We start from the raw sequence: 130,491 nt of genomic DNA, 5'->3' as shown, positions 1-130,491 counted from the left end.
TCAGTTCAGGAAGTACCGGCAATAATAATCAAATATGATGAAATGGAGCTCATTTTACTTTTTCAAATATGATTGAATAGATTTTCACTAACTGAATTCAAATGTAGTGTATCAATGTAGTAATATTATGCAACAGAAATCTTCAAAACTATTTTCTGAACTTTTTTAAATTATAGTATTTTGGGGAATTTCTGCTGTAATATACAGGAGAAAATGAAAATGAGAAAGGCATCATTACACCACTAGGTGGATTTTTTTTGTAGTTCGATGTAGAGGTTTTAACCTTAAGGTCATTCGCTTCTTTTGGGCTAGAAAAACCCGGACCCAATGTTCAGGACTGGGAATCGATCCCAGTTGGAGTGCATGAAAAGAATCGTCTAACCCTTTACGCTATACTCTTCTCCAGAGGTTTGTGCTGCTTGTTTTGGTATCTCTTTACTCTTTTGCATTAGCGATACACAATGTAAACGTCAAACTTGTTCGAACCCTTCGTGCATGATCCGTTCGATGTTCAAATTTACTGGGTAATTGGTGTATAATCAATGGATTTGTGACACTGAACAAAGGGTACATTCAAATCGGGGAAAATCAAAGCTGGTTTTAACAACCTCGTTTGCTCCTAATTCCTGGAATTTCTCACCTACCAAACCTTTTGAACGATTTTGTGTGAGTTTTCTAGGTAAACTTGTATACGATTAAGAATTTCTAATGTCTACCAAAATTAATCCTGAATATTTTCTCGACCTTCTAGTACCAGTCCTTTTCTGTGGCGTTGCCGAAATATACAAGCTAAGCGGTCAGGCTCTATTGTTAGTAAAGCGCTTTTCTCCAGTTGGATGCCGAATATCTTTGTCTTTTACTAGCACTGGCGCTTCTCCACAAGGAGCTGGTCGTGTGAAGCAATTTACCGACGTGAAACACAAAAGCGCATGCGCCGATATTCTGCGATGCATTCTTTTCGCGCCTACGGGCAGCAGCAGTGTAGTGTCGCACAATTGTTTGCATATACCTTCCTATAGTGTATTCATTATCATTAGCTCATATTTCAATGCTTTTGTTTTGTTCTTTTTTTTCTCTCTCTCTCTCTCTCTCTCTTCGCCTAGCCAGAGCACATTCGAGGACTCGCTGTCGCCCTTTGTCAGCACCGGCACCGGCCGAATCCGATGGAGTAGAAACGCGTGATTTGAACTTCCGCCAGGTGGGTGAGTGAGGAACTTTAATTTGCTGACGTGTTAATTATACAAATAAATAATGAAAAAATATTTCAGGATTTTTTGACAATTATAATTAGTGTCATAAAAGGTCCGAGATATGATTTGCTTTTGTTTTTTTTCTTACGTTCTTCAGCGCACATTGCTTTTGTGAGAACACAGTCACTATCGTACAATATTTTGTCAAAACTACATCCATTAATTTAAAGTAACACCGATAGAATTCCACTTCTATCAAAGAGTATAATTTCGAAAACACGAGCGTTAAACTTAAGTAAAAAAATGCATTTTTTTCAATATTTGAAGTAATTAATTTATAATATATTTTTAAATTTTCAAGATTTAATTTAGTTGAATAAATTTAAATTAATAGGTTATTAGAGCAAGTGAATTACTAATGCCAAAGTTTTGTCACTACATTGCGTTGAGCAACTTGACATTTTGTTTTGAGCAGACAGTTCGTACTGCACAGGAAGACAATTGCAATATTATTATTTTACTTGCACCAAGAATGTTACCACAACCACTAAGGCTTTTTTGTGTGAATAGATTTTTCAGGTGTGTTTGACATTATAATTGCCTTACTTTTCACTATATGGTACTGGGTGTCAATGAAAAAAATGCAAAACTAGCCGCGTAACCCTTTCTGTCATAGTTTTGAACGATAATGGTTCAGTCATTTGCTGATGGATTGATATAATTTAACAAGTAATCAATTCAGAAACATTCAACATAAACATACATCAATAGCATACCGTTGAAAAATTGGCTAGTATCGATCTATATTTTCACGAACCCATCACAGCGTGCTCGGGCTACATGGCTAGTACTAGGATCCTACTGACACTAAGAATCCTTCCAGATCAGGGCTCGAACATACGACCACCGCCATGTTCAATGCATATGGCGCTGGTCTTACAAACCAGTTGTCGTATGTTCGAGTCCCGACCTGGAAGGATTCTTAGTTTCAGTAGGATCCTAGTACTAGGTATGCAATGATTATGTATGCTAAGAATCGGTCTGTTGAAACACACCTCGCATTTCATTCAGTAGCAGTTCTGCTTCGACCGATGTCATGCATGAAAAAGTATTGCTCCGTTCCGCACAGTATGAACTTCTGCACAAAACGGAATCTTTATCACATACGCTGAAAAATCCCATAACATAACACTTTGCAAGCCATTGCTTTGCTTTAACGGTATTTTTTCCCATAAAGCGGCAGTGTAAAATTAAAACACAAAATTGTTTTTGATCTATTGTTCTGAAAATAACAAAAGTAGCGTCATTCTTAGCACAATAACTCACAAACTAATGAATAGAATATCTTGAAATTTTAACAGCTGTCTTTTAAAGGTTAGTATTAACTGTGAAAACGGTGACTGCAATAAAACTAGCGGCATCTATGTGTTATGCTCGGCACTTTTCAGCCCATGTGTTAAACATATGCTCTGCAACAATTTACAGTTCAGTCGGTGATTGTCTGCGAACGAAGCAGGGAGGGAGTGCCAAAATTGAAAACTACATCCATACGCTCGTTGGATAGTCGCTTTTGCACTGTGTGCGGTATGTGGATGCTATTTCTCGTCTGCTGCACACCGCGTTTGCTCGAGTATATTAAATACCAATAAGCTATTGCAAATGCTGCGAGTTCTTAGACTCTAGCGTTTCAAATGTGATGAGCAACGTTTTTCTCGTACAATAATATTAGTACAAAAGCCACATGCCGTTCACAACAGGTTCAATTTTCAAGATGATTTTAAAGAGTTTGTGCAATCAAACTGCTTCAATGGCAGTGGAAAAGACCGTTTTTAGATAGCGAAAATGAAATTCAAGTACATAAAAATTTTAAAAATGCCCATTTAGCATCTGAGGATAAGTAAAACTGTGAGTCAATAAATATCTGTTGCATTCATTAGAAATCTGTAAGTCAGTAAATATGGCATCACTGCCTTCCATTTAACACTCCAAATACCAAGCCTCAAAAAAAGTAGGAGCGGTAACTTCGAGCTGTCATAGCTCAGCTGTTTTTGAACGAATCTCAATAAATTTTACACCCTCGAATTTTGTGAAGTACGTAGATTGATTCAAAAACTTGTAGCAGACGATTGGTAAAGTAAAACCAATAAAAAATTGATTTTTCCCGTTCCAAGTTTTTTTCACGCGCCTAATATGCCCTATCTGCTTTCCAATTTTCTTTCCTTTGGCATAAACGTCGCTTAGAAAATATTGAACACATCAACTTTACCGAGTCATAACTTTGTTGTTAGTCAACCGATTTTCGAAATTTGTTCACCATTGGAAAGGTACTACTTCCAGAAATAAAATGCACTGGAAAAAACTAAAAATAGGGTTGTCTACCCAAAGTTATAATGAAAACTGTAGATAGATGACCTAAGAAAAGATGAGACTTTTTTCAATGATCGTAAATATCTCGAAATTCAAAGCGATAACCTATATATTTTTACACATCATTCGATTGCTAGTGATACCAGTTACAATTTTCGCTCAACCACCATTCCTGCACAATCAAAAGAAAACATTTAAAAATCGATAAATTTATAAATGCATATGAATTTTTCATTTTTTTTCACATGTTTGTATATAACTCAAAAATTAAAGCGATGACATGTACATTTTTTTGATTCAAAATATTGGAATCATTACCAGAAACAATGTATTGATGACCAGAATTATATATCCGTTCAAAGAATTTCAAGAAATTTGGTACAAATACAGAGAATTTGTATTATTGGGAAAATTTTGCCAAACAACATGAAATCAAAACTTTTAAATTTTATGACATATAATTTTTATTATTTTAGATGGAAGTTTATTATGAACAAAATTTACAAAAAAAATTGAAACTTGGATTTCACGGAAAATTTTAAAAATTTTTGTAAATAACCTAAAACTCTAAAAATAGTTATATTTTTGTATTGGACGCAAACTCTAAACAATATTTATGCGCAACCCAAACGCAATTGATAACTACTAAAATTCTGATTTTGTTGTAGGTTTGCCGTAGAATCTCCAAAAATAGGTGAAAGATCAGAAATTTTTAAAATTTCCTAGTTAAATTGCAATTTAGGGGGACAAAACATTTGTGGCTTAACCTTATACTATAGAGCTATGATGTCTTCAAAACAAATGATCAGTGAAGATAAGCCATATGTCGATGTACATGGTATTAGGGTGGCTCTTATTATTAAGGTGATCCAAAACAAATTTTCCGGATGTATTGAGGTAGAGGACAGCATTCTTCGGCAAAATTGTAGATAAACTTATATCGAGCAGCTTTGCTGAGGACACCATAGTAGTATCTGCAAGGGTTTTAGTGTTACAGCTATTTTTAATGAGCAACTTAGGGTGTCCTTAAAAAAATCAGATTTTTTGCTCTAGCATTTATATTTTTCTCTTTTCGTATAGGTATAGTCATTAAAAAATTGGTTTTAACAAACTCTAAAAGATGTTCAAAGATCTTTTAGAGTTTGTTAAAACCATTTTTTTAATGACTGGCGTATTCAGGTAGCGTTTCCTGAACCGAAGTTATGAGCAAAACTAATTCAAAAACAGGTTATTTTTAAACTGCTATATCTAACATTGAGGCAAGCGAAAAAAAAATCCTTTTCTTGAATTTGACAGAAAATATTTTCGAGCATGTTTATAAAAAAGGCGGAGGAGATATTTTTTAAATTTTTTTAAAATTTTGTTCAAACATTGGGTTTTTTCATTGAAAAAAATTCGTATCATGTAAGTAATTTATTAGCTAAAGTGCATATTCGGGAAGAAATCGTTATGCATTCTTCGGGGAATGCAGAATGGTGTCGCTTTTGTAAAATCTCTAAGGCCTCTCGGTGGTTTTAGGTTTTATCAACCGTGCATTTTGGCACCTGCAGATCGTTCAGCATCCTTTCGGGGATGCAGGACGACTTATTCTCAATTCCCTTGCATGTTCCTTTTATCATTCCCTTCCCATTAGGAAGTTGATGAGAAGCTACGGCAAGGCACGAATCTCCAAATAACTAGGGGAACATGCCACTTGAGCCAATTAGTTCTGATAACATAGGTGTAGGGTTTCATTCAGTAAAAAGCATTCAAACGGAGAGGTTGTTTTTCGAGACGAAGACAACTGTAAGCTGCAAATAGATTGGTTGGTTGGTGCTAATCGCAAAGGCTGCTGCAAAGCCAATATTCGGGGCGATTCCAGTTTCATAAGTACCTGAAATAGTGGAACTCACTTCACTGAGAAAGATGGCCTAACCGATTTGAGAACTGTTTCATTTTGTAGGTTACACTAGTTCATGCACTAGCTTTCATGTTTTTCAAAAATCAAACAAAACTGTTTGAAGAATACATTTTTATATGAGAATAAGAGAGATATGAGAAAGGCATCAACTAGGTGGATAAAAACAAGTTTTACTTAATTTCGTGTGATTTTTTGTGCTAAATTCAGAATTCTACTTTTTCTGAACTGTTTACTAATAGAAAATTCAAATAATTTTCGAATTCTGTACATTTCGAAATAATTCTAAGTTTGTGATATTTAAATTTTAATATTCTATCGATTATAAGGATAGCGATGTTGTTTAGGATAACGGGAAATTTAAGACATATGTTTTTGTTCTTGATAGATTGTTAAACAAAAATCAAGCAATATTTTTTCTAGAATTGTAGTTGGTTTCTTTTGCCATGGGTTAGTATATGAAATTCATATAATTTTACGTTCTATTTCTTATTGTACAAAGCCATTGAAATAATTTAAAATTTTCGTGTTGTCACAAAATTTATTTTATTAATTGAAACATATTCTACGTCTCTTTGAAACAGATGAAATCAAAACGGATTCCAATATTTTCACTTTAATTTGCAGAAACGTTGGAACGCAATATGAATCAGAAATTTTGAAATTTCCGATCTTCTACCGATTTTTTGAGATTTTACGGAAAACATAAAACAAAAAAACCTAATTTTAGTAGTTATCAATTCTGTTTGGGTTGTGCATAAAAATTGTTTAGATCTTTTGTCCAATACAAAAACATAATTATTTTTAGAGTTTAGGTATATTTACCAAAATTTTTAAGATTTTCAGTGAATTCCAAGTTTCAGTTTTTTTTGTAAATGTTGTTCATAATAAATTTCCAACTAAAATAATAAAAAAATATATGTCATAAAATGTCAAAGTTTTGATTTGATTTTTACCTTTTTTTATATATATAAAAAATAGGTATAGAATTCGCTCAAACTTTCGAAAAATTTTCCGAGGCCCGGAGGGCCGAATGTCATATACCAATCGATTCAGCTCGACGAACTGAGCAAATGTCTGTGTGTGTGAGTGTGTATGTGTGTGTGTCTGTATGTGTGTTGTCAACTAAGAGGTCGAGATCTCAGAGATGGCTGGACCGATTTTGATCAAACTAGTCGCAAATGAAAGGTCTCCCCGTCACCCAGAACGCTATTGAATGGTTTTGAGATCGGATGTTTACATTTTGAGTTATACGAAGTTTTATGTCAAAATTTTCAGTTTTTTGACAGTATCTGTCACAATTGACTTTGAAAACAGAATATGTTTTCAGACTTAGATTTCGCACGGTAATAGCTATCCAACAAGCCATAGATTGTTAAAATCCGTCCATTTTTAACGGAGATATCGAATTTTTTGTGTAAGCGACTTTTCCCCCATTAAAATTGTGTAACTTATTTTCCTCGTAGATGGCTGAACCGATCTAAGATTCAAATGATATCTAAGAATCATCTAAGATTTGCTGATTTGAATAGTCGACAACCAAATAAACTTATTTCAATTTTAGTGGTATTCAGTTTTCGATTCGGAAGGCACCCAACAATTTAACTCGTACTACGATTTCTCAAAGATGTCTATACTGATTTTTAAACATTTTGGAACAAATGTAAACTAATCAGGTGAATTTGTCTGACTTCGGCTACACCGATTTTCGAATTCCGGCTCTAGTATCGAATCGTTTCTCAAAGCTCAATCGTTTTCTCAAATAAAGCCAAATCGAATTTCAGAAAAAAATTCAAATTAAAATAAACTTACAGTCCCACACAAAATTAATTAATTTTATTCAATGCTGACTTCGGATTCTGGAATTACAGGAGGATGAATTTTTAAAATTCAAACCGATTTAGATGAATTTTTAAAATTCAAACCGATGATAATCCCGAAAAGCTTGAAAGTTGGACTCAAAACTATTGCAATTTATTCGTCATATGGCCATACGAATCGGTTTGGTTTATGCTGGTTCCTGAATACCGGCTCTGGAAGTACCTTAAATTACCGTAAATTCTAAAGTGGAACTTACTTCGACATATCATGAAAAGTTTAATCGATTGTAACCTTTTTAGATAGAGTAATGAGTGATTAAAATGTCAAATTGCAGCTTAAAACGACGGTCATTAAAATAATGTCATGAAAACCGAAGAATATTCATGAAAAAAACACATGCGGATTGATAAAAAAAGGTATCATCTCACTGATAGGTGGATTAAGCACGTTTTTTTTGGCAAAATTTGCCCAATAATAGAAATTTCTGTATTTGTTCCAAATTTATTGAGATTCTTTGAACGGATATATAATTTTGATCATCAATACATTGTTTCTGGTAATGATTCCAATATTTTGAATCAAAAAAATGTACATGTCATCGCTTTAATTTTTGAGTTATATACAAACATGTCAAAAAAAATGAAAAATTCATATATATTTATAAATTCATCGATTGTTTAATGTTTTCTTTTGATTGTGCAGGAATGGTGGTTGAGCGAAAATTGTAGCTGGTATCAATAGCAATCGAATGATGTATAAAAATATATAGGTCATCGCTTTGAATTTCGAGATATTGATGATCATTGTGAAAAGTCTCATCTTTTCTTAGGTCATCTATCTACAGTTTTCATTTTAACTTTGGGTAGACAACCCTATTGTTAGTTTTTTTCAGTGCATTTTATTTGTTGAAGTAGTACCTTTCCAATTGTGAACAAATTTTGAAAATCGGTTGACTAACAACAAAGTTATGACTCGGTAAAGTTGAAGTATTCTATATTTTCTATGCGACGTTTATGCCAAAGGAAAGAAAATAGGAAAGCAGATAGGGCATATTAGGCGCGTGAAAAAAACTTGGAACGGGAAAAATCAAATTTTCATTGGTTTTCCTTTACCAATCGTCTGCTACAAAGTTTTGGAATCAATCTACGAACTTCACAAAATTCGAGTATGTAAAATTTATTGAGATTGGTTGAAAAACCGTTCCAACTTTTTTTGAGGCTTGGTATTTGGAGTGTTAAGCAAACCTTCAAGTTCTCGTATCGAAGGTCGAATTTTGCACTGCCTGAAGTCAACAACAATTGTATTCTTTCGTGTCGGCGGTAGCTTTTGTTCGTTTGGTTCACTCATTTCGAGGTCTATTGTTCACTACACAATACTGTACTTGGTTTCTTCTGTCCCGAAAGTAAGCGGTTTTGTTTCATCGACTGACTTTAATGAGATGTGAAAACGAACTGTTTGTGAGACATGAATCTTACTATGGCGGGTTAGGACTACCCTTCCCTACAGGAAAAAATAGCACAATTTTAAATCTACTGACACTATGAATTTTTCCACAACTATTGAGGCTTTTTTAAAAATGGATAGTATTCTACTGATTTCCAAATACATTGGTAAAATTTACTGAATTTTAAACGAATTTGCAAAACATACTGATTTAATATAAATTTATAAGAAAGGCTGGTTCTTCCACCAACACGAATAATATTACAGCATGTTTTTCCTGCTTCATCATGTGATGATAGAGAAACGTGATCAATCGGTACGACAATCGGACCGATTCCGGCCGGTAAACTTCATTGAAAACCTGCCCAAGTTGAACTCAGGTGAAATAATTATCTGTTGAATCTTTCAGAGTGCACCTAAAGTTGGTAGTACATGTAGTACATTCTGCACATTGGCCTTATTTGATATAGCATTTGCCATCACATCTCTCCTCGACAGATTCTTGCAGATTCTATGTATTGATTATGTAATTAACATGGAGAACTATGTCAAACTTTTTCTACGCACAATGGGAGAAAAAATTGCGCAAAAATTTCATTTATGAGAAATTTTTATACTTTCATTTATCGTTAAAAATGATGCAACTTCCTTTTTCGACCGGGATGCTTTCTCCTGGATGTATTCAGGCACTGCAATGAGTGCAATAAAGATAGAGATAATTTACTCTGTATTTAACTGCAAAAAATCGCCCATATATGATCAATTACGCAATAATTGGTGCAAAAGACACATAGTCAGTGTAAAATATGTTGTACGGATTTTTACTAATTTTTTTTTCCTCTACCTCGACACTAGATGGAATACGGAAATTTAGCGCGCACGATCTGGCATCACTGGGAACATAACCCTTCTGTAAATGATCGCAAACAAAGAACCAGATCACATTTTGAAGTAGTTGTAGTGTATTTAGGAATTTTTATCTACAACTTTTTGTCACTCCTGAAGAAAAACCTATCAAAATAATGTTCAAAAAAACAGTTCCTAATCCACCAATGGTGCAATACCTTTTTCTTGCCATTCATACAACCTCATTATTACATACTTTGTTGTATATTCACATATTTGACAACACTTCTGAACACAAAAGTATCAGTAAAAATTTGTGTTAACTTGATCAACGAGCCAATAATTGTCTCGAACGAATTCAAAATTGTAGGAATTGATTTAGCCAGAGAAAATAGAGCGGAGAGAAAAATTGTATTTTGTAGGTTACGTCTATTATACGATTATATCTCTGAAACCAAAAGTGACGGTCAGTTGAACTGCGAACTTACTGCCAAAAACTGGCTCTCAAACAAGTTTAGGTTTGCGAAAATCGTTTTAGCCATCCCCGTGAAAGGAAAAAACCGAAAATAGAGCGTTTTGTCGGTTACGCCACTTATTCCATTATATCTCCGAAACAGGAAGTGACAGCCAATTTTTCTTTGATTTTGGTTCACAGCCCAAGTGTAGCTCTTCTTAAATGAGACTAAGCTTGCTAAAATCGGTTTAGCAATCCGCATCCGCAGCCGATGTCTGAAATTTTGTTTGAAATTGTCGAAGATAGAATGGCATTGAAATTGGTATCGAACTACCAGTACGAGAGTAACGATTCAATTTTCTCAGAGACCGCATGACCGATTTTCCTCAACTCAGATTAAAATGGAAGGCTCTATAGTCCCATAGTCTACTATTGAATTTCATCCTTATACGAATCCGGTACTCTACAGCGAAGTTACAGAGAATTTTATTTTGAGTAATTCTTCTGAAAAAGGTACTTTCCTAGTTCTTCATTTGATCGAGTTACATGAATTTTTCGGAGTGAAAGTAGGGTAGCTCTTACTTTTTTATTTTAATTATTTTTTTAGCAATTTTACGAGAAAACTGTTTTCTAAAGAGTTGTCATGCTAATTATTGCACACAAGTCTGCTCAAGTTAAGTCTTTCAATGCAAGTTACCATTAAATAGTTATAATTATTTTTTCATCAAAAACTAGTCAATCTTCTAATATCAATATTCGTTTTAAAAGGAACCATATAGGAACGGTTTGTGATGGGTCATACAATAAAGAAAGTTTGAAAAGAAATCTGGGAGGGAGTTATTTTTTAACTCATTCAAATTAGTGTTCAAATTCCCTTTAAAAAAAATCGAAAGAGTCGAATAACTCTTAAACGCTGAAACGTAGCCACATGTCACCTTCTGGAAAATGATGGTTCAAAATAAGCCCTGTAATGTTCTCATATGTATTTTTTTTTCGAAAAGTGGTAAACAATAGAACTACAGACGAAAACGGATTTTTCACTCTAAGATTTGCATTATTTTCTAAAAAAAATGTGATTTTTAAGGTGCTTTTGCATGGGAGCGGGTCATTTTGTCGAAAGAAATTTCGCCGAAAGTCGTTTCGCCGAATGCCATTTCGCCAAACGGGTCAGTTCGCCGAAATATCTTTTTGTTTTTATATCTCCGCATGTGGCGCAGTCACATAACCGAAGCCAAGATGGCGAAATGACTTTCGGCGAAATGGCATTCGGCGAAACGGCATTCGGCGAAATGATCCTGATCCTTTTTGAATGTTTAATTCGTGCTGAATCCAGTGATTATTGAGTGCTTTTGATTACGCGGAAAATAAAATTATTATAGCGTCTCGAAAATTAATTGTCTGTGCGGGGATAAACCGGACCCCGGAAAAGTGGGGCTCAACTGGACACATACTTTTTGACTTAAAATACGTAACGGATTCTTGGAACATATCGAAGTGTTGATATCTATGTTTCCATTCTACTTCTTGTCACTTATTAAAATTAAATTTTCTACAAATTTAAGCAAACCCTTCATTATGCATAGCGAAATAATCAATTAGTCTTAAATAAAGACACTAATGTCAGTTTCAACAAGAATTATTTGGTATTGTAAGGCGTGAAGTTTCGAGACAATACCTATTTCCTTAGTCCTTTCTTTTACCGCTCATTAAATTATGTTAAGATTTGTCGCCCTACTGTATTTGTTCTTCATTTGTGTTTGAAACTTTATAGTCCGGCTTGGCCCCATAAGGGCTGGTCACTTTATCGTGACTTGTAACAAGTCACAAATTGGAAATTGTAGCTGAAAACTGAAGCTACACAACTGTATAGATGAATTGGATTGAAACCTAGGTGTGAAGTTTCTTTCAATTTCCAAAAAGTGCCCTACTTAGCCCCGCTCTCTTCTACTATTAATAGTTATCTTTTCGGAACAAAGAGAAGATGTTGGGTAGAGTGAATTAAAAGATGGAAAAATACCAAACAAAATATGCATGTTTGAAAATATGTGACGCAATTGTTATTTAAGGAGATTGTTCCTATATAGCGTTGTTAGAAAAAAAAATGAAATATTTTTATTATTCAGTAGTTCTTGCTTCGATTGAAACACAAATAGAAAATTACGCTCTTTTCAAGTGTGTTACTGGATTCATACATAGTGACCGTGATCCATTGCTCTCGTATTGTTTAGAAACACTCGCGCCGTCCAGGGTTTAGTGGAACACTTACGATATAGGCTCATTTCTGCCAGGGTTGAATAGAGTTTACGAATACTACTATGAAAGAAAAAGTACGAAAAAGTTACCCCAGAGACGGGACTCGAACCCGTAGCTTTCTCCTAACCGGGAAAATCGTTTTACCAACCAAACTACCGTGGATATGAAATAAGCGAGATAACAAATAACAGTCTAATTGAGTAGAAGAAATTTTTCTTTTCGATTTCAAATTTCTATACTTTATGTTTACAGTGAGGCTGAGACTCGAACCCAAACAGACGGCATGAAAGGCATTGACTTATACTCATTGCAGTACATATATCCGTCTCCCTATCGTAGATTCTTCAGATAGCCTTGTATCATTACATATCGCTGTCAAATAGGAAACATTCAAAATAAGCTCGCTGTCTGTGAGCAGGGTTGGATAAACTTCTCTCGTTTGCAATGGATCGTACCTTCAAGTACTTCCGCTCGTACTACAAGCTACTAATGTTTCAAAATGGCGTCCCTTTCTGCTCGGTCCATTAGCATATCGGTGTGGAGGGCATTGCAATAATGTATGTACAAACAGTACCCGATTGGTACATCTCGGTGGTGTTTCTGTTTCCTGTGGGGGAAAAAAAAGGAACATATTGTACATAATGTAACATTTCCCTCTCGTACGTCTTTCGAAGCCTGTAAGAAGAACATCGGCACCGACACGCACTGCTTACAACTCAATACAAGCTTCTTCCGCTCTGGAATACGACCAAAGCAACAGCAACAACAACGACAATAAGAAAAACAAGAAAAACCGAGCATAATGCCGATTAATGTATCAAGATAATAATAATAACCATACAGAAAAAGGGAGGGAATGAAATTATGCCTCGGGTTTGCAGCAAGTAGAAAAAAAAAACGTTCCGTCAAAAGAGCATAAAACTCGAGGGAACCGAATCCCTCGTTCGGGTTTCAGACCCTCGCATGTTGAAAATCATTAAAAAAGAAGAACACTCAATCCTGACTGACAAAGGAATGAGCGCTGTTTGAATGCAGTAACAGCAACAGCACACAGAAAAAAAGATCGAAGGGAACGCATAAATCTAATTTTCATTTCGTTTCCCCTCATCAATTTTAATCTTTCGCTCAATTTTCTGTCTTTTCCTTGGATTGTACAACCGACCGGGGTGAAACGGAGCGTCCGTGGGCGAGGTGAGGTCAGAGAGAGAGGGTAACTGGCAACGAGTCAAGGGTGGTGGATGGATGGCGCAGTATGTGTTGTGTGTATTCAACAAAGAGCATAGCCGGGAACAGACATTTTTCATATTGCCTTCCCATGTCCTGATGCTGAACGCATGCCTTCATACCGCTCTCCTGTACTCTTCTCCTCTGCCAACCACCCGGCGGGACCGAGCACTTCAGCAAATGTAGTAATTTCGGAATTTCGTCCGGACCCTTTCCACTTCACTGGTGACCGGTAATTTCGAGCTTAGCTGAAATGAAAGAGCAAGCGAACAGCAGCGGGACGATGTCGAAGCAGCATAGCAGCAGAGCTTCTCTTAGCTGTCGAGAAGAGTCGGTGACGGGCTGCGAATGCGATTCACGCGGGCAAGAGAGAGCAGGCGATGGATGAAATCGGCCCGTCGTCGTCGTCGCTGGCAGTAGAATCGATCGAATGGATAGGGAAGAATAAGAAGGCGGCGTGAATAGTGGAATAATGCCGCAGCTTGCTGGTCAAAAATGTTAATGTAAAATAGTAATTTTTAGGTGGAACACATCTTTGCATTGACATTATTGACTTGAACTCGGTATTGGAGTATAAATTAAAAATGTAAGGAATAATATATGTAGAAATGTGGTCTGGATTTGAAAGCTTACAGCTCAGTCAGTTTTGTTTTCATCCATTAATATCATTTCACTTACTGATAAGAAATATTTATGAGCATCAATTTGAATGAAAAAAGCCACACATTTTCAATTGAAAATATGATTGAAATTTTGCATTTATCTTTTTGTCTGCTTTAAATCTCAGACGCTATGCTGGATTACCAGGGGAAATTTGAAAAAAAATCAACGTACACGGAAAACCCTCCAATCAAAAAATTACGATCTCGCAATTTTTGATTTTTGCAGTTGTTGTTTTAACTAATAATTAGTTGATTCAACCAATTTCCTGTTTGATTTGCACATATTGAAGTAGTTGAAAAAAAGTACGGGTGTGTAATGTCAGAGACATAACTGGATGTCGTGAATACAAATAAAACTGACACGATTTCTTTACACTTTCGAATTCGAATTGATAGTTGATCGATTGTGTGAGTTGCGAAACTCTCTCCCTTTTCACTACCAAAATTTTAAACGATTTTTGACGTCGATTATCTAATTTCAGATTTGCATATTTCATTGAAAGAAACTATCAAGATGCTGCACAGGATTCATTTCTGCCTTTTAGAAGGACCAAATTGTGGAATTCTCTACACGGGCAAAATTCCCGAGTCATGATTTGGGGAAAATAATATATTTTCATGTTATGATAATACACCATGATTAAAATTTCTCAGATCATGATCCATTCGGACTGATTTCTATGAAATTTAAACGTAACGTACTTGAAGTTGAAGTTGTAACTTCAGGCGTGTTTCTGCTACGATGGTAATTTTTGCAACATAAATTCAGTGAAAAGCACGACGAAAAAAAAATAAAATGTTCTGTTTTTGAAAAAACGACGACGAAAGAGATAACGTGTTTACTTGCGTTCATTACTTCAGTTTTGATTTTGTGTTTCCGAATTTAAACACTTAAACGAACTGCATGAAAAAACACGAGTGAATCAAACCTCTTAAAAAGAAACTCTATGTCGAATTCTTGCAAAAAATAGTCTTATTCATAATATTTAGGCGCATCAATACAGCTTGTGTTGTTATATCTATGAAATAAATTAATCAAAGTGGTTGAACAAAATATGTTTCTGGTTTTCGCTAGATGGTGTTCCAAATTCACAATCGAATTAAACGCTATCTCTCGGAATATTATTCTAGCAACAACGATCACATCAAATATGTAAGAAAACATTCGAACAAAATGTAACATTGATGTTTGTCAAATGAAAAGCGTAGCCGTGCTTAGTCTCTTATGATGTCAATTTTCGGTTCATTATCTTTATTTATATGTTATGTTTAATTCTCTATCAGCCGGTGGGTAAAACAACACGATTATTAAATATCATTAAAATTATCTTCAAGTAACGCATTTTCGAACCATGATTAATTTTCATGGGAAAAGAGTTATTGCTCATGATTTCATAATAAGTTAAAATGATTGGTTTCATGATTTTCTAATCATAACAGCAGTAACGGATTTCTTTCCGTGTACGATATTAAGCGCAGTTCGGAACATTTATCTCGAACGATTTTTTCACAGCGAAAAGTGCACGAAGCAAATCAAATCATTTTGGATTTTCACTAAACTGATGATTTCTACCTTCGATTTGCAAAGAAGTAATCTTAATAGTTCTTTAGATAACATTTAGATCCATTAGAACTGCTGATTTTATATAATATCTCCAATGCAAATGACCAGCAGCTGATGCAATAGTTCTTGCTTGAATTGAAACTTGCTTTGCGTTCAAACCGACACATCCGCTCGCAGTGCCAAATGATGCGAAACTGGTTCAATGAGTCTTCTCGCCTTGACGACCGGAAGGCAAATGAGAACTGCGACCTGAGCGTTTGAGGTTTTTAACCACGCAGAAGGTGCGCTCTCCGATGCCGCTGTTTGAATATGTCTTCTCGCCCCGACGTCTGCTTCCATCCAATGTACAAGAAGAAATGATCGATTTTCGACCACGGTTCCCCTATTATAACGTTCAGTTGAAGATATGTGCCTGACTACCTCAAAATCGTCGTCCTTGCGCGAAAAATCCAAGCAAAAGTATAGAGTTTTCCGCGTTGTTTTAAAATTTTCAGCAAACTTAATTTTTGAGTTGTTTGTGGTTATCTCACACTGTTCAAAATATTATCCTAAATTCCTGATCATATTTTGGATGAAATAGTGAAAGAAATATGTTGCTGCCATTAATACAAGTCGAGATATTCACGAATAAGTTCTGCCCATTCTTCCATATGGCTAATTTTGAAAAGGCGCCCCAAAGTAAAGTAAGTCGTATTCACGACAAAATGTTTTTAATGCTGTCTAATGTCAAAAACAGCACAAAGCAAAACAAAAATCACAATGGAAAATCAACCATTACTTTAGATGAAATTCAAACGCGTTTATCGTAACACTAGTTGTCAGAATATTAATGTGACGATAAATTATCTACATCTTTACTGGTCTGGTGTTACAAGAAGAAACGATTGATATAAAGTAGTGCTATGCACAGAACTGATAGCCGTTAGAGATATTGCAATTAACAAAACGTGTTTAACCAAAACTAGAACTCAGTGAATTGTATGCGTTTGAATTTTGGTCTTAAAATCAACTTTATTCTCCATCGTGAAATGCATGTTAATGAATAAGCATCATGTTATCTTCAAGTCATGTACAAAAATTGTATGAACAAAGTGATTAAATTGAAAATGTTTAATATTCATTCATATAATCTGGCTCAAAAAATAAAAATCAGTGCATTCGGTTCGACCTTTTGTTCGCAAGTAATATAGTGGTCACAATTGGAAAGTTTCGTAGACACCACCACTACTAAAAGACAGTATATTATTTATATTAAATATTACATTTTTTTATATATCTTAACATACTGAATTTTCATTTAAAAAAAAAGAACGTGTATAAATAAGGAATATTTTATTGTCATTCAAAATCAATAATTTTGCTTAAGTTGAAATAACTAATCGTAATATCTGAAACAACAACATGCCCAACGTTTCGAGTCCCAATCAATTCATCTTGTAGAATCATGTATACTCAAAGATAAAACTCGAATCAGAAAACATTCTATAATCCATGAAATAAAGGTTGAATTTTCAAGAGGTGTTTGGATTTGGAGATTGGATTTGGAAAACAAAAACACAAAAAAAAATTGGAAAACTTGGAATTTTTATTGGAATCCATACCTTACAAGATTGAGTGTTATTTGCTGTAAAATATTTGAAAATTTAATCTGTAAAATCTTTCACAATAGCATGTGTTACGGCTTGGTTCGTTTACGATACTGTATTCCGAATTTTTACAATTAAACCAATTTGTTGCACAATAAGACACTTTACAGACGTTCAGTTTACTTGTCCCATAAAAATAGCAAATGAATTGTTTTTTTTTCAACGCAGTTGCAACTCGTTGAGACACACAAAGAAAGAAATGATCCTGATCATCAGTACAGAGATATAGTTACCACAGATATTTCCACATTGCTGTCGTCATCTGACGACACAAACTCGTCCAGACTGCAAATCACTGCCCACATCGGATGTCCTACCCAGCGGAAGCGGATCGGTGCCGTTTGTAGAGAGGGGATCAACCTCCTCATGAACTAGTGGATCATCACTGTCGTCGCTATCCTTGTTGATATCGTTCGCTATTGTGCCATCCGCATCAGCCATGAAATCTACGACTACGTTGTTGTTATGCTCGCTAAGTTCAGCTTCAAAGTTGTCGTCGTTTCGCTCTTCATTGTCATCGTCCGAATGCTCAAAGAAATGAGAATAGAGAAAACGGTGCTTTTGTCGCTGATGTGAATCGTATAACTGACGAATACTACGACGCAGGCCAAGGCTTCCAGCGGTTTCGGTGATGGTGTTACTGCAGCTAGTCTCGGCTGAGGCGCAAGCGATTGGTCACTTACTATCGCGTGACACCCGTCTCCGCCGACCCTCGATGGTTGATTCAAGACCAGCACTTCTTGTTTTCCGTCGCACTTCGGTGGTGGTCACTCCAGGATCGACTGTTGTGGCCGATGTTGCGTGGGATCCCGAACTGACTTTTCCTTCTACCGCTGGTGTGGACGCAGAACTTCTTCCAATCCCGGTTGCCGACGAGTGCTGGTGGTTCACATGATTAACTTTGTTGTGATGCGAAACGCTGTGATGATGTGTTGATTCGCGATGGTTTTCTGCGCTGCTAGTTCCGCCAGTCGAGGTAGAATTTGGAGTTCCACTTGCGATGTTGCCAGCATTTGCTTTCGCTTTGCTGTTCATGGCAGCCGTCGAAAGAGTCGACGTTGTCATACGAACACTTCGACGAGTACTGATTTTTTCATCCGCTAATGCAGCAGAATTTGCAACGTGGGCCGCTGTCGGTACACTGTGAACTGATCTAGAATGAGCGTTGGTTTTGTGGGAATGGGCGTTTGAAACTCCGCTACCCGAACCAACGCTATTCGTTGATGCCGTGGACGACGGAGACGAGTTCTGAGCGCCAGTATTGCTGACATTTTTCGAAGCAGAGGACGGTGTTTTATGATTGCGAAGTGTTTTTTCTTTTTCGCTAGCAGCTGGTCCCGATGTAGACGACGATCCAGTACCCGCTATCTCTATCAAGGGTTCATCACTGTCGGACGAATCCTCCGTCGCTGGAACTGCTACAACCCGGATTACTGGAGTACTCGATAAAGTAGGCGTTTCAGTTGCTGCTTTCCTGTGTTGCGTATTACGACTTGCACCGATTTTCTTTTGTTTCTCGGCGTTTGTTACCGCAGCCGCTGCAACTGCTGCTTTTCGAGGCTTTTTCGCTCGAGTCGGCATAGTTATGTCATCACTGACACATGACTGGGTCGAACTTTCCGATCCTTGGCGTTTTCGTTTGCCGACTTTCGGCAGCGTTTTGGGACTCAAGCGATCTACTCCACTACCGACTGCTGACGTTGCTGAATTCGCTGGCGGGGTCGCATGTTTGAGAGTATTCTTCAACCTTTCGGCTGCCGGTGATTCAACTGACGGGCTCTGTCGGGGAGGCTCCAAGGGACTTTCCAGTTTACTAGAAGCACGTGTACGCACTCGATTTTCGGCCGACTCTGGGTGCAATGGGATATCAATTGAAAGTGGCGAATCGATTTGTTTATTCGGTTGGACCTGTTGCGGGGGTTCCAAGTCATTGGATTTACCCGAATCGTCTAAATCGATTATTTCGATTACCGTTGCCGAGGAGGAGCTGGAAGAAGTAGAATTGGCAGCAGTTCGCCGTTCGCGAGCCTTTTCACTAGAGTAGCTGTAAAGCGGTGGTTGTTCGTGGCGGGGCTTCAGCTCAGGAACGCTGTCAGTTTCGCCATTTTTGGCTTCCTTACCGTCAGTAGGAGGACAACCTCCTTCCTTGTTTATACTAGCAGATTCCTGTGATTTCGTGCCCGACAGATTGCTGCTACTAAAATTACTATTACTATCCGAGCCGCTTTTGTTACAGCTCTGCTGTTGATTTAAACTACTAACGATAGCCTCCTCGGGATCAGTTTTAATTACAGCTTCACAATCTTCTATCTTACTATCACATTCGCTTTTTAAACATAACACCTCCTTATTGCTACAACAATCCTCCAATACGAGTTGCTTGGTATCCAGCTTAATCTCGATTTTATCCGTCAGATTGTTGTTACTACTACTAGTGAGTATATCATTTACTTCTCCCTTAAGCTGTTGCTGCTGATGTTGTAGCTTTTTCCTTGTCTTCCCATGCCAGTCTTCTGCCTCTTCTCCTTTTACCACTAACGACTCCTGCTGTTTCAGGGATAAGTTTTCACTGGAAGACACATCAATACTTTTGCCCTTTAAACCAGCAGCAGTATCCGCCGACAGCACTAGTTCGTCGTCGTCTATGTCGTCGAGAATTTTGCTAAGATTTGCACTGTCAAGCAATGCATTGTGACCCACCAACAGATCCAATTCTTGTTTTGGTTTTATTAGGGTCGAATGATCACCGTTCAGTTTGGTCGTGACTTGCAGCTCATTGATTCCTTCCATTTTGGCCAGTGCAGCTTCGATATCTATGTATTCGTCCAAGCTTGCATTGCTGTTGTTGTTGTTCGTAGTACCCGAATCGTTCTTCAACGGTTCCTTCAACTCTACCGTGGCGGTCGGTGTTTTTTCCTTTGGACTATCCATTCGAAGCATTTTGTTCGGCTCGTTGCCCTGTGGACTGTGAGACACCTGATGGGGACCTTCTCCGACAGAGCGTCCATTGATTCGATTCCACTATCTTCACCTTGCGCTTGAGATCCAGGGGAACCTCTCACTCCCTGCGTTAGCAGATGACTGCTGGCACCGACTATCGTTGGCGCTGGCTGCTGCTGGTTCATCGATTGCTCCAGACTAGTCGAGGGCGAATCGCCCGGTTGATCCGGTGGACGATTGTGATGATGGTGGTGTGTGTTGTTTATTCGCTGACTGGCGGCGGAGACTTCCGATTCTGCTGAGGTAGTGTTTGATGTATTGCCGCTATGTTTTGTAGTACTATCATCACCGGCGGCAGATTCTTGGTCCTCGGTGGTACTGTCGGAACTGATCCTCCCCGTTGGAGGCGATTTTTTACTTTGCGCACCATCGGTTGAAGGAGATGCAGTAGAAGGCTGTTTCGAGGACTGTGTCGAGCTCATAGTATTCGGTACAGCTGCCAGAGCTCCAGGCGATGACACAGACGACGTCGTTGGGCTCGACTGCGTTGGCTTGACCAAGTTTTTGCTACCGCTGCTAATGCATTTGCCAAACGCGTTGTTGTTGTTGTTGATACTGTTGTTCGTGCTGGAGCTCTTCAAGTTTTTTGCTGACGACGTTGCCGCTGCTAGCAGAGACGATTGTGGCAAAGTGCCAACATTCGTCGAACCAATAGGACCACCCGCGGTGGACGAGATTAAAGTTTCATAGATTTCATTTATTTCATTGATACTGGTCGCTGCACTGTTACTATTTGCATTCACACCGAGCTCATCTACGGTTCCCGCTGACTGCAGATTACCTCCTAAACCGGCGCTCAATCGACGTTTCTTTTCCGGACACATCAACCCATTGGGGCTATGAACGGATTCCGGTGCTGTTCGTTTATGTTGCTGGTCGAATCACAATAAATCACTCGACATCAACGCTGGGCCAACAACCGCCGGCGATACCGGTGGATTCAGATCTTCTGATTTATTCGAATTCGCTTTTGAACTACCACCACCAGCGATTGGCGTCATCATTGATGAGCTACCTGCGCTACTGGTACTGTTATGGTTGTGATGATTCGGTGAGGATGGCAATGAGGAAGGATCGGTAGGCGAACCGGAATCTTCAATCTTTAACCGAATACTCGATTCACTTGTTTTGACCATAGTTATCCGACTATCGGTGGAATGACTGCTTCGTTTGATCGAACTCTTTTTCCCGAGTGGAAAGTTACACCCGTCACTATCTTCTTCGCCGCCACTCTGGCTCTTTTTGCGATCTTTTCTGGAATTTTTGATGACCACGGAATTTTTACCTCGCAAACTAATATGTAAAGGGGGTACCCGAAGCTCCTCGCCAGCAGGAGACGTCGTTTGCAAGCATGGACTACTACTATTGGAAACGTTCATTCCAACGCTGTGGTTAGTGCCCGTAAAGCTGCTGCTGCCAAGAGTTTGTGGGCCTAACGTTTGCTGGTATTGTGATTGCTGCTGCGTTACAGTACCAGTGGTGGCAAAAGAAATGGAGGAAGAGAGCGAACTTGAAGATAACGACGACTGCACCGGAGTCATAGCAGCTACATTTACCCCCGATGAGCTGGGAACGATTCCCATCCCACTTGGTGCACCGGGAGTCACTGTTAGCACTTGTGATGATTGCATTTTCCTATTGATACTGCTACTGCCCAATCCGCCGCTACTACTATTACTGGTTCCACCTACACTTATCTGTGTAGGCTGTACCAAGCTCACACTGATAGCTTCGGACTTCTCCAGTTTCAAGCGAAGTTTAATTTTCTCCTGACTTCCGGGCGATTCACCACCGCTTTCCGTAGAAACAATTTTCGCCTTTGTTTTTATCTGCTTCAACGATGATGATTTTTTCTCGCGTGGTTTCTTCTCTTTCGTTTTCGTGGAACTTTTACTTCCATCTTTCAGTTTATCCTTTTTCACTTTGCTCGGTTTTGTCAGCTTTCCTATGGAACTGTTTGCTGGACCAGGCGGCATACTGCCGAACCCACTGGAAGTCGCGCCATCCGCCGTCGTCGATCGTTCCGTATCGCTAACATCCGACGTGAATTTCGAGAATCCCGTACTACAAGAGGTGTCATCGTCAGAGTACAGTGGGTTCGACATTTCCGAATGAAATTCTGGAAAACTTTTTGACGCTTCTTCGTCGTTTTCGTCCGTCTCTTCCACATGAGTTTCCTCCAGCTCTCCGGTTAGTGGATTAATTAAAAACTGTTGCTTCCATTTTCTTTCAGAAGGCTTCATCAGTCCTCCGCTGGCTCCAGTGGGTGTCAAAGATTGCTCAAGTCCTAGGTCAAGTTCGTCCAAGAAAGCTCCTTCCAGATCGGCATTGTTCAGCGTAGGCAATAGCGAATCAAGATCGTTCTTCGTGAAATCGGGCAAATCACCGAGATTTCCAAGCCCAAGCAAATCACTTCCACCGCTGAGTGTGGCTGCTGTCTGTAACTGTTGAGATTGTTTGATGCTCAACTGCTGCTGACTTAGATTGTATTGCATCTGATAGCGGGTGAATTCCTGATAACTAGACTTCGTGACTGAGTCCATCGACTGTGACACTGGCCACCGTGAGTTGCCAATGTGTTGCTGCTGCTGCTGCTGTTGCTGCACTTGAGGTGCTGATGGCTGTCGGAACGGTAAATGTTGTGGTTGCGTTGGGAACCGATTTAAGCTCGTTTGCAGAGAATTACCTTACCTAACAGCTATAAGCCTGGGGTGTCCTTTGCTGTATCAAGCATACGTCTCCACATAACTCGGTCCATGGCTGCTCGTCGCCAGCCACTCAAGGCACGGATGCTTCTGAGATCACCCTCTACTTGATCGATCCACCTTGCTCGCTGAGCTCCTCTTCTTCTTGTACCAGTCGGATTAGATTCAAGAACCATTTTCACTGGGCTGTCGTCCGACATCCTTATGATATGTCCAGCCCATCGTAGACGTCCGATTCTAGCTGTCCGTACGATGGGTGGTTCTCCTAGCAGCTGTTGAAATTCGTGATTCATACGCTGTCTCCACGTTCCGTCTTCCATCTGCACTCCGCCATAGATGGTCCTCAGTACCTTTCTTTCGAAAACACTGAGGGCGCGTTGGTCCTCTGCCAGCATAGTCCAGGTCTCGTGGCCATATAGAACAACCGGTCTAATGAGCGTTTTGTATATGGTCAATTTCGTGCGGTGACGTACTTTTCTCGATCGGAGGGTTTTTCTGAGTCCAAAGTACGCACGATTCCCTGCCGAAATACGTCTCTGTATTTCTCTGCTGGTGTCATTATCGGCGGTCACCAGTGAGCCCAAATACACGAACTCGTCAACCACCTCGATATCGTCACCGTCTATCAATATTCGTGGTGGGAGGCGTAGTGTTTCTTCTCTAGAGCCTCTTCCTCTCATGTATTTTGTTTTCGACGCATTCATGACCAGTCCGATACGCCTAGCTTCAGCTTTCAGTCCGATGTAGGTTTTCATCATCTTCTCAAGGTTACGTGTCACAATATCAATATCGCCAGCGAAGCCAAAAAGTTGTACGGACTTTCGGAAGATCGTGCCACTCGTGTCGATCATCGCTCTTCGAATCACACCTTCCAGGGCAATATTGGACAAGATACAGGAAAGTCCCTCACCTTGCCGTAGTCCTCTCCGAGATTCGAAGGGACTCGAGAGCGTCCCAGATACTCGGACGTAGCACATCACTCTATCCATCGTTGCTTCGACCAATCGCGTCAGTTTATCCGGGAAACCGTATTCGTGCATTATCTGCCATAGCTGTTCTCGATCGATTGTGTCGCATGCCGCTTTGAAGTCAATGAATAGGTGATGCGTGGGTGTGCCTCTCCTCCATGTTTGAGCAGCTCGCCTGGCAACTGGTCATTGCCCGCGGCTTCGTTGTTCCTCAGCTTGCCGATCTCCTCACTTATCTCCGACAGATCAGGGGCTAGGAATCTGTCGTCGGCTGAGCGTGCACCCAGATTGATTCCTGTACCGTTCTCTGTATCTTGTGCTTCGCCATTCAGATGCTCGTCATAGTACTGCTTCCACCTGTCGATCACCTCACGTTCGTTCGTGAGAAGGTTACCACTGTCATTTCGGCCTGTGGCGTGTAGCATCTACGTGAGCGGTTCACATTCTCATATAACTTCCGTGTGTCATTTGCGCGGTACAGCTGTTCCATCGCTTCGCGATCTTGGTCTTCCTGGTGGCGCTTTTTCTTCCGGAAAACCGTGTTCTGTCTGTTTCGCGCCTGTCTGTATCGTTCCTCGTTCGCTCTAGTGCGGTGTTGCAGCATCCTCGCCCTTGCTGCATTCTTCTCTTCGACCAACTGCTGACATTCGACGTCAAGCCAGTCATTTCCTCGATTCGATAACCTCGTACCTAGAACGGTTGCAGCAGTGCTACTCACGGCGGACCTTATGTTCCTCCAGCCGTCTTCAAGAGTCGCCGCGCCAACTATTCCTCTGCAGTATGAATGCTACGTAGCTGCTCGAGATTGAGTCCCGGCGTTCCTGTGCGACGAGTATTGTGCACCGTCGATAGTTTTGAGCGCATACAAACCGCGACAAGGTAGTGGTCAGAATCAATATTGGCACTGCGGTAAGTGCGGACATAGATGACGTCGGAGAAGAATCGCCCGTCGATGAGAACGTGGTCGATTTGATTTTCCGTATGTTGATCAGGTGATGTCCAGGTGGCTTTGTGTATATCTTTGCGGGGGAAGAAGGTGCTTCGAACTATCATTCCTCGGGAGGCTGCAAAGTTTACGCATCGTTGACCGTTGTCATTTGTTACCGTGTGCAGACTCTCCTGCCCGATCACGGGCCTGTACATTGCCTCCCGGCCTACATGAGCATTCATGTCGCCGATGACGAGTTTTACATCCCGCCGTGGACAGCTGTCGTATGTTTGTTCCAGCTGCGCGTAGAATGCTTCCTTCTCGTCATCGGGTGTCGTCTCATGTGGGCAGTGCACGTTGATGATGCTATAATTGAAGAAACGGCCCTTGATCTTCAATACGCACATTCTATCACTGATTGGCTGCCACCCAATCACGCGCTGGCGCATCTTGCCCAACACTACAAATCCCGTTCCTGGAACGTTGGTTGTGCCGCAGCTCTGGTAGAAGGTAGCCGCTCGATGCCCACTTTTCCATACCTTCTGTCCCGTCCAACAAAGTTCCTGCAGTGCTACGACATCGAAGCCGCGGATTTGAAGCTCATCATGCAGCATTCGGTCGTATCCTGGGAAGCCAAGCGATTTGCAGTTCCATGTGCCAAGCTTCCAATCGTAGTCCTCAGTCCTTCGTCGCGTAGGTCTTTGCCGATTATTCCGAGTCGTATTTCTTTATTGATTGTTCGTAACTTCCTTTTTCCGGGCGGCTAGTTAGGCCTGCACCAACCTCCTGTCTCGCCGGAGGGCCATCGTGTCAGCACTGTTTAGAGTCCCACACTGAAACAAGGACGGTAATCAGCCGCTCCTAACACGGAGAACAGACGCTGTTTCGAGTCGCCCCAACATGGGGAACAGAAACTCGGGTAAGCTCGCTCTCTGTAAAGAGAAGGCTAGCCCCCCCTTCCCTGTCAGTATACGACCAAGGTCCCACCGGGGTTGGTTACCCGATCTTTCCTATGGTTGCTCGTACCCCAGCCGGCACCGGGGGGAGGTAGGGACAGGAGTTACTGGACAAGATGCTAAGAACCACATTGGGGCCTGAATTGCGCATTGTCCAGTCGTTTATCAAGTAGGTGGATCAGGTAGTTATTTATATCTCTGGTATGCTTTGCTCGTTCGCATCCTCTCATTTTGATACGAAGGAGAAAAACTATAGGTTTCATTGGATACTGCAAATCAACAGACGCAGCGGGATGTATCGGATAGTGACTTGTGAGTGAGGATTCGTCATTTTAACGATCTCAGCTTTTTCATTACTCCCATTCTTAGTGCGATAAACCATCATGGATTTGCGTCTAATAAGATTAAGTGTGATAAGTGAATAAATGTGATCAATAAGTTCCACGCAACCCATCTGGGTTCAATTCTAAACCCCGTACATAGGATCAGAAACGTAGCGGCGAATTTCACCTTGAGGATTAAACCTCTATGAAACAAAAAAAATATTAGAAAAAAGGAACATTTGCGTGACATACATACTACACAAAATTCAACCAGAATGAACCAAGCTTACCCACTATCCAAACCATCAGACCAGCAGTTCTACTGCTGCTGCTATTGTGGCGGCTGCCAAGAGGAAGCAAACCGATGAAACGGCGAAGTCCACAACCGCACAGCAGAAGCAGCAGCAAAATGATGAAAAATTAATACCGATCCGAATCCGGGCTTGCGTGCGTTGTGGGGCTTCGTTCGATGTTTACGGGAGTGCGAGACGACCGGGTTCCGAGCGGTGGGGGACCCATGGTTCGATATGTTTTATGTTTACCGCACTGAAGTGAAGTTGTTTCGCTTTTATGCGCATAGCACATTCATCGCTGCTGGATGAAATGCGGAGGAGGGCAACGGTGTACGCTCCGAGTGTGCCAGAAAGAGAAGGTGAATCCGCTTTGGCAGGTTGGGTGGAAGCAGAATAGGCGATATAATGGATGGGTTAATTTCGACGTTCGTTCGAAACATGAAACATGTTTGTGGGTTTGTGGGATGCCAGCCGGTCGAGCGGGAGGGAGGAAGCGCAGCGGAACGATTGAGCGTTTCGAGGAGGATGCTTGGTTGGAAAAATGAAAAGAAAAAAAACAACAACAACACAGCGGACTACCAGCAGCAACCAGCCTGCTTTGGAAAAAGTTATGGATGGCTGCGGGAGGGGTGACATGCTATTGAAATTTTTATTTCTCTTTTTTTTTGCTGCGCGTCTTCTGTGTTTGTGAGACTGCGCCAGATGTCGGGCTGTTGTCTATTATGTATCAAGTCGTCCTTTTCCGGCTCGTGGGCTTGATGGGTTATGTGCTACATAAATAAAATGGTGCTAGCCGTTGGCGGGAGTAGGATGCAACGACTGCTGCTCTACGGGTGCCAATGGCGGTTATTCTCGGTATTCCAAAGGTAGAAAAAAAAGCGATCCCTTGCTCTGGTGTCGTGACATATTATGTGATTGCTTGTGTGCTGTGCGTGTTGGTTGGTGTGCGTTGCATAGATACGCATGCGCAGGAATAGTGAGTAGTGAAACAGGCTCTACCTTGATGTGAGTTTTCTACATTATATGCTTCGCCGTATGCTTCATGCTGGCTGGGGCAAAATTGACCTGGGGCGGTTGCTGGTGTTGGTTCGGAACGCAAATGCGCTGGTGTTGGTGCCTTTTTAACGTACATAGGATCGGGTGGAGGAGCGCGCAAGGCATCGAAGGCCCACGGCAGCCCAAACGAGACATGAGAAGTTGGATTTTCAGTTCGTTTCAACTATTCCTGTCGGATTGCACGAAGTTTCGTTCCAGGAAACGGGTGAGGATCAGTAGTGAAAATTTTGTGACTAAGCATCCGTTTTTCATGCTTGGTAAATTGCATCAGTGAATCAGAGGATCTCCGACCGAAAGCCCCGAGCATTGGATTACAGGATAACTGCTTCAGCATGCTAGCGAAAATAGAATAGTGCTAAAGTGTTACATGGTTTTAACGAATATTGATCCAACATCCTTGAAGTGGCGCAGAAAAAGTGCTATTTCTGAATGGTAACGAAGTGGAAAACGATGGGAAACCAATTCGCTCCCAGCCAGCATCTGAGTTCCAAAATCCTTTGCGCCGAGTAGCCAAGCGCCCATACCAAAAAAAAAGTGAACAAAAGAAGACTACAGTGACTAGTACTACCGCCCCTCCTTCTCGTTGACTTGTGTTCGAGTTCGTAAGGATAACCGAGCATCCTACCGTGTGCCATAAACCCCACATCCCAGCGCAGCTTCGGGTATTGGTGATTGATTGATTTTTTCTTCTGAATTAATCCGGTTGTGTTTTTGTGTGGCCTTATGTGTTATCTAATTTCCCATATGAGTTTTTTGTTTACCATCCTTGAAAATGGAAAGACCGAGAGGTTCTAGGTTTTACACGAAAAGGTTTGTTTAGTTTTCTTTTAATTTTTTTTATCTATTTTGCTTTCCATTTACCATTATCACTAAGTTAAGGCATTCTGTTTACCATTTTCCTTCGGTTGTGTCGTTTATTTTTGTTCGTATGAACTAGTGTGTGAGCCCAGTGTTGCCAGTGACAGAACAACGACAAAGCAACCAGGTTTCCATCTGACATTTAGGTATCATCATTCCATCGTTCCGGCAACACTGTCTCCACCGAAACCCGCGTGTCGTTTCTGGTTGTGTGCGTGCATGCATATTACCTTTATCATTCGTTCGTCTTTTCTGTTTCTGTGTTCGCCTTCTTCTCCGCATACATTTATGCTGTTCATAAGCTGCCAAAACCAGCCAAAGTCGCAGTAAAACTTGCCCGACTGGTTCGGCCGGTGGTGGCTGCCTGTCGTAGTGCGCCTGTCATCTCTCGTTTTTCCTGTCTTTCGGCAAACACCCGGCTGAAGGCTCGCACCATGATTTCTCTCCTGCCACCGCCTTTTGTGATGCACTCGCACCACCCAATCCTACATCGGACGATGCGAGGGATGCGTCCGTCCGTCGGTCCCACCGTGTTTCAACCATCCAAAGGAGAAAACGAACGACGACGATGGAGGAGCTCACGGTGCAATGTTACGAATTTTCAGCCAAAACTGGTTTTTCATAATATACTGTTTGCATCTCCCCCGCTTCAAACGCCACCAATCGGATCGCAATCAGCGATGCCAACAAGAAAAGAAAAAAGAATGAATTACTCTAGCGATCAATCAGCCACCCGGAGTCGTAAATCAGTGTTCCGAAGTGTTCACAACCAAATCATTGACTAAATATTGACATCCGAAGACAGCCGCCCCTACGATTTGTTGTCACAAAGCCACCATCCATACTACAATAATTCACTCGTTGTTGCTTCTTTGTTTATACTGACCTGGCAACCCTGACCCGTCTACGGCGGTTGCGAGCGATTTCAATCTAGCAATACCGTCGTTTGTTTCGGGGTAGTATTGTTCGTAGAGGAGAAAAAGTGATGGAATATCTATGATTAGAGACCAACTGTCAAAAATCGCGTTGGAAAGAAATGTGAGCATTTCGTTTCCAATTATTTCTGAATATAGAAATGATCGTTAACTATCTAGCACTGATAACGAAAAACAACATTTTTTAGTTGAAAATTGAAGAGTTATTCACAGAAGAGAAAGTAAACAAAACGGAATCTGTCATTGGCTATTGGGCTCATTGGGAATAATCACGCCGAATTCGGGAAAAGATATGCCTGAAATTGAACTGGCAGCAAAAATCCGAAATAATTTCGTTTTACCATTGAAACCGAGCGGTCTTCGCATCGCAAAATCAAACTTTTCAATCACGTGCAATTGGATGCAACCTGCACAATACCACACACAGCAGACGGTACGGCATAACACACGCTGTGTGTCTGTCCTGCGTGCCTGCTTACCCTTTCCGTCAGACATTCGTAGGTATGTTGGTTGAATCCGGTGTTCACTACGACAGCGTAGCATCGGATCAGTGGGCCAGCACTAACATCATCACACTTCGTGTTCGGAATGATGTTGGAAACAAATGTCACCTAACCGGTGGCACTAATACTTCTACTGCCTGTCAGACCTGTTGGTTGTGTGCGAAAGATCGAGTCGGATTTTTGTTCTCTTCTTTTGTTAGCTTTGTGTATTTTTTTGGGTGTATTTCCCATCATTTCCCATGCTTGGTTCGGTACGGGCATGCAAGCCAAAAGTGCACTGTTACTTGTTGGGTCTTTTTGTGTAGCAAACTGTGTAGCATCGGTCGTCAATTTAGCGCATGGTTGACGAATTGAGGTCTTGGGTCTTGACAGATGAAGGGGCGTTTTAAAATTGGGCATAAATATTGATGATTATATAAATAAGCAATGCGATTACAGCCGTTGCAGTATAGCGATAATAATGTAGTATTTTCGTCTTCAAATCATCAGTGCGCACCAGTTGGTATTGAACTGCTAGAGCAACAAAGTAGTTCCCCACATGAATGACTAGCGTTTGGGACGTCAGGAAAGACATTCAATGTTGTGACAGCCAAATTTTACTTCACCTCTGTCTATTGGTTCATGGCAAACTGATACCGAGCACTAGCAGTTTGATATGAACTGCTTGGCACAGAAGATTCGAAGACGATACGTACGAAAAACTCCGGTTTCGGAGGGGTAATAATGATCGCGAATTTATAAACTGAAATGTTTTTGCTGTAATATGCAAAGCTTCGGTATAACCATTATAGTTGCCACAGGTACACGGAAAGAGATCCGTTACTGCTGTCATGATTAGAAAATCATGAAATCAATCATTTTATCTTCCCATGAAACCATGAGCAAAAAGTCTTCTCCCATGAAAATTAATCATGATCCGAAAATGCGTTACTTGAGGAATGTATTTCTTTTAAAGCTCGTAACTCCAATTTTCTATCCGGATATCACTTTGAACACTCTGCCTCAAGTGATGTGATGGATTGTTTAATATATTCATGATAAGACAAAAAGCAGACATTGAAATGCATGAACTACTGAGAATTTTTACTTGATCCTAAGGCATGTTCAGTTTATAATTGTGTTGGTTTACCCACCGGCTGACAGAGACTTGACAACATAAAGATAATGAACCGAAAATTGACATTCTAAGTATATCTGAATGTATCCTTACATATTCGATGTGACTGTTGTTGTTAAAAAATAATATTCCGAGAGATAACGTAAACCGAAAAATAATTTCGACTGAAAATTAGGAACCATCTAACGAAAATAAGATTTTTTTTTGCTCAACCAGTTTGATTAATTTGTTTCATAGATATAAGGACACAAACTGTATTGATTCACCTAAATATTACGAATGAGACGATTTTGCAAACGATGTTTTGGAAACAAAAAAGGAAAAATCGATCCGCGGTATTTGCAAGAATTCAACATAGAATATCTTTCTAAGAAATGTTGTATTTTCATGCTGTTTGTTTATGTTTTCCAAATTTTGAAACAAAAAACCAACTCTGGAGCAATGAATGCAAGTAAACACGTTATTTTAGGTGTGGTGGTTGTTCAAAAACATGTTTAAATTGTTGATGCTTCAGATTAAAAGAAATTCGTTGTGTTTTTCACTGTTTTGCTATTCAAATGTACATTATTTGAGACATTAGTTGAAATCGTATAAACAATACGCCACAGACTTCCACACCATTCCATTTAATTCATATTTAAAATCTTCATATTTGAAAACATAACGCCTGAATTTATGTTGCAAAGATTACCATCGTAGCAGAAACACGCCTGAAGTTATACCCAACAACGTCAAATGCGTTACGCTAAATTTCAACGAAATCAGTCCAAATGGATCATGATCCGAGAACTTTTAATCATGGTGTATTATCATAACATGAAAAAATACACTTTTCCCCAAATCATGACTTGTTTTGCTCATTTCTTGAATCGGAATTTTGCCCGTGTAGTAAAAATGACATTCTAACAGTAATCAATCCGAGCTGTCACATGGAGAAGACAACTGAGAGTAACTTCATATTGAACCCGAAAGGAGATTGTAGTAATAACCAAAGTAGTTTTTTAGTTACTTTTCGAACCCATCGGATCATAAGAAAAGCCGGGTGATATGTCAAGATACAAAACATGTCGTAAAGCCTATTCTTAATCAACCTAGTGCAGTGATAATGCCTTTCTCTTTCATCGAAGCAGTCTCATTAAAACATTTTTCGCATTTTCATTAGGATAATTTCTGACACTAATTTATACATAATGACTTGAGTAATTCATAAAAGCATGCTTCAGCGTTTACGTCACATGTTCGGCAACATTTCTCAAGCCAAGTGTATCAACAGGATTACATTTGAACGTGACACTATCTGAAATAATTATGCAGATATAAACATAATTGACAATTACGTCACTTGTACGATTATATCTTAGAAATTTTACATGTCAGCTATATGATCTTCGAAATCGATCCACAGTCCAATTTTAGTCTTGAATGAGCCTAAAATTATCGATATCGGTTAATCCATATCCAAGAACGGTGAGCGGTGATGAGTTTTGACGTTTACGTCACTTATACCATACCAACACATAATAGTATTGAATCGAGCCTAAGTTTGTTGAAATCAGTGTTGCCATCTTCGAAAAAATGAAGCGGTTGAAAATAAAATGCGTTTTGTCGGTTACGTCACTTATACCATTATATCTCCGGAACCAGAAGTAACAGAGACTGAACTTCGAATATAATTGAAGGCTTAATAGTAGCTTTCAAACGTACCAAGATTTGTTGAAATCTGATCAGTCATTTTCGAGAAAATGAAGTGCTTTTTGTCGGTTACGTCACTTGTACCATCATATCTCCGGAACCAGAAGTAACAGAGATTTGATCTTTGAGCCTAATCAAGGGCTTAATAGTAGCTTTCGAACGAACCTGTTGACCAGTCATCTCTGAGAAAATTGAACGGTACAAAATCAACGAGCCTAAGTTTGTTAAAATCAGCTCAGCCATCTTCGAGAAAATTAAATAAAATGCAAGGATAATTTTTTCAATATTACCATTTAATTCTGTTATAAGTTAAAGTTATAAAGTTAATTAATAAATAAAATGAAAAGTCGCACACACACATACATTTTCTGATTTTAGGCTTAGTAGAAGAGATTTTTTAAGCCGAAAATTTGAAAGTTGCCAGAAAGAAAATCTATGAGTTTCGGATGGGCAGTGTTTCCAGTGAAAAATGTGTATTCAATTTTTTTTTCACAATAAAGCATAAAATAGAAACAAAACTCAAAAAATGAACATTTATCAGCACCCATCTAGAAAACAGATTGTAAAAAGACTGATGAACGAGATAGTAGAAATTAACATTTGCGAAAAAATACCACAAACACCCGCAGTTTTTGCTACCCGAGGAAATCGTTTTGCAATTTAGACTACTTTGGGCGAATGCAATCAAGCGGCCGTCCAATGTTTTAATAAGTAACTTGGGTAACCAAATCCACCAATTTTCTGATAATATTTGATTGCATCTATGAATAAGCATTCCAGTGAGTTTGCGCTTTATGATCCATTTTTGATAGGGTTTGCATAGGAAGATGAAACAGACTAGTCCAAGGTATGGTTTCCATTTTCCTCCTTCTAGACGGGACTGAGTAGGTTTCAATGCCTCATATGATTGTACCCTCGAAGGAAAAAAAATCCGTTATTGGGTTCTGCTCGAACTCTGCTCGAAAAAACTCCAAAAAACCTAATCCTGGCTTTAATTTACATCCTCAAACATCCGCTTCTGCCAGATTATTCGACAGTGCGTGGAACGAATGTACAGAATTGGACAATCCGAGAGAAAAATATACTTAAAAGTAAACTCGGGTAGACTGAAAAACTCCGCGAAACTGAGAACAACTAAAAGTTAGCAAAAAGCTGAAGTTGCTAAGTTAATGTTCCAAATGTCTGTACCTCACCCACGTCATAGTCCAGACTTGACGCCATCCAACTACCAATTGCAGTTTATTCCAGTTGTATATTCAAGCGTCGATCTGGAGGGATTCCAAGTAAGAGATTCGAGAGCTGACTGGGGCAAAGCGGGGTATGCTTGATATCTCAGTATTAAAATTTGTTATGTGTTTTCGTCAGTTTTTTTGCAGATTATTATTTTTACGACACGAATCTTTTGTTTCGGTGTGTCGTTACAATTTGTTCGAAGTTTTCAATCGCACTTGAGTTATGTCAATCCATATGGAAATTTTTTTTCATAGTGTTTCATAGTGCTCTCTTTTGCACTTCTATAACGTATTATGTTTTCCATTTCCGAGCATTATTATGTTTCCTACGACTCGGAAAGAAAAATGTTCAGTCTGAAGTTAGCCTAGGTTTTCGTTCGGCGCGTCAGTACAGACATTGCACTTGAGTGCAAAACAAAAAAGTGTTCTGCAAATAGTAGAAACTTTAGATAAATTTAGAAGCGGTTTATATTGAACTGCTAGGTGGCATAACAGATGAACAAATACTGTTGTGCACTGATGAGTCAAAGACGAAACGTGAACATAAATGTTTTGTTTTTCAGGGCAAAGTAAGGTTTTCCACAGTGCTCAGCAACGTGTACCCTTACTTTGCCTCTACTACATCTCACTGATACAATTTCGATGTACAAAAAAGAAAGAATTTATTTACTTTAATTTTTGACGGAATATTGGCATTAAAAATATTCATAATATTTGTTAACGTAAACGGCATTAGTATGAGATTTTATAAAGTACAAAAAAATAGAGAGATTTTGTAAAGTAGCAGTTTTTTTAAACCGCTCTGAAGAATTAACGTAACGAATGTATAATAATAAAAATAGCCTGACAACAGTACTTCAAGCTACCGCGAGGGGCGAGGGGCCATGACCCCTCCCGAAATCAGCAATCATCCCGAAATCAGTTTTAAAAATATTATGGGGCTGTTGATTCTGCAGATTACACCGTGAGATACAGGTTTTGAAAGTTTCGTGATGGTCGAAGCTCCACTGTCGATAAAGCACGGAACGGTAAGCCGTACGAAAGAGTTACACAGAACAGTGTCAAAACTACATAAAGTTGAAGTTAAGCCCGGGGCAAAATAAACGATAATATTAAGTAGTACGATGACCGGAAAAAGAAAGTGCACGAGCTTACATCGCAAGATTCTGCGGATGAGAAAGATATCCTGCCACTGGATCTCGCACTTTCTAATTCAGAACTAAAAAGACGAACGCAAGCGCACTTCGGATACATGTTTGGTAAAAATCATTTTCAAAGGAAAACTATTTGATGCAAATGAAATTTATTACCATTCACTTTCCGCATTCTTTTGTTGCCATACTTAAATGAGACTCCCAGAATTCATCGTCAGCTGAATAGATTAGTTTCAAGTGCCAAGTAGTCTACCCGCTTCATTGTCTCAGTTGTTGGTAGTGAGCAAGCTCGAATGAATAGGCATGAACATCAACTCTATAATCAAAATTCTCTCCGGTCAGAATTATAAGTAGAGAGTGGCGGTTCTCATTTGAGTTTTCGTTCTACCACTTTCGGAACCGAAAACTAGGAACTGATATAGCCAAAGTCGGTTTGTTCGACCAAGTTTTTCAAATTGAAACAGTTTCAAGCGTAACTAAAGATTTTGCTTTTTAAACGTGGGTTTGTAATTTTCAATTTTTTTTTCAAGGATCAAGGGGAACGTGCCATTTGAGCCAATTTGTTCTGATTCCTGATTCTGATGTAATTCGCTCAAGCTTCTATGAAGTTATATGTTTAAAATTTTCATTTTTTTGACAATTGCTAGCAACAAATGTTTTGAGACTCTGATTCCATTTCACAATTATTATGATTTAAACCGCTCACAGCAATAACTGCTCGAGATCTGCCAATGCCTGTGTGTTTGTGACAAATAATGTCACTGAATTTTCTCGAAGGTGGCTTGACCGAATCCTACAAATTCATTTAAAAGGTCCTGTGCTTATTCAATATTTTTGAATTGCATTTTGATCCAATTTCTGGTTCCGGGACTGTTGTGATAAGCGTAGAAAAAGGAAATGAAAAATTAATTTTTCACATAGATGGCTGAACTATAAAGTCTTAAGATCTCATAAAAACTTCCTGTTTTTATTCAAATTCGTCTCCCGCTTACGTGTAGAGAAAAAAACAATATTCACAAATAGTTTTCGGAGATGAAAATCATCGTTAAAAAAACTCATTGAATGAAAGTTCTATACTGATTTTTTGCAAACGCAATTCTCATCAAAACTGATTTCTTATGGCAAAATATCACTTTTGAAAAGTTCACTAGCGAACATTCTTTTCTATGTTTGGAAAATGAGCATGTTATGCAGCTGATAAGAAAGTGTTACCCAATTAGCTTGAACATCAAATGTGGAAGCAACAGGAGTGCAAGGTATCGCTACGTCAGTTCAAGCGTGCCATTCAAACGCTGCACCTGCTGTGTGTTCGAGACATGCAAAATCCTGCGCTTCTGTGCTAAATAGCGTTTTTTTGGGTTTATTCAAAATAGTGCATAAATCAACCAGCTGGAATTAAAATAAGTCTTCCTTCGCCATAATCACAATTTGGTGTGAAATATATTTTTCACTAAATTTGCATTTGCTGTAGCGTAGTTAAAACTGTAAAAATAACATTATCAATGTGATTACGATCCCGACGAAACAGACACTCAATTTTCTTGGAAATAATTGATCCGATTTTCACAAACTTGAAAGGCTATTTACAAATATTACTTATTATTTATCCGAAACGATAGAAAATATGACCATTCTTTCATTTAAATAAATCAGAAAGTGGCAGGAAGTTTTTTAAGTATGCGTAGATGTAAGCTTGAGTGTAACAAAACAAAAATAAATCGAAAGTGGTGGATTTAATAAGCATCTACCAAGGCTGATTAAAAAACAAACGGTCTTCTCATTCATACGAATTGATCAGGAGATTAGTACCTCAAAAGCAATATCAATTTACTGAAATGAGCAACCTAAAAACAAATACATTTGTATACAAAAGCATAATCTCTTATTTTGATATCATTATGAAAACAAGCGGGTGGGTAATGACAGAGACATAACCGAGTAATCAAAAATTACTTTTTCGAGCGGTTAGTGGAATGAATCAAAACGCTTTGGAAGAAAATAATTTCCATTTAATTGCACTATATTGATTTATTTTATTTAAACAAATAATCGCATTACTGAACCTAGAACCGAAATCAGTTTTAGCAGCTAGTCTGGTTCCTGTTCAAAATCCTGGCCGGAACCGGTAACATGGCAAGTCCACATACTGGTCACAAGTAAGTTAAAATTGACAATTTTCGCATTTTTGAAATGTATTAAGATACGTTCCAAAGGTTTAAAAATTTAAACCGAAAAAGGAAACATCTAATTCATGGTTATTCTGTAATTTATATTTTAGCTATCATAACCGGTTTACCATTACTCTATTATCTTGAATCAATTCAAATGATTATATGAACCTCATTTGAGAGGTGCTCTCTAGTTCAATTGAAAGAGATTGATTGTTATTTCGAGGGATCAACAGATCAACGAGAGTTAAACTGAGTTTCAATTGAAAGAGAAGTCAGCGAACGTTGTGTGAGTTAGATTGTGAAGTTTACTGCAGTAGAGCAGAATGAACGGCATTGTGTGCCGCATTCGATGCCACAATTGAATGGAATGAAATTTTACTGCTTTTGATCTAGTGTACGGCATCGGAAGTGACTTTTATATCGGTGTATCGCAGAAAAGTTTTTATGATCTGGTAAAGTAATTGCAGTTGCGGAAAATAACTCAAGTTTGTGTAGCAAATAAGACTAAACATTCCTAAATCTACTAGCCAAAGTACCCGGATAACGTGTTCTTCCGACGTGAATGGTTATAATAGTTATCTCTATAATTTTGGTTAGATTTTGCATGTTGTCACTACAGCTTGAGCTTGAGCGACCACCCCTGGTTGCTACTCCGTTACTGATTGGGATTAGCTGAAATTGTACAGAGAATTCCTAGATGATCAGATCTGGGACTGGCAAATCATCTTTCAATGTACATCTTCTGGTAACGACAAAGGACTGGGAAGGGATGTTAGTCCAACACTTGTTGTTACTAGACGCCGTATATACTACTGCGCACTCCGACTTCCGGTTTCGGAATTGCAAGGAAATATGTGCAAATTTATTTAAAAAAAGCGCACTCAACTTTCTCGGAAATTTCTTAACAGATTTTCACAAACTAAGAAGCAAATAAAAGGTTTTAAAATTCTTTAAAAAGTCCCCGAAAAGTTGATCCAGATCCGACTTCCGATGCCGAAACGAGGTGCACATTTTTATAAAATTTATTGTTAAATTAATTTAGTAGGCAGATCTTATTAGTTAGTGAATATATAAAACTACTTTGGGAACTACTAGTCCTCGCTTTCCGCTTCCGAAAGCACCGATAATAGTGAAGAAAATCTCCAAAAAACGGAACTCAATTCGATTTCTCAGCAACGGGTAAGCCGATTTTCACGAACCATGATTCAAATTAAAGCTCTCACTGTCTTTAAATATACTGTGCAATTTCATCCAGATCCGACTTCTGGTTCCGAAGTTATAGGACGATGACGATGCAAAACTGGTACGCGTCGGTACGTGCGGCTTTGCACCGTTCGCAGTGTGCTTTGTTCAATTTCATATAGCGTGCAGCGTTGCCACATTAAAATTGATATTTTGTTGGGTGAAAAAAAAATGTAAATTTCTAATCCTTTTATTCAATTTGTATCTACTAGTTAGTGTTATTACAAGATCATGATAACGATGCTTTTCTGTAAAAGTACACTTATTACCTTTCTTATAAAGAAAGTTTATGCAATAACTTGAAAAATTTACTAGTGAAAATTGGCCCAGAGGGCTAAATGTTCTATATCATTCGACACAGTTCATCGAGCTGAGCAATTTATGTGTCTGTGTGTGAGTATGTGTCAAATATTGTCACTCATAAAATAAAAAATCTCGTAGTTCCACAGGTTGCTATTGAATTTCACACCGTCATTTAGAGCGACGATGCAAAAAAGGTTTACATTCTTCTAGATTTGGTTTAAAGCTGATTCAAATTGTTGGCTATATTGTAGGTTCCAAGTTCCCAGGTCCAGAAGTACCGGAAATAGTGGTCAAAAAGTTTAAAACGAGTCTCACTTAATTTTCTAACATCGAAAAAAAAATTCTCAAAATATTTTAGTTATATTTTTGGATTAAAAAAGGTTTTTTTAAATGAATTTCCCAGCTACAAAATAATAGGGTAAATAGGATTTAGAGAAAATAGTTTATTCATTGTGGTGACATATTCTATAAATTATATCAAATCATTTTAAACCACCAAACAAATGTCAACAGATTTCACGCACGCCTTGATTGTTTATTATTTCTACTTTATTATTTTAATTATTTAATTGGTTATATTGGGTGATCTGGACAGCCGGCTACCGAGAAAAAGATATTAGTTTATGATACAAACAAAAATTTTCCTAATATTTATTCAAAATACCGATCTATGATATCTCTGTTATTAACATTGTAATGTTAACGGATCTGCGCGATAGTTGATTTATATCATTCAATTTATAATATTGAAAGACAAGCAATAACACGGAAGAAGAAAAAATATCAAATAAAATTTTTCTCCGAAGCTAACCGGAAACTGATAAGTTGAATGAAGAAATAATTTAGTGAAATAGAGTAATCAAATGTGAAACGTTTGAAAAGAATCTGATAGCTGAAGGGAAAAAGAAACTCCTGCAATTGTCTTTTACGACATGGAAGCAGGAACCCAGTGCACAGTGGTCCGAAACGGGAAATTAGCGTGACAAAAATATTTTCACTATTAAATATTAGTTTTTTGTAGCTGATGTCTTCACAGAAGTTGTTTGTAATCAAATGGCGCTCCTTTTGGTGAAATAAGTTACTAGGGTGGTCCTCATTTAGATTGAAATCTGAAATCTAACTTTCTTAATTGAACTCAAAAATGATTTTGTTGTACAATAAATGGGTAGGAAATTTTATTTTGAGCAACTTTGTTGAAAAAAAGTACCTCTCTAGCTTTTCATTTGATCGAGTTATATCAATTTTTCCGAGTAAGCTAGAGTGGCTCCTGAAAAATCACTTTTTTTGTTTTAACTTTTTTGTGAAACGTTCTTCGGAAAAGTTGTCCTCAGGAATCAGAATCAGGAATCAGAACAAATTGGCACAAATGGCACGTTCCCCTTGATATTTGGAGATTTGTGCCTTGCCATCAATTTGTTTTTAGCATCATTTTCCCGATATATAAGAGGGAAGGATTGAAAGGAAATGGTAAGGGTTGGACTAGGAGGATGGGAAAAAATGACGACACAAAAACACATAAAAGCAGAAGTAAATTCTGCACCCCTAAGGGATGCCGAACAATCTGCTGGGGGTCACATCTGGTGGAAGCAGAAGTAAATTCTGAACCTCTAAGAGGCCCCGAACAGTCTGCTATTAATAAAACCTCCAACCCCCGAGAGGATTTAGAGATCTTACAAAAGCGACACCATTCTGCACTCCCGGAAGAATGCAGAACGATTCGCAGTATGTACGAGCAGAAGTAAATTCGGTACCCCCTAAAGGATGTCAAACAATCTGCTAAACCCTATTTAAGATGAATACAGAAGGGATTCATTCATTCCAGGAAGAACGATGAACCCTTCTGACTATAGCTCCTTACCACATTGGGTGAGAAACGAGAGAATATCCTTCAATTTTAGCTCCGCATACACAGACTCAACCATGTATGGAGAACCAAAAACCCGGATACGAAGCTGCGTCAATGCGGGGCAGTTACATATCAGATGATATGAAGTACCGTAATCGCATTCACACAAATCACACGAATAATACTCAGCACGTTGAATAGTAGCCATGTGATAATGTGAAACGTTCTTCGGAAAAGTTGTCCTCAGAAGAGTTGTTGAACTCACAATTGCGCACAATTTTGCTCAACCAAGCTTTTTCATATGAGCGACCAGTAAAAAGTTACGATTGTTTTTTCATCAAAAACTAGTCAAGCTTCGAATATCAATATTCATTAGATGCCAGATCGATAAAAATGTATTCTATGCAGTTCCTCAATGGTCATAATATAAGTAAAAATTCATGAGAAAATTGGAAGGGTGTTATTTTTTTTAACTTATTTGAAAACTACACGGATCAGCCCAATGGGGTTGTTCGAGCTATTGATGTGGAACAAGGCAACAAAAATTTCTAATGATCGACATTTTCAATTAATTGTCACACTTTTGAATCCGCAAATGCACGAGAGTCTGCTTAGATTGATCTTTATTAGGAACCAACACCGAACACGCGAACCCAGAATATAGACTCTATTTGTCGTGATTTGTATTTGTTTTGTAGCAGACGAAATTACATCAATAGCCCAAATGTATGCAATTATATGTTTGTACATGCTTGCGATACGGATATCGATATTTAAGCTTCTCTTCGCCAAGCTTGTGTTCAAATTCTGTATGCAAGCAATGATTTTTAAAGCGTTAAGTTTCTCTACCATTTTGCGATTTCGATTGAAGCGATAAACTTTTTTTCATTATCAATCAAGATCAGCTTATAAAATTAGTAATTAATCTTATGCACTCAAAATTTACCCTAGGGTAGTCGTCAATTTCTCAGGCGAAACGACATAACATGGAATTTCATCCGAACTTGCATGACACAAGATCAGAGCATACCAATTAAAGCTTCAAATCGTTTTATGACACTTTTTGTCTTGCTGTCTAGCAACAACCTACCTCTAGCATGCTACACGTAGGACTGAAACGTTAGCTATAATTTTGCTTATATTTATAGCTTCGCGTGCTTCCAACAGCTTCGCCTTTGCAATGTATTGACCAATCAGAGCGATGCTTTCCCTTTGATATATCGCTTACTCCTTCAAAACCGTGTACTATGGCAGGGAAATCCGGTATGCCGGAGATTTTTAGCAGACAAAATAGGACACTGCTCGCTACTAATCAAAATTCGAATCATTTATAATTGAAAATACGTGGCTTAATACATTCAAATCGAATCTTAGAAATATTTCCAATCAAATAATGAAATAATATTAATAATTGATACAAAATATTCTGAACTGTAATTGTTTAAAACCTGACCACATTTCTACTTGTATTTTTCTTTGAGTTTCTGATTTGCACCCCTATAAAAAATAAAGATGTGTTCCACATCAAAACTCAGAAACAGTGCATAACTCTTAAACGCCTTAACATATCAATATACTTCCTTCAACCAAATAATAGTATCAAATTGGTTCTACAAGTGTTCAATACATTGTCCTTTCGAAAAATGAGACACACAAAAACTGCAGCCGAAAATAGATTGCAGGACAATTTTTATTAATTTATTACTAAAATAACTACTTCAATTGAGTTCGAGCAACTGAGGATTACAGATACTAGTTTTTACTTATATTATGACCTTTCAGGAACTGCATAGGATACATTTTTATCGATCTGGCATCCAATGAATATTGATATTTGATTTTTTTTGGAGTTTTTGATGAAAAAACAATCATAACTTTTTACTGGTAACTCATATGAAAACAACTCTTCTGAAGACAACTTTTCAGTAGAAAGTTTTATAAAAAAGTTAGTACAAAAAAAGTGATTTTCAGGAGCCCTACTTTTACTCGGGAAAATTGAGGTAACTCGATCAAATGAAAAGCTAGAGAGGAGCTCCTTTTTTTAGCAAAGCTGCTCAAAATAAAATTTCCTACAAGTTTATTGTACAACAAAATCATTTTTGAGTTCAATTAAGAAAGTTAGATTTCAGTTTTCAATCTAAATGAGGACCCCCCTAGTAACTTATTTCATCAAAAGGAGCGCCATTTGATTACAAACAACTTTTGTGAAGACACAAAGTACAAAAAACTAAGATTTAATAGTGAAAATATTTTTGTCACGCTAATTTCTCGTTTCGGACCACTGTGCAGTGGAGCGATTCTTGGTGTAGTTTATGTTTTTCGCGGGATTCCACACGGCAACTAGGCTGGTACTGTCCGGAGAAAGATAATAGGTACTATCAGTGTCCTAGTGGACTCCAGCCGCTATACAATTTTGGCTTGATTTGGCATGTTGTCACTACAGTCGAGAAAGGTAACAGTGGTGCCACCGAGGCAACGGGTTCCGATTATAGTGGTTTTAAAATTCATTCGTAGGAATCGAAGCCAGGTAGGCGGCGTGAAAAGACCATCAGATGTCCCTTCAATGTCAATAATTTTACATGTTGAACATAGAGCGACAGGAATGTGCCAGCGGAAGCTAACCTATGCTGAATCAAGCTGACTGCTGTAATTCTCTAAACCGTCATTTCCGAAAGCCACTTCGCGTCGCCTCCCCTCCTCTCCATCTGATAGGTACTTTTATTTAATATCCCATTGAAACAAGCTCTATAATGGTACGAATAATGAGCAGGGCCTTCGAGGCCAACTCATCAACTCACCACCAATTAATTAGGCCCGAATAATCCAATAAAAGCCACTCCGCGTCCCTTTGATTCCTATTGAAATTCAGTCACATACATTTAATCAAGCACCATTGGTCCGGTCCCGTTCCGTTGTCGGAACCCGATGCTAAATTATCATCGAAATGAGTCCTTTGAGCTAGGTCTTTCCGACTGATTCGATGTGACAGAAAAACATGGCGCCCATCGACATCAAACACCGAACGCGTTCGCGTTGGCTGGTGAACGGAGTCTCATCGTCGAAGGGTCTTCTCCTCTTCCTCCTCCTCCGCCACCACCTCCGTATGGATGGACGCTAGCACAAACAAACAAACAAACAAACAAAAAGCACAGAAACCTGCGACGGACGGACAGTTGAATAGACACAAGCCGGCAGAAGGCAAACAGGTTCCAGCCGTAGTGTCACAAGCTGCCTACCAACTGCGACCACAATTCCCCCTCCCCAGTGGCCACTCACTCACTCACTAACTCACGGTAGGCACTTCGGTAGTTGAGTATTCACTTTTGTGCATAAATTTCATTCATTTACATTGGTAATCCCCGGTCCTCGTCGCCGTCGCCACCGTCCGTACCGTACCCGCGTCCACAATCAACCAACCGCCCCCAGCATCTAGAGAAAAAAAATCATCTCCATAGTTACATACCATCTCCCTTCCAACCTTCGGCAGAGACAGTGGAAAGCACCTACCTACCAAGGCTACCAAGACTAACGTGTGTGCCTTTTACGAACTTTTACGAAAGCCGACTGGGGTGATTAATCAGGTAATCGCGCGAAAGCGCAACTCGCATCCCCTGTTGGTGTTGGTGCTGTTTATCTTCTCTGAAGAACCCTGCTTCGGATTCGAAGTGCTGTCGGAAATTGTTGGTCCTCGAAGTTTGCGGTGGTGGTGGTGGTGGTGGTGGTGGCGGCGATGGTGTTGGCAAAAGGAAAACCAACTCGAAACATACGAAAAGAAAATGAAGTTATGCTGAAGCTTCGTTTGCTGAACCCGGTTTCAACTTAGTTTTATTTTTTTGTTTTTCCAGTCTGTTCAAGCCCGTTCGTGGTTTCTTCTCTTGGGCTAGAATCTGAACCGTTCAAAGGCAACGCCAGTAACGCATGTCAGCCGAGGCCTCTTGCGTGAACAAACAGTGAGTGAAGTGCGTTTTTCGGGCTTCTCGGTTCCCTTGGCTTTCAGGAAAAGTTCTTTCTCGGTAGTCGGCACGATTGGACTATTTTTTTTGTTGCTCTCTCTCTCCCCTTTCTGTTCGTTTTACAACTGTGAAACGATTCCATGCTGGGAATTTGGTGCGCTAGCCTAGCCTAGCCCGTCGGATTGCGTTCGCTTCCATTATGCACTGCCAACTAACTGATGACGGTGATGATGATGATGATTGTATGAAAATACGATAATTTGGATTGATGGCCCTCTTTCGTTGGCATGCATTTTCGAAAATGACAGGAAAGTGGCGAGTCGAAACGACACGACACGACACGAAGCGTGGGTTCGTTGTCCTTTGGGGCTTTTCTTTTTGGCTTGGTTATTTGCTATGTGCCTGGCTCTTTCCAGCTGGTTGTCGGTCGGTCGATCATTCAGGTAGGACGACGGACGGTTCAAGACCCTTCGACGAGCGGTCGCTCGTTCGTTTTTGAGAGTGTGTTTGTTCGAAGGACATCTATGTTGAAATGTGGACATAGTTGAAAAAGCTAAAAACTTTTTGTCTTTTGCAGACAAAGGCATGCTAGTCAATCGGTTCTAGAACTGGACTATTCAATTGAGACACAAATCGTCACGTTTGTACGAATCTGAAACTATTATCATCATATATTCTTGATGGTAAATGATAAATACAATGTGATTGCCTTTGACAGGAATCGAACTTTGCTTTCGATATACAAGATTGCTTCTTTTGTCCTACTGCTGATCATTGTGTACTTGTATATCATGTTATAGGAGCTACTAATGCTGTCAAATTGCATAAGGATTCAAACTGGCTCATCTTATGTATGATTTAACTTATAAAAAATTCATTGAGCGTCAAGCACAAAACATGTCACAATAAGTCACAAACTTTGAAATCTCATCTAAAGAATTATGTAACAACTTTTTTACCCCCTCCCCCCTTCTTCTTTATCTAAAAGTCCATCGGAGTTAGTTTCTTTCAAACTTGTTCTCCAAAAGGCATAAAACCTCATCATCTTTTGCACCAACAGATCCGGATGATACACTTTGCTTAAGGGGGGTAGGGTCTAAACGATGAAGAAAATCATCTTTTTTGCGATTTTTTTCCAGAATTAGCGTTCAACGACATAAAAAAAATTTTGCATGATAAAAAACATCATTCGAACAACATTTTGTAATTTTTTCGTGGAAAAATATTGAGAAATAACGAGAACGCTTCTTAAAAATCATGATTTGCGGTGTCCACTGTATCTCAGCGCGGACTAATCAGAAGTGAACAAACGAACGCAGCATAGTTAGAGTAGAAGTTTTTCTAGACACCAACGTTTCTGTTTGATTTTTTTTAATTTTTTGATGGTTGTTCAAAGTGAAAACTACGGTTTTTCACGAAAAAATCCGCCATTTTGTAGCTGTTAAATCTCCCCAAAGTAACAAACAACGAAGAGGAAAACGTTGGGGTCTGAGTAGTTTTTGAATGACGATGGACACGGACTTTCAAAACCGGCTTTCGAGGAAAACGCGTTTAAAAGTTTTTGTCTATAAAATCAATGGAAACAATTAATTACTCCAGGGAGCCCGTAGGGTCTAACATTTTTGAAAAATCATATTTTTTTTATACTTTATTATAACGAAACAGTTCAAGAATGTTTTGTCAAGTCAATCGAGCTCTTGCTTCTTCGTAGAATGAGATAGCCATAGATAAAGGTCCATAACATCCAGAGTTTCGTTCCAATAGGCTCAAAAATTTTACAGAAAATTCTTCAAATGTTTTACTATAAGAAAATATAAAGAAAATAATAAATGATTTTTCAAAAGTGTTAGCCCCTACCCGCCCCTTAAGTCTAGTTCTTCTATAGTAATTAAAACTAATTAGGCAGTAATCTGAGGAATGATTTCTTGATAACATTACGTGATAAATGAAAGACGACGGAGAATGGATCGGACTATTAACAGGACTATAATGCTCTAAAGTATAGAACAAATATATGTATATTCCTGTGGGATTCATAGTAGAATATGCATTTGACTCTTGAACTGAAATTTAAATATTGAGCCACAGAGAAAATGAATGCAAATTAACCTCAATTTTAGGTATCGAAAATCAAAACGACCAATTGCACCAGAGATATTTTTGAGAAATCCATCAAATTCATTTCTAAGGAGTGTATCGAAAATAAGCTATCCAAATACATTTGTGTTGTACGCATGTATTTGTTCTAAATCCACTTAGAATCTGCACCTGGATCAAGATTTCAATTCCAGAATTCAATCCTAGAATTCAAGTTCAGGTTTTCAATTCAGATCTAGAATTCAGTTTCATAATTAAGGATCCTAATCTTCATCCGTCCAGAATCCAGAATCCAATTCTAGAATGCAGTTATACAAAAATCCAGATCCTAATCCAAAAGTCAGCTCCAAAATACCGGAATTCAATTCCCGAATACAGATTCAATATTCAGGCTCAAAATTCGACTTCAAAATTCCAGAGGCTGAACCGAGGTTCGGAGTTCTGGCTTAAACTCCATGCCCAGAACTCTAGTTCAGAATTCAGTTATTGAACCCAGAATTCAGTCCCTGAATCCAGAATTCAGTCCCTGAATCCAGAATTCAGTTCTAATTTCCAGGTTGGAAATTCAGTTCCAGAATCCATGTCTAGAACTCGTTTGCAGAATCCATGTCCAGGATTCAGATTAAGAATACAGTTCCAAAATGCATCTCCAGTATTTAGGTTCTGAATTCAGTCCCTAATTTTAGTTCCATGTCCCAGATTGTGTTCCATAATTCAGCCCCTGAATCCAGATTCTGAATTTATCTCCAGAATTCAGGTTCAGAAAACGGTTTCAGAATCCTTGTCCAGAATCTAGTTCAACTCTCGAGTCAAGATCCAGAATTCAGTTGTCGAACCCAGAATTCAGTTCCAAAATTCATATTCAAGTCGCCTATTTAGGTCCAGAGCTTAGTTTCATAATTAAATTGTTAGTCTAGGATCCAGATGTAAAATACAAGTGAAGAATTGGAGCTCATTATTCTGTTCCAGGTCCTGACTTCGGGTTCAAATCCAAAAGTCAGCTCCAAAATTCAACTTAAGAATTTAGACATCAAAATAAGATAAAAAATTATGATCCAGAATCTACAGATTCTAAGGTACAGATTCTAAGTCTATAATGCAAGTGAAAGTCAGGTCCACAGAACTCAGGTTTAGGATTAAGGTTAAGAATTAAGTTACCGACTCAAGGTTCCTGGTCCAGGTTCATCTCGACCTCGACCTGAATGTCGGTCTGGACTCGGAGCAGTAATGTGGTAAGTCCAGGTTGACCTGCTCTTTTGCATTTGAGTTAAATGAACTCAACAGTATTTGGCACGATTCATTCTGTTTGTATTTACATCATCCGTTTGCGTCTTTGACATAACCTACTCGTCTTATTACCGAAGTCACAACATTTGACTGAGCATTTGTCGAAATGGGAAATCATCTCATATGCCCACCTCATTTTTTTTTCAGTTGGCTTTGATATAAATATATTGATCGGTTTATTGGCTGATCTGCTTTTAACGCCGCTTGCACTGAAACGGTGGTAATTTTCTGCAGCAAAAGCTTCGCATTCAAGTAAAGTGAATTCAAACTAGTTTACGACGAAAGGAATTTAACAATAAAGAGTTTCCTTGGGACTAGAAATCGATCGCAAACTTAATCTTATCTTTTATGTTTCCGTAAGATCCGACTTGCTGGCTGCAAACGGGCGATGAGATAAAGATTAAGAGATAATTTCCATTAAGCTAGCATTAGCACTGATTTTATTTGTATTGTATGCAGTTTATGTTGGTTCGCTTGATCAGAAGAGAATAGTAAATGTATATCTCAGCCTCTGACTAGCAATAGAGTTTGAAGTGGTTTATGTGAGGTTGTGAGTATAAGAGAATAGCTAAACAGAACACTTAAAATCATCACTCGCTTGAGCAGAGTAATCTAATCAATCTAAGCAATCACGATCAGCTGTTATTCAAACACTAGTGAATAGATTGTCATGAAATTTGGTTTTGGGCCATCTAGTGGCTTGTTTTCAACCAAAATATGGAGTGTATCGAAAATAAGCTACCCACATACATTTGTGTTGTACGCTTGAATTTGTGATGGTTTATTATGCTCAGATCACAGCATGCTGTGCGTTTGACTGTCAGCTTTCGTTTATTCACTTGTTTATGCGGTTGAAATTCAGCGTTTTCAAAATGTCCCGCATTGAAATGGAAGTGAAAATTAAGGTTCTGGACACATGGCAAAGTGAGAAGGGTATTACTATGCGAAAATTAGCGAAGCGGTTTGGAATTCATCATGCCAGTGTTAAAACCATCAATAATAAGTTTGGGGAACACTATTCTTTGGATGAGCTACCAGGAAGAGGCAGAAAACCCGGTTCTTCCTAGACGAAACTGGACCAGAAAGTGGTGGACTCTAATCATGAAGAACAAATCAATGTCAATATGTGATTTGGCCAAAAAAGCAGGAACAAGTGTCGGAATGATCCAGCGTATCGAAAGGCGAAATCACCTGAAGACCAGCAAGAAGCAGAAAATCTCGAAACAAAGTGTACAACAGAACAAGCGAGTAGCAACAAGGGCCCGGAAATTGTATTCGCGTCTTTTTCAGTGTTCGGATGCATGCGTTTTGATGGACGATGAGACTTATGTGGAGGAGGGCTCAAAAACCCTTCCAGGTCCACAATACTTTACTGTCGTCGTTGGGGAGGATGTGAGCGATGCGGTCGAAAGGTACTGGCATGGCAAGCAATATGTTCCCGTGGCTTGAAGTCAACCATTTTTCACACTACCGGAACTATGAGTGCAGAAAACTATCGATCTGAGTGTCTACAGAAGAGATTGCTGCCTTTATCTAAGAAGCATAGTACACCTCCACTGTTTTGGCAAGACTTAGCGTCGGCTCACTATGCCAAAACCACTCTCAATTGGCTTGCGGAAAAAAAGTATAAATTTTGTTGAGAAAAACATCAATCCACCAAATTGCCCTCAGCTTCGACCCATCGAACGTTACTGGGCAATCGTGAAGAGGGTCTTCAAGAAGACTAGTAAGGCAGCTGGGAACATGCAGGAGTTCAAACGAAAAATTGGGCTCACGTGTCCAAAAAATGCGATGCAACACTTGTCCGGAACTTGATGAAGAGCGTTCGATCAAAAGTTCGAAAATTCTTAAATTTCATCCGGTTTTCAATATGCTCAAGTTTACCTTCGTACAATAAAGGATCAATTTTTAGTTCGAATAAAATATCGTTTTTTCTCCTAATTTGAATGAATTTGTGGATAGCTTCTTTTCGATACATTCCTTAATCAGAAGGTACAATGTCGGGAGAATATGGCGGGTGCGGTAAAATGTCTCACTTGAGCGCTTCCAAATAATTTTTTCTCGATTTTTGCGACTTGAGGCCGAGCGTTGTCATGCAGGTAAAGAACTTTATCGTGTCTCTGCTTGTATTATTCTTGAATGTACTGCTCAAACACATCAATTGCAGCTTATATCGATCGTCCGTTGTAGCAGCTCATAGTATACAAAACCCTTTTGGTCCCACCAGATGCACAACATGACCTTCGAACCATGAATATTCGGCTTCAGTGTTGATGTTGAGCTCGATAGCAACAATTGTAAAACACCCTTTCTTTGATGCATTTGAATGAGCAGCTCTCTCGGTTTCAGGTCACAAGGCAGCTAAATGCTTTGCTTTAGAACCATTCCCATGAATTTCACTCGCACAGAAACTAGTTGTGGACTCTCTTACAATGATTCTGCAAGCTCCTCTTGCATTTGACTAGGATCTTCATCGTTGCCTCCAACTGTTTGTCCTCGATTTTTTTTTATTGTTCAGAGTAAGGCCTGTCTTCAACGCAGAAATCTTGATTCTTGAAACGTTGAAACCATTCCCTATATGATTAATCAATTGAAGCATTATTACCATAAACATTCACAAGCATTTCAGCTGCACTTTTCTTTCAATTAAACAACTCTCCGCAAATGTCGCTTAGTTAACACAAAATTGCTCATAAATAACACTGTGAAAAACTGTGAAGTTTTTCTTAGGAAACTGAAAGCAATATAAACTGACTAATAATGAAATTCTATCGACATCAGCTGCTACTGTTCAGTATTCATAACAGCCAGAGCCATCTTTCAAAAACGATCCGAACTAATTCGAACTCCCAAGAAATTATTAGCACTGTAATTAATAATCGATTATCAATTGTTTGCGAATGTCAATTATGTTTGGGTAATTTTTAGGTAGTAAGGTGATATTTTGCTTGTTTTTCACAATACAAAATTTTAATTATTTGTCTAAATGGTTTGAGGGACTGACAGCTCAGCCACTGTTCGTCGGATTTTCTCTGCAAGTAGTTCTTTTACTATCTTGAAAATTTGGATAATTTGCCTAAATTATTGCGAAATCCATTCCTTGCTACCGTCTAACTTCACGATTCATGTCCTTCGTTTAATTTTTTTTCTTAATTCTGACAATCCTGTGATCCTGGTGGAAGTGATTAGAATTTTCCAAACATAAAGTAGGTGCGAATGGAAATGAATTCTTCGAATTTTGAATTGCAAATTAATTAATCCAATTAAATGCGAAAAAAACAGATATTATCTCTTCGAAAGCTAAGATGTGCTCAACTTCGAAAGCCAAACTTTGGTTGCATTTCTAAGAAAACATAAAATAAAAAAAATCTCACATCGAAGTTCAGTTCTTCGAAGGCGAAAATGTTCCGGACGGAGTTCGGTTCTTCGAATGCAAAAGCAACTTGCTTGCAAACTGCTGGTACTCGCAGAAGCAACTTTTGAAAGACACATTATTCAAATCAGGCACCCGGCGGCCAAGACGCTTCCTCACACTCCACCGCCTCTGCTCCTTCAGTCAAAAGGGTCTTTCGGGTGTACCTTCCTTCCGTGTTGCTGCTGTTGTTGATGTTGTTAGATTTGAAAACACATGCGCCATCCGAATGTGTGTGTGGAAACACCTTCTTCCCGGTGCTCCGACACCGGCAGCACCGCAAAAGCACAAACATTGCGTTTTGCATCCTGTGATCCTGCTCGCTGAAGACGCTCGCTTCCACGTGGAGTGCGGTTTCGGTCGTACGCGCAAGCACCTTCCTCGTCGTCGTCGTCGTGCTGCCGGCACTGAATACCGAATGAGATACCATTAAAAATTATGCTGAATGCTGCTGTCTCAACACCGAGCTCGGCACTGTCCGCGTTCGGCTTTCTGGCCGATAAGAGGGAGGAAGTCGATATGTTTGTCTCCTATCTAAGCCGTATATCAACCGGGTCGTTGTTTGACAACTGTCGTGGTATGGGTGGAAGGTAACATTCAGTAACCTTGCTCTTCCGCACCACTTCCGTCATCACTTCACCGTGTATTTCTCGTTTTCTTAAGTATCGTTTTGATTGAGGGAGGGTTTGAACATCCAGTTTTGTAACCCAACCGGTTGTTGCATTCAATGGACCCCATTTTTCCCTCATTCCCCGTTGTGTTTATTTGTGTGAATTTGTTATCCGGTCCGGATGGCGAAGTAACGATTCAGGATCGTTGTTATTTATCTTAGTCCTTTTTTTCAGTAATGGCGTTCTCATGTGAAATAAAATCCCGTAAGGTAGCCACTTTTCACCACCCCAAAGAGATGTGTGTGTGGTGAGAAGATGAAAAATTATGGTGTTGGTTTCCCCGGGGGTGATAATGGCTTGCTAATGAAGTGCGGACGGAACGAGGCCCAAACGAGATAAATCTTTATCTGGCACCGAAAAGTTCGAACAACATAATCGCAATCATCCAATCAAAGTTTTTATTTCTCCCGAGACTAAAGTTTCCGAAAGCACTCAATCCGTTGGACAACGAGTTCGGTTTCTTCTCCATTCTTGTTATGGCGGAAAAAACTTCTATTCCAAGAATTTTTCACCCTTCATTTTGGAAGTCAATGTTACAAAAGTATTTCCGGGTGTCAAAACTCTTGTCTGACTTTTAGTCCATTCTAGCTCCTGAACGTGAACAGCAAAGTTTTTCATGTGTTAATATGAAAATTAACGATTTTTTCTCTTCTATTTTCAGGTAAGATTCTATGATTCGAGCTGAAGTCTTTGGTTGAAAAACCGAGAGATAATCGGTAAGCAGTTGACTCGTTTTTTGAATATAAACTGGCAGTAAATCTTTACTGGGAACGAGAGCAAAACCTACGAAACACGTGCAATTTGCACGGAAATGTGGGAAGATTGTTTGTTGCTCCTAGGGAAGATCACTTTTCATTGCAATCAGATTTGATACACTGCTCCTCGCAAAAAACCCTAATTTTTTTATGTAATGTTCGACTTAGCAGTTCTGTATTGAACTTCTAGTGCAACGTAGCAGTTCAACGTAAACCGATAAGTAGACGTAAAGTAAATGCTTTTTACCAAAAAACTTTCAAGTATCGCACCGAAGAGCGAATCTCTTCCGAATTCAGTTCCCAAATATCGGTCAATGTTCATGCTCAGAATGAAGTTTCCGAACGCAATCTCTGTTTCTTGGTTCAGGTGCAGAATTCAGTTCCAAAATTCAGTCTCAGAATTCAATTAAGGACCTTCCTGTTCAGAGCTCAGGCTCACAATTCCGATTTAGAACTCAGCTCCACAGTCCAAGTGTAGAATTCGGCTCCTATCTCCAGGCCCTGATCCAAAATATAGGTTCAAAATTCAAATACAGAATTAAGTCTTGAATCAAGGTTTATAATTATGATCCAGAATCAGAATCGGAGTTCTGTTCCTTTATTATATTCCAGGATTCAGTTCCAATATTCTCCCTAGGTCCAGAAATTAAGTTTAATATAAAAAATTCAGTTTCTGAATCCAGATCAAGAATTCAGGTTCCTAAATTTACGTATTCAGCTTCAGATTTCAGGTCCAAAATACTGGTCTAGAAGTTAGTCCAACAATGCTGGTCCAGATTCCGAACTCAGGTCTGGAATTCAGATCTTAAGGGCTGAGGACAGCACCGTAAAGTGGTAGGTTTTCTGCTATTTTCCCGTTTCAAATTAAATTTTCTTGGAAACGGTGTAGAATATAGAAAAACCCACCTGACAATGTCTTCGAAATTTAGTTGAGAATATTGAGAAATTTTCAGAATGATTCATTGAGTTTAGCGCTCGTGTTTGGGTACGTATCCAGATACATAATTCAGTTCTAGAACTCAGCTTCCGAATCCAGATCTAGAAATCAAGTTCAGATCCAAAATTTAGATCTTGAATTTAAGTTTAGGTGCAGAATCCAGCTCCAGAAGACAAGACTAAGTGCAGGATTCATATCAAGGGGAACGTGCCATTTGAGCCAATTTGTTCTGAAGGCCAGAATTCAGGAGCCTGATTTAGGTTCAAATTTCAGGTCTAGAACCCAGTTTCAAGATCAATTTGAAGTAGTCAGGTCCTGACTCCAGGAATAGAACTCTGGTTTAGAATAAAAGTCCACTTCCATGATTCTGGCTCAGGTCCTGAGCTCAGCACTAAAATTCAGATCCAAATTTCAGGTCTAGAGTTCAGATTCAGGTGCAGAATCCAGCTTCAGAAGATAAGTCAAAGTGCAGAATTCAAGTTCAGGCGCAGAATCTAAGCCTAACATTCAGTTTCCAGGTCAGAATTTAGGAGCCAGATTTAGGTTCAAATTTCAGGTCTAGAATCCAGTTTCAAGATCGATTTTTAGAATCCAGGTCCTGAATCCAGGAGCAAAATTCTGGTTCAGAATAAAGTTCAAGAAGTCAGTTCCACGATTCTGGGCCAAGTCCCGAACTCAAGTCTAAAATTCAGATCCAAAATTCAAGTCTACAGAATCCAGCTTCTGAAGTCAATTCTTGATACAGAATAATTCATGTATAGAATACAGAATCGAGTTTTAGAGTCAAGGCCTAGAACTCAGATTACTGAGTTTAGGTATAAAATCTAGGTTCAAAATTAAGTTTAAGAATTCAGACTCCAGTTTAAAAATTTAGGTCAAGAATACAGATACAGAATTCGGTTTCGGAACTTCGTTTCAGAATCCATGCCCAGAATTCAGGTCTAGAATACAGATCTAGAATTCAATCCCAAAATACTGGTCCAGGCTCCGAACTCAGTTTTAGAACTCAGATCCAAAATTCAGGTCTTGAACCGAGAGCCTAATGCAGAATCCAACTCCAGAAGACAGATCCGAATCCAGAATTCAAGTTCATGCACATAATCTAAGGCTAAATATTAATCCCAGATCCTAATATTCAGGTTCCTGAATTTAGGTCCAAAGTCCAGGTTCAAAATTAACTTCAGGAACTTATCCAGAGTCCAGTCACATAATTCATTCACATTCAGTTCTAGAACATAGTTTTCAGAATCCAGGTCCAGAAGAAAGGTTGTCCAGCTCCAAAAGTCGAGTTCAGGTCCAGAATTCAAGCTCATGCACAGAATACAGATCCTGAATTCCTTCAAGTCCTAAAGAATTCAGGCACAGAATCAAATTTCACGAATTTAGGTCCAGATTCTAGGTTCAGAATTCAATTTCAAAATTCAGTTTCAGAGTCCAAGCTTAGAATTTGGGCTCGGAATACAGGCCCAGAAATCAGTCCCACAATGGTGGTCTAGAGCCCAAGAACTCAGATCTAGAATTCAGATCCAAAATTCAAGCTTTGAATCCCTATCCAGCTGCTGAATCAAGCTCCAAAGACCAAAAGTCCAAGTCCAGAATTTAAATTCATGTGCGGAATCTAGATCCAGAATTCATTATTGGAGTCAAGGTCCAGAATTTAGTTCCAAAATTCAGGTGTAGAATCTAGCTCCAAAAGTCGAGTCCAGGTCCAGAATTCAAGTTTATGTACAGAATACAGATCCGGAATTCCTTCAAGTCCAAAAGAATTCAGGCACAGAACCAATTTTACGAATTCAGGTCCAGATTCTAGGTTCCTCATACAGTTTTAAAATTCAGTTTCATAGTCCAAGTTCAGAATTTGGGCTCGGAATATAGACCCAGAAATCAGTCTTCCAATGGTGGTCCAGAACCCGAACTCAGGTCTAGAATTCAGATCCAACAATCAAGCTTAGAATCCAGATCCAGGTGCTGAAACCAGCTCCAAAAGACCAAAAGTCCTAGTCCAGAATTTAAATTCATGTGCAGAATCCAGATCCAGAATTCAATATTGGAGTCAAGGTCCAGATTTTAGTTCCAACATTTAGGTCTAGAATCCAGGTTGTAAATCAAGTTTTTATATCCTGTTGCCGAATCCAGCTCCAGAGGACAAGTCTTGATCCAGAATTCAAGCTCATGTGCAAAATTCAAACCCGAAGTTCAGTTTTAGAGTCAAAATTATGCAGAATTTAGGAACGAGAATTTGGGTCCAAAGTTTCAGGTGTAGAATCCTGGTCCAACATCAAGTTTGAGATTTCAGGTAAAGAATCATGTTTTACGAATTCAAGTCCAGATATCAGTTTCTAAATTCAGGTTAAGAATTCTTTTTTAGATTCCCGGTCCTGAATTATGGCTCAGAGTACAGATCTAGCACTCAGTCCTAAAATGCTGGTCCTGGTCCCGAACTTGGGTCTAAAATTCAGATCCGAATTCCAGCTCTAGAATCCAGACCAAGGAGCAGAATCCAGCTCCAGAACTCAGATCAAAGTCTAGAATTCAAGTTCATGAACAGAATCCAAAGCCAGAAATTTAAGTCCACGTCCAGAATCCAGATCCAGAAGCAGAATCCAGCAGAAGGTCTTGGATTAGAATTCAAGCTCAGGTTTACAATATTGATCGAATTCCAGGTCTTATTCTTGGATTTGGACCTGTCATGTCACTGACTCAGATTATGGGCTTCAAACTTTCAGGTTCAACGCTAGAACCCTGTATTCAGCTTCAACGCTGGGCCTGTATTCCGAGCCCGAATTTTAAGCTTGGGCTCTGAAACTGAATTTTAAAACTGAATTCTGAACCTAGAATCTGGACCTAAATTCGTGAAATTTTATTCTGTGCCTGAATTCTTTAGTACTTGAAGGAGTTCAGGATCTGTATTCTGTGCATGAACTTGAATTCTGGCCCTGGACTCGACTTTTGGAGCTGGATTCTACATCTGAATTTTGAATCTGAATGTTAGACCTTGGCCAGCATTCTGGGACTTAGTACTAGACCAGTGTTCTGAACCTGAATTCTGAACTTGGATTCTGGATTTGAGGATTTTCATCTGACCCTAAATTTAATTTTGGACCTGGATTCTCGACCTGAGTTTTTTTTAATTTAAATTCTCGTGACCTGAACCAGGATCCTGAACTTGATTTTAGACCCGAATTTTGGAACTAAATTCTGGATTTTGACTCCAACACTAAATTCTGGATCTGAAATCTGTACATGAACTCGAATCCTGAGCTTCGAACTGTCTTCTTGGAGATGGATTCAGCATCTGGATCTGATTTGTAGACCTGATATTTGTAGCTAAATTCTAGACCTAAGTTCGGAACCTGGATCTGGATCTGCACGCTGAACTAGAATTCTGAACCTAGATTGTGGAACTGAGTTCTGGAACTAAAATCTAGACCTGAATTCTTAAAGTTGATTATGAATTTGGATTCTACACCTGGCTATTGGACTTAAAGTCAGGAATCTGGATTTTGCGCATGAAATTGAATTCTGGGCTTGGACAGCTCTTTCGCATTCGAAGTAGATGCGCTCAACAAATTTACCATTGACGAACTTGAACGAGTTTGTTACGACTCTGACATTACCCACCCGACTTTTATTGTTACGTTTCGTCTTTGACTCATTAGTGCGAGGGGATATAATGAGAAGATTTCTACAACCTATGAGTGGAACCTAGTTGCAAGGAGCTGTATTATTAGATCTCTTAGTGGCATAATCCTTTGGTTGCCCAATGTTTGCTGTCCGACTGTCGCATAATTTGAGTTGAATCGAGAATTTAGAACTTCGGGTAAACCGAAATATTTGGAGCATCAACAATTATCGTCAGTATTTAAATTCCACCGGAAATGGATAACCGATCGTTGACAGAGCACAAAACCAACAGCTAATGATGATTGAAATGCACTCAATCGAGGATGTACAAATTTAATCGAATTTGAATTTTTACGATGTCAGCCGCTATTTCCAGTGAAAGTGCCGTGTGGTTGATTGTCGGAACTATAATCGCCATCACGCGGTAATAAAGCTCCAGTTTTATTGCATTCGATTTTCGCATTTGCACTATTCACCATCCCTCTTCCTCCGGGCTTCAACGGTTGACCTGACTGACCAGAACCATGGGATGCCCAATAGTTTTTTTTTGTTGGAACGTTTGTGTCTCGGGGAAGGGAAGGCCTCTGCACCACGGGTCGTTTTCCACTTTGCCAGCCCTTGTCGGTTTCGCACAGTCAAAATCCGTCGAGGACAAACTTTCACTAGCTTTAGTAGAGACCCTGCTGTTGAGGCAACATGCGATACTTTTCTCTTCTCTCTCTCTTTCCTTGTGTGTGTGTTGGTGCTGGTCAACGTGGTTCCACTTCCACTTCTTCGTAGACCGATCGGACGCTGACTGGACTGGAATAGCAGTACCTAATTACGCACCGAACGATGAGCTGTTGTTGTTACGAAGCGTGTTGCAAAAGAAATCTAGCGTAGTGGTGGAAGGAGGTAGGGCGCAAGAGTGAAAGAGAGAGAGAGAGATGGTGAAAATAAAACCGACCGCGGGCTAGAAAATAGCGTAAAACAATTACAACAACAACAACAACAACAATCTGGTGGAAGGAGGGAGAAGTTTTTACCTAGTTTTTTTTTCTTCTTCTTCTTCTTCATCTGCCCCTGCCACTTCGGCGGGAACCTGCCGTAGATTTTCCACCGTCGTCGATAGTCTTACCGCGGCAGCTCTTCAGAGCTACGGTCCGTCCGATTCTTCGCGTTTCACCACGCGCTCTCGCAGGCTCTCGAGACTCTTGACGTTTGACGGTTCGACGGGTTCGAGGACGGCAAACGGGTTTTCCCTGAATTTCATCAAAGCCGATGCAAGTGTGCAACCCCGCGCGCAACATTGTTGCACTCCCGGTGTTCGGCGGCGACGGTCAAGTGGCCAATGATAATGCGTTCATGTAAAACGGGATTCCTCGGCGCAACTGTGAACCACCGGTGTGTGTGATAAAAGTGTACCTGCGGTGTTACCCAGCTGGCTCAATTAATGTTTACATAAGTTTTACGTGCGAAGCGTACTGACTGCATCGCTGTGTTGGTGTAGTTTTTTTCTTCTTCTGCTGTTGCTTCTTGCTTCGCTCGCTAACTGTGCTATTTTAATTGCCAGGCAGGCCGGAGTGCATGTGCAGTGAGTGCAAATTAAGTCCGTGAGATGATCGATGGCCAGTTGGCGTGCGTTTGACAGGAAAGATGCAGCATGTGTTGTTCCATTGTAGCCGTCGTCGAACATGCGAACATGTCGGTAGAAAGTTGAATAAACTTCAAACAATGGCGAATCATCCCGGCACGATGCGAACGCCTCGAGGATCCTCCCCTTGAGCGAGGTAACATTTTTATGAGTTTACTATAGAAAAAAAAAAATCCGATTCGATCCGTTTCAAATCTCACAGCAGCAATGTTACTAAACTTCCCATCGTGCTCGAATTCATTACGTAGCCCTTGCCGCTTCAGGGCAATTTCACTGCCATTTCTCATCAATCATATCGCCTTCCATTCCGACCGGTCTGTCGTAACGGTTCCGAAGCCGCCCGAAAATTGCGTACGTCGTTTGCCTTTTTTTTGTTTTTTCGAGAGGCCAGACTTTATTCGGCCAAATAAAGAAAGCAACAAAAAAAAAACCGTCTCTGCTACCGTGCTGCAGAGCCCGCGGCACGCCGGTTTAGTAGCTTTACCGTTTCAAAGTGCTGCGGCGGGGAGGAGGCGTAACCGGTGGATACCGGCTGGGGTCATAAATTTGCTACCGTGGCTCTGCCTCCTGCTATCAAAACCAAGACCAACACTTCTGGGGCCGTCATCACGAGACAACAATCTACCGTCGCTCGTCGCTGGTATCGGCTGTGAAAATTTAATGGAGCTTTTAGGGAAGGGGGGGAGGCGGGGGTTTGATATAGGCATGAGGTAGTACCCGGTAGTATGAACTGAACCCACCGTGCATAACTTTTCGCCGCTTCACACACATACGTACAGCACCAGTATGGCAGGCATGCATGTTGCAGAAGCAATAACAAAACACACAAACTCACGGGGGCCAGGAATGATTTATTTTCGTGGCTTTATTTGCTTTTTTTCTCTCTCCCTCTATGTCTCTCTCCTTGCTCCTCGTACTCTTCGCGGTGCTCTCCCTCGCTTTCTCGCAGTTCGAGTCGGACCGTGTTTTGGATGTTCGGTTGATAGGGTAACAGAGGTATTTTGGCCACTTCATATATTTTGGCCCACCTAACAAACTTTATCGATTTCATCGGATTTTATCGATTTTAGGTAACTCATTATGCATCAATTTGAAGCTAATCACATTAAATTACCTATTGCGGAAGGGGGTTTTAAAGATATTGCAATATTTGGTGGATATTTTTATAAAGTGAGCCAAAATAAAATCAATCCTAAAGTGGGCCAAAATACCTCTGTTACCCTATTCGCTGCTTCTTCGCCTACTCTGGGTCGGCCAGTGGTGCCAGATGAGGAGTGGTTGCGTATGGAGCATCTGATTTACTTGTTTTTCTAGTGAACAAAAAAGCTATTTTTTCGATTGCCATCGTCATCAGGCGATGGCTTTTCCGGGAACAGTGATTCGAATTACAATGAGTAGTAGAGTGAATGCATCCTGTTTTTGACGTAGGACTACATTTTGCTTTACTATACTCACCTGGGTCAATCAAAATTTTGTTTAATAATTTCAAATTAATGTCTTATTTCCAGTTTTATAGCTCCACGAAACGTGCAAAAGAGATTGTGAGATTTTTGTCAATATCACGTTTGATACCTAAACAATGTCTAACTAGTGAATATATTCTGTTTTTTGGCTTTTAGCATTAAAAGTGGAATGCTAAAAAAAACTGTTTTAATCCACCTAGTGGTGTAATGATGCTTTTCTCATGTACATATAATATTGTGGTATTTTGTTCAAATTTTTCTTTTCGATTTTTGAAAGAAACCAAGAGATTGTTTATGCATAACATACAGAATAAAACAGTGCTTTGATTGCGTAGGTCATCCTTAAGAAAACGAAATGGGTTCACTATTATATGCACTTCCGGCACCGGAACTCGAGAACCGGTATAATCAAAGTCGGTTCGTACGGCCACCAACTAACATGACATACAAACTCTACTAGTACGCACTCTTAATTACGATTTAAATGTTTGTTGCATCCGAAAATATGCAATTATTTTTTGTAGGACCATAAGACCTTGCAATTGACCCTAAGATTGGGAATAACGGTTTAGAGTCCAGTTTATAACATTTTTTACGTTTTTTGTTTCGCCGGTTTAAGTAGCGGTGTACAATATTGAACACACTTTACCCTAAAACTCCGGAACCGGAACTGGGATCCGGATAAAATTCAGAAATTCCGTATGGGACCACGAGACCTTTCATTTGAATCTAAGTTTGTCAAAATCGGTTCAGCCATCTCCGAGAAAACCTAGTGAGATTATTGGACACATACACACACACAGACATTGCTCAGCTCGATGAACTGAGTCGAATGGTTTATGACACTTGGCCCTCCGGCCAGTAGTTTTTCAAGTGATTGCATAACCTTTCTATATGAGAAAGGCAAAAACAATTATGCGCAGGAGGAGAACAAAAAAATTGATTCGTGTCTCGTTCATTTTTTAACACAGTACTTAAAATTTGCGCAACGCTAATGTGTATGTAATATCACTGTTCAATAACACTGGCAATGTAAGAATGGTGGCTCTACAGTCTGTAGATCGGTCATCTGCATAACGAAAAAATGTACGGGAACTGCTGTCAGTTTTTTCAGATTTTTTTCTTTCAATTTTCGATACAAATACAAAAATCGTTATGATCAAAGTAGAACTAAAACGAACAATCAAATCAATGCAATAGAACACAGAAGAATAAAAGATTACTGCTTTAAAGTCGAGCGATAAGCCGTAAATATTCAACCAATTTTTTCATTAAATCTATTTTGTCGTGAAAATGACTTACTTTACTATGGGGTGCCTTTCCAAAATTTACCCTCTGGGAGAGTGATAAGTTTTTGATCTGTGATATATCTCTTGTTGTATCTAACATATCAAAGTAATTTTTACTAAAGCCAGCGTTAATATAATCATCAATTTATGGTAACAATTTCAGTTGTGTGTTATAATCACTAATATCAACAAAATATTCTCATGACGCCTTTCTCGTACCTGGGTAGGTATAAAAGGTTAACACTTTGCAGTTACAACTTGCAGTTGACTGAGCAGGAAGTAAAGCAAGTTCGTCATTCCGGTTGGTTCAGTTTCAGTATCAAGAATTAAGATCAGTATTGAATCAATTGCGGGTCGTACGCAGAGCCAATTTCGCTTCGAAGAAGATCGAATGCGTCATCTCGCGGCTGGTCGTTTGCATCGAAGCAAAATATACCGAAAATTTGATAACGATGGGGAACATTATGCAAAATCATGGCTCCAAATGTTATCTAAAGAACTGTGAAGATTGCTTCTTTGAAAATCGGATTTGTATTTATAGGATCACTACCAGTAACATAATCCATATCCAGAACTGAAACTCAGAATTCATTCCCTATATCCATGTCCAGATTTAAGGTTCAGAAATCGGTTATAGAATCCAGAATCCACGTCCTGTTTAGGTTCTCAGCTCTGGTGCAGAATTTAGCTCCGAAATTCAGTTCCAAAGTTCGGTTTCTGAATCCCGGCCCAGAATTCAATTCTAGATCTAGAATTCAGTTCCAGAATCCTGGTTCAGAATTCATATCAAGAATCCAGTCTCGGAAATCAGTCTCAAGTTCCGGTCGAGAATTCAGAATCAGAATGCGATTCCAAAATGTAGGTAGACTCAGATTCTAGGTCTGGAACTCTAGTTCAGAATTCAGTTTCTGAAACCGGAATTCAGTTCCTAAATCCAGGTTGAAAATTCAGTTCCAGTATCCATACTCAGATGCAGAAATCAGCTTTCAGAATTCGGATTCAGAATGCTAGTCGAAAATTCTATTTCAGATTTAGAATTCAGTTCCAGAATTCTGGTTCAGAATTTAGCTATAAGAATACAGCTCCAGTATTCACTTTTCGGATTTTGTTCCTAAATTCATTTTTATATCCCAGATTCTGTTCCATAATTCGGTCCCGGGAATCCAAGTTCTGAATGCAGATACTGAATTTGAATTCAGAATCATAGTCCAGAAGCCAGCTTGAGAAATCAGTACCCATGTCCTGATCCAGTTCTAGTCTATAAATCAGAATTAGAATGTGATGCAGGTACATAATCCGGATCCAGAATTCAATAGTAGAATTAAGGTTCAGAGTATTGGCTCAGGTTCCAAGTCCAGCAGTCTAGGTCAGAGTTCAGTATTAAATTTCAGGCTAAAAATTCGGTTCCAGAATCCATGTCTAGAATTTATTTGCAGAATCTATGTGGAGGATTATGGTTAAGAATAGAGTTCCAGAATGCAGTTGCAGTATTAAGTCTCCGAATTTATTTCCTAAATTCAGTCTCATATCCCAGATTCTGTCCCTGTATCCAGGTTTTGAATTCAAATTTAAGAATTCAGGCTCAGAATTCGATTTCGGAATCCTGACTCTGAATCTAGTTCCAGATATCAGTTCCCAAGTTTAGGTCCAGAATTCAGACCTCGAACCCTAGTTTCAAATCCCTGTTCAGAATCTAGGTCAAAATTTCAGTTCCTGAATTCAATCCCTGAATTCAATTCATATGCAGGTCTTCAATTTAGGTCTCGAGTTCTGTTTCAAAATTAAATTGCTGGTCCAGGATCCAGATATAAAATGCAAAAGCAGAGTTCAAGCTCATTATTCAGTCCCAGAACTCAGGGTCAAATCCAAATGTCAGGTCCAAAATTTAGGTCAAGGTTTTAGATCCAAAAATCAGACCAACAATTATGGTCCAGAATCCTGACTCAAGTGCAGAATCCAGGTCCATAATGCAGGTAAAAGTCAGATTCAGAATCCAGATTCAGAATTTAGGTTTAGGATTAAGGTTCAGAATTTAGTTTCAGAATCCTGGTTCAGAATTCATATACAGAATCCAATTATGTTCCATAATTCAGTCCCTGAATCCAGGTTCAGAATTTACTTTCAGAATCCTCATTCAGTATCTAGTCGCCAATTTAGGTCTAGAGCTTAGTTTCATAATTAAATTAAAGGTCTAGGATTCAGATCTAAAAGTCCAGTTCTAACTGCTCTTTTGCATTCAGGGTAAATAAACTCAACAGTATTTAGTAATGTTCCATTATATTTGTATTCACGTCATCCGGTTGCGTCGCTGACATAACTCACTCGTCCTATTACCGGAGCCTCAACATTTGTCGATATTTTCTTCCGCTGAAACCGACATAAGTACTTATGTAAATCGTGTTCCGAGGCGTGGTATCTTTTGTGCTTTCGTAAGCTCCGCCTTATTGACAGCAAACGTGTGGTGACTCAGTATTCAAAGACAGAATTTTCATTCAACTAGCATTAGCACTGATTTTATTTGTATTTTTTGCAGTTTATATTGGTTCGCTTCGAATCAGTGACAATTATTTTTAACAACATATTCAGTATCCGAACCCGATCAGAAGAGAATAGTAAATGCATACCTCATTATGCCCTTGCATCTGAATAGCAAAAGAGCTTGAAGTGGTATATGTGAGGTTGAATTGAGAGCACTTAAAATTATCACTCGCTTGAGCAGAGTAACATCTAATTGAGGTATTTCCAATACCAAATAGATAAGTGGCAGACTACGACTAAACTTTAAATATATATTTCGTTTGTTGATATAAATCGAATGAATGACACAATGAAATCAAACGATAAATAACTAAGTTTGCACATTTTATAATTCGAAATTTTGATGAATATCATCTAAAATTCTCGTATTCGAATTTTTCTTGCATTTTCACTAAATTATTCTAGAAGTTATAAAAATACGCTAACAATCTATTTAATACGTTGGTTTTAGGCCTACATAAATTATATCATCTCTGATTTGCAGAATAATAGCAAAACGACCTATTATACCAAATTTGAAGCATTATTTTGCTATTTTAACTACTAAATAATGCGTAAATAAGCAATGATAGTAATATGAACAATCACTACGATATTAGTTTTCTGTCGTTTTTTATTTGGGGAGTTTTGCATTGAAGAAAAATGCTTTCACACTTGCTTAACATGAAAAAAAATGGAGTAATTCAACTCTAATAATTTCCAGAACATACACCCAAAAAGTTGCTAGTGTCATTATTAATCCAATTCGCACCGTGTGCTGTTCTGATAACATACATTTTTTTGCTCTCGTAAGCCCCGCCTTAGTGATACCAGCGAAAGGATCAGTGGGAAGATTGTTTTTGTTTGTTTTTTTTTCACATTGCCAAATTATCTCCTACATGACCACAAGTATCAACCCAATCAAACAGTGTAACATAAAATAAAACTGGCAAACCACCGAACATGACAACGAAAAGCTATCCAGTGTCGCTTTTGGTCACGTTTTTGTTTAATGCTACTTTGTTTCAAACAAATCAACGATTTGGGAAGTTGAACGCAGAAGCTCTCTAAGGGACTAAGAATAATTTTGTTTTGTCCTCAACAATTGTTTCTTTCGACCACTATGCAGAACACGTAACGAAATAACAATCGCGTAATCCCTCCCGTATACAACCTACTCATAATGTTTGCTGGCGCTGCTAGCGTCGATGTGAAGATTTTCGAGGTTTGCCACGGAAGATGTAGCAGCTAAATGTATTTATCAAATGTTAGTTCCAAAGTTAGACGACGCAGCGCAGGAAAAACGGCCAGCTCATAAACAATGGAGAATGGCTGGCTGCCTGGCGGGAAAACAAAGCAGAAGAAATTGCCAGTCGGTTCCCAAGTTTAACGAGACTTTCGATGTGAGAACTTTTGATGCATACCTACTACTTGATACTGATAGGGAAAGGTGATGTGGAAGGAGAACTCCGGAGAGAAAAGTTTGCTGTTGCATAGTTGATGCCGAGGAAAAAACTATGCAAAACAAATGCAAGCGGCGTCGAATTTAATTTAGAAAAAATGGAGATTGGCACGCTGTTTTGTTTTGTTTTGCGTTATTCTAGATAGGTGTGTAAAAGTCTGTTGCCAAACTTGCCAAACTTTCCAAACTTGAGTCCAGTTAAATGAAAAACGATTGAAGACCACGATAAGCTTCATCCTGCACATTAATTTTAAATGTGTTTGCTTTGCCCAGTAATTTTACCAAAGCTTGTAATTTTCAACAATTATAAATTACTTTTCCACGTTGTTCTTCGTACTTTTGTTTTCCTCTTGCAGACGATCTTCGCTTTCATTAAACTCGAAACGATCGTTCAGCAACCATTTTACCCGCTAAAACCCATTAAAATGATTGATGATCTTTAGTTCGGTCGGTCGGGCGTTCGGTCGGTACCTATCCGTCCGGTACGATATGGACTGTTGCTCTTGAAGTGCATCCTTCCCTGCCGGCTGACGGCCAAGGATTTTGCTTGGCTGTGTTGTTTTTCTGGTCGTTTCCAAAGGGGCTTACTGTCCACCTTAATGTCAAGAAAAATGGCTTCCCTGTTGTTTTTTTTTCTTTCTCTTTACTAGCTCCTAGACTCCTGGTCAGCCAGGTCGTGTTGCGGATTTCGACAGTCGACTAGTCAACAAAATTGGTCATAGCATTCCTTTGTGCATGAGTAGCCTGCGTGTTAGTGTATGTGAAGCACAAATAAATCAAACTTCCATGACAGTTCTGCTGTTTACACTTTTTTTCTGCACTTATTCGCACGAGGTTTGCTCGTTATCCATTTTTTCGTGCTTTTGTCACTTTTGATGGTCATGTCTCAAGGCTATTCGTTGACCGAGGAGTTTGACTCTGTCGGTGTCCTTGGGGGAAAGTTTTAGGTTTTCATAAATTTGCTACTTGTGAAGTTTGATAGAAGAAGCAATATTTGCTCGTTCTGATCTAAATTCAATCCATTTGCGGGGCTTACTCCGACAATGTTCATTTTATCACGGGGGAGAAATGTGTGTTATTTTATGTGTTTACTCGAGTTACCGATTGTATTGATTTTATAAAAGATTATTGGCCAACTTGACAATAAAAGACTGTTACGTTTGAGTTATTTTCTTCAATAATTGTTTATGGATCTCCAGTATAAAAATCGAACAGTTTTTTTTCGTATTAGACCTTCAGCGGTTTGAATTTGGAATTCTTTGAAAACAAATACCAGGTGTACCAGTCAATAGAGCAATTTTTTTTTCTAGAGATGTCTCTATAAACAGCGATTAGTTTCGTCATCTCTTTGCTATATTATTACGATCCAAAAAAGCCATTGCTGTTTTGTCATTTGGAGAAGTGAACATGTCAAAATTCATGCCAAGTAAAGGACATTTGCGGGAAGTATTTTTCATTACTTTTCTATAGATCTGAATTCCATCGAATTCTCGTTAAAGTTTTCGGGCAACATGCTCATTCCTTCATTTCTTCTGCGCTTTGGTCCAAAGAATGAAAAAAAAAAATGTTTTCAGTGTGAAAGACAAGGAACGCACTGGTCAACCCAAAAACTATTTAAGATGCCGAGTTGCAAGGATTTTTCAACGAAGATAATACCCAAACTCAAAAACAATTGGTGGAAAGGTTAAATGTTAATCGCCAAGTGATTTCCTAGAAAAATAGTCAGAAGGTGGGAAAATGGATTCCTCATGAGCTGAATAATAGACAGTAGGAAAAATGAAAACCGATGAGCGAAATTTAGCTTTTTTCGGTATGAAGCAAAGGGTTTTCAGCACCGAATGGTAATGGAAGATGAGAAATTGTTATTTATTTTGCGAGTCGTAAACATGTTCTGGGCGGAAGACCCAATGGTTAAATCCAAGTTGAAATAAATTTGTATACATATAGATTCCCAAGCACAGAAAGTTATTAGTCAACCCTTTCCAACCATCGACATCAACTTCAGAACCTAATCGCTTCGGTAAGAAAACGATGCCGTGCATTTGGTGAAATCGAAAAGATGTCTGGTACTACGAGGTTTTCAAAGTAGTGGAAGCTATAAATACTAATCACTACGTGCAACAAATGGTGAAAATCAAGCATCCAGCATTTTTCGACTATCGTCATTTTTAGCACCACAATGCAGTCGCACACACTTCATTGCTGAACTCAGCTTGGAGCTTTGGCTTCACCCGCCTTACTCCCTGGATTTTATCTCTTCCGACTGTCATTCGTTTTTCATTACGAGTTCACGCATTTGCTGAGCAGCACTTTGGTGCTTAAAAATTTGACAGCAACTTTTTTCTCGCACACTAATATTAATACAAAAGTCACATGTCGTTCACATCAGGGCTGCTTCAATTGCAGTGGAAAAGATTGGTTTTAGCGTTTTTGAAATTTAGAGATAAAACTGCAAATGAGGGAAACGGAATGTGCCAATTGTTTTCCAGCAGGAGTCTAACCAAGTAAAAAATGCACAATAGTACTCTAACACTTTATTTTGCTCAGTTTGCTCGACGTATTGCGATTGTACCGTATATTCAGTGTCGCATTTTCTAGTTTTTGATCTAAAAATGTTAAGCTAAGTGATTATTTTACGAAAACACCTAGTAAGTTTAGCGCATGATAAGTATTAATATTTATCATCGTGGTATGTTACTTGGGGTTTTTTCGTTGTTTCTAAAATCCACTTAATCTTATTTATCGCATGGTTCAGTCATCTATCTGTTTGTTTTTTTTTTAGTTTCATATTTTTTTTTAAATGCACAATTGTAATTTTTAAATTTTGGCCCATAATTTGATTTTATTTGAAAGACCAGGAAACTAGAAACTGATACAGCCGTAATTAATTCGTTTGGCGAGGAATTAAATCGGTTAAAAACTTAAAAACAAGCCTTTCATTTAAATCTAAGTTTGTTATAGTCGGTTCAGCCATCTCCGAGAAAATCGAGTGCATATTTTTTGCCGTAGACAAATTTTTTGAACTTAATGAAACCGATTAGGAGAAGCGAAGTGAGCCGAAGCATTTTCGTCTTCCACTTCAACAAATGAGAGTATCAATGTCTACCGCACTCGTTTGCCTACGACAAGACGAAACTAAAATATCGTCAGTGGAAAAATTCTGTCGAATTGCAGCTCTCATTCGTACCTCAATATAACGAAAATCTGTTAAGTTTAACCGTAAAAAGTGATAAATCAAAACTAGTACACTCCAATGAAAGTTAGTACACTCTTTCCGGAGCTCTATGGAAGCCAACACTACTATAGATACGAGCACCAACAGGTGAATATCATTGACGATCATTTTCTGGCATTATCGATTCTTGAACCTACGGTTGAATATCGATACTGCACAGTATACGATTTTCACCGAAGACCGAAAACGAATAGAAGGGTAAACGAAAGAAAGAATACCGTTGTCAAACTACTGTTCCGCTTATGTCGTTGACATGACCATGGATCTCGTTCTCGCCATTTACAAACGGAGCTAAGCTAAGTTCATCTAGTTTTTACTTTTCTCTGATTTTTGATCGAAGCCATGGCGACCGCCAGCGTTACAATTGGATTGTAGATCAAATTCGTAGATCGCCTGGCTGACATTTCCGGTTCCAGAGATATGATTGTAGAAGTGACGAAACGTTAATATTAATGTTGGGTGTTTAATTCTATGTGGTGACTTTACAGTCCTATTATATATAGGAAAATAAACTTATATAAGGAGTGTATCGAAAAGTAGTTAGCAACATTGATTATTGAATAAAAAAGCGAAAAAAAACATATTTTGACATCAGTTTTCGATATATTGTAGAAAAATTACATTTTTATGCATTTCCCTGATTATTTTGAAGAAAATCCTAGTTTCTGTGAAACGCTCGCACTTTTGGACTTGACATTCTTCATTAAATTCTGCACAGTTACTTTTGTGACTTTCCTGGTGGCAGCTGTCCAGTTTTTTTTGAACTCCTGCATGTTTTGGGACACTGTTACCTTCCTTCCGAAAGTGCCTCTTGACAATTGCCCAATACCTTTCAATTGGCCGAAGATCCGGGCAGTTCGGTGGGTTGATGTCCTTTTCCACGAGTTGTACATTATTTTTTGACAACCACTGTAGAACGGAGTTGGCGTAGTGGGCTGAAGCCAAATCCGGCCAGAAGAGAGGAGTAGCCTTATGCTTTCTGTACAGTGGCAGCATTCTTTTCTTCAAACATTCTTTCTCGTACACCTTGGCGTTAATTGTGCCCTTCGTGAAAAACATCGACGACCGCAAACCACAGGTACAAATTGCTTGCCAGACCAACACCTTCTGCCCAAACTTTTCCATCGCCACTGTAGTGTCAGCCTCTTCCAGGTCTTGGTACACCGATTTCGTATAATATTGCGGTCCGGGCAGCGCTCGAGAGTCTTCCTTGGCGTAGGTTTCGTCGTCGATCAGGATGCATCCGTCTTTATTCTGAAGAATCCGGTTACACAGTTTTCGCGCTCTTGTTTTGGCTTGAACTTGCTGTACCAGGGACTTTTTCGGCACCTTCTGTTTCTTGTACGTTTTCAGGGAGTTCCGAACTTTGATCCGTTGAATCATCCCGATGCTGATGTTGAACTGCTTGGCCAAATCCCGCGTCGACGCCGATGGGTTTTTCCTGATGTAGTCAACCACTTTTAAGTCCCGGCCGGGCAGGCTGGGACCCGTTTTCCTACCGGATCGGGTCAAATCCTTCATGGAAAGGGTCTTACTGAACTTCTCGATAGTATTTTTGACACTGGTGTGGTGAACTTTTATTCGTTCTGCAATTTACGTTGTACGTGACACCACTTTCTGAGCACCAAGTGTGCAGAATTTTCTTTCGCGTTACCGTACCGAAACCAATCGATTGCGCAGCTGTTATTGACATGTAAACAAACATGTCACCGCAAAACACGCTGCAAGAAATTAAGCCATTTCAGAGTAATAACTGTTTGAATGTTGCTAACTACTTATCGATATACTCCTTATGTGAGAAATTTTACGCAAATTTTCATTTCTGCACCGTCAATCTTTTTTCCAATCTGTGTTGCCACCGAATACTTATACAGCAATTCCACGAGACAACAGATATATGACCTCTCAGAAACTCGCGATGTTTAGTACATATCTAAAAATTGAAAAAATTGGTTTGTGGTTATTATTATTATTATTATTAGTTATTATTTAAAAAAAAAACAGTTTTCAAACAAAACGTTTGTACCAAACATTACAAATTTATGAGAGGTCGTATATCTTTTTCTCGTGGAATCGCTGTATACAAGTTAAACCTAATTCATATTCTCTTCAATTTTAGTTGAACAATGTTATTAACAGTGGCGTAAATAAATAAATAGGTAAATAATTTTATTGCGTACCTAGGATAATTTGCGCTTAGGGTAAAATACAATTTGCCCCGGTCTCCATCGTCAGAGGGACCGGTTTAGTGACTTAGAATAGCAAATAACAACGGTGGGCTTTCGATTTTGATCGTTCCAGCGCCATCAGATTTGGAAAATATTTATCTCCCAACTCATGGGGCAAATCCGACAAAGATTCAGTACAATCTGTTAGCTTATTCACTGTTTACATAATTAGTAAATGCTCCTCTTTGGCAAGTCTTATTAAACATTTTCCTATAACAAAAAGTACGAAATCGATCAAAAAATTGAGACAATTGAATCATTACCACTTGTTACTGAATACCAAGCTTAAATCTTATCAAAGTCAAATTAAATCACATCTTTTTAGGTTTCAAATTGAAACAGAAGCAAACGTCACTAAAGGCATGTCACTATGATAGAGGCAGCCAATAAAAGATTTCATGAGATTTCCTCGTGGTCACAATGATCGACTGGTGTCTATCAATCTATGCCATCCGAGAAAACTGTCAAGAAGTTTGAAGAACGGCAAATTATAAGTTAAAAAAATCGTTTCTTTTCTTCTTGTTTTGGTCCATCTCCCACGGAGCCCATAAATCCAAATCACGCAAACCGGATCAGCTTTGCATCGCTGGCGTCAATCAACGACGTAGTGTGACGTAGAATTTTTGTTGAATAATAACAATAATAATAACCACAAGAGAGCTGAAAAAACCCGTTTCACAACGAGAGGCGTTATCTGTTGGTTGCTCCTCCAACCATCCATCCTTCCGATGGGTCTGATTTCGTGGCTCATCTAATTGTACGGTTTCATCATTGCCAGTAATCACTGGTCTCAACCATCGTAGTCATCATCGGCATCGATGTGGCGTGGTTTCATCATCATCATCATCGTCTTCATCACCATCGTCGTCATCATCATCATCTTCGCCATACTCTTTTTTTGTTGTTAGAAGAGCCTCTCCGCTTTGCTGTTGGGTCTTTTGCGAAGTAGGTAATCTGCTCGGACGGAACCCTGGAAAGTCTGCAGCATGAACGAAAAACAAAAAAAAACTAATAAGTGTCTCGCCGAGGTCCGGACTGACTGACTGAGGCCATCCTTTTTCCACCACCTTCTTCGTGGGTCATGTTCTCTGGGGCAGTCTGAGTAGTGCACAACCGGATCGAACGGCAGGCAGGCAGGCAGGCTTATTATTAAATCGTTTAAATCGTTCTCCTCGACGCCGAAGGGTGGCGGTCGTGGAAGAAGTCGAGCAACAAACACGAGAAAAGAAATACAAAAGCAAAATTTAAAAAAGGCCAAACTGGTTTTGGATTGGTTCGGTCGTTCAAGTGTTGAAGCCTGCCACGGACGGTACCCCCATTCCCAAAGGAAAAAGGGTTCTCCGAGGAGCAGCACCGCGACTGCGTGCCAAGTGCGACCTCCCCGTCTTGCGTGTTTGCGGGAAGTGGACGGAAGGTGAAATAATCAAAAAGTTGATGCAAGCCAGCTTACACCTTGTTTGCTTGCATTTGGGCTGGAGGAACACCGTGAACCGGTAGGTCGCCGGTAGGTTGAATGCAGCCAATGCTGAAATTTAGCTCCTCGTTTAGTTCGGTCGGTGGTGGCAAAAAATGACACGAATGATTGAAATTGCCGGTATACGGTTCCAAGGGGAAAAATATGGGGAATCATAAAAAAATGGAACCGTGTTCAAGGATTTTATTGTGCTCGGCGGCTCTTGCGCCACTTGGCACTTTCCACCATTGGCGGTGCCGTCATCCGGTGTCGAAGCCGTTCGATACGAAGGGCATTGTTTGCCGCGGCCGTAAGCACAACCGCATTCCACTGCAACATGTGCCAGTAGTGAACCACTTCGGACCCCTGGGCTGAATACGTTTTTTTTGAAATTCCAACATGGCGGCCGGTGGAGAATTCTTGTCCTGCCGGCTTAGATTTTGTGCCAGAGCGATTTAGTGTGTGTAGTTTATTTTCACTTTATGCATTTTAACGAATAAAACTAGCTAATTGCGCATTTGATTAGAAATCCAGACTTCAGCAGGAGTACAGAATCGAAAGTGCTAATAGCTGCAATTTTCAGTGTTGATCTAGGGCTAACAAAAAAAATGCAACCCCTCACATTCATACAGCCAGTGTGGCCGGAATGTAGCAAATGAAGCAAGCTGCGAAAAAAAAACACGCTAACCCTTTCGAAGTTTCATTGAACAAGATCGACAACTCGTTGTCCCTCTCGCTTTCTCGTATTTTCCCGTGTGTTCGTATATCTGTCCGATTCAACCGTTCTTTGTCTCCCGTCACACCCGGGCTACGGGTCAGAGGTTGCACAGAGAAAACTTGTCCGGTAACGCAAGGCACTGCGAAACCAGAGACAATTCCCCGGTTGGTGACTGGCACGTGTTTCACCCCGTTCCTTATTTTGACAGAACTCTTCCAGTAATGGGACTAGCACTTTTTTTTTCGGGCTGTGTTCTACCAAGTTTTTTCAGTGTTGCACTCGGCAAAGAATTCAGTAAACTGTTGTTACTGTATATGCAGCGTAACAGCGGTAATCCTATATTCTTTCTGGGCCGATAATGATTTCCGATGGGTTTCGGTAGGGGAAGGTTTTAAGTGCACAAATATGGAATAAAAAAAACTTGTAAAACTGGATAAAGTAGAGAAAATACAGCTTCCTAAAAGTTTTTCGTTACCAAGGGGGAAAATTTATGACTAATATTTAAAGCTTATCCTACGACACTGATCAGTATAAAACCAGTAAAAAACGGGCTCACCAATTACTTTCAAATGGAAACACTTGGATAGAGTTCTCGAAGTGATGGAGTATGGACGCAACCAAAAACCGCTGCCATTTCGCAATGATTCAGAATCTGTCAATTTTGATGGCTGCGTCCTGTTATTTACACTCTTCTCTAACCACTTGTGCAGTTGTTTATTCGTTTTCATTTCGAAATGCGTGAACTTTCAGCAAAACAACATCGAAAAATTGTGTACAAATGGTGCACAGAACGCGGACTGTCCCTGAGCAAGATAGCAAAAATTGAATAAGTAAGTGAAAAAGCCTTGCGAAATGCAATCAGGAAGTTCGGTGAGGTTAACACCTTTGAGGATAAACCGAAAACGGGTCGAAAAAAGGTTCTGCTGACCCTCAGTTGGATAAACGTATACTGAAGGTGTTCGAGCAAAAGAAGGAGGTTTTAGTTCGGGATGTGGCCAAAAAAGTGGGCACTTCGAAGTCAAATGTACTTCGTGCTAAAGAACGTTTGAATCTTCGAACCCATAAGAAGCAGAAACAACCAAAACGTAGTCCGAAACAAGAAGCATCGATCAGGCCGAGGGTTCGAAAGCTGTACAATACGATTCTCGCTGGAAATTTGAACTGCATAATCATGGACGACGAAACCTACGTGAAACTCGATTACAAATCCTTGCCGGGACCACAATATTATACGGTGCGAGAAGGGCAAGTGTTAAACCAGTCCGAGACATCGATTGAAGTCGAAAATTTTGGTAAGAAAGCTATGGTCTGGCAAGCAATTTGTAGCTGCGGTAAGATTTCGAAACCCTTCATCACCTGAACAGCGAAATGTACATCAATTAATATTTACAAAGACGGCTCCTACCCATAATTTGAAGCCACAAGGATCCTGTTGTCTTCTGACCAGATCTTGCTTCTTGCCACTACTCGAAATCAACGATAGAATGATATACTACCAAAAATGTCACTTTCGTCCCAAAAGACGTGAATCTACCAAATTGCCCGCAACTTCGAGCAATTGAGGAATTTTGGGCATTAACGAAGGCACATCTTAGGAAACATGTTTCGGTAGCCGAAACCCTGTTGAAAAAGAATTGGAAAAAAGTGTCAAAACTTGTCGCCAAGAAGTCTGTACGGAATTTAATGAGGAACGTTCGCAAGAAGGGGCGCCAGCTAGTCTGCAATGGCTAAGTAGCAAATGTTGAGAATAATATTCTGTTGTTGTAATCTAATATTATTAGTATATCGAATAAAATTTGAATATCTAACACTTGTGAATTATTTACAGCGAAATCAAAGTGCATCCATACTTTGTGGGACAGTCTTTAGGATAGAGAAAAAAATGTATAAAGTACAAGTTCATAAAGTTCAAGAATTCTTTAGAACTTTGCGAAGTGAAGGAGAGCCTGCGAAATTCCACTAGTTAAGCTTAATCAGGGCAGGTTTCGATGAAATCTTTTTCGTCAAATTATATATTATTCTAAACATTTGCTGTTATGCTACATAACCAAATCTTGGGTAACCCTGGCAGAACGCTTAAACCTATACAGATGTTACAGATTATCCGGTTTTTTTTAAAGCCTTACATCGGCTTTGCTCACACTCCTGTTGCTAAGTGCGAACTCACCACAGTTTTGTGAAAAGTGTTTGTTTGAGGAAACTACCCTGGGTCAGTTTCAGTTTTTTTTTTATTTAAACGAAAACGACATTAATGACCATTCTCAAGTATTATTATCAACTCTTGAGCTTTTTTGTAGAAAAAGATCCAATGTTACTGACAAAAAAAATCATAAACCGTCGTCAAATTAATCGTGAATGTTTCAGCATTATCAACAGTATTGATATTAATGAGGTCGCAGAATCTACACTTCAATTAATAATATCTACACAAAAATACTCACTTGAGTATTAGAGCAAACGTTTGACCTTTGGACTCTGATGAAAATATAGAGTAATAATCTACAGCGCGTCAAAAGTAAAAAACAAAGTCACGCAAATGCTTCTTCTCATCTCTAAAATAAAGGGTGATTTTTTTGCTGGTATCTTTTTGGCAACACTGTTTTTGACAGATCATGCGTGAATCGAGTTCTGTGTCATTGTCAAACTTGTTCAGTTTGGTCTATAATTTAATCGTGAAGTAAGGAAAATCCACTTTTTATCGAAAAATTGTGTTTAGCGACGAAGCTCATTTCTGGTTGAATGGACGTCAACAAGCAAAATTGCAGCATCTGGAGTGAAGACCATCCAGAAGCATTGCAACAGCTACCGGGTCGTATTTCTTCAACCGTTGATTGACGATATTTTGCCCAATATGGAAGAATTGGACATACTTGATATGTGGTTCTAACAAGACGGTGCCACATCCCACACGGCACGCGAAACAATGACCCCAAATTAAGAGTCGTCTTCGGTAAACAGTTTATCTCTCGTTTTGGGCCCTTCAATTTAGGCTCATGTCTGCATGGGTCAACCAGCAACGAATGGCGCACTGGAAGCCAATATTGAAGCATTTATTCGTGAAATACCAGCCAATATGATGGAGAGAGTGTGCAAAAATTGAACCTTGCGCATGGGTCATCTAAAGCGGAGTCGCGACCAACATTTGCATGGTATCATCTTCAAACATTAAATTATATTGATCGTTCTATAGATTCCAATAAAGATTTTATCAATTTTCTCAATTTTATGGGGTGTTTTTTGGCATTTAAATACCTCTTAAAATCACCCTTTAGTTGACACATTAAAGGTCATATTCCACAAAAGGAATGTAACGCCAAGACTTCTTCAATTTCTTGAGTATTTTTTCAAAAGTGATGGCGAAACGAGTTGCAATTTTTTAAACAACTTACTGGTAAATTCATCTAGTTGGCAAACCTGGTTAGTCAGTGGATATTTAAATCTACTTTGGGACTACTAGTCCTTCACAGAAAGAAATTATGAATTTTACAGGTGACATAATTCCTCAAACGATACAATTCATAACTACTGAACTTCTCAAATGGCACAAAATTCCATTTGTACAGAAATTTACTGGCTCCGAGTGTAATTTGCACTCGGCTAGCAAGTGAGACTGCATGTGCTTCTGTGGCTCAGTCGACTAACTGGTGTGCTTTGTGATCTAATGTTTTTCGGTTCAAGTCGCGTTGTTGATGTCGATCTTTTGATTTTTATTCCATTTGTTTTAAAGCCATGTAATTTTCAGATCACACAATTTTACATGTTTTTGTTTCTAGTCGATTTTTGGTAACACTCATCAGCTATGGGTGTCTTCTGCTTAATCTAAGAAACCTTCGACCAAGTACATGTAGAGCCTAAAATTGTCACGTATTATCAATGAAAGAATACAATCCGACAGCCTCATCGTTGGTTTTTACGATATCATTCGCGATTTATCGCATTCAAAACAAACGAAGAGAGAGGAAGCATTTTCGTCTCTCACTTCAACAGAAGAGTGTATCAATGCCAACGTCGCTTGTTTCCCTACGGCAAAACGAATCCAAAATATCATCTGTAGGTAAACTCTGTCTCATTTCAATTCTCATACATTCCTCAATAGAATTAACATCTGTCAAGTTTGACAGTAAAAAGTGCCTGAAATATGATAAATCAAAGTTATTACACTCTAGAATCTCTTCCGAAATGTTTAGAAACCAAAACTACTACAGATACGAACACCAACAGGTAAAAATCATTGTGAATCGTTTTTCTGTCAGTATCGATTTTCGAAGCTTCGGTTAAATTTCGATACTGTACAGTATACGATTTTCACTGAAAACCGAATATGACTGAAAGTGCTATCTAGAGTGAAGTAAAGTAAAGAAAATTTTCAAACTAATATTCCGCTTTTGTTGTTCATTGGATTTCGTTTTCCTAAATTTACAAACCGAGCGAAAAGTGACGACATTTTCGTCTATTTTGAGGCAATGAATATGACTTTTGTTAGCTCTGAGTGCCTAAATTCTATTTCATTCTGACGAACATTTCTACTGCGCATGACATTTGCAGTAAATTACCAAATTCGTCAGATTGGTTGTCGGCAACATGATGCTTTTAATGAAACGGCTTTCAGCAAAATGATCAGTTTCCATAGTTAAGCTGAATGAGTTACACGTAGCTGTGAAGAAGATAACAACTTTTTATTTGTCCAAATTTCGTAATGTACTCACCCTAAAAACCAATACTCAACAGCAATCATTTCAACGGCGTTCCAACATTTTAGCATTACTTTCATAGCACGGTTTCTCCTTTGTCTATAAACACGTTTCAGTTTCATTCGATGCAAATCACTTTTCAGAAAACTTCATGTTTAAATATGAAAAATAGTCACTGGGGGCTAAACTTAGCGAATATCGTGGGGTAGCAATTTGAACTTCAATTCATGAAATTTTGTCATCACAACTATCCACTTGTTTTTGATCAGCTATGGAAAAAATGTGGAATATACTTTGCAAGCTTTCTTTTTAATTGTTATAAAGTGCTGATGCAAAATTAGGAAGAAGTTCGATAATAATGGAATGAGCTTTTGAGACGATTTCCGAAGCATTGAAACGACCTGGACGTTGTGTGACATTGGCGTCTAAATCCAGGATACCAATCAAAAACGGTTTATTTGCTTCGAGCAGAGTGTGGATAATGTTTAGGAAGCCATTTCTTTGCTTCCACTGTATTTTTCCCACTAAAGTACAGTGTTGTACCAATACACGAAATTCTTTTTTCTCCATTGTTTAGCATCACTTAAAGCACAATAGCTAACACACTAATGAACCGAATTTTAACACGTGACATCTGAAAGATATCTTTTTTTAATGCTAAAACGCTAGATGTTATACTATCAAACAATCGTATGATTCCAATAACACATACTTGATCAGCGATCATGGTTATTTCGCCAGAAGCCGTTTCTCCGAATGTCATCTCACCGAAAGAATCCTTTTCTCTCCCTCATTCATCTATAAGAACCCTTTGACCACGGGCTGGGATGATCCTGTCAACTTGGAAAGAAATTAATCTTCAGTTGAGCTACGCCATCGCACGGCATTACGGCGATATTTTGGCACGCACGAATTTGACATTTCTATCACCTACTTGGATGTACGAGACTTCGACTGAGGGATTCATGCTCGCAAAAAAGCATGTCGCTTATGATTTGTTCGTAAAATTTGAAAGCTGGATATCCTAACTATATAGTGTCTTTGGTTTTGTGTTGGTTCAACAGTCATTTGTCAGTCTGTGCGTACAGTAAACAATGTCCGCGATAATCGTTGATTGTGACGATGATTTTGAATATTCCCTCGTTCAGGGAATTTAGAATGCAGATCCAGAATCCAGTTCCAGTGCTCAGTTTAGAGAATTACAATATCAAATTTCTGTTTGAAAACTCAGGTTCAGCTTCCAGTTCCAGGATTCAGCTCCAGAATTTATTAGTCTTTCTCTGACCCGTCGACAATTTTGATCATTCTCGCGTTCCGGAATTCAAGATTCAGGTTCAGAGCTTGGCATTAGAATCTAGGTGCTGTATTCAGTTACAATTACCAAATTCAATTCCAAAATTCTGACCGAAAACTCAGATCCATAATTCAATGCGAAATTAATTCTGTTTCAGAATCCGGGTTTAGAAATAATTTTCAAAATTCAGCTCTAAAAAAAATTCTTGACCGGAAACTAGTTTTGACCACTCCCGTGTTTCAGAATCCAGGATTTAGTTCCACAATTCAGGTACAGCTGAGATCAAGAACTCAATTTCAAAATACAAAATTCAACTCTAAAATTTATGTTCCCAACTAGGTTCCTGAGTTCAAATTCGGAAATGAATTTTGTTGAAAATACAGTGCTAAAATTCATTTTCCAATTTCAGGTCCTTAACTCAGTATTACTCCTAGAATTCAGTTTCAGAATCTAGCTCCTGAATTCGTGCCCAGGAGCTAGTTGTAATTTAGATTCTGAATACAGTTCCAGAATCAGTACTGGAATTCTGTTCAAAACTCTGTTTCAGAATTCGTTGCCAACTCTGAATGCAGAGTCTGGTGTAAATTCCGTTTATAGATTTGAACTAGAACTTGTGCTTGGATGTAGAACTAGAACCGGACCTAAATCTTCCATTGCACTCGACAGTGTTCAGCACCGAAAGATTCTTAGACTTTTTTAGTCGTTTCTGGCATTACTCATTGGATACTGATAAACAAGTCCAATTAACCTTTTTCCTATACCTGTACTTTGAAATACCGAACAGTCAGGTTTGTGTCGCTTGTAACACCATCCAGAAGTGACTAAATCGTATATATTAAGTAAAATGCAACAGAATCGATTGTAATAAATAGGGCAGAAGAAAATCACAATCCTTATTTCATGCGATCCTTAATGGGACCTACCCAGTACTCATCGGGATGTAGAAGTTAAAATAATTTATTATTTAATTATTTGACCCGAGTTGAGGTTAAAAAGCCTAAACGAAGCTGACTTATTGTTACTGATATTCTTCTACTGCTTGAGTGAGAGGCACTCTTAATACTATGAAGCAAGAGTTGAGAGACAATTGGTTCACTGATCACAATTTCGTTCACTGCTTTATCTTCGCTGTTATTACTTTTGTTGTTGTTGCTGTAATTGTTGTTGAATGTATCATTATAAGTTGTGCATTGATTGTACCAGGTGTTGAGACTTACGAAAGATGACGATAGCCTACCGTTCAAAGTCGCACATACAAAAGTAAATATTCTCCTGAGAGCTACTGACAGAGGGCATCTTTATCAGTATACGACATTTCGTTATTTGTAGCATTTGTTGTTCAGTTACAAACATGTCCATGATTGTTACAAACATGTCCATGATTGTGATTGACAGAGCAGCACTTTTGAAATCATGAAATTACCAAAAATTGTAAACAAAAACACTTTTTTCCGTTTTTTTTATGCCATATCCGAGTTTAAATAGACAGATGTCACAAAGCTGTGGATAACGATAGACAATACTTTGAACAAATGAATCCCCGTCACTTTGAGAATAATTTTTCGCTTGCATTTGTTTTGGAGATGGATACTGTTCTTTTGGAAATTTCGAAGAAGGAAAAATGTGCATTTTGCTCAAAACGGTCATAACATAACCCCAAAAAAAATGTTAACTTACTGTGACGACCATCTAAACCATTTGGAAGCAATTTTGTTATGTAAAGTAAGCTTTCCATTTGCTTTGTAGTTAAGATTCAACCGTTTGGAGGTAATGGCCGTTCCGTTTGAACTGCTAAAAGGCGTAAAGAAAAAGAAAATAAAAACGTTTTCTGCACAAAACGGATACAATTCTGATCAAAAAACCGATTTCTAGGTTTGCATTGTCAACCCTGAGCAAAGATTTTTCATATAGTAAAAACATATTCGACGATACTGAAAATCCGGAGTAAGGTTACTAATAAGAAAATTCTATCGTTTAAACCCAACAACTATGCTAATCTGTTTACGTCAGTGCTTTTTTATTTTCGATCATCAATTTACTGTATGAACAAAATCAAAAAAACGATCAGTTTGGGTACTTTCGGCTACCCGTCAGCTCTCGGGTGCATTGAACAATTAGCTCCGATGTACAACACACATTCTTAATAACATACTGTGCCCAATCACGGCACAAAAAAATGCAAAGCTCAAACGAACAGTCCGACATTTTTTTTTCGCTCGCGCTACGCCACCGGACCGGCAAAAAAACGTAATTTTCTATTCAGTCATTCATTTTTTTTCTGTCGTCAAAGTCCTTCGATCCGTTGAGCCAACATTCTCGTTTCGTCCAAGCAGGCCATTTGTTCTGAACGTGAAGCTTAACACAGAGAGAGAGAAAAAAAAAACGCTGGAATCGCGATACAGGGGAGTGCAAAAAAGGCGCACATGCTTTCACTCACTCGCACACTTGCGTGATGCCGCCCGCGCTGTCGAGTGCAACAAAGAACCACCGACCAGCGAAAATTTCTGTCATTTCTTGTTCGACTGATGAATTTCCGATACGTTTTGTTGTTGTTGATGTTGTCGATTTTTCTCTCTCTCTCCTAAGCTTGTTTGCTGGCAGGATTTTTTCCTCCGATAGCCAGTAGTGGAATAGTGGCTGGCTCGGCTTCAATGCTCTGGGTCAGAGTCGATAACGGTTCGGTTTCGTTTCGAGATGATACTGCTGACGGTCTGTCGGAGATGAATTGAGTAGTGTTAAATCGGTGGTGTTTTTTTACTTCAGAACTCAGCTTTAAACGGAAGCAGTTTTGCTAACACAAACTAAAAGCTACTCTTGATCTTGAATTCAATTTTTCCAGTAATGGATTTCGGTAGTTAGATTGAAAATTGGATTAGTCTTATAACCCAAAAACATTCAACTTTCTATAAAACATCAATTGTAAATACCGAACACAAATAATAATTAATAACGTCAACTTTCAATGACTTAATCACTGTTAAACATCAGATTGCATCGAATTCAAATACGTCTTCGGGAGACAAAGAATCAATAAAGTTCAGATAGCAAATATGAAATACCTCGTTTTAGCGTTTAGCACATAACATTCTTCCTATTGTATTTACCTTTCATTAATTAAAAAAAAACTGTCCCATGCCTATTCTGTAGTATTGGACACAACTAGAAAATATACAAGACTCAGCAAGGAATATTTACCCAAAGATCCAACAATCCCAATCCGTGCACCCGGATTGATCCGGGTGGCAGAGGACGACCATAAATTCGTTTCTGCTGTCGATGCTCGTGCATTCGGAATGAAGCAAGATGTAAATGTCTTCGAAAACCAAACAAAAAAAAAATACATATCATCCATCCACCCAAAACACCCAAACGTTCATGCAACTGTTCCCTTTGGTCCTGTTTCGACATTCTACCTTATTTTTTTCTACTACCTGACGGATGGTACAATGCTGCTTGAAAATGGGGAGTAGCGCAGGAAAAGTGCGTCGTTCGGCGGCAATGAGGGTTGTTCGATGTGTGAAAGAGAGATTAGAAGAAATTTGTTAAAAATCAATTGAATATTGCCAACTTTTCATTTTGAATATAATACAAAATATCAAGCGAAAAAAGTTAAAAAAAAATGAATTTCCATTACAAAAATCAAGTAGTTCGAAGTAAAAGACTGGTAAAATAACAAACTATCTGAAACATATCCACAAATTTTTAATAATATAACAAATGTTTAAGACATGCAGACGCAATAATGATAAAGATAGCAAAAATGGAAGTTATCGTAAAAGGAACAATAGAATCAATTTTTTTGCGGGTTTTTTATGCGACTTTTTTATGCGAATTTTCAGAGTTATGCGGTTTTCTTATGCAAAGTTTCAGAGTTATGCGGTTTTTGATGCAATTTTCAGAGTTATGCGGTTTTTTCATACGGTACGTAAACTCGCATAAAAAAGACTTCAGTGTACCATAATTGCGTATGAAATTAACCAAAATAACAAAAATGACAAACAAAGAAACAGTATGTTTTTTCGTTAGCAAAACGATTTCCCTGGATAGGAGCTAGTTACAAGTTCGAGCCTTGTCACAGCGGTAACTTTTTCGCATGTAGTCTTAACAAGACTAAAACATATCGTTGACCAGAATTTGCAAAATCAGAAAAACCAAAAAAAAAAATTACAAGACCAATAAATCGTTGAACAGAATAAGCAAATCATCAAAAAAAAAAGAAAAAAAAAAATAAAAAACAAGAACATTGGATAGCAGGAAAAGTCAGAAAAGTTGTAAATATATTCGTAGGTGGATAAGAACATGACAAAAATGGTAATAATAGCAGCAATAATGACAAAGAAAATAACAAAATTCGCAGAAATAGGATAAATATATGTACATATTAGCAAAAAAAATAGATACTATTTCGAAGCAATGGAATTGTGCACTTAGCACAAACCGGTACTCCTGCGGAACCAAAATGAAAAAAACACAAGCAAAAAATTAATAAGGTAAAATTTAGCAAAAAATTTAAAAATTGCGGGTTTCAAAAATTAACGAAACCTAGTAATGTAATTGAAAGTAATAAAAACTTATCCTTCTGAATGTAAGTGAAAGTTTCAGAAATAGCAAACGAAATAAGATGTGAATCTTGATAATTGAATAGTTGTCATAATTAGTGAAATTTCGATTTATAATTAAAATTATCGTCAAAATTTCAAAAGTGACTAATACAACTTAGTAAAGGTAGGAGAAAAAGTAAATTCAGCAGAAATTGGAAAAATGAGGATAGCTCTTGAAACGGTTTAAATGAAACAGAACAGTAGGAGCTGTGAAAATGTTGAAACTTGTCAAAATAGTGAAAACTGGAAAAAATAACAACAGTGTTCAACATAATAAAGTCAGTGAAATAGGTTCATATAGTTAAGCCAGTGAAAATATGCGAACTAATAAAAAAAAAGGTTCGTTTCAATTATAGAGGTTTTATTCTTGAGGTCATTCGCCTCTTCTGGTCAGAAAGACTACCTGACCCTATGTGCGGGGTTGGGAAAGCCTGGTGGGCTTTATGTTTGCTTAGCTGTTTATGTTGATCTGCTTGGTGACAAAAAAGCTAATGAAAATGTTTTCAAGCCCAAAATTAGGATAACCTCTAAACTACCAGCAATATTAAAAATAGTTGATATTCTAAGAACTGTAATAGTAGTAAAAAAATGAAATAGCTATGACAATAGTACTGGAATGTAAAATAGTAGAAATATTAAACTTGAAGAGAATTACATATTGCCTAAAATTGTTCAAAAAGTTCAGTTGATAAAAGTAGTCAAAATGGGGAAATTCGTCTAAGTAGTAGAAATGGTTTCGAAAGTTAAACCTGCTAGACAAGTTAATATAATAAAATTGGTAAATGCGAAAATAGCAAATATAGAAACTGGGAACATATACAAAATGGATGATAATTACAACAGTGTTTGTGTTAGGGGACGGGTATAGCGTGATGGGTAAGTCGATGCCTTTCACGCCGCCCGCCTGGGTTCGATTCCCAACCCCGCACATAGGGTCAGAAAGTTTTTCTGTCCCGAAGAGGCGAATGACATTAATGTTAAAGCCTCTATAATTGAAACAAAAAAAAAAAAGTGTTTGTGTTATATGTTAGAAGAGGTAAAAAGTTCTTTCATTGCAATGAATACCCAAATTATGAAAATAGAACAAATAGTCAAAATTTAATAATTGTAAAATTTTTTTTTTTTTTTGTTTCCAATTATAGAGGTTTTAACCTTAAGGTCATTCGCCTCTTCGGGCCAGAAAAGCTTTCTGACCCTATGTGCGGGGTTGGGGATCGAATCCAGGTGGGCTGCGTGAAAGGCATCGACTAACCCATCACGCTAAACCCGTCCCCCTGATTGTAAAATTGATATATTGACATATTTCAAGAATAACAGAAGAATAAAAAAAGGATGAAAATATGGAAAATGGCGAAAACAACAAAATTAAACAAACCCAACGAATCCATAAGTTTCAGACATTGAAAAAAAAATCAAAAGTAGTAAGATTGCAGAGTGAAAAATTTGTGGTATGAAAATGGCTTGAATCGCAAAAAAAAACAGAAATACAGAAGATGGAAGATTTATATATGATAACCAAATAGAGATAATGATCACTTTTAAAATTTACAAACCAACGGAATTGCGTAACATGCTGATGTGGAAGCTTTAATTTATTGAAAAAAAAAAACAAATAATGGTTATAATAATTAACATTAAAAAAGTTAAGAAGTTATTAATACACATTTATTTAGCGAAATTTACAAAAGAAAACAAAAATGGAACAAAACATGAACATTCTAAACATATAAAAAGTGAAAAACAATATTACGGTCACAGTAGCAAACATAAGAGGAATAGCTGAAAGGCAGAAATGAAAAATATAGTACTGTGGTAAAAATTATGAAAATCTTAAAAAAACGAAGAATATATTGGAAATGGAAAAAGAACTAAAATTTTACAACAAATATAAGTCAGAATACAGAATGAAAACATGCAGAGTAGCAAAAATCGTATGAACAGCACAAATTAAGAAAATATTCAGGCGTGTAATGTCAGAATAACAAAGGGATGGCGTGAATACGAAAAAATGACTAATACCCATCAAATATCGATAATCGTTATCATATGTTGACTGGTTGTGAACCAGAATTCTGAACTTGGAACAGACCTGGATTCTGGAACTGAATGCTAGAATGATTCTAGAAATGAGTTTTGTAACTGAGTACTGAGCCTAAATTCTGTTACAGGAACCGAATACTGATCCAGAATATGGATCTTGAATTCTACCGACTGAAATGACGTGATTCTGGTTCACTGTACTAAACGTCCTGCTCAGTTAAATGCGCAGAACAGAATAAAAAGGCAACTCATATTAAGGTAAAACGTTATATTCACGTCAAAAGGTGTGAAAATTGCAAAACAATAGCTAAAATAACATGATGTATAAGATCTTTATAACACAAAACTGTTGACTTCGTAAATTCATACGAAATAAAAATTAATTTAAAAAAGACTTGTGCGAATGATTTTCAATCCTGGGAAAATGTACGGTATGCAAAAAATAGAAAAATTGCATAGAGCCAAATCAACATATAACAGCACGGCTGAAAAGTTCGTATCGTTTAATAGAAACACACATTTTTTTGCCAAAATTCGTTTTTATTATTCAACATAGTTGCCATCAGAGGCGATACAGCGATTATAGCGATCTTCCAACTTTTCGATACCATTTTTGTAGTACGATTTGTCCTTTGCCTCAAAATAGGCCTCAGTTTCAGCGATTACCTCTTCATTGCTTCTAAATTTTTTACCAGCGAGCATTCTCTTGAGGTCTGAGAACAGGAAAAAGTCACTGGGGGCCAAATCTGGAGAATACGGTGGATGAGGGAGCAATTCGAAGCCCAATTCGTTCAATTTCAGCATGGTTTTCATCGACTTGTGACACGGTGCATTGTCTTGATGAAACAAAACTTTTTACTTCTTCGAATGAGGCCGTTTTTTTTTTAATTTCGTCCTTCAAACGCTCTAATAACGCTATATAATAGTCACTGTTGATGGTTTTTCCCTTTTCGAGGTAGTCGATGAAAATTATACCATGCGAATCCAAAAATACAGACGCCATAACCTTACCGGCCGATTGTTGAGTCTTTCCACGCTTTGGGTTCGGTTCATCGCGTGCAGTCCACTCAGCTGACTGTCGATTGGACTCCGGAGTGAAGTGATGGAGCCATGTTTCGTCCATTGTTATATGTCGACGAAAAAAAATCGGTTTTATTTCGATATAACAGCTCCAAACACTGCTCAGAATCATCAATTCGTTGTTGTTTTTGATCGATTGTGAGCTCACGCGGCACCCATTTTGCACAAAGCTTTCTCATATCCAAATATTCGTGAATAATATGTCCAACACGTTCCTTTGATATCTTTAGGGTGTCAGCTATCTCGATCAACTTCACTTTACGGTCATTGAAAATCATTTTGTGGATTTTTTTAACGTTTTCATCGGTAACAGCCTCTTTTGGACGTCCACTGCATTCATCGTCTTCGGTGCTCATATGACCAGTACGAAATTTTGCAAACCACTTACGAATTGTTGCTTCGCCCGGAGCAGAGTCTGGATAACACTCATCAAGCCATTTTTTGGTATCGGCGGCACTTTTTTTCATCAAAAAGTAGTGTTTCATCAACACACGAAATTCCTTTTTTTTCCATTTTTTTTCACAATAACAAAAGTAGCTTCACTCAAAATGCAATATCTCACAAACTAATAATCAGACAGCTGTCAAATTTATACACGTATCTTTTGAAGGTTGGTACTAACTGAAAATGGTATGGATTTAGTTCTAGTGGCGCCCTCTCATAGAAACGATACGAACTTTTCAGCCGATCTGTTAGTTTAAAGAAATATTTTCTTTTTAATATATTTTGTAATATGAAAAATCGGAGTTGTAATTTATTTCTCGTCTCTGTTCGACGTTTCGAAGCCATGTTTTTCAATCTCCAGAGTAGAGCAATTAAATATTTATAGTTTCTTTCCATGATGAATACTTTTCGAAACGTCGACCTTCGAAATTTGATGATTCTCTCCGCTCAGCTTCCTTTCCAGTAAGACTACATGGAATGTTCCACCATTTAACGACCACTGACGGATTGTTACCACCACCCTAGGACGAATAGTAGATGTCGCATGGAGGAGGTGTGATTGGAAGATTATCGATACTTTTACTTTGACTGCCGACTGCCGCAACGCTTCGGTCGTATACGACAAGGCAGTATCGTTAGGCCACTGACATTCGCTGGTTTTTTACTTTTTGCAATATTTTTTCAACTTCTCTTCTACACCATCCTTCATTCATTCTCATTCCTACCGTGCTCCAGATCTGTGCAATAGTTTTTCGTCGTTTCGACGACGATTTTTTTCGTTCGTGGGTCGTTCCATTCATGGATTGCGATTTTTTTTTCGTCTTCCCAAAAGCTGTTCGTAACTACAAACCAGAGCCGACCATCTATATCTGATGATGATGATGATGATGGAGAGTAAGCGAATGACAGGGCAGAAGACAACCGTCGTTTAGTGTGAAGAGTAATGGGAATGCTGCCGCTCGTGCTGAGACAAGATGATAGAAAGGCGAGGCGAGGCTTTAAGATCAATGCCAATCCTGGAAGCACCTTGGCAAAGCGTCACTCGCCGGAGGATTTATTAGCCGATTGATCTTCTAAATGGGATTTTTCTTCTGCCTTCTGGTTTTGAAGCCGATATTTTGGTGAAGAATGATACCTGTTTGGATATTGTATTGATTCGCCGTAGTACCTAATAATAGTGGGACGAGACTGGATTAAAGCCCGATAAAATCTGGTTGGTGGCGCGCAAGAAGGCTACTTGGATTGTCACTCGGAAACATTCACGTTTTAAACTTGAAACCGAAAAACCGAAAGTAAAAACACGCAGAGCTCGACTAGACACTGTACTTCAAAGTATTCGTTTACGCTGGCGAAATCTGTTCCGCACAGCATAGCCCAGGGACTGAACCACAGAAATTACGTCAGAAACAAATGACCCAATTAGAATGTATGAATGTTTTCATGAAGCGAGCGTATTAAAACTGAAAACTCCGACACGGAAGCGAAGTGGTGGCAAGGTTGGCCGATTGTATACTACAACTCAAATTACCAGAAACACATCCACATTGATGACGCCGCTATCAGTCCAGTGCACCGGAAATTGTCCGGCAGGACGGCCTGATTTGGGACCGGAATTTTAAATTTGCCACTTCGCCTAGGGCGGAAGCACAACAGCAGTAAAAAAATAAAACACCAGCTTCCAACATACGATCCCTTTTTCTAGAATAGTATTTACGCCATCAGATAAATGGCTGATGGCGTACTTTCTAGATGAGAAAACTGTCCGCCCATATTTGCGGCCGCATGATATTTTCGAGCTCGAGCTATGGAAATGTGTCGCCATTTCAAAAAATTACGATAATTTCCATGCTGTTTGGTGGTTATTTCTTGTTTCAAACTTGCTTCAGTTTCGGTCATTCCTATGATCCTGTTGTCCAAATTTCGGAGATAATATCGTCTGAATCGCTAAAAAACAATGCCCCAGGAAAGGCGCTCCAAAATAATGGTGTAATCAGAAAATAAGGGTTCGGGACGGGTTTTGCGTGATGGGTAAGTCGATGCCTTTCACGCAGCCCGCCTGGGTTCGATTCCCAACCCCGCACATAGGATCAGAAAGTTTTTCTGGTCCGAAGAGGTGAATGACCTTAAGGTTAAAGCCTCTATAATCGAAACAAAACAAAACAGAAAATAAGGAAATTGTCCAATCAGTAATAAATTACTGATACATAAAGCTTGAGCCATTCAATATCATTTATAACGCATAAATATTACTGCCTAATTTGGAACAATAACAGAATAAATAACTGTGTTGAGTACTTAAAACTTAATACCTTTTCTTGCACTTTAAAATATAAAAAAAAAACTGTTCAAATCCAACTAGTGGTGTAATGATGCTTTTCTCATGTTATTTATTATATCTTATATATTAAAGTCAGATTCATCAAAATACTACAAACTTAATAAGTGCATAACTCAGTTTTGAAACCTTTTTTTTACATAATACTACTAAAGGGTATTTTTTAGGAAGTTTGTTTTTTCAATAGGGACCGGTAAGTGACAGGTTTTGACAGTGTAAAGTGACGTCTCTACTCAGTATTGTTTGGCAAATCATCATGAATAGATAAACTCCAGAAAAAAACGCTTCCAAATGGTGGACATTTATTTTCAAAATTAGTGTTCAATTGAAATTGTTTACAGTGCAAAATTCTCTTCAGAGATGAGGCGCATTTCCCGTTGAATGGATAAGTCAGAAGTCCGAAAACATATTTAAATGTTAAATGCTGTCTACCAAATAAAAAAATTGATAATTTCACAATTTAGCATGTGTTTTATTTAAATTTCAAATCAGCAAGCTTTACAAAAAACACCCTTTGCATTTATATACTATATTTGAATTTAAGTTAATGAAAATCATATACGAGAAAAATGAAGTGAGCTCTATTTCAAAGATTTTGACCACTATTTCCGGTTTTTTCGGAACCGAAAACTGGATACCGGTATACTGAAACTCGGATCATTAAGGAAGTGAACAAATCAAAGCAGCATAGTTAAAGAAGAAGTCTTTCTAGACCCTAAAGTTTCTGTTCGATTTTTTTTTAATTTTTTGAATTTTTGGTGGTTGTTTGAAGTGAAAACGATTTTTCACGAAAAAATCCGCCGTTTTGTAGCTGTAAAACCTCCCCAAAGTAACGCACAGCAAAAAGGAAAACGTTGGGGTCTGGTTTTTTATATGTAGAAAATATGTGCCAAATTTGAAAAAAAAAATGGTGCAATAGTTTTTGACTGACGATGGACACGGACTTTCAAAACATGATCAATTTCCAGCAATGAGTAGACGAAAAAGTGACAAAATCAGAATCGACCTTCTCCGATTTGTATGAGACTTTGAACATGGCTTCAGTATGGCAAACCACAAATTTTGAACCGATGGAGAGGTCAATCCGACGAACTTCTTCCTGAACGCCATTTTTGTACAGTTAACGGTTTCCGAGTTACAACGATTTGAAAAAGGCAATTTTTGTGAAATGCAAAAATACATACACCCTTTTTAGAAAATCAGTCTCGAGTCGGATTGACCTCTCCATCGGTTCAAAACTTATGGTTTGCCATACTGAAGCCATATGCAAAGTTTCATCCAAATCGGAGAAGGTCGAGTCTGATGATCTGCTGAGCATTTCTGGAATTGCTCACCTGCTTTCGAGAAAAACGCGTTTAAAGTTTTTTGTCTATAAAATCAATGAATGAAAATTGTTACTCAAGGGAGCCCGTAGTGTCTAACATTTTCAAAAAATCATATTCTTTCTTCTATAATAAGTTATAATCAAGCATTTCAAGTATGCTTTGTCAAGTTTTCAAGTCAATCGAAGCAGAAATCTTGGGCTGCTCTCACTTCTTCGCAGTATGAGATAAGCAAAGATAAAGGCCCATAACTTGCTGAGTTTTGTTCCGATAGGCTTGAAAATTTCACAGAATATTCTTGAAATGTTTTACTATAAGAAACAGGGGTGGCATTATGTATCTCGATTCGACTAAAATTTTATCGAATCGACCACGTTTCGTATTATGGTTCTCGATTCGAAGTCGATCATCGAGCTTCGTTCGACTTCACTCGAAAAAGTATTAGATTATCGAGAAGTTTTGGCATTATGGAACCAAAACAATCGAGCTCGTAAACGACTGAATTCGATAAGAAATGGTCGAAAGCCTTATTACTATCGACTATGAGTTTTCGAATACGTTTCTTTTTTATTTAAAGGTAGTTATCGATAACATCTTAGATTTTCATAAACATATTAGTGTTGATAATCTTTATTTTAATGCATTGTTTTGTATATCGTTATATATTATGTGTGTTTGGCATATTATGTACAAGTCGAACTGTTTAGAAAGCATATTAATTGAAAGCTGCGTGGTGTTTATTTAAAATAACAAAAGCAAGCCGAAACTAACCTATGCCCAGTAACTGTAGTTTGTAATAAATTTTCTGAATCCTGTGAACATAAAACGCCGCTTAAACGGATTGCGGGAAAAAGCTTATTCGCTCGATAACAATGAGCAAATAATGTTTTTACCCATATAACAGTTCGGCTGAAAAGTTCGTATCGTTTAATAGAAACACACATTTTTTGCCAAAATTCGTTTTTATTATTCAACATAATTGCCATCAGAGGCGATACAGCGATTATAGCGATCTTCCAACTTTTCGATACCATTTTTGTAGTACGATTTGTCCTTTGCCTCAAAATAGGCCTCAGTTTCAGCGATTACCTCTTCATTGCTTTTAAATTTTTTACCAGCGAGCATTCTCTTGAGGCCTGAGAACAGGAAAAAGTCACTGGGGGCCAAATCTGGAGAATTCGGTGGATGAGGGAGCAATTCGAAGCCCAATTCGTTCAATTTCAGCATGGTTTTTCGTTGTTGTTTTTGATCGATTGTGAGCTCACGCGGCACCCATTTTGCACAATCCTCTCATATCCAAATATTCGTGAATAATATGTCCAACACGTTCCTTTGATATCTTTAGGGTGTCAGCTATCTCGATCAACTTCACTTTACGGCCATTGAAAATCATTTTGTGGATTTTTTTTCACGTTTTCATCGGTAACAGCCTCTTTTGGACGTCCACTGCGTTCATCGTCTTCGGTGCTCATATGACCAGTACGAAATTTTGCAAACCACTTACGAATTGTTGCTTCGCCCGGTGCAGAGTCTGGATAACACTCAACAAGCCATTTTTTGGTATCGGCGGCACTATTTTTCATCAAAAAGTAGTGTTTCATCAACACATGAAATTCCTTTTTTCAATTTTTTCCACAATAACAAGAGTAGCTTCACTCAAAATGCAATATCTCACAAACTAATAATCAGACAGCTGTCAAATTTATACACGTATCTTTTGAAGGTTGGTACTAACTGAAAATGGTATGGATTTAATTCTAGTGGCGCCCTCCCATAGAAACGATACGAACTTTTCAGCCGATCTGTTATCTAACTCAAGTAAATTGACAAATTTGTCCAAACACCTTGTAAGTATTCAGAATATGCCAAAAGCATCACAATCTCGTGCTATTAGCGTGTATTTGACTCTTCAATAGTACCTAAATAGATTATGAATACTACAAAGAATGGGTTGCTCCTGGTATATTAGCTAAAGCAATATCTTCTAATAAATATGATAAAATACTACAAAGAAAGCTGCAAAACCTAAAAGCCTTTTATTAAAACTACACATATGGATGACGTAAATTGTATTAGACTTGAAACAATACATGAAAAACACAGAATTTTTTTTATTATAATTTCAAAAGTTCATCGATAAATTGTGTACAAGAACACGCTTGAAAAAATTCTTTACATTTTCAAATGGAGTGGAAACGAATCTGCTTCTTGATTTAAATTTCAGAAATGTGTTCATGTTAATTTCGTGGCAACTTAAAACCGCATTATTACAAACAGTTTGCTTCTTTTCAGTACTTGAACTGAATAAATGTAATCGAAAATACCCAAACAATAATTCACAGTTTATTTTTTTGTATGATTGCAATGTATATGGGTTTGTTTACCTTTGTATGTTATGACAGTTCGAGCAGCATCAGTCGAAATCTAGTACCACATTGTTAGGATCTCGATGACGAGGTCGAAGGCGATACGTAATGCCTCAGTTCAGTCGAATCGACTTCAAAAATAATCGTTTCGAGCAACTCGATTCGAGATGCATAATATCAGCCCAGAAAGAAAAAAATAAATGATTTGTCATAAGTGTTAGACCCTACCCGCCCTTTTAAACCAACAGATAATATGAACTTCAAATTGAAGCAGTTTTAAGCCAAATTTAAAAGAATTAACAAAATTTGCTGTACCTTCGATTTAAATGGCGGTTTGAAATAAATGACGGTACAACTAAATAAAGTTTGTATGGCCATAAACCAACATGACCTACGAATTGGAACAGTTTCGAGCACATCTCAAAAGATATTTTACAATTTTCTATGATGGTTTGAAATTTTGAAAACTTATCACCTTGTTATGTTAGAATCGGAAGTTGGACTTGGATACTTTTCATGGGACTATCAGATCTGCTAATTTGAGTTTGATTATATGAAAATCTGATATTTCTAGTACTCTCTACTCTAAACAGTCTATCTCGAGAACCGGAAGTTGCATCTGAATAAAAATCGGGATATTGTTAAGTTATCTGAAAACCTCTCAGTTGAATCTAATATAGTGAAAATCGGTTGAGTCGTCTTCGAAAAAAGCTTCTAACATTGTTTTGATTTATTAATGCACATCACCCTGTAACTCCGGAACCGAAAGTCGGATCCAAATGAAATTCAGAAACTTTGTATGGGATCATAAGACCTTTCATTTGAACCTTGAAGTTTGTGAAAACCGGTTCAGCCACCTCCGAGAAAAGTGAGTGGTATTCTTTTCCTTTTTTTTGGTGCATATCACTCTGTAATTCCGGAAGCGGAAGTAGGATCCAAATAAAATTTGGGAACTTTTATTTCCCGGCGAACGTCCGCAACTTGGTCAAAGTCGGCCATAAATAAACGATATAATCAATCAATCAAGACCTTTTATTTATATCCAAGTTTGTGTTAACCCCCTCAGCCATCTCCGAGAAAAGTGTGTGAAAGTTTTTGTCACACACAGACATTTGCACAGTTCGCCGAGCTAAGTCGAATGGTATATGACATTCGGTTGAAAAGTCGATTTTCACAATGATTGTATTGTATAGAAAAAAAAAACGATGACATTATTCGGCTAGCTTTATTGGTTACCCTGAGCCCCCTCATTTTTTTCCAGTGTTAATGAAAAGGTTCCAAAAATCAGTTTTTTCATTCCAACTTTTTTCACATTGATCCTAGAGAAAAGATTTGTTCTAAAAAGCGTTAGATTTAGTGGAAATCCGTGAAATTATGGAACACTTTCAAACTTTATGAGCTTGAAAAAGTTATGTATAACTATGTGTAGAAAATTGACATATTTCGTATTTGATTATCTCTAGAAGTTGCAGACCAAACCGCTTTAGTTCAAAAGTACTTTTGATTTACTTCAAAAACTCGAAGACATGATTTGTATCCGATAGTATTCTAGGATACTATTGAAAATAATTAAAAGCATGAAATCTCAATTTCGGACCTCTGTGCACTGTAGCGGTTCTCTTCTGTAGTGACAGTTTGCAAATCAGATCAAATCTTGAATCATTTGATTAACATTGATTAACATTGTGATCGTAAATGTACGGAAGAATATGCTGCTTCAGGTACTTCCACCACAAAGCTTGGGTTTTTTTTTGTTCGCTGCTGCAAATACCTTGCCAGATCATAAGCTTTCTTGGGTATTTATATCCAATAGCTTTTGTCCGGGGTGCTGCCAAAAGTCCATCTTCATGTAAGTTTCGTCATCCATTTTTGAGAATCAATCGTAAATCGGATTCGTCTCTTCATCCAGCCAAAACAAGACGTCTGCCATCAGAAATCGTGTGTCAAGTATCGTACAAATTGGAGTATGTAAAGTCGGAAGACTAGCAAACCTTTTCTGGAATTGCACTATTATGTGATCTATATATATAAAAATGGATGTAAGTTTGTATGTTTGTAACGCCATAACTTCGGAACTACTGAACGGATTGCCACCAAACTTGGCACAGGTACTACTCGCATTTCAGAGATGGTTTAGGGAGCAGTTTTATAGAGGAGACAGCGTAGCAAGTGTAATTTACAAGAAGGGGTCATGAAAAAATTCATATAACTTGACAAGAATCGATTTTTAACGGCATAACTCCAAAACTGCTGAACGTATTGCAATCAAACTTGGCAAAGGTACTTCTTGCTCTTCAGAGATGATCATTAGGATATTCTCAGGGGAGAGAGTGTGTAGCAAGCGTTCTTAATTTGAGGAGGCCATGTCGAAATTTGTCTTATTCGAAGAGAATTGATACTTTTTACATACATTTTGAAAAACTCAAATATGGTTTTAAGGATATTTGTGGGGGGTAGGTATAATGAGTGCCTCTGAAAAAGGATGTTTAATGTGAAATTTAATGTGAAGTTTATACAATTTTCCATAAAACGATACTTCTTGCTGAGTACAGATATTATTTGCGCTTCAGATGATCCTAAGAACATTTTTAAGAAGACAGTGGGAACGGCTGGATAAAGTAAGGGTCTCATCCAAGGGAGGAGCAAAGTTCAAATTGTTAATATAATCGAACGTTACTCCAAAACAACTCCAACTCACCACACTTAACTAGGTTGGATTTTTTAAGGTGGGGAGAGTGTGGGGGGAGGGGGGGTGAGCAAAGTTCCATAACAACTCAGTAAATTATCGCCAAACTTGGCACAGGTACTTTTTACTATTCAGAGGTGGTCACGACAAGCTTAGATATTCATGACAAAGGTTTATTGTAACATTTTCGTATTCGCCGTCAAACAAGATAGGGGGCGGATTCAGACTAGGAGAAGAGGATCTTGAAAACCAATTTTTATCTTGATTTTTTTTTTCATAAAATAAGAGAGGGGCAAGAATGTCCAGATTGTGATAGATAGTATTGCTATCGTTAATTTGAATTAAGTAGTACTGCTATTGTTAATTTTAATGAATAAATCGATACTTTTTGAAGAGCACAGATACTTCGTACACTACTAAGAGGTGGTCATAAGGGTTATCATGGAGGAGAGCTGTAGTAAGTTCACTAATGAAAGGGGAGTTGAATATAAAATTTATTCTACGATAAATGATGCATCTTGACAAATACAGATACTACTTTTATGTCAATGTAGATTAAAAGGTTATTTCAATGGAGAGGGAGTGCAGCAAGTGCCGCAAATATGGGAAGTGTAAGGTAAAATTGATTGAGTAGCAACATAAAACTGCTCACAGTATTACACTAAGTAGGACAACTTCGTGAATTTTGTTCGGCCTTTTCTTCCCGAAACATTTCCGAGCAACACCGGGTCATTCAGCTAGTTAGTATCATAAAAGTCTGAATAATTATACAGTTATTTTTTATGCGAATTTCCGAAGATTGGTTATTTTTCTTAGTGAATTGGGATTACTATTTGGTGTTTTCAATGCGGATTTACAGAATTTTTTTGCCAGATTTGCATGTATAAAAAAGTGTTACGATAAATTTTCGCATATATTATCATGTGCTCATATTACTAGATGTTAAATTTTTGGTCAATATTGTTCATGACGGCGACGATTATTCGAGTTCTGTCCGTTTCAGTTTCAATTCACTTGAAAAAGTAATTTAATCATCAGCACGGATTACGACAATTATCTTACGAACAGCTTTGTTGGGCAGTAAAAGGAATAAAAGTGATCTCGGGTGCCAATCATAAAAACAAATGTCTGCGTTCGCTTCACCGAAAACAAAATAACTTCTCAACTAATCCTCAAATTCGGTGCCTCGAAATCGGCGGAAGCTATTCGGTTTTCGGTTTCTCCCCCTTCGCCGCAGTGTCAAAGTCATTAGGTGAAAAGCTTGCCTAGACATTTCAATTCCATTAAAGAAGCTACATCGGGCCCCGAATCCGTCCTATAGGAGTGCTAGCGGCGATCCGCCTACCATCCATTTTGCAAGCGAATTTCTTTGATCCTGCAGTTGTCCACAGTCGTAGTATCCTTGGGAAAGAAAACTCACATCCGGGGCATGAAATTCGTCGCACTAATTGGCCAAACTTTCTACTGCCAGTGTGCCCAATGGATCAGACAGGGGACAGAGCGGAATAAGGAGTCGGTATCAGGAAAGGAGGAATCACAATCGGAGGAGACATCTTACTGTGCATTTCCCCATGCACTGTGCACGCACACACCGAACCGCAGCCGTCGCCTAACCACAACCGGTCCAAAGTGAAGCCGTGGGGGGCAATAAAACCAAATTTATAGATTCGTCAAGATTTATGGACTTTTTACTAGGCGCTCAGACCAGCCAGAAGTTCGTTGGCGCTCGGTTCGGTTTAGATAGCACACAGGAACTTTGCGCTCCAGCTCTCCTCTTCTGTTCTGTGACGGGAACGGGAACAGGAACACGCTGAAAGCAGAACAAACACAACTGCATTCTACCCTCTCTCTCCATCCTCGCCCCTGTTACCGGCGTGCCACGGGAAGCATGTGCGTACACAGTCCCGGTAAACGTAAAATTCACCCCAAAAATATTAGATTCCCTTTAGTCGGTTCGATGTCGGCCCGTTCGCCACAGCACAGTTTGCATTAATCTACCCACTTTTTTTTCGGGGTGAGTCCTAACGGGACCTTCGCCCTCCGCCTAAAATGCAGGGCATTTTCTGCAGCCTACCAAACTTCCTTCCCATCATCCACCGGTTTTCGGGTTCTGGTTCTGAGGGAGAGCCAACGCACACACGCACGCACGCACCGTTTGCGAAGAGTCATGGAACGTTTGACACCGATACGAGGAAGAAAACAAAAAATGTTCCTATTCTTCTACGCCTACTGTTGGTTGCGCAGATCTCGATTGTTGTCGGAGTGAGAATCTCCCTTTTTCGGGCAACTTTCCCTATCGAAGCCCCCTGGCGGCGGCACGGAAAAGGATACACGCTAGAACGCACCTAGGACTCTAGCCTCAGTAACACAGTATACGGTTTGTGGCTGTTGTTGGTGTGTTGGTGCCTGCTTCGGCTTAGGTGAGGGTAGAAAGTTTCCTTTGGATTGGCGAGGGGGTGGCCAGAGGCATGCCTGCAGGCAGGCGGTTGTACGGTATCAAGTTCGAAATGTTGTGAATTTTAATTTAAAAGGATAAGAGTTTATGATTTCCTTTCTGCTTCAGTCAGTTTGCCATCCGGAAAAGTTTTCCAACCTTCCCTCGAACGAAGAAACTTTCGGTTCAGTTTGATTGTCGAGAATTGGAACGTTTTTCAATAGATGGCAGCCCTTTCCCGGTAATCAAGGGTAGAAAAGATGTGACATAATTCGGTTACAAAAAAGTCTCATTAGCAACTTTAACAAGAGTCTCTTTTCAAAAATTCCTGTTATTTTGTATCAGATCTCCACGATTCTTGAGATGAATAACAGTTAATTCTTATTTCATCATTCGAGTGATTGTCTTAACTCGGCTTTGAACCATATGTTAAACAAAATAAATCGAGAACGGGAGATGAATATGGGTACAGTTACCTTAGTGTTTGTCGTGCTGTCTGAATCCCGAACACAATTTTGAGAGATTTTCGCAGCTTATTAGTACTCAGAAATCAGAAGCAGTTGGAATTTTCCTCTCGAATCTACTGTTATTTATTTACATAATGTTAAATTACATAATGAAATGAATTCTTCCATGAAGATCTAGAGTGAAACCGAAAATATTACTTGCATTTAGCAAAAGTAAGTACTGCTATCGAACTGAACTTAGTTTTAACAATATTAATCTGAGCTTGGCGGTTTATGTTGAACTAAATGTTTGTTCCTCCGGCACTTCAATAAAGGCAAAGTGTGGAGCAAGGTGCATAAGGTGTTTTGCAAATAGCACTACCCTTGTGTTTGCTTGGTTTGGAATACAGCTCAGAAAGTAAACGAAGCATCGTTGTTGTTATTAAAAAAAAATTAAACACATAACACAATCCAGCTTCGTCTTGTCGTAACAAACGAATGATTTTCAAATCAGGTACAACGATTTATAGTAATTATGTTCGTTATGATATCCACGGATAAAAATCTAGTGCCGCAACCATGATTAACGATCATGAAATCATGAATGTTTACCTTGAATGATAAGTCATGATTTCATGATCAAAACGGTTGATATCATGAACAATGATACACCTTTCAAGAACAATTCCATGTTATCAATCATTTCGCTCATGCGATTTCATGAGAAGACATGGTTCATGATTTCATAATTGAAAAATCATGGTACCGGCAATACATTTTTACCCGTGTTGTAGTCGCCATGAACCTAGTTTCGCTTCATGGAGAACTGACTGGTAAAATAAGTATGAACGAAAATCAGATATCAGATGAATAAAAATCAGATAAAACACCACATAGACGAAACTTAAACCTACAAGTTTTTTCTATCCGCGAAAATCGAACCTGAAACACCGACCCGGGGCGACCGACCTGTAAACATTACCGAATATTTCGATCAAAAATGCATATTGTAAATAACAGATATAATTAGTTTTGGCATATTCGAAAAGTGCTTCATTTGCTTACCTATATGTCATAATTTACAAGTCGTAGCGTTTGGGCATGCTGTATGTGACTCACAGCTTTATCAGGTAAAGTTTTGATTCAGCAGACGTTTGTCTATCTGTGCGAACAGTAAAAAATATTAGTGTTAATCGTTGCTTCCTTCAGATGTGAAGTTAGTGCTGCAATAGGTTTTTTTTTTGCAAAATAATCTTCAGCCACAGAAAATCATCGAGAGTTATACCTCATCTCATGTATTTAGAGGATTAAAACGATTTTTTTTTCAATTCACACTTTTTATGCAGCATACCGGGGTAATTTTCAAAGTTCTACGGTTTATTATGCGGATTTTCGTAGTTATGCGATTTTTCTTACGCAGATTGCCTGAGTTATGCGTTTTTTTTAATGCATATATTCGAAGTAATTGAATTTTTTATGTGGATTTCTGAAATTATGCGGTTTTCCGAAGTTGTGTGATTTTTCATTCCGGTTTTATGCGGATTTTAGAGTTTCTTGTGCGGATTTTCAAAGTTCTACTGTTTTTATGCAGATTTCCATTTTTTGTGAGTTTCCGAAGATATGCGGTTTTCCAATGCGAATTTTTTAAGTAATGCGGTTTTTCTAATGCGGACTTTCAAAATTCTACCGTTTTTTATTCGGATTTTCAAACATATGCGATTTTTTTAATGCTGATTTCTTATGCAGATTTATCCAAAGTTGTGCGTATTTTTATGCGGATTCCTAAAGATATATGGGTTTTCTAATGTGTATTTCCGAAATAATGCGATTTTTATACAATGAGGCCTCTTTTTACACGAGAAATACGCAACGCGTATCTTCAGAAATCCACAACCGCTAAGCTAAAGTAATTTTTTCATAATGCCAAATGTCTTAGAAATTCATGAAACGTCTTAAACTTAAAAAAAATCTGGCAAAAATCGAAAATTTGTCAGTGTCAGAGAGTTGATATGAAAAAAAAAATTCGGGATAATCCCAGGTCTCGACGTTTCATGCATTTCTTCGACTAAATAAGCAAAATCGGATAACTATGAAAATTCGGGTAAAAAAACCGCGCAATTTCAAAAATCCGCTTAAAACAAGCCACGTAATAAAAGACCTCAGTGTATGTGGATTTCAAAAGCTATGAATTTTCAAATGCGGACTTCCAAAGTTATGTGATTTTTTATGCGGATTTCCAAAGTTATGTGGATTTCCAAAGTTACGCGGTTTTTTATGCGGATTCGAGAATTTCTGAACTGACAACTATTTTGTTTATTTATTTTATTTATTTTGGGGAGCAGGAAAAATCCCGTTGGAGATGAAATTTGGCAATTTGCCTCTCCAGCAGGCATAAAACCTCATCATCTTTTGTATCAACAGATTACAATGATCCAACAGATACAACAAGGCTTAACACTAACAGCAAAGACTAACAAATAAAAACTAAACCTATAGCCCTATAAGTAGTGGAATATTAGCGTTGTGTAGTTCTACTGTTTTTTAAGTGGATTTTCAAAGATTTTAGCCGATTTAAGCACTAAGCAGTTCAATTTGAACTGCTCTGCACTGATGAGTCAAAGACGAAACGTAAAAATAATGAAACGTAAGAATAAAGCACAAAATTTGGCTCATCCCTAAATGAAAGAATCCTGTTTTTAAAATGCGGATCTTTCTTCGGTTTTTTATGCGGATTTTCGAAGTTATTCGTTTTTTTCCTGTTGATTTTTAAAGTTATGCGATTTTTATGCGGATGTCCGAAAACATGCGATGCTTTTATACGGTTTTCCAAAGTTATGCACTTTTCATGCGAATTTCTGAAGTTATGCGATTTTTTTTATCTTGATTTCCGAAGTTATGCTATTTTTCTTATAACTGGATTCCTGAACACATGCCGTTTTGAAGCAAATTTCTACAGATTTTAGGCGGTTTTTAAATGCGAATTTTCAAAGTTAAATGGTTTTTTGTAAAGTTTTTTTTAGTTATGCGTTTTTTCTTATGCAGATTTCCTCAGTTATGCGTTTTTTAATGCGAATATCCGAAGTTATACGGTTTTTCTGATATGGATTCTCGAAGCTGTGCGGTTTTTCTTATGTGAAATTTCGCAGTTCCACCGTTTATATGCGCATTTTCAAAGATATGCGATTTTTTAATTCGGATTTCCGAAGATATGCGATTTTTTTTTCTGTACGGATTTCTAAAGTTATGAAGTTATTCTGATACAAATTTCCAATGTTGTACGTAGTAAAGGGTGATTTTTTAAGAGCTTGAGAACTTTTTTAAACAATAAAACGCATAAAATTTGCAAAATCTCATCGGTTCTTTATTTTAAACGTTAGATTGGTACATGACATTTACTTTTTGAAGATAATTTCATTTAAATGTTGACCGCGGCTGCGTCTTAGGTGGTCCATTCGGAAAGTCCAATTTTGGGCAACTTTTTCGAGCATTTCGGCCGGAATAGCCCGAATTTCTTCGGAAATGTTGTCTTCCAAAGCTGGAATAGTTACTGGCTTATTTCTGTAGACTTTAGACTTGACGTAGCCCCACAAAAAATAGTCTAAAGGCGTCAAATCGCATGATCTTGGTGGCCAACTTACCGGTCCATTTCTTGAGATGAATTGTTCTCCGAAGTTTTCCCTCAAAATGGCCATAGAATCGCGAGCTGTGTGGCATGTAGCGCCATCTTGTTGAAACCACATGTCAACCAAGTTCAGTTCTTCCATTTTTGGCAACAAAAAGTTTGTTAGCATCGAACGATAGCGATCGCCATTCACTGTAACGTTGCGTCCAACAGCATCTTTGAAAAAATACGGTCCAATGATTCCACCAGCGTACAAACCACACCAAACAGTGCATTTTTCGGGATGCATGGGCAGTTCTTGAACGGCTTCTGGTTGCTCTTCACTCCAAATGCGGCAATTTTGCTTATTTACGTAGCCATTCAACCAGAAATGAGCCTCATCGCTGAACAAAATTTGTCGATAAAAAAGCGGATTTTCCGAATGGACCACCTAAGACGCAGCCGCGGTCAACATTTAAATGAAATTATCTTCAAAAAGTAAATGTCATGTACCAATCTAACGTTTAAAATAAAGAACCGATGAGATTTTGCAAATTTTATGCGTTTTATTGTTTAAAAAAGTTCTCAAGCTCTTAAAAAATCACCCTTTATTATGCGGATTCCTGAAAATATACGGTTTTTAATGTGGATTTTCGAAATAATGCGAATTTTTTATGTGGATTTTCGAAATTATGCGTTTTTATGCGGAATTCAGAAGTTATGCGGATTTTCGAAGCTTTACCGTTTTTTTATGCGGATTTCCAAAAATATCCTGTTTATTTTTTAATGCGAGATTCCGAAGGTATGTTTTTTAATGTGAATTTCGGAAGATATGCAGTTGTTTTATAGCGGATTTCCGAAATTGTGTGGTTTTTCTTATGCAGATTTTCAAAGATATGCGGTTTTTTAATGCGGAGCTCTTAAGTTATGCTATTTTGCTTATGCAGATTCCCGAAAATATGCCGTTTTTATGTGAATTTCCGAATTTATGCAGTTTTTCTTATGCAGCTCTTCAAAGTTATGTCATTTTTATGCGGATTCACGAAAATATGTGGTTTTTTATACGGATTCCCGAGGTTATGCATTTTTTACTTGAATTTCTAAAATTATGTGGTTGTTTCTCAATGCGGATTTTCGGAGTTATGCGTTTTTTTATGTGGATTGTTAAAGTAATGAGGTTTTTCTGATGCAGATTTTCAAAGTTTATGCGGATTTTCCAAAGTTATAAACTTTTTTAGGCGGATTTACGAAGTTATGCTATTTTTCTTGTGCGAATTCTTGAAGATATACTGTTTTAAACGGATTTATGAAGATTTGCGGTTTTTAAATGCGGATTTTCAAAGTTATGCGGTTTTTCTTATGCAGATTCCCTAAATTATGCGTTTTTTAATGCGGAACCGAAGTTATACGGTTTTGCTGATGCGGATTTCCAAAGTTATGCGGTTTTTGTTATGTGAACTTTCGAAGTTCCATCATTTTTATGCTGATTTCCAAAGATAATCGATTTTTTAATGCAGATTTTCGAAGTTGTGAGTAGTTTTATGCAGATTCCTGAAAATATACGAGCATCAATGTGGATTTCCGAAATTATGCGTTTTTATGCGGATTTTAGAAGTTGAGCGGATTTTCGAAGTTCTACCGTTTTTTTATGCGGGTTTCCTAAAATATTTTGTTTTTTTTAACGCGAGATTCCGAAAATATGTTTTTTAATGCGAATTTCGGAAGATATGCAGTTGTTTTAATGCGGATTTCCGAAGTTGTGTGGTTTTTCTTATGCAGATTTTCGTTTTTTAATGCGGAGCTCTTACGTTATGCTATTTTTCTTATGCAGATTCCCGAAGATATGCCGTTTTTATGTGGATTTCCGAAAATATGCGGTTTTTATGCGAATTCCCGAAGTTATGCATTTTTAATGTGGATTTCTAAAGTTATGCGATTGATTTTCAATGCGGATTTTCGAAGTAATGCCGTGTTTCTGTTCGGATTTCCGAAGTTATGCGGCTTATAATGTGGATTGTAAAGGTATGCGGTTTTTCCAAAGTTATAGACTTTTTTATGCGGATCTACGAAGTTATGCAATTTTTCTTATGCGGATTTCCGAAGCTACGCCGTTTTTAATGCGATACGAATCTCTCGCATAAGAAAAACTTCAGTCAATGTTTCTTAGTTATGGAAAAAATGTTCGATAGATCGAATTTAGAAGTATCGATTTGAAGCAATTTCACGCCAAAAATGCATTAGTCGTTTGGAAAAATCAGTCCCGAATATAATTGGTCTTTCCAATCGTGCAAAACAAATCGTTCGCCGTACTGAAGATGTGTTTGAAGTTTCGTCAAAATCAAATCAAAACGATTTTCTCTCTTGTTTTACTGTTAATTTCTAGAATGACCCTACAGAAAAATGCTTAGCTTTCGGTCCGCGTCTGTTAATTGCTTGCCAAACGGGATGATTTTCGAAAGCCGGTTTATCAACTCAAAATTGCCGCTGACGACATGTTTGCTTCTCAAACTGTCGTAATTTAGGTCTTATTTACGTATCCTCTATTCTCATAGAAGTTTGCTTATCTGTAAAGGGGACGGGCTTAGCGTGAGCAAAGATGGAGTGAGGTTCATCCGCTGATAGGTAGGCTAGGCTAGGGAACTGTTCTAAGAAATGATCCGAAGGGTTGACATCACTACTCAGATCGACTCCTTCGATCACAACTTCCAAGCGATGATAAAGATTCGATTTTACGTTTCGTCTTTGACTCATTTTGCGTTGCGTTTTTGACTCATCAAGCATCAAAAACAGCTAGGCAGACGTAAATTAAATGCTACTTGCAAAACACTTTTTGCTCATACACCAGAGTATAAAGTCTAAACCTGGACTGGTTGTTTTCACGAGAGCGGGTTATTTCTTAGAAAGCTTCTCTGCTAAATGTCGAGTTCGCCGAGTCTGTCATTTTTTTGAAATCATTTCACCGAAAATAAATTTTTCGATTTTTCATTTCAATTTCGAAACTTATCGGTGAGCCCAGCCAATGCATTGTAGTAACAGATTAAATGTAACAAATATCTTGTGGTCATGCAAACCTGTAACCGACGCCTTTGCCCGATTTATTGAAGGCTATTTGCATTGCCTTGGGAAAATCAAAATGAACGACAAAACACAAATCTGAATGATGTGGCGAAACCATATAAGTCAATTTGCACTCTACTAACCGATAAGTACAAAAAAAAAATCTTACTTGCTCCAAAAGACTACGGATCTTCATCAAAAACGTTTATTTACGGTTCCTGACAGATGAATCTGAAACATCTGTTCGCATTTATTTGTTTCATCCGGTTTACCCAAAGCAAATTTCATTGCCTAAATTAAATCCGAATGAACGACAGCAGTTCGGATAGAGAGATTTCTTTCGGTTGATACACATCTGATTCTAGGATTGAGATTCGGTGGAATCACCTTTCCGGTGAAATGACCTTTTCCGGCGAAACGGATTTTGGGCTTTCGGTGATATTACTCTGATCCCTTTTCACATGCAGCGTAAAATTAGAAGCCATTTCGAAAGACTGAATTATGAATAGCTATGAATGAACAAATGATGACGAAGCATAGTTAGGTTCACGGGACGACATGAGATAGGAGCTTGTGTGCACTTAGTTTACACACCCTTCTGGAGGTCTTGTTGTGGAGAGTTGGCTCATGTCGTACAAATCAAAGATAAACTTCGGTTTGGTACCTATATCATAAAACTGTACTCAAAATTTCTATTGTTTCAATTGTAGGAAAATGTAGGATGTGATTAGAAATAGATGTGGAACGAATTTCATGATTTTTTCTAATGCCACGATTTCCACATTTTCTAATACCCATCACTTTCGTTTCCTTTTTCTACAGGTCGGAGCATTACAATAATTTGCAGAAGCAAGAGGAAGAGAAGCTAAACAACAATAACAATAATAACAGCAGCAGCAACAACAATCATCAGACTGTCAATCATCACCATCATCATAATCATCACCACCATCAGCAACAGCAACAGCAGCATCAGCAATCGCATCCAGGGTTGCAACATCAACAGCAACAGCAACATCCGCATCAGCAGCATCCACAGCAGGGCGCACCGCATCCTCTCAAGGACAACTCGAACATCCAACAGCGGCAGTCGTCCGTGGTGAAGATCGAACTGTTGCGTAACCCCCAACCGGAAGCGCAACAAGGCGGTGCCAGACTAATCAAAACCGGAGCCCAATCTCCGGCGGCTGCATCGACAGCACCCTCGCAACTATCGCCGCACACGGTCACTAGCAACAGCGGCGGCAGTCCTTCGACGGTATCGCATCTGCGTTCGATTCGTCCATTCCCGACGTCGGTAGCGGCTTCCAGTAGCAGCGCAACTACAACCACATCGAGCACAACCGGTAGCTCAACGGGAACCGGCGAACGTCCGCTCAAGTGTTTGGAAACTCTTGCCCAAAAAGCGGGCATCACTTTTGACGAGAAGTACGATCTACCAAATCCTACGCTGGAGAAGTCACAGAGTCCGGCGCAGGTGGCACAGCAAACCACGGTGCCCCTGCAGCTGTCCCAGGATCAGTTACAGCAATTCCAGCAGTTCCAGCAGTTCCAGCAGGCCTTCACTGCCGGTGCTGCGACGATTCAGGTCAAGCAGGAGTACAATCCGCCGCAGCAACAGCAAACGAATGCCGGCGGTGGTCTGGATCAGCAACAGCAGCAGCAACAACAGGTGCAACAAATGCAGGTCTTAGAGGCTGGTGGTGGTGGGGCTCCTGAACAGAGTCCTCACCATACGCAAAACACTCAAACCATGCAACAACAACAGCAACAATCGGCTCATATTAACACAATGTCCCCTCTTCAGGCAATGGCTGCTGGTCAGCAGCTCTCCGCCGATTGGCAGCATGGACGCGTCCAAGTTCTTCAGCAACCGATCCAAAATCCATACCTTCAACAACTGTACGGTTCCCAGCAGCTAGTGATCCACCCGAGCATCGGAGGACAGCAGCAGATCCAGCTGATTGCTTCCAAACCCTTCCAAGGAACACCTCAGATGCTGACGACCCAGGGTAAACAGGTAATTGGAGCTGGTGCCGGTAATTTCAGTGGAGCGTACGCCTTACCAACCATTCCATCGAGTCAATCGCAGACGCTGCTCTTCAGTCCCGTAAGTAACCTTAGCTTGGCTTGCGATAACCACAAATCGAACCTAGGCAATTAATCGCCTTTCCCACCAGCAGGATGTTCAGAAGCAGCTGACGGTTGCTGCCGCGGCTGCTGCAGCCGGAGCCACCGGACAGAAAGTTCAACTGCAGAAAATTGGAACCAGCATCTCGGCGGCCGGACAACAGCAAAGCGTAACCACATTGACTCAACAGCAAGCTGCCGGTCAGCAGTGCGTCCAGGTGTCCCAGGGTACGATGCCAACTGCCCAGTTGCTCAGTCCGCTGCAGCAGCAGGGTGCCCAGCAAATGCAGTTTGCCGCTCCGTGGCAGATGAGTCAGTTCTGGACGACGAACGGGTTGCAGCCGCAAATTCTTGCTTCCAATCCGATCATCTTCCGCGGTACCGGCCCTGACGGAAGCAGTAATATGTTCATTCAGCCCAGTCCGCAGCAAACTCTGCAACAGGCCGCCAATCAGGCTCACAATCGTAAGTTGTTGGGAGTTCAATTGATGGAGTAATTCATGTGCTGAAATATTTTCCGTTTCATCCACTTTCAGAAACTCTTACACTGCCATGTACAATTGCCCAGCAACCTCAGCAGACGCAACAGCAACAGCAGCAGCAGCAGCAACAACAACAACAACAACAACAGCAGCAACAGCAAACTCAACAACAGCAAAATCAGCAAGTTCAAGCTAATCAACAGCAACAGCAACAACAACAACAACAACAGCAGCAGCAACAACAAAACGTACAACATGCTCAACAGCAAGTCAGTGTTGCGACTGCCCCACAAACAGCGACTCTTCAGCAGAAAACCGTGGGTAATCTTGCTCCCAAACAGGTTCAGAGACCGCAAATACTGCCCCAGGGTACCTCGCCGATTCGTCCGTCCGCTTCCACGCAAACCGTTCAGGCACAGCAGAACCTACTGGCGAAGGGAGGCAAAATCCGTACCAAACAGCAACCGGTGCGTCCTTCCGGTCCGGTGCAGATCAAAACGACTGACCTGGCAACGGCACAGAACAAAATTGGCCAACAGGCACAGATGCAGCAGGTCGTGACAACCGGTGGAAAGTGAGTGGGCTTTTTGTTTGTACTGGAAAATGAACATTTTTATCTATCTCTATTTTATCATTTCATCAGGATGGTTCTTATGAACACCGGAGGACAGATAAACATTCAGCCAATGATGACCAACGACAAACAGCAACAGTTGCATCTTCAACAGCAAATCAAAACTGCTCACCAACAGCAGCCACAGCAACAGCATCTGTTGCTGCAGCAACAGGTAAGACCGTCATCAAGATCAGTTGTCAAATTAATTGTCATTGACACTTTTTTTTTTTTTTGCTAGGCAATTCAGCAGCTTGCTCTTCAACAGCAACAACAACAACAGCAACATGCTCTTCAACAACAACAGCAGCAACATCAACAGCAACAACAGCAGCAGCAGCAATCTCAGCAACAGCAAATTCAACAACTGCAGCAGCAATTCCTGCAACACTCCAACCAGCAGAATCAAGCAAATCAAATTGTTGCTAGTGCTCAAGCGGCCACCGGCCAACAAGCACATCTGGTCCAAACGACTGCTGGACCACAGCAGGGTAACATTCTGCAGCAGTTTGTCTTCCAGCAGCAAGCACAGCCTAATCAATCTGGCATCTCAATGATTAACGTTACTTCATCTGACACGATTTTACAACAACAACAGCAACACCACCAACAACAGCAGCAGCAGCATCAGCAACAACAACAACAACAACAGCAAGGGCTAAATGTAAACTCCAAAGGAGCTACTCAAATGATAATAACCAATCAAGTACCCCAGGCAGGAGATCGCACCAGCATCGCCCAATCTCAAACACTGCAAATCGAACGGACCATCCTTCCGGTTGTGTCGATCGCCGGCATGGGTTCCACTCCGATCGTAGTATCCAGTAATGGAACGACCATTTCTCCTATCCACCAGCAGGGACAAACTGGCCAACTGCAGACGCAGCAGAATGCTACACAAACTGCCCAACAGCTACCGACCGGAGCACAACATGGGTCCCAGATACTGGTTTCCACCATTCCAACTTCGGTTCATCAGCAACAAAATGTGCAAAACCCACTGGTCGCCATGACTTCGCTTTCCGCTGCCATGATGGGCGCCAGCTCGATCACGGCCACTCCGGTTTCGTCCAACTCGATCACTACGACTTCCGCTGGGATGCACCAAACTCCGATAGTGTCAACTTCCATCACCACGACATCTAAGGAAAGTGCGGATCTGAAAGCGGCCAGTGTAGCGATGCTTCAGTTGCAACATTTGTCCACTCCCCAGAAGCAACTGCAGCACCAACAGATGTTGGAAAGCATGAATGCTGCCAACGCTGCCGTTGCAGCAGCTGCTGCCGGTGGTGGTACCGGTAATTCGATGGTTGTCGGATCACCAACCTCCATCGGTAACGGGGTACCAACAACACTTACGGTAACCATGCAGCGAGCCGCATCGATGACCCCTACACAGTCCGGTGGTAACCGTTCCAATGCTGGCACTCCAAACTCGGTCGAACAGCTGAACAAATCGATGGGACATCAAACACCGACGAAGATGATGGGCGGCATCAGTGCCGACACGACGGCGAGGGGCACTGCGATGGACACCAGCGGTAAAGGTGAGTGTTGTTTTTGTTTTGAATTTTTTGGGTTAATTTTTGACTTCACGTTTAGCTCCGACTGGGTCCGCTTTTCCAACGTAGTAGTATCTTCGGTTCCCTCAATTACTAATTTTCTTCCGACAGCCAGATCTTTTGAGCCTGTTATTGGGGAAGTTGTCCCTTAATAGGACAAGAAAGAACCGAAATTTTGTCTGCGCTTGGGTAATATCAGCCAGTTGGCATTTCCACTTTCCCTGTTCATTACGTCCCCTTTGAATGCCTTAATAGTGCCGCTCCAGAAGATGACTTTGTTTCTTAGCTTGAGGATGAACGCAATACATGCTATTTAAAACATTTTTCGATGTAAGCGTGACGAATGGTTCCGTTTTCAGACCACAACTGCAAAGCATTCACCAAAACTCGAACACACTTTTCGGTACACCTCCACGTCCAATCGCGATATCTAACTTATTGAGTTTGATGTATTCTTCTTCATCGATCGATGTCAAAACATGGTCGAAAAAGAGCTTCATATGCACGCTTTATAAAGGGTAATTTTTTAAGAGGTATAAGATTTGATTAAAAAAAAACGCGAAAAATTTGAGAAAATTTATTAGAGCTTTTTTGGAATCGATGAAACGATAAATATAATATAATGTTTTGATTCCATGCAAATGTTGGCCGCGGCTTCGCTTTAGAATGCCCATGCACAAGTTCCAATTTTGGCGTAAAGCTTGCTTCAGATTGAATTGGAACAAAGACAATTGTCTATATTTCAGTTATTTATTATTGAATTCAATATCTTTTTTTATACAAATGTAGCGTTTTCTTCATACTTTTAAGAAAAAATACGGATAAAATTATTCGTCACGGTTTCGAAGGAATTCTCGAATTTTTCCTGTAACACGGGTCATTAGGCGGCGCACACCATCTTCGTCCATCGTTTTAGCTATCTTATTCCACCAGGTCGTCATCTGATTGATGTCTTTGACAACCTTTCCCTTCGCCTTGAGTCTCTTCTTCATGATTGCCCAGTATTTCTCAATAGGGCGGAACTGGGGGCAGTTGGATGGATTAAGGTTTAAATTTTCTTTGAAATTTGTCGGCGAAAACGAATTTAAATTTGGCTGGAACATCCCCCCGAGCCGTTGCCAAGTAAGATTTTTACCACACTATTCTGTTTTATGGTCCGATTTAGCTGTTTGCTAGCTCGATGCGACTTGATTCTTCCCGGAGTCGAGTTCTCCTCACGGTACTATGAGCAGCACCGAATTTTCTGGCCAAATCACGGTCCGACAGATTAGGATTCCTCTTAATCGTCTTCAAAATCTTGCCACGCAGTTTCCGGTCGACAGTTCCACTCCGACGATTGGCTTGAGGCTTCCGAATCGTCGTCAATGTTTCCTTATACCGTTCGATAACGCGCCATACGTTATTTCTGGGCAATTTCAGCTGTTTAGCTAGCCTAGATGCAGACCACAATGGATTTTCCAAATAACTGTGCACAATTTTTTCCCTTCTTTCGGTTTCCATGTTGATTGTTTACAAAGTACAGTCGATTTGTGGAATGTCAAAAATCATACGTGAAGCTAACAAAATTCCCGACACGTGGGCGCCAATAACTTCAAAATCCGTCCACCAGGAGCGCCACAATATGAGCAAAAGTTTGTTCAAATTCTAAATGAAGCAAGCTTTACACTCTATCGGACGGTATTTCACGAAAAAATGATTCAATATTAGCTTCCAGTGCGTCGATCGTTGCTGGTTTATCTTTGTAGATATGAGTCTTAACATGGCCCCATAAGAAATAGTCCAAAGGTGTTAAATAACACGATCTAAGCGGCGAATTGACGGGCCCAAAGCGTGAGATGAACTGTTCACCGTAGGCAGCTCTCAATTTGGTCATTGTTTCGCGTGCCGTGTGGGATGTGGCACCGTCTTGTTGAAACTACCTGTGTCCAATGCTTCTATTTTGGGTCAAAGATGAATCGTCAATCATCACACGGTAGCGCTCGTCATTCACGGTAACGTTCCGTCCATTGTCGCTTTTGAAGTAGTACGGCCCGATGATGCCACACCAAACAGTGACTTTTTTGGGATGCATTGGTAGCTCTTGCAATGCTTCCGGCTGGTCTTCACTCCAGATGCGGCAATTTTGCTTGTTGACTTATTCATTCAAACTGAAATAAGCTTCTTCGATGAACACAATTTTTCGATTAAAAATGTATCTTCCTCCAACTTTGCCAGCGCCCCTTCATGATTAAATTATAGACCGAACGACGATTCATGATTAAATTATAGACCAAATTGAACAAGTTTAATAATGACACAAGACATGATTGACAGATCACCGAAAACAGTGTTGCCTAAAACATACCAGCAAAAAAATCACCCTTTTTATTCTTCCCTGGCAAACATGTTTCGCACCGTTTGAAAATTGGTGTTGTACCTTCTGGCCACATCTCCGATCGAAAACCCGGGATTAGATTGAACGTTTTTCAACTTTTGCTGCGCAGCTGACGTTCCTTGGTTGCGGTTTTTCCGTACGTCTATTTGTTCCTTTACATACTCAGGATTTCCATATTTTTGTTTGTTTATAGTCCAATGGATTTTCTTTTCACTGGACTACAAGCGAAAATTTGTGTGTGGTTACGTCGAGTTGTCAAAGTACAACTTACGCATCCGTTCAGAGATTCACCGGAGGTTGGATCGACTTCTTCGATCAAACCTGCACCAGTTGTTCTCTTTAGAAGTGTAAACAAATCTCTGTCAAAAATTTCTCAACACAAGAGACGCACGAGGGGCGAACGAATTTATTTGTAATCTATCTATGAATGATTTAAATATAACATTAATCGAAAGTAAAAGGAATTTTTTGCCGAATAAGATTTACAATTCAAACTACCGATGATGAGTTCAATCTCTATTTAAGAAAAATCTCAAGCGGTTGAAATTTCCAAACAAAATGATAGCGAATTTGAAGTTCAACAATGAATTTACACAATCTTTTAAGAACTGAGGACTGTACGTTTAGAATGTAAGAGTTTTAATATTTTCCCGTTTCAAATAAAATTTTCTTTGAAACTGTGATGAATCAAAGATAAACTCAAGATGGAATGTTTTATAATTTTTCATGTACCATTCAAATAGAACCTCCCGATGAACTCGGTTCACCGTCAGTAGCAGTTCAATGATTAGTTGAATCGAAACATCAAACGTCTAGTCCCTATATGCGCCGAACCTATGATGATGTTTGTTTTTCATATGAATAGCAAATGGTGTCTACTATGCTTCTTATATAAAGGCAGCAATCTCTCCTGGAAACACTCAGATCGATAGATTTCTGCATTTATAGTTCTGGTAGTGTAAAAAATTGTTGACTTCAAACCACAGGCACATATTGCCTGCCATACCAGTACCTTTCGACCGAGTTTCTCCACTTGAATCGACCTGTCCGCATCGCTCACATCCTCCCCAACGACGACAGTAAAGTATTGTGGACCTGGAAGGGTTTTTGAGTCCTCTTTAACATAAGTCTCATCGTCCATCAAAACGCATGCATCCGGACCCTGCAAAAGATTCGAATACAATTTCCGGGCCCTTGTTGCTGCTTGCTTCTTCTGTTTTACTCTTTGGTCCGACTTTCTGACTCTTGTAGGTCTTTAGGTGATTTCGCCTCTTGATACGCTGGACCATTCCGACACTCGTTCCTGCTGTTTTGACAAAATCACATATTGACATTGCTTTGTTCTTCATGATTAGATTTACAACTTTCTGGTCCAGTTTCGGGTTGGAAGAACCGGGTTTTCTGCCTCATCCTGGTAGCTCATCCTAAGAATAATGTTCCCCAAACTTATTAATTGTGTTTTTAACACTGGCATGATGAATTCCGAACCGCTTCGCCAATTTTCGCATAATAATACCCTTTCTCACTTAGCCATGTATCCAGAACTTTAATTTCCACTTCCTTTTCAATACGCGACATTTTGAAAACGCAGAATTTCAACCGCACAAACAAGTAAAGAATCGAAAGCTGACAGCCAAACGCACAGCATGCTGCGATCTGAGCATAAAAAACCATCACAAATACATGCGTACAACACAAATGTATGTGGATAGCTTATTTTCGATACACTCCTTATATTGAATATATCAAAACAACTTTTGTGTAAAACTTGTAAACATGTTTGAAATTTAGTTACGAATTCGCGAGATTTCCAGAATGAACTTTAGAACTACTGAAAACTGCAACGCTTTGAATGACATGTCTCTAATTGTTAATATTTCGACTTTCAAGGCTCATATCATAAATCTACCATGTTGAAGTCTATATAATTTAGTTTTGATTCGATTAAGTCTTACATTTTTCTGTGAAACACAGCCATTTTATCCGCTTAAGTTTTCTGGAAGCGTTCAACAAAAAGAGAAATGAAATCGACTCAACAAGGTTGCCAAACGCATAGACGCAAAGGGGCATTGAGGGAGCCACGTGGTCGATTCAAAATCTATACGCGACCCATTGTCCTAAGGCCATTTTGCTTTGAAATGCTCGTTTTCTGAGAACTGCCGTAGAAGAGCTTCTGAAACCTCAGTTTACCTTAAATTCACAATAACTTTATTGGGGTTGCAATATTTTAAAACTGAATGATAAATTTAAAAGCTTGGTAGACTAGTTGGACCACAATCCATCCAGTAGCAAATTTTTACCAGCATTTAACCAAACCCGTAACTCGTCGATCAGTAAGTCACCGGTCTGACCGAGAGATGGCGCCCGTAATTGAAAATACATCTAGGGTTCAATAGAGACATTCGATTAATTAATGTGTTAGCTTTTTGTGACACTACTTTTGAAAAGGACAAATAAGAAAAGAAGGAAGTTCTCATAATTTTTCATGAGCCCTCGAATGTGAAGAAATTCACTAATTAACAGGGTCTGAGTGTTTAGTAGATTATTAGAGTAGTTAAATAATGATTTTATTCGTTAGTCGATTCGTTTTTTTTTTTAAATTCTGTTTTACATTGGGTAATTCTGGTCGTCATTTAATTATATGTTTTCAGCCTGATACAATGTAAATATGTGAATCACACTGTGGTTGTCATATTTTAGAACCTCTTGGGATAGCAATAAGAAATGTAGTCGGTTTCTACCACTCAGAACCTCATTCATTGTCGAATTTGGCCGATGTGAAAATATAAAAAAATCCTTCAATCCTAAAGTTGTTGCAGCTGAGTAATTCCAGCAAAGAATAGCAACTCATCAAACTTTGCATAATGCAATTTGGATGAAACTGATTAAACGTTTTCAGTAAGACAACACAATTTTTTACAAGGGGTCAATATATCCTTAAGACCGATTTTAAAAAGGGTAGAGTTTTTTTTTGCAAGCACTATTTTTATCGTTTCAACTAAAAAACTGCTAATTGTACCCAAATAATGCCCAAGAAGAGATCAACAATTGAAATACACAAAACTTCATTTTCAATTTCTTCTACAATATTTTTATTCTAAGCCTGTTACTAAAACCTCCATTTGGCGATAATTTATTAAGTGTTTTTTTATGACAACGTTCAAGCTGTATCTGACAACATTCCCAAAACCAAAAGTATCAGCAATAATTTCGTATGTAAGGCTTATTTGCGAGTAAAACAAATCTGATGTTAGTTCAATTGAATATGCATTTTTTATTCATTTAATATTGTATTATTAGTCATCTTGACACAAATTACTGATATTTAACTACACACAACATTATTTTTACAGATGTCGGGAACATTCGGTAATAAGTACAGTAAAAATTTGATTTGCTAAATGATCGATAGAGTAACATTGAGCTTCGATCTGTCGTAATTCTACTGCCTTATTCATCACTTAATACCGACGTACACTGGGGTCTCATTTTACGCGATTTTTTTTAATGCGATTTCGTTTTACGTGGCTTTTTTCACGCGGATTTCCGAATCTACGCGGTTTTTTTTACGCGGATTTCCGAAGTTACACCGTTTTTTTCGTCATCAAAAAAAGTTTTCGATTTTGGAAGTCTCAAAATTTTTCTATGTCCCAAAGTCGATTTTCACAAAAAAATGTTTTTTTGAGAGTGCATGCATTTCTAAGATATTTGGCATCAACAATTTTTTTTTAATTAGTTTGGAGGTTTTTTTGCGCGGGTTTCCGAAGTTACGCGGTTTTTTTTGCGAGGTATGTATCCCCCGCGTAAAAAGAGACCTCAGTGTACAGTGAAATTTACAGAATGATCCTCAAATATTACGTCATAATTTGCGAAGTTGTACTAATGCAGTAATGATCGTAGTAGTAATGATCGTATATCTTTCGGTTAGCGTTTCAATTTCAGTTCCATTCCATTCCGGAAATGATGTTATTTGACAAATATGAATTTTCACAAAACATACAGCGATGGTGCTTGGAAATTCATTATTTTTATTCAATTTACTGAGAATTGGTAGAATTTTTACTGAGTTCAGCAAAAGAAATGATAAAAATGTAAATGTTCAGTAGTTTTTGCATGGGATTTACCGATATTCAGTACTTGTTTGACAGATGACTGTAAGTTGGATAAATTTTACATATTGTTCAGTAAAACTAATATCTTACAGTTGGTAACCGCAAAAAAATTACTGAAAACTAGCTGAATTTTGGTGTCTAGGCTGCAAAAAGAAACTTCGAACTATTGAGTTCATTCCTGCCATTAGGGTCGATGCAGACTTCTCTGTAACCGACTCATGTGGATTCGCTTCTTTCGGTAGAACATGGACTTCTTACGCTTTATCTTTGGCGTAGCGACAAGATGCCAAATCAAGCCAGAATAGCTACGTGGGAATGGTATCTATCGCTTTTTTAGGCATTCACCCCGATATATTTCTTTGTTTACCGTTCCGGTAGTGACGAAGCTTTGGCTTTGCTCGACCACAACTGTGTTTTGCCTGCCAAACCCAATATTTTTTTTGGGAAACTTGACCTTTTTCTTAGTACTGAAATGCTCCTCTACGCCGTTCCGTTGCATGGTAGTATAAAAATCCATGTCAGGCAGCTGTTTAATGTCTTCCAGCACATAAAGACTGTCCCAGAAAGTATGGACGCACTTTGATTTCGCTGTAAATAATTCACAAGTGTTAGATATTCAAATTTTATTCGATATACTGATAATATTAGACTACAACAACATTTCTCAACATTAGCTACTTAGCCATTGTAGACTAACTGGCGCACCTTTTTGCGAACGTTCCTTATTAAATTCCGTACAGACTTCTTGGCGACAAGTTTTGACATTTTTTTCCAATCTTTTTCGAACTGTTGAATGGTTTCGGCTGCCGAGATATGTTTCCTAAGATGTGCCTTCGTTAATGCCCAAAATTCCCCAATTGGTCGAAGTTGTGGGCAATGTGGTGGATTCATGTCTTTTGGGACGAAAGTGACATTTTTGGTAGTATACCATTCTACCGTTGATTTCGAGTAGTGGCAAGAAGCAAGATCTAGCCAGAAGACAACAGGTTCCTTATGGCTTCGAATCATGGGTAGAAGTCGTTTTTGTAAACATTCCTTGATGTATATTTCGCTGTTCATTGAAGCAGTGGTGATGAAGGGTTTCGAAATCTTACCGCAGCTACATATTGCTTGCCAGACCATAGCTTTCTTACCAAATTTTTCGACTTCAATCGATGTCTCGGACTGGTTTAACACTTGCCCTTTTCGCACCGTATAATATTGTGGTCCCGGCAAGGATTTGTAATTGAGTTTCACGTAGGTTTCGTCGTCTATGACCATTGAACTGCATGTTCAAATTTCCAGCAAGAATCGTATTGTACAGCTTTCGAACCCTCGGCCTGATCGATGCTTCTTGTTTCGAACTACGTTTTGGTTGTTTCTGCTTCTTATATGTTCGAAGATTCAAACGTTCTTTAGCACGAAGAACATTTGACTTCGAAGTACCCACTTTCTTGGCCACATCCCGAACTGAAACCTCCTTCTTTTGCTCGAACGCCTACAGTATACGTTTATCCAACTGAGGGTTAGTAGGACCTTTTTTTCGACCCGTTTTCGGTTTATCCTCAAACCGAACTTCCTGATTGCATTTCGCACGACTTTTTCACTTACTCCTTCCATTTTTGCTATCTTTCTCAGTGACAGTCCGCGTTCTGTGCACCATTTATACACAATTTTTCGATGTTGTTCTGCTGAAAGTCCACGTATTTCGAAACAAACTAATGAAAACGAATAAACAACTGCACAAGTGGTTAGAGAAGAGTGTAAACAACAGGAAGCAGACATAAAAATTGACAGATTCTGAACCATTGCGAAATGGCAGCGGTTTTTGGTTGCGTGCATACTTTCTGGGACAGTCTTTAAGTTTTATCGTCCATTATCACACAGGAAAACTTCATCAAATATTAGCGATGCAACTTGCGAGTCCGTACGGTACGGTACAGTGTTTTCTCCTTGAACGACTTTATACCTTGCCGCTGCTTGGAAGTATGCCTGAAAGTACGAGAAATTTTCATTTTTCTAGCCACAGTCCGTACTGAAAGATCTGGTCCTTCTGGAATATTTGCTTCACCTTTGCGGTTTTCTAGTGGTTCCTGAGATCCGTTTTTGTTCCGCTCCCAGCCTTCCTGACTGTTGTCAAACGTGTGTCGAAAGATTTAAGAACGTTATGGACAGTGCTTGCAGGAAAATCAAGCGGTTTTGCCAATGTTCTTTCTGACAGATCCAGATTTTCATTGCGACATTATCCCAGTGAAATAGAAAAAAGTCGCTAAAACATAATGAAATTGCATTTCTTTTATTCATACATCTAATCGTTCAAAAGTGTATCTAACAGTTAGTAAGAAAGTCGAAGCACATGTGATCTCTTGGAAAGTTTTTTATATTTCTTAGTGACATTAAACGAGTTGTCAAGGTGAATCAATAAATCAGGAAAAGTAAAGTGATGGTCGAAAATTATGCACACAATTGCTTTTCTTTCGACGCCATCTTTGATCAAAATGCTTATAATATCACTAAAAACTAATTTTAAACAAAGAACAGGCATAAGTTCATTAGTCTTCGATTTTTTTAAGCGTTGATGAAGTATTTCCGGAGATGTTTATTCAGGAGTGTCCAGATTTAGTCGCGAAGAAGCCTTACTATGGTTCAGTTTCAGTTTTCACAAGCGAAAATGCCATTGCAATTGCCTTGCTTCCTAAAAAACTAAACTAGGTAGAACCAAGCCGAGAACGGTTTTACTGCATGGTGCAACGCATAGGTTCGTGACGAATAAAGCACGAGTTTGACAGCTATTGCGGCGAATTGTTTACCTTTTTTATTAAACTCATTTAAATGTGAATGGATTTGTAAACAAAATAGTCTATCGTTGCCAGACCGCTTTTATTTAGCTCATTATGTGAGATTATGGTCAGTCTTATAGTCTCTATTGACAGCAAAAAGTATGTGTATAGAAACCCAGACTCTACGTTTTTCAATCAGTCAATATAGTAAAGCTAACATCACCGGTTCAGATTTACACCCGATGACGATGGATTTTGTTGCAAATTGAATTATTTCTCATCGAGACCAACACGCAGAAAAAATGAAACGAGGCTACGATTATTCCTATACCATGTCATTTGCGAAGGTTTTTTTCACGGAATCACCTTATCGGATATATCGATACCACCATACCTGTGCCCTGTCCCAGTCCCAGTCCGCGGTTCCACCGGTTCCTTCGCCGGATCGAGCTTGACACTGCGCATAACACACACTCGACCTCGCCGAACGGGGAATGTATGTGACTACTGGTACCACTTCGTTTGACGTTGAATGGCTGTTTCTCATTTTTCTTCCTCGAATGGAATGTTCAATATATAGATTTGCATGTCAATATATTTTTTTTTGTAGTTCCCCTTCCCTACCGATTGGTTCGGACGAGGCGGCTTGAATTGCAGCTGATAGAGACATGTGGCATGATGATTATGATTACGATTGCGATCGGGGAGGGGGAGGGGGAGCTTGAAGCTATCATTAGTACTACGGGTGTTTTTAATTACCGTTTGACCGACATATCGGAATCACATTGGATCGGTGCCGGTGGTGCAAGTGGTCACTGGAATAGGGGTTAAAAATAGAAAACACTTCAGCCCGAAGCGAGGGTGGTTTTGCCAACTGCGTCATCAGGTGATTTGTCGATTTATTATTGGGTGAACTTTGCGCAACCATGTTGCAAAAGGTTTTCGCTGGCCTGGGCCACGCCAATAGACCGTCCGTCTCCATCAAGACCGGTCGATACAACAAAACGAGGAAACTGGAGCATGTGTGTGGCTGTGTGTGCGGGCGAAACGAAATCCGTGTGCTGTGCATTTCGGTGAGTTTGAGTATTCGCGATAGTAGTTAGTATCCCTTGGTACAGCTTAGCCGTGGATAGATAGTGGATGGGACTGTTTTTTCCCTCGTGTTTTACCTTTGACGGCAGGCAGCCAGAGGCAAGCAGGCAACAGTTCATTTTTTTTTCGTTTTGCGCGCAGTTGAGTCATACACGTTGGACGCCGCGTGTTCCCACATATTGTGGTGGCCGTCGCTTTGCGCTTTTCGTTTCGCATGTTATTTTACATTTTTTTTTCTTTTCTGTATTTCGTGTGTGCTCAGAGTGCGGTAAAATTAATTCGCCTGCTGTTTGTATCTCGAGAGCCGTGCGCGCGTTGTCTCTTTCGCTCTATCGCGTCGTGTCGCGTCACGAGGCGAGGTGGACCAGTAATCATTTGCAAAATTTTGCGAGTTTGACCGCCTCATTGTCAGTGGTAAGAACATAACGGGTGGAAGCTAGTCAGGCCGAGGAAGGCACCGCTCTTCTCGCTGAATGGTACGGAAGTGAGATGATGAGTGCGTTTGTTGTTGGCGAGTATTTATCGCTTCTGGCTGCCTGCGGGACGCGCAAATTGGTTTTGCGCCGTGCGCTTTGGGGCTCGCTCCGAGGGATTCATTATATTGCTGTTTAGTTTAGAGTTGACGACGCCTAAGTAAGCACTAATGCTCTCACCATTGTACCATTCGTAGATTCAGTGCAAAATACTGCTGCCGCAGCGGACAGCGCATCCGATGCGCAATTAAATGCTCCGACGCCGATGGACACTTCGTCGTCTCCGCCAGTAGCAGCAGCCCCGTTGATTCCAATCCCGGCATCGTCCGTAGCAGCATCAGCAGCGTCGACAGGTTCATCAGTATCTATCTCACAGACAACAGCAGCAGCAACAACAACAACCGTATCATCAGCTCCAGCACCAGTGGTTTCGGCGGCTCAACCAGCTGTTGTTTCCTCGGATGAATCGGCAGGTGCAGTCAGTACCACTACAACGACACCGCAAACAGCGACGACCACCACTACACTAACGACGACGACCACTAGCAGTGGTGGCGGTTCGGTGGTTTCGACAGCAGCACCTTCGTCAGCCACCAACACCAGTGTGACCGGTGGTGTTGCAACAGTGACCGCGACATCAGCCGGCAGCATCATCAACACGAATGGGTTACCTTCGGTTACTGGCACGACTACGACCGTGGTCAGTGCAACTCCGACATTGGCGACCGCTACCAACACCAACAGCATCAGCACCGGCACTGGGACACTGCCGCAAAGCAAAACCGGAACAACGGACAAAGGTGGCCTACCGAAGGCCATGATCAAACCGAGCATCCTGACCCATGTCATCGAGGGTTTCGTGATACTGGAATCGAACGAACCATTTCCGGTACAGCGGCAGCGCTATCCCGACTGGGACACCAACGACGAACCGCCGAGTAAGTATTCAAGCTTCCGATTTTTTTTTTCACTATCTGTGCTTTGTTTGTTTAGCTTTGGCGGTTCCTTCGCGCCAGTAGTTTATTTTGCGGCGCCGGTCTATTCTAAACCGTGCGGCTAATGAGCGGATGCAGTGCCAGGAGGTACTACGAAAAGAAAAAAAAATGAAAAATAAAAACCAGTTTCGCAATTGTCATGCCTGGTTGAATGTGTCAAACTGTGCTTTAGAAGAGTTCGGAAGTGTGGCGACATTAAATCGTTTGCCAAGTGGAAAATTGACTAAATGCTTGGCTTGGCTTGAGATATATGACATTAAAATGTTGCCAATCTAAACGTCGGCTGATAAATGTGGCGTTATCTGTCTGGGCTGTACCATACAAAGTTGTTACGTTATTGATTTGGAACTGCTATTTTTGAAAAGTATTGAAATGTTGATTTCGGTGAAACGTCAAAGCGTTTAGGATTTTGCTCATGTTGGTAATAAGACATCATGTGAATACCTCCAAATCAATACACAAAAGAAGTTCACACAATACAGAGAGCAAGCATTGATCACGATCGCAGTGGTTTGGATGATTTCACGCTTTGCTACGATCAGTACCAGTCGCATTTTGTTATTGCCTCTCTCTTATATAGAAAGGCTATGCAATCACTGTGAAAATAAAACGACTTTAGAGCGAAGAGCAGTTAGTTAAGATTGGAAACACCTAGGATGTTACCAGATTTGTTTCTACCGTTGTGTAGCTTCAACTTTCAGCTACAATTCCCAATTTGTGATGTGGGAAAATATGCATTAGATATGAGCGCGAATAAAGTGAAACTATGTTCGCATGAATTCTTTGTTTGCCTTAACCTTTCGTGAGACATAATCCTGCTTGCCGAAAATATAGGTACTGCCTCGAAACTTGACACCCTACTGTACCAAATAATTTATGTTGGAACTGATTTTATACATGAATTTCAAACACTTATTTCCCCGTAATTCCAGAGCCGAAGGTCGGATCAAACAGAGAAATTTTTTATAGCACCATATGACCAATCATTTGAATCTGAGTGTGTGAAAATCTGTTAAGCATCCATCAATGTCAACTTCCCTCTCTGAGCAGCCTAGATAGCCGTGTAGTGTCGGTAGCGGTTTCCCAACTGGCTAAGAATAACGCTACGGTCCACCTGTACCGTTGGTATAAGTCCACCAAACAGGTAAGCCGTGTGGCATCCGGCGGAATTATTTTTTTACCAAGAATTGATCCACTGGTTTCCTGTTCCATGTCGTAAAAGGCCACAAAAATAGGAACTCCTAAGTCAATGTGTATTTCCGTGCCGAGGACTGAATGGCTGCAGGAGGTTAAACAATGCAGTCGTGAACGGAATATCTTGGGGTTTTCCCTTACTGTGTTAAGCGAAGCTCTGGCACAGTGGACGACTTTTTTCTTCGCAACTCGTGGGATTTAAATGAATCAAACATTTAACAAAATCCTTACATTATAATTATGTCTCGAGCATGCATACTTGCAAGTAGTGCTCTCGATGTTTCTCAAGCTCACAACTCGGGATATTTGTGCTGTCACAGTTGATATGACTATTGATGGCATAGACAGAAAATATGTCTATTGTTCGGCATATTTGCCGCATAACCAACCTTCGCCAAGCGATGACTTCAAAAAGGTTGTATCATACTGTTGCAAAAGTGATTTACCGCTTGTAATCGGTAGTGACATAAATGCTCACCATATCATTTGGGGCAGCACAGATATAAATTCGAGAGGTTCTGATATGATGGAATTTGTGAGCAGTACAAACCTGCACATAGTCAATGCAGGAAATCGTCCAACTTTTGCGAGATCTTGAAGAGAGGAGGTTTGGAACGCAACTCTCTGCTCTGATAGAATTGCGCATGAGTTGGTGAATTGATTCGTCTCCGATGAGCTCGAACCTTCGTTTTCTGATCATAAGTACATATTCTTTGAACATTCAAACGTTAAATTTGATATTATCACATATCGTAATCCCAAATCTACAAACTGGGACCTATATGAAGAGGGCTTGGCGACCAGATTTTACGGGTACCAACCAACAATTGAAACCCCAATTGATTTGGAAAATGTTGTCGACGAGACAAACTCACTCATAGTTGCAGCATATGAAGAGGCTTGTCCACTTCGGATTGTGCGAGCTACTAGAGGAACTCCTTGGTGGATTGCTGAACTTGCTAGACTAAGGAAACTATGCAGAAGAGCTTGGAACCACCGACGCAGGGATGGGTCGGAGGCATTCGTGTCGGCTCGAAGGGCTTACAAAAATGCTCTTCGATCGTCTGAGCGAAGTGGTTGGAAAAGCCTCTGCACAAATGTCTCTAGTCTCAACGAGGCTAGCAGATTAATTAAGTTACTTTCGAAGTCTAAGGACTTTAATGTCAGTTTCTTAAGAACTTCAGATGGTGAACACTTGTCTGATGAAGGTGATGTACTTCACTATCTTTTTAACACTCACTTTCCAGGTTGTATGGATCCATCACCGACAGCTCTTCCAGAGACTTTTTCAGGTAGTTACGATTCTTGGGCACTCGCTCGAAGCGTTGTGACGATTGAATCGGTCAAATGGGCAGTTGAGAGTATTGCTCCGTACAAGTCTCCTGGAAAGGATGGAGTTTTCCCAGTGTTACTGCAGAAAGGGTATGAACATTTCAAACATGTTTTGAAGAAAATACTTACTTTTAGTCTTGCGACAGGATATATTCCAAGGGCCTGGCAGGAAATAATTGTCAAATTTATTCCCAAAGGCGGTCGCGACACTTATGAGGAAGCGAAGAGTTTCAGGCCTATCAGTCTTAGCTCATTTCTTCTTAAAACAGTGGAACGCATAGTCGATCACTATATCAGTAATGTTAGTTTGGGCGTGCATCCGCTACATGGAATGCAACATGCTTACCAGCGTGGGAAGTCCACTACAACCCTGTTACATGATGTTGTGTACAACATTGAAAAAGCTTTCTCACAAAAGCAATCTTGCTTGGGAGTTTTCCTAGATATTGAAGGTGCCTTTGATAACGTGTCTTTCAATTCAATTCTGGAAGCAGCCCGTGGTCATGGCATACCTTCAAGTATCACAAATTGGATACACGCAATGCTTAGCAATCGACTTCTTTGTTCATCGCTTCGGCAAGCAGATATTAGAAAGCTGAGTGTCTGTGGGTGTCCTCAAGGTGGTGTACTATCCCCACTTTTATGGAACCTAGTCGCTGATGGTTTGTTAAGGAAACTTAATAACCTTGGATTTCCGACTTATGGTTTTGCCGACGATTATCATATATTGATGACCGGTATAAGCATTAACACTCTCTTCGATTTAATGCAACAAGCCCTGCGATCTGTTGAACAATGGTGTTGTCAGGTTGGATTATCTGTAAATCCTGGCAAAACATCAATGGTGCTTTTCACTCATCGTAGGATAATCACAGGAGCTCGTCCGTTACAGTTCTTCGGCTCAGAGGTTACTGTGGTCGATCAAGTTAAATACGTCGGGGTTATTCTTGACTCAAAACTGAATTGGTCTGCTCACATTGATTTCAGGATTAAAAGAGCTTGCATGGCTTTCGGCCAATGCAGACGAGCTTTTGGAAATGGGGACTCAAACCCAGATACATTCATTGGATCTACACAACTATTGTTAGACCAATTTTAGCATATGGATGTCTTGTATGGTGGAGAAGTCGCGACAGTTCAGTCAAAGCTAAATCATCTCCAAAGGATGGTCCTAATGGCGATGACAGGAGCATTCACGACAACTCCTACTGCTGCTCTAGAGGCGCTACTGTGCATTAAACCACTACATGTGTTCCTAAAACAAGAAGCATTATCTTGTGCATACCGTCTTAAGGTTACAGGGCTTTGGAACAGTAACCCATTAGATTATGCTACCAGCCACACTCGCTTGTGGTCTCAAATGGTTAGGTGGGATGAGTATTTGCTCGCTCCTAGTGACCTAACTCTCACATGCAGTTTTCCTTTCAAAACATTCAAGGTGAGCTATCCTCTTCGTGAGGAATGGTTGTCTGGTTGTCTGGAACGACAACTTGATGAACACAAAGTTTGTTATACGGACGGTTCTCTGTTGAATGGTCGTGCGGGTGCTGGTGTCTACTGTCGTGAAATGAGGCTAGAGCAGTCTCATTCACTTGGTAGATACTGTACTGTGTTCCAAGCAGAAATCTACGCGATTCTGTGTGGAGTACAATCGGCACTTCAGCAGAGGATCTGTGGTAAACGTATTTATTTTTGTTCCGACAGTCAGGCAGCTTTAAAAGCACTAAGTTCGAATGACTCACGGTCGAATCTAGTGATCGCATGTCGAACTCAAATTGAAGACCTCAGCATTTCAAATGCTGTTTACTTCTTATGGGTACCCGGCCATTCTGGTATTACTGGAAATGAATGGGCTGATGAGTTGGCTAGAGCTGGTACAACGAATGATTTCGTTGGTCCTGAACCAGCTTTACCACTTTCAACTAGTTGGATAAAGCACAAGATTTGTTCTTGGGCTGCATCCGAACATGCCAGCTACTGGCGCAGCTTGCAAACTTGCGCTCAGACAAAAGCATTTCTACCAGATTTAAATCTGAAAATGTCAAAGTGTCTACTGCATTTCTCCAAGCATCATTGCAGTATTCTGGTCAGAGCTCTGACTGGAGATTGCAAACTCAATTATCACATGGCTACTATTCAACGTGCTGAGTATTATTCGTGTGATTTGTGTGAATGCGATAACGGTACTTCATATCATCTGATATGTAACTGTCCCGCATTGACGCAACTACGTATCCGGGTTTTTGGTTCTCCATACATGGTTGAGTCTGTGTATGCGGAGCTAAATTTGAAGGATATTCTCTCGTTTCTCACCCAATGTGGTGTGGAGCTATAGTCAGAAGGGTTCATCGTTCTTCCTGGAATGAATGAATCCCTTCTGTATTCATCTTAAATAGGGTTTAGCAGATTGTTTGACATCCTTTAGGGGGTACCGAATTTACTTCTGCTCGTACATACTGCGAATCGTTCTGCATTCTTCCGGGAGTGCAGAATGGTGGCGCTTTTGTAAGATCTCCAAATTCTCTCGGAGGTTGGAGGTTTTATTAACAGCAGACTGTTCGGGACCTCGTAGAGGTTCAGAATTTACCTCTGCTTCCACTAAATGTGATCCCCAGCATATTGTTCAGCATCCCTTAGGGGTGCAGAATTTACTTCTGCTTTTATGTGTTTTTGTGTCGTCAATTTTTCCCATCCTACTAGTCCAACCCTTACCATTTCCTTTCAATCCTTCCCTCTTATATATCGGGAAAATGATGCTAAAAACAAATTGATGACAAGGCACAAATCTCCAAATATCAAGGGGAACGTGCTATTTGAGCCAATTTGTTCTGATTCCTGATTTCTGATTCTATGAGATTCCGAAGTAAGTTCCGTTTGGGAGTTTTTGACCACTATTTCTGGTGAAGTTTTGAACCTAACTTAGTTACTTAGTTAGTGAATTTAAGTTTATGAAAATCGGTTTTATCGTTAGCTGAGAAAACGAAATGAGTTCCATTTCCGAGTATTCGACCACCATTTGCGGTATGATATAGGATTGTAAAACCTTTCATTTGATGTAGCCATCCCAGAGGCCCAATTTAAAGTTTTTTATCACTATTTCCGGTAACTCTGGTACCGTAAACCAGGTACCGTATAACACCTTTTTTTTACTCTACACACAAAATAGTTTCCAGAGAAACACTCAAATTTCCATAGATTTTACCTACAGATTCGATTAAAATCTCCGAATCCGTAGATCTACGGAGAATTCGGCCAATGTTCTAATAAGTAGGATCACTCACCTATGTTGTTTTCATTTGAAAACACTGTAATTCACACAGGGTAGTCACTTCAAACTCAGCGCTCTTCACGAAACTGTGTTGGGTTTGCACTTAGCAACAGAAGTTTGAACTAACCCGATATAAGAATCAGGTTCAAAACGGACTCGAACTTCAGTTCAATAACGTTGAAAATAGGTTCGAAACTGGCTTCAAACAAACGGTTTGGAAATGGATTAAGGTTCAACATCAAGCGAAATCGACATTGTTTTTCACATCCATTCGAAGCAAGGCCTACTTCTCACACTGCTTTAGATGCCATAGACTGGAAACATTTATTTAACGTTTCCCAATAATACATCGATACATTAGTTGTTTGTTTGTTTTCGCATAGAAAATTGACATTCATTCGCCTATTATAGAGAAAAACTCAGAACTAATTTTCGTTTTATCTTCTTCCAGAAAAACGTACCACCACCGAAGCCAACTCTCCGATTTCTCCCGGCAACGTTTTGCTGACCCAGCAGCAACAGCAACCATCTCCACTGACGGCCAACGCGAACACCACCACCGGTGACATGGGTAACTGTGAAATCTGCGGTAAGCCGGAACTGCGCAGTAAAATGAAACGCAAACGGTTCTGCAGTGCCGACTGTGCCCGGGCAGCCAAACAGAACTCGACCGATCAGGTGACCTCGCCGACGCACAACGGTACGATCGAATCGCACCCGACCAGTACCGGCAACGGTTTGGACCACCCGGGATCGGTAACGACAACCGTTAATCCGGTTGCACCTTCCAACATCAAACTGGAACGACTGGAACCGATGGAACAGTCACCGTCCATTCATCCGCCTCAGTTTGCTGCGACACCGGTTGAAACCGGAGCGGCTACCGTTCCGGTGGCACCGAACCCCACCGGAGAGGAGTCCTCGCTGGTTATGAAGTGGTCCGTACAGGATGTGCGTGATTTCATCAAAAATCTACCCGGATTCGGTAGCTACGCGGAAAATTTTGCCGAACAGGAAATTGACGGTGAAGCTTTGATGCTACTCGAGGAGAAACATCTCATCAACGAAACGATGAACATGAAGGTGGGCCCGGCAGTGAAATTCTTGGCCAAGGTTCGTTCGATGATTGCCAGCACCAGTCCGGCCGATGGGCAACCTCAATCGCAACAACCACAGCAGCAATCGTAAAGCAACTGTGCTGGCTCGGTTGCAACTGTGATTTGACGGGATTTCTATTTCTTAATCCTTGTTTATTTTTACTTTTTACTCCTGCGTAGACTGTAATTTAGTTTGTTTTACTAATGTGAATGTTATTCTGTAAATAGCGGGTTATCGTTAAGAATTCAGTAGCTTTAGGTTTAGTTTTTACTGAACACAAATTTATTATCACCGAAGTTTAGAATTAGTCTAATGGTATTTTAAGTATTAAGACTACAGCATTACCGTCTTGTTTCAGGTGGGCACTAAAACTAATTTATTGTAGCAAAATGTCCTTAAGATCGCAATCAATGCTCTCCTCCCCCCTTGAACAGTAAAACGCTGCATAAGAACATAATTCGAAAATATGAAATATTTCTTTTGTACATATTCTCACTATTCCGTAGGTTCCACAATAGTTCCGTAAGAGTGTATGGTCTGCTTCAGCAGAGCTGTTTGATTATGCAAGAGAAAAATAAATTTAGAAAACCAATAGAAAATATATTCATTGTAAGAAGCTGGGCAACCGTATCTGGAAGCAAACCATTGCCAAATTTTTGATAAACACAAGTCGTGCTTCGCGTCAGAACTGTATAAACTAATCATTGAGCAATCATATTTTTTTCTCTAGTACTAGCATTTCATAAGAACCATGCGAATGTAATTCTCTTGGAAAATAAAATAAATAATTGACGAAAATACAAACCTTTTTATTTTAATTCTAGTCTGTTATATGTTACCCTCCCGTTGGTTGGTGGGCTTGACGGTATTGCAAACATCATCACATACAATCAATTAGCGTTACAATTTGATAAAGATATGCGTTACAGTTTTTCGTTTCATAATTGAATTAAATGAATAATATATGGAACGACTTGAATAAGATGTTGATTGCATTACGCTCCAACATCCGGGGTTGGAGAGGCCGGTAGGGCTTAACTGAGCTCTTTTTTATGTTTTATTTTCATACTACCGGCCCTTATTACCAGTGTGAAGTGAAAATTAAGTAGAGTAAACGTATCCCAATTGGGTTTCACACGATGACAATAAATGAACGGTAAATCGAATCCATCTTTGACGTTTATTGGTGGTTTGTGTACCATGGAATACTGTGGAATGAAATAGAAT

At 39.2% G+C, this 130,491-nt stretch overlaps 1 protein-coding gene and 1 pseudogene across 2 annotated transcripts; one reads left to right on the top strand and one right to left on the bottom strand.

The window, feature by feature from the left end:
* Positions 1-17,668: 17,668 nt before the first annotated feature.
* Positions 17,669-26,766, bottom strand: LOC131428670 (serine-rich adhesin for platelets-like; annotated as a pseudogene).
* A 974-nt stretch (positions 26,767-27,740) lies between these two features.
* Positions 27,741-130,068, top strand: LOC131432403 (polyhomeotic-proximal chromatin protein-like). Of its 2 annotated transcripts, none has more exons than XM_058598645.1 (9): positions 27,741-28,406; positions 106,603-107,452; positions 107,588-107,890; positions 107,964-108,375; positions 108,447-108,966; positions 109,036-109,180; positions 109,247-110,552; positions 121,575-122,315; positions 128,618-130,068. In XM_058598645.1, the coding sequence occupies exons 1-9, from the start codon at positions 28,369-28,371 to the stop codon at positions 129,352-129,354; spliced, it is 5,052 nt and encodes a 1,683-aa protein (XP_058454628.1). In that variant the 5' UTR covers positions 27,741-28,368; the 3' UTR covers positions 129,355-130,068. The 2 variants fall into 2 exon arrangements, with proteins under 2 accessions (XP_058454628.1, XP_058454627.1); XM_058598644.1 differs by having other exon boundaries at positions 107,961-108,375.
* The last annotated feature ends 423 nt before the right edge of the window (positions 130,069-130,491 follow it).

Source organism: Malaya genurostris, chromosome 2, assembly GCF_030247185.1.
Source record: "Malaya genurostris strain Urasoe2022 chromosome 2, Malgen_1.1, whole genome shotgun sequence".
NCBI classification, from domain to species: Eukaryota; Metazoa; Arthropoda; class Insecta; order Diptera; family Culicidae; genus Malaya; species Malaya genurostris.
The sequence above is the reverse complement of the archived record's forward strand: the minus strand, read 5'-3'. Positions and strand labels throughout refer to the sequence as shown.

Bases quoted from the DNA above. Each gene is read 5' to 3' on its own strand.
- LOC131432403 (XM_058598644.1), top strand. From the start codon at position 28,369: ATGGAAAGACCGAGAGGTTCTAGGTTTTACACGAAAAG. The intron at 109,181-109,246 runs GTAAGACCGTCA...TTTTTTTGCTAG, and splicing joins ATCTGTTGCTGCAGCAACAG to GCAATTCAGCAGCTTGCTCT. The intron at 110,553-121,574 runs GTGAGTGTTGTT...TACCATTCGTAG, and splicing joins GATGGACACCAGCGGTAAAG to ATTCAGTGCAAAATACTGCT.